Source organism: Rutilus rutilus, assembly GCF_951802725.1.
Source record: "Rutilus rutilus genome assembly, chromosome: 1".
Lineage (NCBI taxonomy): Eukaryota > Metazoa > Chordata > Actinopteri > Cypriniformes > Leuciscidae > Rutilus > Rutilus rutilus.
The window spans coordinates 31225363-31347258 of NC_140209.1; the positions used below are offsets into that span (position 1 = coordinate 31225363).

Consider the following 121896-nt stretch of genomic DNA (forward strand, 5'->3'; position numbering starts at 1 on the left):
GCTATTGTGCTTACAACTGTGACAATGAGCGCTTACCAGGATCAACTAAACACTGGATTTTCAAAAGTATTTGAAGTTCGCGGCTCCATTGTTTAACGTTCTTGAATGAATAATTTATAGATGCAGCCAGTCTGTTATTGTAGGGACATCAACATCATATATTATCACGCCCCTAAACATGACGCAGAACAAAACGAACTGTGATTGGTTGCGTTACATGTCAGTCAAACGTCCTCTTGGGTGGTCCAGACATTGATAATAATAATGAGAACTGTTTCTTGAGCATCAAATCATCGTATAAGAGTGATTTCTGAAGGATCATGTGACACTGAAAACTTGGAGTAATGATGCTGAAAATTCAGCTTTGATCACAGGAATAAAATATTTTTTAAATATATTCAAATAGAAAACAGCTGTTTTACATTGTAATAATATTTCACAATATTTACTGTTTTTACTGTACTTTTGTATCAAATAAAATATTTGGTGAGCATAAGAGATTTCTTTCAAAAACATTAAAATGCTTAATATTTTCTAAACTTGGCCACCAATGTACATCAAGCCAAAAATGTTTTGGAAATAAGTGAAATTATTTTGAAGGTGGGGAAGTGTGTCATGTTACCTAATGAGATTGAGAAAATAACTGTTTTATCCTATGTTGGACATTTCCTTTTTGACTGCTTTAAATTGTATTGTTCTATTCTGGATTGAATTTAATTGTTGATATGCCAGTCATTATAATAAATAAGATAATCAACCACAGACTTTATTTTGTCAAATGCGTATTTTGTTTAGGATTTTAGATACCTTTCTTAACACAGTGTGTGTAGCCAAGGATAGCACATAATGTGGTAATGTTACACATGTTTACACATCTTTTACACATATTTTACACATCTTTATGTTAACCTTTCTGACACATTTTGTGTGTTAAACTCATTAACACAGTGAATGAGTTGAAATTAACAAATCTAGTAGTCCTGGAGCTCACCCACAGATGTGTTAAAATTTAACACAGGTTGTGTCATTTTTGACACATTCTTTCTAAGAGTGTACGTATTAACAATGAGACCAGGCTGGACAAACACAGCTGATGTTAGAGTGGAAAAAACTATTTTGAGGTAAGAAAGTAACTTTTTTTTACTTTGTTTATTTTTGTTATGGGAATTTCTGCTTTGTAGTTCATAAAACTCATCAAATGTAAATGTTTATTGTGTGTCTTTGTCTTTTGTGGTGAGATCTGGTATTACTCTCACTTTCCTGATTAACCCCTAGTATCAATGTGTCTAGGTGGTCTTTTGCTGTCAGGTCAGAAATCAGAATAGGTATTATTCCCTCACTTGCTTGTTATAATTATTCCAGTAAATCTAGGTGTAGTCCCTACACTCCCAGGAAACAATAATATTCATTATTTACTAGACATGAATGAAATTCATTCTTACCTTCCAGCAGAATCGCTCTTGGAATCCTTGTTTTCTTTGGTTATAACAGGATTAATAAATTGCTCTGTCTTTTGCTATTAGAACTGTTTGGAATAGCTGAAGTAAGACTTAACAGTGATTGTCTTTAGAAATAAAAATTATTTATACAAAAGATAAAAACACTGGTTACACAAAGATTAAAACTTGTAGCAAATCAAAAGAAAATGTTACAGGGCATAAAACTTCAGCTTATTCATTCTCAAAAGGGCAGTCCTGTATGAGTGAATATTACAAAGGCTAATTACCTCTAAGCAGTTCAAGCAATTGGAGTAAATATGAACTTGTTTTCATCCGAGGTTTATCAAGTTACAATAATACAGCAGTTCAAACCAAAAGAAATTCAGCTAGGATTAAGCTAGAAGAGATTTGATTTCTCTTCTAGAGATGCAATCGACGTCAAAATCAAAAATGCAGCCACTCAACAGTCAAAATGCAGTCATATTTATACGGAACTGGGTTACATTGTTCCTATGCGGTTTCTTTTGTTTTTCCAGAGGAACTAATGCATGTGACATCAACCTTCTTCTGATGTCAACATTGTTCCCCATATATGAGCATTCTTGTGTCCTTTCCTTCCTCTGTGCTTTGGGCTTCTATGTAAGTGTGTGCGTGCATATGTATCTGGAAGTGTGTATGTTCACAGCAAAAACTCCAGTGTTAAATTAACTCTCCTGGGAGTTTATATGGCTCCAGACTCAAGAGTATTAAAGTGTTAAAATATGAGTGTTAAATTAACACTCAAGAGTGTTAAAGTTGATTCGCTAATTAAGTGATTAATTGAGTGATGATTGATCATTATTGAAGACACCTGACGTTAACAAGCAGAATCACTGAAGGAGAAAATCTATTTTTAAGACACCGTTATGGTGATCAGTGTTTGCTTTAGTTGGGCTCTTGATCCTTAAATCATCAACTTTAGATTTTGTTTGGCTGTTGTATCTGAGTTGTAACTCTCAGATGAACAAAGTGAAAAGTTGATCAGGTGGTGTTGGTTATGTTTTGACATAATCATAATTTGACCTGAATCCCAAATCTCATTTAGACAGTTATGTCTACCTTGTTGATTACAGCAACCCTGTGATTCTACAGCAAATTACTTTCAGCATTTTCAATATAATCCAAAATATTTCTTAAAAATTGTTCTGATCAAAAGACTTTGACAATTACTTAATTTAGACACACTGACATCAATAATCAGCCTGTGAATCTCAACAATGGTGACAATAATAAAGCATGTTGCAGTGCATTCTGGGTGCCACCAATCAAAACTCATTCATGGCTCCCATCATGCATTGCGGTATGAATAAATTATGATCTGAATTGTCTTAGTAATTTCCTTTCCCTAATTGAATATTCTGTTTGTCACCATTGTTGAGATTCATACACTGATTATTGATGTCTGTGTGTGCCTAAAAGAAAGATTTTGTTTTATCAGAACAACTTTTAAGAAATCCTTTAGATTATTCAGAACATTTTGGATCTTATGCTGTAAAATCACAGTGATGCTGTGATCAACAATATACATTTAAGTCAGAGAGTAGACTTTAAATGAGTTCAGTGATTCAGGTCAAATTATGATTATGTCAAAACATAACCAACACCCAGGGGCGCTGCTAAGGATTTTGGGCCCCATGAAAAGAATCTTGACAGGGCCCCCAACACAGCTGAGACTTTTTTCATATTAATTTACATAAAATCATGGTTTATGGTATTTTGACTATCATTCTCATATATTTAAGTCAATCAGACAATTTCCACACCCGTAATTTGTCCTCTGTAATACTGCACTACTTCAGTACTGTATAATGCATATACTGTGCATAGCTGTACATGTGTCATATAGTGTATTCACATATATTTATATTTGTATGTATGTGAGGCAAAGCCGTGCACCCGCTGCACCCTGCTCTATCGAAACGTGCTAACTTGTCGAAAAATGCTACCGTAGCTGGGGCCTCGTGTACAAAGCGTGCGTACGCACAGAAAAGTGCCGTAGGCTACGATCATTGTCACGGGCGGTCCACTAACAATTTAGGCCTACTTACAAACCCACCTTTTCTTGTGAAATATTGGGTAACATACTGTCGACCCTTTGCCTCTTTCCAGGGTTTCCCCAGGTTTGATCACCCCAAATTTAAGACTTTTTTAAGACCTTTTTAAGATCACTTTAATGAAAATTAAGACCTACATCGCACCCATTATGCAGTCGTAAAACACCAGATCAAATCCCAATAATGACTATTACTAACAAATGTTTTAATTAAAAATACATTTATTATAAAAAAAAACTCATTCAACAACACACTGCAAAGTGATGTTTTTGCTAAATATCAACCATTCATAACAATAAACAGATAAACTAACTTTTCAAATCGTCTTAGTAAAGTTTCTCAGCATTCAAATTGCTTCAACCATTGCTTCAGAGGGGTAGACAGATAAGAGAGATATAGATAGTAGGGATGTAACGGTTCACAAAATTCACGGTTCGGTTCAATACGATACACTTGTGTCACGGTTTGGTACGTTTTCGATACAGCAAAAAGAAATAAATGCCAGAGAATTTTTTTATTATTATTATTATTTTATTTATTAAAACTAACACACTTTGACCAATGATGGAGCTATAATAGACTCTTCTTAGGAGCATAAACAAAACAGCTCCTTGGAAAAAAATGAAATGTAACCTAATATTGTAGTAGTTATAACCAAAGGTCTATTTTTAGTTCAGATTAACATTTGAGGGCAGCAATTGTATTCATAATGTCAAAATAAAACCGACGTAATGTTACTTGAAGGCATTATAGCCTACTATTCCTGCCAAACTTCCATGGTTAGTGTTAGTTAGTTTTACTACAGTAAATCCATGGTGAATGTTGCTGATCTGTGGACACTGGATAGTTCATTCATGCCACAATGTTTCTTCCTGGCTTCCACGCGCCGTTTGATCCGTTAAAAACGGAGAAATGTGAATGTTTCTCACTAGATCTCACAGCGATGTTATTACTTCTGTGGCGAATTCAAATGATTTATTTACTGGATCTCTTATTACCGCTGTGTAACAGTGTCGCTTGATCAAGATCGCTCGCGCTGCACTGGTCCAAACTGATAAGCGGTCCTTCAACCCCAGTTTCGTTCGGCTTACATTACGTTTGCACATTTGATGTTGGACAATGTTGTGGTCGCGCCGGCGTCTCTTACATTATGAGCGCGCTTGCCACGCGCAACGCGCCTACATTTGAAATAATGAAATTTTGGTCGGCAGGAAAAATAGTCCAACGAACCGTTCGGTTCTATGATACTTCATCACACCGGCGCTATAAGTGAAGTCAAGCTGTTTGTGTTGCCTGGATACAATTTGGGCGGACTGAACCATTTTATGATAATCGAGAGGGGGAGAAGGGCCCACGGACGTTTGTGTTTCCTAAACAAATAAAAAAAATTGACACCAGGAAACAGCAAATAGAATAATTTAAAGTTAATAATTTTTACTATCAAATATTTTTTTTAGCACCACAATTTTATTGGAGGCTTCTCTGGGCCCCCTCTTAGTCATGGGCCCCGAGAATCGTCATCGTTTACCCCCCCTTTACAGCGCCCCAGCCAACACCACCTGATCAACTTTTCTCTTTGTTCATCTGAGAGTTACAACTCAGATACAACAGCCAAACAAAATCTAAAGTTAATGATTTAAGGATCAAGAGCCCAACTAAATCAAACACTGATCACCATAATGGTGTCTAAAAATAGATTTTCTCCTTCAGTGATTCTGCTTGTTAGCATCAGATGTCTTCAATAATGGTCAATCATCACTCAATGAATCACTTAATGAGCTCATTAACTTTAACACTCTTGAGTGTTAATTTAACACTCATATTTTAACACCGAGTCTGGAGCCATATAAACTCCCAGGAGAATTAATTTAACACTGGAGTTTTTGCTGTGTAGGTTCATAATATCTATCAAAATTCAAATCTTTCACTACACTTTTCATGCAAGTTGTTAGTGCTAATGTTTTGCCTGTTACAGTAGCTGTAAGGTAAGCTAGTTCATGGCTACATGACTCTGGATTAGTTAACAGCAAGACTCAGGGTTAGTTGTAACACCGGAACTTTACAACCTAACCCTAACACATTACACACACACACACACACACACACACACACACACACACACACACACATTCAATTTAAATTTTATTATGGCCATTGGCCATTGGCCGTGCTTACACACAAACAATGTTTGTGTTCAAGATCAATTTATAATGGTCAATTACTATTACTGAGAGTGACAAACACACTGAGACTGAGAGTGATACACACACAGACACACACATCATTTATATTGAAAAGTCAGTGTTGAAAAAAAAAAGCTTTCAAAATGCTTTTTTATCTTTATCCTCATTTCATTATGTTACATATCACCCCGGTGGATATCATAATGTTACAGGGTGTGTTTCAAAAATGAGACTATGGGGTGAATTTAACATTTCACTCCTCGTGTTTGAAACTAAACCATGCATTTTCTGTTTGTGTTGCAAAGATAATAGCATGTCATTTGATAGCAGACACATTCAACTAGTTTGAATCACATTTGGAACACACTGGCTTAAAAGTACTTCAAGATATTGACAGAAAGGTAAAAAATGTTACAACCACCCCCGGTCTCCCCTATACAGGAAACTGTTTCTGCAGGGCTTCCTCTCCAGAACTGGGATGAAGTTTCGCACAGTATTATTAATGATACCTTATCATTAATGATCTGCAAATTACCAATAACTTTTCCTGAATCATCAACATTTTTTTCTGCAAATGCTGATAATAGCAGGACATTTAATCATAAGCAGGCCCATACACAGCAAAAAGTCCAGTGTTAAATTAACTCTCCTGGGAGTTTATATGGCTCCAGAGTCAGTGTTAAAATATGAGTGTTAAATTAACACTCAAGAGTGTTAAATGTAATGAGCTCATTAAGTGATTCATTGAGTGATAATTGACCAATATTGAAGACACCTGATGTTAGCGAGCAGAATCACCAAAGGAGAAAATCAAATTTTTTAAGACACCGTTATGGTGATGAGTGTTTGTTTTAGTTGGGCTCTTGACCCTTAAAGCATTAACTTCAAATTTTGTTTGGCTGTTGTATCTGAGTTATAACTCTCAGATGAACAAAGAGAAAAGGTGATCAGGTGGTGTTGGTTATGATTTGATAATCATAATTTGACCTGAATATCAAATCTCATTTAGAGAGTCAGATTTACCTTGTTGATTACAGCAGCCTGTGATTTAACAGCAAATTATTTTTATCATTATCAATATAATCCAAAATATTTCTTAAAAACTGTTCTGATAAAAAAATACATAGAAAATTACTTTATTTAGACACACTGACATCAATAATCAGCCTGTGAATCTCAACAATGGTGACAATAATAAAGCATGTTGCAGTGCATTCTGGGTGCCACCAATCAAAACTCATTCATGGCTCCCATCATGCATTGCGGTATGAATAAATTATGATCTGAATTGTGTTACTAATTTCCTTTTCCTAATTGAATATTCTGTTTGTCACCATAGTTGAGATTCATACACTGATTCTTGATGTCTGTGTGTGCCTAAAATAAAGATTTTGTTTTATCAGAACAACTTTTAAGAAATCCTTAAAACTAGGTAGAAAAAAAGATCTTATGCTGTAGAATCACAGTGATGCTGTAATCAACAATATACATTTAAGTCAGAGATTACACTCTAAATGAGATCAGTGATTCAGGTGAAATTATGATTATGTCAAAACATAACCAACAAAACCTGATAAACTTTCTCTTTGTTCATCTGGCAGTGATAACTCAGATACAACAGCCAAAGATAATCTAATGTTTACAGTTTATGGGTCAAGAGCCCAACTAAATCAAACACTGATCTCCATAACGGTGTCTTAAAAAAATTGATTTTCTCCTTTGGTGATTCTGCTTGTTATCATCAGGTGTCTTCAATAATGCTCAATCATCACTCAATTAATCACTTAATGAGCTCATTAAGTTTAACACTCTTGAGTGTTAATTTAACACTCATATTTTAACACTGACTCTGGAGCCATATAAACTCCCTGGAGAGTTAATTTAACACTGGACTTTTTGCTGTGTACAGAATCTATGGACTTTTTCCTTATTTATTTTAAGACAATCTGAAGAATGGCTTTATATGTTAATATGTGTTAAACTGAACTAAGAGGACCTGAAGGGTAATAATAATGTTCAGAATTACACATTATTGCCCAAACTGTGAATTTTTACATGCATCTACACACACATACACTCACGGTTCAGTGCCAGGCAGTGCTTGTCCATTTCTCACAGGTAACAGGTAAGTCAATCTCTTCATTTATTTAATTATGGGTTACTTCTTTATCCTGAAATAAAACTTTATAGACAGATCAGTAATATACATAGACGGTTCTAGAGAGGGACACTGTAACCTATTCTTATTGTTTTTTTCTCATTTTAAATTAAACAGGAGTAAAAACAAGAGTTTGCAATATTAAACGCAAGCGTTGAAAGCATATTCATTAATGTTAAGACTTTTAAAAAGAAACTGATCTGTGTCAAAATCACTTTATTGTAAATTATCTGCTCAGTGGAGAAGTTCTTATGATGTAAACAAAACCGAATGATGCAAGATATATCATAATGATGACAGGAGACGCTAGACGTGCAAGACCTAAACAAAAAACAATTGGATAACCCTTTATTTGTTTACATCAGTATAGCCTACACATAAAAACATGTTTATTATATGTATATATATATTAATGTACACAAATATTGACCTTTTAATAGAATATCGTTTATCGATCTATAGCCTATCTTTTTTTCTATCTGTAAATAGCATTAAATAAAAATACAATACTCTGAATACCTTAGATTTCATTTGTATCATATTTAATGAATTGCAAAGAGCACTTTGTATGTTAGTGCAAATTTATGTCCATGACATTGACTCAACAATATATTATTAGAAACAGCAGCATCATGTAAGTTAAATATTATGTTTTGCAGCTGAAATGTGGGGATGAGGATGATAGATGAAGGAGCTTTGCACAATGCAAAGAGTAGAATAATCTGATCTGGGAACTAATGCAAAGTGTAAGATATTACATCCCAGTCCCATCCTCTCCTGATGAATATCTTGAATTTGGAGGCATTTTAACTGCATAATAACAGTGAAAGCATGCACTCAAGGTGTGTTTTTGTTTGGGTTTTGCAAAGCGAGTGGCATCTATAATGTCAGTTTGCACATTGTTAAAACAATTATGAGTAAAATTTAGAATAATGGTAATAATTATTAATCATTAATAAGTAACTATGCAGGAAGTAATGCAGGACTAATAAGTAGTTCTACATTAACACTTCAGCTACTACTATTAACTAATATGGAAACAAGCTTACCTAATCAGTAAGTAATATCAAATTTAGGACTCAAATTTAGATAGTTCCTTATTAGGTAATTAATAAATTATTTAATGAGATTGGCATCATTAAGAACTAATATATTAATATTATTTATACTAATATTATTTCTTCCTGCTCAGCTACTGTTCGGACGCTCTTGCTTCCCAGCGGGCACCTTGACGTCAATTTGACATCAACAAATAGTCAAGATTTTGACCACCATGTATGACATGTATGAATATGCATATTTTCATTATATTTTGTAATTATTTCCTTGTGGTTGTAAAGATGCTGAACAAAGGTATCAATCTGACATGTTTTTTCTGGTCCCTACATCTCAGGTCAATATCATTGACATTAAATCGATGTTGATTTGATGTCAGGACACAAGACGTCAAATTGATGTGAAATTTATGTTAAAACAATGTCTGAAATGTCTGAAAAAAGTATATTTATTACTCATTGTAAATCAATGTGACAACATCTAAAAGACCTAGCCTGAATGATCTTGAAAGTTAGGCCTAGGTCTATGTATTTTGCATGTGTGTTTTTATTTATTTAAATCCTGACGTCAAATAGATGCCCAGCAGCCACAGGATATAGACTACAACATCGGTCAGACGTTGGATTTTGGTTGAAAATGAAAGTCGGTTTGATGTCTAAATCCAATGTTTGTTTGACGTCAAGCTCCAACGTTGGGCAGTCGTTGAATTTTGGTTGGAATAAACCAAACAAAAAGGTGAAATGCATGGCCGTACACTTATTACCAGCTTCACTTAAAGCTAACCAGATTTACTTTATTTAATTTCGGGTTTAAAGAAATAATATTTTGTATTTTAAAGTCACCATGATGGTGGTTAGCGTTTGCTTTAGTTGTGCTCTTGACCCTTGACTCTTTAAATTAAACTTTTCTCTGGCTACTATAATTGAGTGTTTATAAAGCACATTTGTTGTAGTTAAAAAAAGCTATGAGAAAATGTGATCAAGTGATGTTGGCTGTTTATTGACGATGAAGACGATATCATCATGTATTTGCGTGAATCCTGATCTTATTCAGTGTCTAATGCTTTGATTATATAGGACTTGTGGTTTTAACATTGTTTTATTCCAAATATAAGTCATTTGATTCTACAGCATATCTAACAGTGCTGTTTATCAAAAAATATACTTGATTTTTAAAAACTATTTAGTGCACAAAACCCTTTATATGGCAGTACTTAGACACACACAGACATCAAGAAACTGCATATGAATCTCAACAATGGTGACAATCAAACAAAATATCCAGATAATCAGATCACCTCCAGCTGTATAATTGATTAAAGCCGCAATGCATGCTGGGAGGTATGGGTGAGTTTTGATTGGTGGTACCCAGCATGCACTGCAGCATGAAGCATTTCATTGATTGTCACCATTGTTGAGAGTCATACACTGATTCTTGATGGCTAAGTAATAATGTAGAGGAAAAAGATTAATGCATTAAATGTTTTGAAAATCCTTTATATTATTTGATAAACAACACTGCTCTCATGCTGTAAAATAATTTTTCTTCTATTATAAAACAACATTAAAAACACAAGTCCTACATAATCAAAGCATTAGACACTGAATAAGATCAGGGATTCAGGCAATTACATGATGATATTGTCATAATCATCAATAAACAGCCAACATCACCTGATCTAAATTTTCTCACAGCTTTTTTGCCACAACAAATGTGCTTTATAAACACACAATTACAGCAGCCAGAGAAAATTTTATACTAAAAAGTCAAGGGTCAAGAGTTCAACTAAAGCAAACGCTAACCACCATCATGGTGTCTTTAAAAATACAAAATATGATTTCATTAAACCGGAAATTAAATAAAGTAAATCTGGTTAGCTTTAAGTGAAGCTGGTAATAAGTGTACAGCCATGCATTTCACCTTTTTGTTTGGTTTATTCCAACCAAAATTCAACGACTGCCCAACGTTGGAGCTTGACGTCAAACAAACATTGGATTTAGACATCAACCCGACTTTCATTTTCAACCAAAATCCAACGTCTGACCGATGTTATAGTCTATCCTGTGCCTGCTGGGATCAACATCATGACATCTTGACGTCAAATAAATGTTGAATTGACATCAAATGCCAACAAAGCATGACATCAAAATAACATCAAAATGACATCAGCAGAGGTCAAAATCTTGACATCAAATTGACATCGACACATTGACGTCAATATGACTTTCATTTTTGACCTATTTCGTGACGTAATTTTGACATCAATGTTTGATGTCACATTGATGTTAAATTGACATCAAATGCCCACTGGGATCACTGCAACCTTTTATGTGATGGGAATAGATCTAAATACTTAAAAAACTTCTCACGATTCGTTAATCTCGATAGCTGTAATAGTAAAAACGTATAATAGCTGTAATAGTAAATGTTTTCGAGAGAGTTTCACATGTAATGCTAAATATTTCTTATGCAAGCATGTCAGCCAATCACAGCAGAGGGCATTTACGCTGAAGTCTCACAGCAGCCAATCACAGCAGAGGGCGTTTACACTGAAGTCTCACACAGACAAGCCCCTTCAAACAGAGCGTTCAGAGGCTAAAATCAGGCTAGGAAATATGCCTTTTATTTCTTAATTATAACAACTTTTGATCTAAAAAACATACTAACAGTATAAGGGCACCCCAGGAAACATTCTAAAATAATAAAATAATCCATGCAATGGGACCTTTAAAGAGTTTCTGTTGAGTTGTGTGGGTCACCATTGTGCTGAAGAGTAGAGCCTGTGCTTCAGTTCTGGATGAGCAGACAAACACTGATGATAAATTGCATCATGTTGCTTTATTTAAATGCAGTCATTGTGAACTTGTTGATGTATTAATGATCTATTTGTTAAGGTCTTCAACTCATTCATGTGTGCTGTTGTTAACTAACGCTTATCTGCAAGAGGATTGAGTTAAACCTATGTTTTGTTAACTCATTTAAATATTTTTTTTTAGTGGACTCAAATGAAATAAGATCACAGTATAAATATGGAATGGCAATTGATCAATTTAAGATATAATCAGTTAAATCAGTTTACAACATCATGACATCATGACGTCAAATAAATGTTGAATTGACATCAAATGCCAACAAAGCATGACATCAAAATAACATCAAAATGACATCAGCAGAGGTCAAAATCTTGACATCAAATTGACATTGACACTTTGACGTCAATATGACTTTCATTTTTGACCTATTTCATGACGTAATTTTGACATCAATGTTCATCAAATGCCCACTGGGTTACTGCTCCGCGCTTTGCTCTATCGCTTTTACATTTTATCTCCTATTTTTTTATATTTTATTTCCTTTATTTTATTTCCTTTTATCAACTAATTTTAACTTCAGCAAATCAGCACAGTGCTCATACGACAAAGTTTGGATTACTACAAAAATTGAGAATTCTTTTACCCGACCTTAGGGCTGGGCGATTTAAATCGCGATATTGTTATGCGCATCTCGTCAGTAAAGCCGGTTCCTTGATTAGTAGTAAATCGCCATCACCTGCTTTCAGATGGAGCGGCATTTACTACAAAGAGCCGTAGTTAACTGACAAGCTGAGCCAAATCACATCAATATCGCGGACGTATCGCCAGCGATATTTAATGCGATATGGCTCAGCTTGTCAGTTACGGCTCTTTGTACACAGCAAAAACTCCAGTGTTAAATTAACACCACTGGGAGTGTATGAGTCCACACTCAAGAGTGTTTAAGTTAATGAGATAACTAAGTGATTAATTTAGTGATGATTGAGCATTATTGAAGACACCTGATGTTAACAAGTAGAATCGCTGAAGGAGAAAATCGCAAATTGTAAGTTACCATTATTGTGATGGGTAGTTGCTTTAGTTGGTCTCTGACCCTTTTATGTGTTCTTTAAATTGGTTTGGCTGTTGTAACTGAGTTAAAACTGCCAATTAAACAAAGAATAAAATGTGATCTGATGGTGTTGGTTATATTATGACAATCATCATATGAACTTGATCACTGCACTCTTTAAATTCCTTCTTCCTGACTTCAATTTATATTGTTGGTTACAGCATAATTGTGAATCTGAATAAATGGTCAGAATTTTTTTATGTAATTTAAAGGATTTCTTAAAAGATGTTTAAATTTTTTTTATTTTTTAGGCACACACAGATGTCAAGATTCAGTCTATGCATCTCAACAATGGTGAGGAGCAGAATATTCAATGAGGAAAAGTAAATTACATAGACAATTCAGATCATAATTTATTCATACCGCAATGCATGATGGGAGCCATTAATGAGTTGTGATTGGTGGCAGCCACTGCAACATGCTTTATTATTGTCACCATTGTTGAGATTCACAGGCTGATTATTGATGTCTGTGTTTTAAATCACTTTATCTGAATGTCTTTTTGATCAGAACAATGTTTATTAAATTTAAATTATATAGTACTGATAATCATAGGCTGAAGAATCACAAAACTGCTGCTAACAAGTTAAGCCAAACTATCTCAATATGTTTCCTTTTTCAAATCACAGCATGATTGTCAAAACGTAGCCAACACTATAAGATAACATTTTACTTTGTTCAGTTAACTGTTATAAATCAATAACAGCAGACGAACAACAGTAAATTTTAAACTAATCATATATTGGTCTAGAGCCCAACTAAAGCAAACACCCATCACCTTAATGGTAACTTACAATTTGTGATTTGCTCCTTCAGTGATTCTGCTTGTTATCATCAGGTGTCTTCAATAATGCTCAATCATCACTAAATTAATCACTTAATTATTTCCTCAGCCCTAAATGCCGCATCATCTGAAAGCAGGTGATAGCGATTTACTACTAATCAAGGAACCGGCTTTACTGACGAGATGCGCATAACAATATCGCGATTTAAATCGCCCAGCCCTAGTAGGGCTGCACGATTAATCGCATGAGATTGTTATGCACATCTCGTCAGTAAAGCCGGTTCCTTGATTAGTAGTAAATCACCATCACCTGCTTTCAGATGGAGCGGCATTTACTACAAAGAGCCGTAGTTAACTGACAAGCTGAGCCATATCGCATTAATATCGCGGACGTATCGCCAGCGATATTTACTGCGATATGGCTCAGCTTGTCAGTTAACTACGGCTCTTTGTACACAGCAAAAACTCCAGTGTTAAATTAACACTCCTGGTAGTGTATGAGTCAACACTCAAGAGTGTTTAAGTTAATGAGATAATTAAGTGATTAATTTAGTGATGATTGAACATTATTGAAGACACCTGATGTTAACAAGCAGAATCACTAAAGGAGAAAATCACAAATTGTAAGTTACCCTTATGACGATCAATGGTTGCTTTAGTTGGACTCTTGACCCTTATATTATTAACTTTCGATTTTGTTTGTCTGTTGTTTCTGAATTATAATCACCAGTTGAACAAAGAAAAAAGTGATCTGATGGTGTTGGTTATATTATGATAATCATCATTTGAACTTGATCACTGAACTCATTAAAATCCTTCTTTCTGACTTCGATTTATGTTGTTGGTTAGTGAATCTGCATAAATGCCCAGAATTTTTTATATAATATAAAGGATTTCTTTTAAAAAAGTCATTCTTTTAGGCACACACAGAGGTCAAGATTCAGTCTATGCATCTCAACAATGGTGAGGAGCAGAATATGCAATTAGGAAAAGTAAATTACATAGACAATTCAGATAATAATTTATTCATACCGCAATGCATGATGGGAGCCATTAATGAGTTGTGATTGGTGGCAGCCACTGCAACATGCTTTATTATTGTCACCATTTTTGAAATTCACAGGCTGATGGATGTCTGTGTTTTAAATGAATTTATCTGAATGTCTTATGATCAGAACAATGTTTATTAAATATTTTGAATTATAAGTAAAGTACTGATAATCATAGGCTGAAGAATCACGAAACTGCTGCTAACAAGTTAAACCAAACTATCTCAATAAGTTTCCTTTTTCAGATCACAGCATGATTATGTCAAAACATAACCAACACTATAAACTAACATTTTACGTTGTTCATTTAACTGTTATAAATCAATAACAGCAGACAAATAACAGTAAATATTAAAATAAACATTTAATGGTCTAGAGCCCAACTAAAGCAAACACCCATCACCTTAATGGTAACTTACAATTTGTGATTTTCTTCTTCAGTGATTCTGCTTGTTAACATCAGGTGTCTTCAATAATGCTCAATCATCACTAAATTAATCACTTAATTATCTCCTCAGCCCTAAATGCCGCTTCATCTGAAAGCAGGTGATGGTGATTTACTACTAATCAAGGAACCGGCTTTACTGACGAGATGCGCATAACAATCTCATGCGATTAATCGTGCAGCCCTAACCCTCAGCATACCGGTGAGTCCCATGAAATTAGTGCTCCTCGACAGGTGCTCCTCGACAGCTCCTCGACATGGCACAAACAGGGAGCGAGACCCAAAGGCACTCGAGACATCAGATTTTCACGAGCATCACATATTGCCGCAGTAGCATCCTCTACCCCAGATACAGCTCTGACAAGGATTGCAAACACTGGTCTCCTACCACCGCCTATGGTCACCGTGATTTTGCCAAGTAAGATGTGTTCCTGGATCAACAAATTTCGTTGATCCTGGATCAACATTTAATCAACCAATCACAAGCCTCTGATGTCATCAGTGTGTGCCGACCAAATCCAATCAGTCCATTTTGAATGTTCCCTCCTCTCTTGCCTCGGCTGACTGACAAAGGTAAGTTATTTTGTCTGTCCTCTTTCTTTGACCCTTTCTGCAACTAAAAATCTGACTTTGTAAATGTATTTATTCACTAAAAAAACCTGAAATAAAACACTTAAATGGCATAATGTAATGCAACTCTGAACATACATACAACAGCCATGTGCCGTTTAGCTAATAGCTAAGCTTACTTTAACCCCTAAAAGTCTCCTTTCTCTCATACCTTTACACACAAATACACATTTAATATTTAATAAAATGTTATAATAATGTTTAAAAATGTCAATAAATTCCAGGTCTTTAAAACAGATTACTATCATTTTAGTCTGAATAAAGTGTGCAAAAAGTATATGACATTTAAAAAAAACAGTAGAATAATTGCTTTTTGAATTTGATTGTAATCAATATTTTGATAATTGATATCGTCATCATTTCAATATGGGGTAAATTCGCTAATGTTGATCCAGGACCATCATGACCATTTCAATATGGGGTAGATTCGCTAATGTTGATCCAGGACCATAATGACCATTTCAATATGGGGTAGATTCGCTAATGTTGATCCAGGACCATCATGATCATTTCAATATGGGGTAGATTCGCTAATGTTGATCCAGGACCATCATCATCATTTCAATATGGGGTAGATTCGCTAATGTTGATCCAGGACCATCATGACCATTTCAATATGGGGTAGATTCGCTAATGTTGATCCAGGACCATAATGACCATTTCAATATGGGGTAGATTCACCAATGTTGATCCAGGACCATCATGATCATTTCAATATGGGGTAGATTCGCTAATGTTGATCCAGGACCATCATGATCATTTCAATATGGGGTAGATTCACCAATGTTGATCCAGGACCATCATGATCATTTCAATATGGGGTAGATTCGCTAATGTTGATCCAGGACCATCATGATCATTTCAATATGGGGTAGATTCGCTAATGTTGATCCAGGACCATCATGATCATTTCAATATAGGGTAGATTCGCTAATGTTGATCCAGGACCATCATGACCATTTCAATATAGGGTAGATTCGCTAATGTTGATCCAGGACCATCATGATCATTTCAATATGGGGTAGATTCGCTAATGTTGATCCAGGACCATCATCATCATTTCCATATGGGGTAGATTCGCTAATGTTGATCCAGGACCATCATGACCATTTCAATATGGGGTAGATTCGCTAATGTTGATCCAGGACCATCATGATCATTTCAATATGGGGTAGATTCACCAATGTTGATCCAGGACCATCATGACCATTTCAATATGGGGTAGATTCGCTAATGTTGATCCAGGACCATCATCATCATTTCCATATGGGGTAGATTCACCAATGTTGATCCAGGACCATCATGACCATTTCAATATGGGGTAGATTCGCTAATGTTGATCCAGGACCATCATGACCATTTCAATATGGGGTAGATTCGCTAATGTTGATCCAGGACCATCATGATCATTTCAATATAGGGTAGATTCGCTAATGTTGATCCAGGACCATCATCATCATTTCCATATGGGGTAGATTCACCAATGTTGATCCAGGACCATCATGACCATTTCAATATGGGGTAGATTCGCTAATGTTGATCCAGGACCATCATGACCATTTCAATATGGGGTAGATTCGCTAATGTTGATCCAGGACCATCATGATCATTTCAATATAGGGTAGATTCGCTAATGTTGATCCAGGACCATCATGATCATTTCAATATGGGGTAGATTCACCAATGTTGATCCAGGACCATCATGATCATTTCAATATGGGGTAGATTCACCAATGTTGATCCAGGACCATCATGACCATTTCAATATGGGGTAGATTCGCTAATGTTGATCCAGGACCATCATCATCATTTCCATATGGGGTAGATTCACCAATGTTGATCCAGGACCATCATGACCATTTCAATATGGGGTAGATTCGCTAATGTTGATCCAGGACCATCATGATCATTTCAATATGGGGTAGATTCGCTAATGTTGATCCAGGACCATCATGATCATTTCAATATGCACTGTTAAAAATGTTCGTAATTTTAACAGTAAAAAACTGTAAAAAAGCAACGGAAAAAAAATGTTAATTCCTTAACGGTATGTACCCTTACTATATACAGTGAAAAACTGTAATAGCTCTCACGGGACATTTCATGTAATTGTACATTAATATACTGTTAAATGTACAGATTTTGGAAGTACACTGTAAAAAAAAAACTTACCGTTGCATTTACCGTACCTTACCGTAAAAAATACGGTAGCAAATGTTTACTAATTTTACAAAGTTTTACATCATCGAACTAAAAATTACGGTGAAAAACTGCCAGCTGGTTGCCAGTACTTTACCGTAAAAAATACGGTATAAATATTTATGTTTTACGGCATTGAACTAAAGTTTACGGTAAAAAACTGGCAGCTGGTTGAAAGCGATTTACCGTAAAAAATACGGTAGTAATATTTTAGGTTTTACGGCAGTGATCTAAATATTACGGAAAAAAACTGGCAGCTGTGGTTGCCAGTACTTCACCGTAAAAAAATACGGTAGAATTGTTTTTGCTTTTACGGCACTGAACTAAAGTTTATACGGTAAAATACGGTAGTAATATTTTAGGTTTTATGGCATTGAACATTGAACTGAACTTTTATATAAAAAATAAAAAAATAAAAACCTGCCAGCTGTGGTTTCCTGTAATCTAATTATTTAGAATTACCAGAGGTTTAGACGTTGATGTTTTATTGAAAATGATAAAGTTTGAAGTTACCATTATGGAGATGAGTGTTTGCTTTAGTTGGGCTCTCTGACTTTTTAACTTTAGATTTACTCTGACTGCCTTAACTGTGTGGTTATATAACACAAATGTTATGGCATGAAAATCAGAGAAAAAATGTGACCAGGTGATGATGGCAGGTTAATGATGAGAAAATCGTCATATTGTGGCCTGATTCACTGATCTCATAAAGAGTCTTATCTCTCACTTTGAGCGAAGTGATAATATTGATTATAATATTACAAATAAATATTTCATATTATTGAGTATAATATTTCTGTAAATGAGCAACAGATAATCTGAAGAACTTTAAAAATACATGGTGTAGAAAAAAGGATTTAAACTACTGCTTAATTTAAACCAACACAGACATCAAGATTCAGCGTATGAATCTCAACAACGGTGACAATCAACACAATAATCAGATAAAACTCTGAACATCACAAAACAAGCTACTAAAAAGCTGCAACAAAAACAACATCAAAAATAAAAGCAGATATAATAATAAAAGAAAATACTAAGGCAATTCAGCATAATGTATTCCTGCTGCAATGCATGCTGGGAGATACTGATGAGTTTTGATTGGAGGCTCAATTAGGGCTGGGCGATTTAAATCGCGATATGGTTATGCGCATCTCGTCAGTAAAGCCGGTTCCTTGATTAGTAGTAAATCACCATCACCTGCTTTCAGATGAAGCAGCATTTAGGGCTGAGGAGATAATTAAGTGATTAATTTAGTGATGATTGAGCATTATTGAAGACACCTGATGTTAACAAGCAGAATCACTGAAGAAGAAAATCACAAATTGTAAGTTACCATTAAGGTGATGGGTGTTTGCTTTAGTTCGGCTCTAGACCATTATTTGTTTACTTTAATATTTATTGTTGTTTGTCTGCTGTTATTAATTTATAACAGTTAAATGAACAAAGTAAAATGTTATCTTATAGTGGTGGTTATGTTTTGACATAATCATGCTGTGATCTGAAAAAGGAAACTCATTGAGATAGTTTGGTTTAACTTGTTAGCAGCAGTTTAGTGATTCTTCAGCCTATAATTATCAGTACTTTACTTACAATTCAAAATATTTAATAAACATTGTTCTGATCAAAAGATTTTCAGATAAATTCATTTAAAACACAGACATCAATAATCAGCCTGTGAATCTCAACAATGGTGACAATAATAAAGCATGTTGCAGTGGCTGCCACCAATCACAACTCATTAATGGCTCCCATCATGCATTGCGGTATGAATAAATTATGATCTGAATTGTCTATGTAATTTACTTTTCCTAATTGAATATTCTGCTCCTCACCATTGTTGAGATGCATAGACTGAATCTTGACATCTGTGTGTGCCTTAAGGAATGATTTTTTTTTTTTAAACAACTTTTAAGAAATCCTTTATATTATATCAAAAAGTCTGGGCATTTATGCAGATTCACTAACCAACAACATAAACCGAAGTCAGAAAGAAGGATTTTAATGAGTTCAGTGACATCTGTGTGTGCCATCATTGATTCACAACTGCCATCACACGATTCATTTTCTCTCTGATTTCCTAGCTATAATCAACATGTTTTATAAACACAGAGTTACAGCAGGCAGAGAAAAACTAAAGTTAGAAAGTCAAGGGTCAAAACCCCAACTAAAGCAGTCACTGATCTCCATCATGGTGACTTCAAATGAAACAATAAATCATCAACATCTAAACCTCTGTTAATTCTCAAACAGAACTGTAGACGTCTGACAGAAATAAAGTCAGTCTGGTTAGTAATAAGTGAAGCTGGTAATGCTGTTTGTGGAGTTGTTTAATCCTCCTCTGCTGAGATCTTCACAGATTTAATGTTTTTTATCTTCAGTTGATTTCATCTGAGGCTGTGGCTGAAGTCAGTTGTAGTTGTGTTTCTGCTCGTCTCTTTTTTCTGTTCCTGTTGTTTCTCTAAATGGACATTCCCAGAATTCCCTGTGTGACACTTCACATTTGATGCTATTTAATTTAAATAATTATGTTTCTTCTTGGTTTTTGTTATCAGTTTATATTATATTTTTTTGGTTTATATTACATCATATATTGTTTAATGAATGTTTATGCCATTATTTGGAGTCACGTGTGTATGTCACCATGATGGTGTTTTGTGTTTGTGTGTATGACACTGTGCACCTTCTCAATATTACCATGTACCTCAGATTGTGAAAAACTAATGGTATACTTAAATCATTGTGTTTTTTTTTTCTTCTTTTTTGCCATTTGTGTTGTTATGATGGTTTTCAGTATATTGCAAAGATATAAAGTAAACTTTAATACTTCAGTGAAATTTAATGATAACATTTATCGGTTTATGTAATATAACGGTTGTCCCGTGAAAACTAAAAGGTTCCTACTGTATTTTTTATGGTAAAGTACTAGGAACCACAGCTGATGTTTTTTTTTTTTTTTTTTTAAAGTAAGGTTGCTACCATATTTTTTACGGTAAAATACTGGCAACCAAGCTAACGTTTTTTACCGTAAATTTCACAGGGGTTTTTTTACATTGTGTTTTTTTGCCCGTAAATTTAAATCCCGTAAAACATAAAAGGTTGCTACCTTATTTTTTACGGTAAAATACTGGCAACCACAGCTGCCGGTTTTTTACCGTAAATTTCACGGTTTTTTTTAACAGTGTGGGGTAGATTCACCAATGTTGATCCAGGACCATCATGATCATTTCAATATGGTGTAGATTCGCTAATGTTGATCCAGGACCATCATGATCATTTCAATATGGGGTAGATTCGCTAATGTTGATCCAGGACCATCATCATCATTTCCATATGGGGTAGATTCGCTAATGTTGATCCAGGACCATCATGACCATTTCAATATGGGTAGATTCGCTAATGTTGATCCAGGACCATCATGATCATTTCAATATGGGGTCGATTCGCTAATGTTGATCCAGGACCATCATGACCATTTCAATATATTGTAGATTCACTAATGTTGATCCAGGACCATCATGACCATTTCAATATGGGGTAGATTCGCTAATGTTGATCCAGGACCATCATGACCATTTCAATATGGGGTAGATTCGCTAATGTTGATCCAGGACCATCATGATCATTTCAATATAGGGTAGATTCGCTAATGTTGATCCAGGACCATCATGACCATTTCAATATATTGTAGATTCACTAATGTTGATCCAGGACCATCATGACCATTTCAATATGGGGTCGATTCGCTAATGTTGATCCAGGACCATCATGATCATTTCAATATGGGGTCGATTCGCTAATGTTGATCCAGGACCATCATGATCAGTTCAATATGGGGTAGATTCGCTAATGTTGATCCAGGACCATCATCATCATTTCCATATGGGGTAGATTCGCTAATGTTGATCCAGGACCATCATGATCATTAGATTCACCAATGTTGATCCAGGACCATCATGACCATTTCAATATGGGGTCGATTCGCTAATGTTGATCCAGGACCATCATGATCATTTCAATATAGGGTAGATTCGCTAATGTTGATCCAGGACCATCATGATCATTTCAATATGGGTAGATTCGCTAATGTTGATCCAGGACCATCATCATCATTTCCATATGGGGTAGATTCGCTAATGTTGATCCAGGACCATCATGATCATTAGATTCACCAATGTTGATCCAGGACCATCATGACCATTTCAATATGGGGTCGATTCGCTAATGTTGATCCAGGACCATCATGATCATTTCAATATAGGGTAGATTCGCTAATGTTGATCCAGGACCATCATGATCAGTTCAATATGGGGTAGATTCGCTAATGTTGATCCAGGACCATCATGACCATTTCAATATGGGGTAGATTCGCTAATGTTGATCCAGGACCATCATGATCATTTCAATATAGGGTAGATTCGCTAATGTTGATCCAGGACCATCATGATCATTTCAATATGGGTAGATTCGCTAATGTTGATCCAGGACCATCATCATCATTTCCATATGGGGTAGATTCGCTAATGTTGATCCAGGACCATCATGATCAGTTCAATATGGGGTAGATTCGCTAATGTTGATCCAGGACCATCATGACCATTTCAATATGGGGTAGATTCGCTAATGTTGATCCAGGACCATCATGATCATTTCAATATGGAGTAGATTCGCTAATGTTTATCCACGACCATCATGATCAGATCAATATGGGGTAGATTCGCTAATGTTGATCCAGGACCATCATGACCATTTCAATATGGGGTAGATTCGCTAATGTTGATCCAGGACCATCATGACCATTTCAATATATTGTAGATTCACTAATGTTGATCCAGGACCATCATGATCAGTTCAATATGGGGTAGATTCGCTAATGTTGATCCAGGACCATCATGATCAGTTCAATATGGGGTAGATTCGCTAATGTTGATCCAGGACCATCATGATCATTTCAATATGGGGTAAATTCACCAATGTTGATCCAGGACTATCATGACTATTTCAACATGGGGTCTATTCACTCATGTTGATCCAAGACCATCATGACCATTTCAATATAGGGTACATTCGCTAATGTTGATCCAGGACCATAATGACCATTTCAATATGGGGTAGATTTGCTAATGTTGATCCAGGACCATAAGGACCAGTTCAATATGGGGTAGATTCGTTAATGTTGATCCAGGACCATAATGACCAGTTCAATATGGGGTAGATTTGCTAATGTTGATCCAGGACCATCATGATCATTTTATTATGGCGTAATAATTAAATAATAAATTGTATTAAATAACCAAAATCTATCATGATTCCCATAAATTAGCAAATTCTCCAACATTTCTACTGTAGTTACGGTCAAATTATAAGTTACTTGAAATCTTGAAAAGTTTTATTACTTATTACAGTGTTGGATTAAATCTAAATCTACTATTTTGTATTGTAGGATGTGCTACTGTAATTGTAACTGTAAATCTTAATACTTAGTTTAAGGATAAATAACTTAGCTATGCTGCACCCTGCACTGTAGTCACATTTTACAGTGTCTGGTAAAAAAAAATGTTTGATACCTTTGCCTTTATTTATATAATTAATTAGCTTAACCCACATTTCTATTTTATTCTTGAAGGGGCTATATGTGGAATTCACTAACCCTTGTTATTCTACATGCTTACACAGACAACCTAGGAAGTCAGGGAAGGTCTCGTTTTTTAAGCATCATAGTAAACATTGGCAATAAAAAAGTGATTAATATATGAAAATTCTTACATATTCTTACAGCCCTTTTAAATTGTTTACAGAAATGCTTCCTAATGAACTGTGACATTCTTGTTTTACAGCTTTCAACGTATGATTCAACATGACTAGTAAGTTTGCACATTCCGTATCACATATACACACATACCCTTTTAAATTTGTGCTAATGACTTTTATATACATACCCTATATACAGATATACAACCTTGGGAGTCCTTAGTGGGCTGTGTTGGGCCAAATAGCATTTCAGCTGCCCATTTAAAAGCACTGTATGAGCCAGGCTACATACCAGATGTGGTGAGCTATAAGTGTATTTATTAATTGCAGGTGTATTTCAGAATTGTATGATTTTCTTCAGGTTCTAACTAAAGTTATTATCAATAGGTAATGGATGCTCTCATGAGTATCACCTGCAAGGTATGCAATATATAATGTATGTCTGTATGTAGCTATATATGTGTGTATGTATGTATGTATGTATTTATCGGCTTTTTCTTTTCTCCTTAAGAAATTCAAGGATGTGTACAATATTTGTACACAATCCATGACTAAGATTCTGTCTGGATCACAGAGGGTTAAAAGCCACTACTTCTGCAAGGTGCAGTAAATAATATTTACATACTCAAGAATATATTATCTAACATAAAAAATGCAATCAAAGACATTTGCCCATCTAAATATTAAAGCTGCAGATTCTAATGTTACTCTAGCATGGACTAGCAACTGATAGTTTTCACACACAAACATTGAGCAAAGGTGAAAATGTCCAGGACTTGTGAAGACATACATTGCATAGCATAAATAAGTATAAACTTAACAAATTAAGCAATTACTCTTTACTTGGAAGACATATTAGGGTTCTTTGGATATATAATGTTCCAGGAAGTCTGCTTGATCAATTACCAAAGAAACATGACAACATTGTTCAGGAAAATAAGATTTTCTTATCAAAGTGATAAAATGTTGTGTTGCAAAAATAAGTACACCCTCCTGAAAGTTACTTCTGAAAAAAAAAATAATAATAATAATTCTGGTGTCAGTTTAAGGCAATTTTTATTAAGTATGTTGAACATATGTTGAACCAAAAGATTTAAAGAGAAGTCATTTCTTGACACTTAAGTGTTATATAGCCCACTGAATCATTCTCAGAATTACAGTAATTCTGACAACAATGGTTCCACTTGGGAAAGACTCAGGAGACTTTGTAAGGATAAATACAAAGCCAGTGTTTCAGAGCCAGCAAAAGCTATGAAAAGAGTGAGTCTTTATCTCACAGAGTTAGATGCAGCCTGCATAAGTTACATGCATGGTTATTGTCAACACTGGACTTACTGTAGCTAAAACACAATAAAGTTAATTAGCCTTTTCCAAGGACCATATTTACAAAACATAGACTTCTGTGAATCCTTATTCAGGTCTCATGAGACCAAGTCAATCATTTTGGATCTAACAGCATCCAAAATATTATGCTGTTGCTGGAGGAGTACAGTGAGAAGTGCCTGGTTCCCACAGTGAAGTTCAGTGGTATTAAAGCTCTTATATAGTGATGCATGAGTTCTGAAGGTGTGAGGGAGTTGTGCTTTATCAATGCTATCATGAAATCACACTTCTCAGTGTGATGTAATACAAAAGCTTGAAACATAAGATGCTACCCTCTCCTCATTGCTTATTCCCTGCGTTGTTGGGCATTTTTTCAACATGACAATGACGTAACATTCTCTCAAGGTGAAAACCTTCTGTGGACATGTATTTCACCCAATCTTAACACACTTGAGCACCTGTGAGGGATTTTGTAGAGACAAGTTGAGCAACACTCCTCATTAAAGATCAGAGCATTTAAGGAGGTCATCATCCAGGAGTTCAACAGGAGACATGTGATAATTTGTCATGAACTTGTTCACTCTGTTCCAAAAAGTGTCTGAGCAGTTTACTTAAAATTAAGGAAGACATACTAAGTACTACTATATTATACATTTGTGGAATTAAATCTAGGGTGTACTCATTTCTGCACAAAATTGGCTAATTTTCCTATTTTACGGATATTAATAACATATTTTTCTCTATTTTTAGAAAGCATATGTTTAATACATTTCAAGTTATATTAGCGGTCATTAAGAAAATACATATTTTGTATTTGTTCAGAGGGGATTAACTCATTTATGCTGTGCACTGCAGATACAGTGCTTACCTAGCACTGAGGCACTAAATGTTCATAGCAATGACATACAGTACAGTCTGAATTTAGCAAGGTTCACCCTGATATGGAGTGCAAAATAGAAATATGGAAGCTGCACTATTAAACATTACGGGCAAAAGCATCTTGTCTTTGACCATATTCCATTTATTTGTGAATATTACCATTTTATAATAATGTTTATGCAATTGTTTACATCAGAATCAACACACAGCTGGTTTGCATACTAAATTGTCTCTGCATATTCGGCTACAAAAGGAGAATGTTTTAACTTTGAAAAAGTTACAACCTTCAGCCTTATATTATTTTAAAGGGGCTATACGTATTAATTGTCATGTTTTAATCATTTTTTTTATAACTTCCTAGGTTGTCTATGAAAGTCTCTATTCTGATTTTAACGACTCATGGCTGGAAAATCTTAACAGTGTAATTTTAATGAACGTCATCTGTCGACGTGATATCGGCTACTGTTTTGGCCAAGGCTTGCTCGAATCACTATGGATTGCATGCATGACCGCAAGCACAAGCAATAAGTTGCTGGCTGGAGTTCACTTCATGGCCACAGAGCCCCTTCACTTCCTAGAGCCCCTTTAAAAAAAGCACATATGATGTTCCACATAAAACTGGTTTCTTTTGATTAAATTAATAATTATATCTTTCCAGAAAGACCTATTTAAAACCTACGCTAAAGTTATTGGTGCCCTCCTGGAAAATGAAAATCACTGGACCCTTTTTGTAAGTATAGGCCAAATCATAACGTTCTGAATACGCCAGGCTTGGTTCAGTAGGAAACCATACCAGACTAAACAATTTCTTACATTTCTTACAATTGACTGTTACCTTGTGCAAACTCTAATATATAATATAATTATAACAGTTTTTATAGGATATTATAGGATTGGTATTAGATGATTCTTTTAATCTTCTTTTTTATTTTTTAATCTCCTAATTTTCTGATCTTATTTTGTAGTTCTGTGACCTCACAAAACAAGAAGTCACATACATGGATCCATTTGGTGAAACCAATGGCAAGAAAAATTGGATTCTGAAGAATTGGAGGTAGTAGATTAACAATAAATAACATTAAGATGTTGATAGTATCCCTTTATTTCAAGGCTGTAATCATTTGGTCCATTTGTCCGTTCAGTTACATGACAACAGTGTTTTGGGAGCCTGAAAACATAAGCTTTTGAAAACGGATTTCTAAGTGCATGGTTTTGACAATGATGCCTTTACTGTCTCATAACAATATTTAATGATGTTTAAAAATCAGCCTTGCATCACAGGAATAAATTACCTTTTTAACTGTACAGAAAACAATTATTTTAAATTGAAATAATATTTCACGACATTATTGTTCTTACATAAATGCAGCCTTGGTGAGCAGAAGAAACTTAAAAAATTAAAAAGTTATAATATTTTTGAACTTTTGACAAGCACACATACATACATACATAAAAATGCAACAACAAAAAAATGTCACTACCCTGACTAAGGTCTATAACTTCTTGAGTTATAGAGATGTTATAGAGATGGGTATAGTGCCTGGGAAGCTCAATATGGTAAACCCATGAATGGGTTGTCAGTGATCAATAAACTGAATACACACTTCACCTTTAATTAATTGTACAAATTTCTAACATTTAAAAGTCATGACTTAAAAGTGACACCGCAAAAAAACTGAGACACGTCCTGACCAGATATTTATTAAAAATACCCCCGTCCACAGTCTACTTTCATTTAGTTAACACTTGATACTTGCCAAAGTGTGTTGTGTTTAGAGTCTTGCTACACAACAAAATTATTCTGCTAATGGATTTTATTATAGTGAAACATTACCTTAAATGACCAAGCATATGAAAAAACAACAACATACTGTATCAGCACTACATTCAGAACAAATACCTAATAATTAAGCTTTATTTTTTCAGTTCTTTTGCCAAAGCTAAAGGATGTGCCCTGAAATGGACATGGAATGATGTGCCCCACCCACGACAAGAGGATGGACATTCTTGTGGGGTCCATGTGCTAATGGTATTTTTTTTTTCTCATTTTCTAAAATCTGTCGATGTACTTTTATTTTTATGCATTCTGATAAATTATTTAAAATTCACATTAAAATTTATATATATATAGTTTGCTCAGGCCCTGCTTGAGGGAAAAGATTTCGTGGATGGATATGCCTCAGTGGATATACCCCAGCTAAGGGCACAGTTCTGCAACATTCTGTTCTCCTCTTTAGGTGCTGCCTTTCATAAAAACTAAAGCAAAACATACAAATTATACATTTGGGGGGACATGTTCGGTTCACTTAGTTTGGTCGTGACCATGAGTTATTAGATCAAGTCAAGTCACCTTTATTTATATAGCGCTTTTTACAATGCACATTGTGTCAAAGCAGCTTTACAGTGAGTAAGCCAGTGGCGAGAAGCGACAGCAGCAAGGGTTATTTAATTAATATTAATTAGTGGGAATGTGATATGTCATGACCACAAGATCATGTCTACATTATATGTTCAAAGTGAAGCAGCGCTGCACAGACCGAACGGTTTTGGATCATTGCTTCTCCTCTTCCTTGCCAACTCGTGACAATAAGAATGTCACTACTCATGGTTAAATGAATATCTCATGGCCAAGACAAAACTACTCATTTGATTCTTAATATATGATTTGCATATATATATATATATATATATATATATATATATATATATATGATCATATTTTTTCCCTGCAGATAGAGGTGTAAAGTGCACAGTGTGCTGGAGTGTCCTGATGAAAGAGAAGGTAAATGGAATAATCTGTTTAATACTGTAATTAATTACAAAAAAACAAGCATTGTTTCACTTTTAGGTGTGCTGTCAGGAATGCGGTGCACACAGCCATTTGAGATGTCAGCGAACACCATGTGGCATCTGTGTAATTTGTAAGTAAATTCTAAGAACAAACAGTTATTCAACACACTGTATAAAATGTGCAGGCTAAAAAAGCTGTGCAAACTGCAGTGAAACTCCCACAAAAATCAAAATAAGTATATACTGTTACATACTATATTTCAAAGCAAATTTAAGGATATTTTTAAAATGAAATGGGCAGTTTGAATAAGGGTATGTTTATATGCATGTTATGCAGTACTGTACAGTTTGTTTTTGGAACAGTCTTTTTAATATTCTAATAGTGCTTCAACTACTGAAGGTATTTGACCTCTGGTGATGCACTTTTTTTCATTAAAAATTTTGAGTGCATGCTATCTTTTTACATCATAGCTCTTGTCTTAGGAAAAAATACAATTATGCATTTAGACTCAGAAAGTCTCAGAAAGTTACAAGTGTATGTTTCGCTGAAGCAAGAGGGGAATGTTATTAGTTAATAATATGTTTGGGTCTGTTCCTTATAATGTATGACTTCAGAACTGTTGTCCATTGTAGAGGTATAGAGGATGATGTATCCCAGTACAAGTTTAGTTGTACACCCATTTTAATGTTTTCTATAGATGTAATAATTAGTCCTCCTGAGATTAGAATGGCATTGCTGTTTATGATGATGCTTCAAATAGCAGGTGAAGGAAACAATATCTTCGGACATCTACAAAAAGGAGAAAGTAAGCAGACAGAGGAAAGAACAAGACCTCCAGATGATGAGAAGAAACAAGAGGAAGAAGAGAAAAGGGAAACTCACAAAACAGAAAAAGTGGAAGTAAAAACAAAACAATCAAAGGGTACAAAAAGAAAGGGAAGTGATTCATCAGACAGGGAAAAAAAACAAGACAGCAAGGAAGAAAGACAGCCACAAACCTTTGACACTGGCAAGGATGCAGGTTTTGAAAATGAGGAAATAGAGGCAAGAGACAGTGGAGATGGTCCTTTGAATAACCCCACAGACAACATTAAAGGCATCAAAGTGTTTGGACGCTTAGCCCTCACTGGTCAGAGAAAGTCCCCGTATGTTGTCACAAAAGAAGAAATTCAGCGCAGAATAGAAGGGGAGAATATGTCCTCTAATGTTTTCAGAGATCTGCTAGGAGTAAGTTCATTTTTAAATTGATAAGGTTGATATATTAAGTTATCAGTTGTGTTTTATATTTGTTTTCATCTCTATTAGTTTTATTTTAGTTCTAATGCACTACTGTTCATTTTTCTTAAGGGGCGCAAAAAAAATCTGCCTGAATTAGTCCTCAATCTTCCCAAGAAAATGAAGACTAAGACAAGCATTTTTAGTGCACTAACAGAGGGAGAGGCTTCAGACCTAGCCACTGGTCTAACTAAAAGTCTTTGTCAAAATGTCAGTCCAAAGTTGGTACGTAATGACATAAGTGACCACAATGCAGAAGTAACCAGGTACAGTACATTTTCTTAATGCAGAGCTACTGTATTGCTGATATTTAATGTAATTTTATTAACTGTTTCATTTTTTTCTTTTCATTAAAGGACAACTCTGGCTAGTGTGCGTGCCAACTTGCAATCAAGCCTGGATTCGAGATCAGCTTTCAGTTTATTAACCCACACATTTGGTCCACAGGCAGTGGATGGAGTGTTAGGTTTCATCTCAGAGTGTCTAAAATGAAAGCAGAACAAAGCAGCACCAAACTGTATGTGAAATGTTAAGGTTGTTAAATCTGACAATAACCTTTTATGTTTGATATTTTGTTTATACAGATGGTTCATCTCTTCAAAATGTTCCCAACTAACTGAATCAGGGGCCTTTTATTTCTGTAAAATACCCTTATATTTGTGTTATATTAATAATTTTGTTATATCAATATGCTCAGTGTAAAATAAGCTTCTTACATCTTTAATATGTGGAATAATTAAAAAAAAATTATTTGATGAATGGCATATGATTCCTTCTTATGAACACAAACAGAAACATACCACATGTCATCTAGCCACATTGCAATGGTACTGTAACGGTAATAATTAATAATAGATCTAAAATTTAAAATTTACATTTACGGAATCTCTTTTTAGCACACAAAATACATTACATTGAAAACAGCTTTGCAGATTCTTCCGAAAACAGTATTGTTTTGAAATTAACATCAAGTTAAACAAAACATTTGGCCACACTAAAAGCAGCTTTTCATTTGATCCCAAAATTTCATACAAGATATTCTGCACCCAATCCTGTATTCACATTTTCTTTCATTTTCTTACTTTTTTTGGGTTGTCTCTTTCTTCTTTTAAATCCTCCTGAGTTTGTATCAGAAATGCAGGTTTTCTTGGAAACCTTGGAAGTCTTTTTTCTGTTTTTTGCATTGCATGGGAAGAGTGGCTGTATCTTCCTTGAAGTGTCATTGGTACAATGCCTTTTTGACAAAAGACTTCTGTCTTCTTGTTGCACGTTAATATAGAGATCATTTATTTGGCTTTTGATGTTCTCTGGAACAGTCTGCCATCTTTTGACAATTTCAAGAACATCTTCTAGTCTCCGGAAGTCTGAACTTGTGTCTTGTTTCTCAAAATACGCATCAGCATTGTCAGATTGATTCACAGAACAGCACGTTTTTTCATTAATGGTCATGCCAAACAACTGTTGTGCTAAAATAAGGCAGGGACATATGCCATGATATGAGAATGTGCAACAGGTACAAGAATAGGTTTCCAAATCTGTATGATATGTTCCTCTCCCACAAAGGCTTTCCACGTCAATTTCCATCTTCACCTCTGAACAGACACTGAAGTGACCTTTGTCTTGTACAGCTCTTGCATGAGCTTCCAGCTGAAGAGCAAGTTCAGGGAATGCATCATCCTTATCTTTGAGTATATCTAGCAACACCAAATGTTTGCATACTTCACCTTTCAAACCCACAGGGCAACTGCAGAAACACTCTGCTGGGCAGGTTCTGTAGGAAAGTGAGGAGTCTTGTTCGGATGGCACATTATACACATATATTTCCAATGATTCTCTTGTAATGTGGTCAATCCAGCCTTTTTCCATCATTCTAGTTGCTTTGTTAAATGTTTCCTCCAACTTCATGGCAACACAATTTGCCATTCTTCCTGCTGATTGCAAGTGTGTGTTTTATCACCTGAAAGTAAGTCTCTGTCTTGCAAAGAAGGACGTCAAGCAAGTCATCCAAACGTCGATTTCTTATCCCAGATAAGAATTGGTATTTCAGTCGATGGAAGAACCTGAATAAATGAAAAACAATTTATAATGCCAAAACAAGTTCATAATTATATATGGAAAAGTTGCAACAACAGTGAATGATATTAAAGGCTGTAAAGCAGAAATCAATTTAAATTCACAAGGGTCTTATTTTACCTTTAGGATAATACGTTATTTAGATAGTCCACTTTAGACATTCTACTAACAATAAGTAACTTTGCAACTACATGTCAACTAACCGTCATTAGAGTATTAGTACACTGTATGCTTAATATCTGCTAACACTTTATTTTGATGGTCCCCCAACAGCAATTCTTCTGACTATAAGTAACTTGGCAACTACAAGTCAATTTATTCTACTAATCCGAACCCTAACACCTAAACAATAACCTGACAGTCTACTGACAGTCTACTACTAATACTCTAATGAGAGTTAGTTGACATGTAGTTGCAAAATTACTTATAGTAAGTAGAATGTCTAAAGTGGACTATCAAAATAAAGTGGAACCTACCTTTCTATCAAATTGTTGGTCTCTGAATTCCCATGGTTATAACAACGTCCATAATCAGCCCATCTATGACTTATTGGTTCCCAGTACCTCTGGAAATAATTGCAAAGCTCTTTGTAGTGAGAGAATTCCTTTAGGAATTGTTTTGCCACTCTGTCAAAGTCAGCCTTCTGCAATTAACAAAAAGAGGTATTGTGAGTCTACAAGCAAAAAAGGCAACAACATAAAAGTTTAATAATATACAAGATAAAATATCTATAGGATTGTATAATATCTATAGTATTTTGCCTTTTCTGTGGTTTTTAAAAAACATTGGATGAATGGAACATGAATGGAAAAGTATACAATGTATAGTAAAAAAATGTAAGGTGCAAATGGTATGAATTCAAACATTTCTGACTTTCTGAAAGGGATAATTCACAGAAAAAAATGAAAATGCTGACATTATTTACTCACCCTTGTGTTGTTCCAAACCTGTATGAGTTTCTTTCTTCTGTTGAACACAAAAGAAAATATTTTAAAGAATGTTGGTAACCAGAGAGTTGACAACACCCATTGACTTTCTTGGTTTTTTTTTTTCTTCTACTATGAAAGTCAATAGGGTTCATCAATTGTTTAATTACCAACATTCTTCAAAATATCTTCTTTTGTGTTCAACAGATGAAAGAAACTCATACAGGTTTGGAACAACATGAGGGTAAGTAAATGACGACAAAAAAAAATGTTTTTGGGTGAAAAAATTAAGCATTAAAATTATAAAAAAAATTATACATTATGTACATATTACAATAATACAGTATAACCATTACAAATTCAAATTCAAATACCATAGGACAAGCTTTCATTTTTTTGAAGTAATCAATAATTTCTTTCCGGATACTTGAATGCTGTGGCCCACTAACACCGGAATCTGACTTCATCAACCACCGAACAACGGCCTGTGAACCAGGACATATGTAATGGATTAGGCAAGTATCATTAAATTATGAATCATTAAATTTAAGGGGAAAAAAAACTTCTTACTTGAAGTACATGGTACCAGCAAAGAAGAACATCAGACTCAGGGAAAACGTCATTCAAAGCATTTATTTCACTCATGTCTTTGTCAACCATGAAGCACCTTTAAAGAAAAAGAAAAGTAGGTTAACTTGTTCAGCACTGCTGTATCCATTCCAGCAGTGGATCCCCCAATAGATCAGTTCCTTAATAAATTACCTTGGTGGCTTAGGGAACAAAGGGCGTAGCCTCTGAAGTGCAAGCTTGAGGGTTTCTTGCGTCTCACTGCTTGTTATTATGTATGCAACAGGAACTCCATGACCATGGTCATCTCTCACAAGCAGTGTAAAAAGTGGAAAGGAATATTGATTCACACAGTGTGTGGCATCAAAAAACACAATGTTACTCCCATGGTCCTGTAAGTCTTTTCTCATGCACTCTGTTTGGAGAACAATTATAAGGTCCTGATCCTTACCCAGTGGCTGATAAAATACAACATTATCTTTTAAAGGACCAGCTAATAGTTTCTCTGTACTCTTACAATCATCTTTATCAAGATGTTTCCCTCGAAGCATACAGGTACGGATATTATGTATGTCTTCTGGTGTAACAAAGTATTCTCTGGAATGATAATTAACTTCTCCATGAGCTTTTGACCACTCATGAGCTTGAAGGAGGATGACATCTGGTTTTACGCCTAATGTGATCCACTTCTTGATCTGATCCACCAGCTGAGGGTGAATCTGCTGAAAATGACCATCTTCTACAGAAACATCATGTCCATTGTGCTGGTCAAATATTCTCTGCACAACAACTTTGTGTCCTTTCCAATCATTTTTTACTTTAAAAGAGAGGTATGCTTTACACCCAACAGCTCTGTGACTTCTTTCATATACATTTCCAGATCTTCTGCAATGGAAAATATAATATCCTCTTCTTTTATCTTTTAAACTGGAGCAATTTGTGGTCCTGAATGATTTGGTGTGCTCTTTGTTTATTATTTCTGTGATAAAGTTTTCTTCTTGATCATCTGGTTTAAGAACATGCACCTTGAGTTTAATGTTTTTCTGTCTTATTTTTCTCCTTTCTTCATTTTCCACAGACTTTTTGATAAACTCCTCCATCATGGAACATTTCTGAAATGTATACACACAAAAATGATACTTAGTTAATTCATTTTCAATCAGCATCACCAAACACATGTACTAACTTTAAATGAGGAAACACTAACAAAGAGCTGATAAGTTGAAAGATTACATTTTAAAACATTTTAAAGCTCTCCACATGAATGTAAATTGATTGGTGATTCATTGTTTCCGAATAAATGATGGTCCTGAATCAAGATGAGTGCATCTACCGCATATTGAACTGATTGTGAATCTACCCCATACTGAAATGATCATGATGGTCCTGGATCAACATTAGCGAATCTACCCCATATTGAAATGGTCATGATGGTCCTGGATCAACATTAGCGAATCTACCCCATATGGAAATGATGATGATGGTCCTGGATCAACATTAGCGAATCTACCCCATATTGAAATGGTCATGATGGTCCTGGATCAACATTAGCGAATCTACCCCATATTGAAATGATCATGATGGTCCTGGATCAACATTAGCGAATCTACCCCATATTGAAATGGTCATGATTGTTCTGGATCAACATTAGCGAATCTACCCCATATTGAAATGGTCATGATGGTCCTGGATCAACATTAGCGAATCTACAATATATTGAAATGGTCATGATGGTCCTGGATCAACATTAGCGAATCTACCCCATATGGAAATGATCATGATGGTCCTGGATCAACATTGGTGAATCTACCCCATATTGAAGTGGTCATGATGGTCCTGGATCAACATTAGCGAATCTACCCCATATTGAAATGGTCATGATGGTCCTGGATCAACATTAGCGAATCTACCCCATATTGAACTGATCATGATGGTCCTGGATCAACATTAGCGAATCTACCCCATATGGAAATGATGATGATGGTCCTGGATCAACATTAGCGAATCTACCCATATTGAAATGATCATGATGGTCCTGGATCAACATTAGCGAATCTACCCTATATTGAAATGATCATGATGGTCCTGGATCAACATTAGCGAATCTACCCCATATTGAAATGGTCATGATGGTCCTGGATCAACATTAGCGAATCTACTCCATATTGAAATGGTCATGATGGTCCTGGATCAACATTAGTGAATCTACCCCATATTGAAATGGTCATGATGGTCCTGGATCAACATTAGCGAATCTACCCCATATTGAACTGATCATGATGGTCGTGGATCAACATTAGCGAATCTACCCCATATTGAACTGATCATGATGGTCCTGGATCAACATTAGCGAATCTACCCAATATTGAACTGATCATGATGGTCCTGGATCAACATTAGTGATTCTACAATATATTGAAATGGTCATGATGGTCCTGGATCAACATTGGTGAATCTAATGGTCATGATGGTCCTGGATCAACATTAGCGAATCTACCCTATATTGAAATGGTCATGATGGTCCTGGATCAACATTAGCGAATCTACCCCATATTGAACTGATCATGATGGTCCTGGATCAACATTAGTGAATCTACAATATATTGAAATGGTCATGATGGTCCTGGATCAACATTAGCGAATCGACCCCATATTGAAATGATCATGATGGTCCTGGATCAACATTAGCGAATCTACCCCATATTGAAATGGTCATGATGGTCCTGGATCAACATTGGTGAATCTAATGGTCATGATGGTCCTGGATCAACATTAGCGAATCTACCCCATATTGAAATGATGATGATGGTCCTGGATCAACATTAGCGAATCGACCCCATATTGAAATGATCATGATGGTCCTGGATCAACATTAGCGAATCTACCCCATATTGAAATGATCATGATGGTCCTGGATCGACATTGGTGAATCTAATGGTCATGATGGTCCTGGATCAACATTAGCGAATCTACCCCATATTGAAATGGTCTTGATGGTCCTGGATCAACATTAGCGAATCTACCCCATATTGAAATGGTCATGATGGTCCTGGATCAACATTAGCGAATCTACCCCATATTGAAATGGTCATGATGGTCCTGGATCAACATTAGCGAATCTACCCCATATTGAAATGATCATGATGGTCCTGGATCAACATTAGCGAATCTACCCTATATTGAAATGATCATGATGGTCCTGGATCAACATTAGCGAATCTACCCCATATTGAAATGATCATGATGGTCCTGGATCAACATTAGCGAATCTACCCCATATTGAAATGATCATGATGGTCCTGGATCAACATTAGCGAATCTACCCCATATTGAAATGGTCATGATGGTCCTGGATCAACATTAGCGAATCTACCCCATATTGAAATGATCATGATGGTCCTGGATCAACATTAGCGAATCTACCCCATATTGAAATGGTCATGATGGTCCTGGATCAACATTAGCGAATCTACCCCATATTGAAATGGTCATGATGGTCCTGGATCAACATTAGCGAATCTACCCCATATTGAACTGGTCATTATGGTCCTGGATCAACATTAGCAAATCTACCCCATATGGAAATGATGATGATGGTCCTGGATCAACATTAGTAAATCTACCCCATATTGAACTGATCATGATGGTCCTGGATCAACATTAGTAAATCTACCCCATATTGAACTGATCATGATGGTCCTGGATCAACATTAGTAAATCTACCCCATATTGAACTGATCATGATGGTCCTGGATCAACATTAGTAAATCTACCCCATATTGAACTGATCATGATGGTCCTGGATCAACATTAGCGAATCTACCCCGTAGGGCTGCACGATTAATCGCATGAGATTGTTATGCGCATCTCGTCAGTAAAGCCGGTTCCTTGATTAGTAGTAAATCACCATCACCTGCTTTCAGATGAAGCGGCATTTAGGGCTGAGGAGATAATTAAGTGATTAATTTAGTGATGATTGAGCATTATTGAAGACACCTGATGTTAACAAGCAGAATCACTGAAGAAGAAAATCACAAATTGTAAGTTACCATTAAGGTGATGGGTGTTTGCTTTAGTTGGGCTCTAGACCATTAAATGTTTACTTTAATATTTACTGTTGTTTGTCTGCTGTTATTGATTTATAACAGTTAAATGAACAACGTAAAATGTTAGTTTATAGTGTTGGTTATGTTTTGACATAATCATGCTGTGATCTGAAAAAGGATACTTATTGAGATAGTTTGGTTTAACTTGTTAGCAGCAGTTTTGTGATTCTTCAGCCTATGATATCAGTACTTATAATTCAAAATATTTAATATACATTGTTCTGATCATAAGACTTTCAGATAAATTCATTTAAAACACAGACATCCATCAGCCTGTGAATCTCAACAATGGTGACAATAACAAAGCATGTTGCAGTGGCTGCCACCAATCACAACTCATCAATGGCTCCCATCATGCATTGCGGTATGAATAAATTATTATCTGAATTGTCTATGTAATTTACTTTTCCTAATTGAATATTCTGCTCCTCACCATTGTTGAGATGCATAGACTGAATCTTGACCTCTGTGTGTGCCGAAAAGAATGATTTTTTTTAAAGAAATCCTTTATATTATATCAAAAATTCTGGGCATTTATGCAGATTCACTAACCAACAACATAAATTGAAGTCAGAAAGAAGGATTTTAATGAGTTCAGTGATCAAGTTCAAATGATGATTATCATAATATAACCAACACCATCAGATCACGTTTTTCTTTGTTCAACTGGTGATTACAATTCAGAAACAACAGACAAACAAAATCGAAAGTTAATAATATAAGGGTCAAGAGTCCAACTAAAGCAACCATTGATCGTCATAACGGTAACTTACAATTTGTGATTTTCTCCTTCAGTGATTCTGCTTGTTAACATCAGGTGTCTTCAATAATGTTCAATCATCACTAAATTAATCACTTAATTATTTCATTAACTTAAACACTCTTGAGTGTTGACTCATACACTACCAGGAGTGTTAATTTAACACTGGAGTTTTTGCTGTGTACAAAGAGCCGTAGTTAACTGACAAGCTGAGCCATATCGCATTAATTATCACTGGCGATACGTCCGCGATATTAATGCGATATGGCTCAGCTTGTCAGTTAACTACGGCTCTTTGTAGTAAATGCCGCTCCATCTGAAAGCAGGTGATGGCGATTTACTACTAATCAAGGAACCGGCTTTACTGACGAGATGTGCATAACAATCTCATGCGATTAATCGTGCAGCCCTACTACCCCATATTGAAATGATCATGATGGTCCTGGATCAACATTAGTGAATCTACCCCATATTGAAATGATCATGATGGTCCTGGATCAACATTAGTAAATCTACCCCATATTGAACTGATCATGATGGTCCTGGATCAACATTGGTGAATCTACCCCATATTGAAATGATCATGATGGTCCTGGATCAACATTAGCGAATCTACCCCATATTGAAATGATCATGATGGTCCTGGATCAACATTAGCGAATCTACCCCATATTGAAATGGTCATGATGGTCCTGGATCAACATTAGCGAATCTACCCCATATTGAAATGGTCATGATGGTCCTGGATCAACATTAGCGAATCTACCCCATATTGAACTGGTCATGATGGTCCTGGATCAACATTGGTGAATCTACCCCATATTGAAATGATCATGATGGTCCTGGATCAACATTAGTAAATCTACCCCATATTGAAATGGTCATGATGGTCCTGGATCAACATTAGCGAATCTACCCCATATTGAAATGGTCATGATGGTCCTGGATCAACATTAGCGAATTTACCCCATATTGAAATGATGACGATATCAATTATCAAAATATTGATTACAATCAGATTCAAAAAGCAATTATTCTACTGTTTTTTTAAATGTCATATACTTTTTGCACACTTTATTCAGACTAAAATGATAGTAATCTGTTTTAAAGACCTGGAATTTATTGACATTTTTAAACATTATTATAACATTTTATTAAATATTAAATGTGTATTTGTGTGTAAAGGTATGAGAGAAAGGAGACTTTTAGGGGTTAAAGTAAGCTTAGCTATTAGCTAAACGGCACATGGCTGTTGTATGCATGTTCAGAGTTGCATTACATTATGCCATTTAAGTGTTTTATTTCAGTTTTTTTTAGTGAATAAATACATTTACAAAGTCAGATTTTTAGTTGCAGAAAGGGTCAAAGAAAGAGGACAGACAAAATAACTTACCTTTGTCAGTAAGCCGAGGCAAGAGAGGAGGGAACATTCAAAATGGACTGATTGGATTTGGTCGGCACACACTGATGACATCAGAGGCTTTTGATTGGTTGATTAAATGTTGATCCAGGATCAACAAAATTTGTTGATCCAGGAACACATCTTACTTGGCAAAATCACGGTGACCCACCGCCTATACATCTTGAGAACAGATTTGAAGTACTAAGGAATGTAAAGGTTACAACTGTTTCATCGGGATGGCCATCACCCAAACAAACTTGGTTCATGAGTGTTAAAGGATAGGGCTGGGCGATTTAAATCGCGATATTGTTATGCGCATCTCGTCAGTAAAGCCGGTTCCTTGATTAGTAGTAAATCACCATCACCTGCTTTCAGATGGAGCGGCATTTAGGGCTGAGGAGATAATTAAGTGATTAATTTAGTGATGATTGAGCATTATTGAAGACACCTGATGTTAACAAGCAGAATCCCTGAAGAAGAAAATCACAAATTGTAAGTTACCATTAAGGTGATGGGTGTTTGCTTTAGTTGGGCTCTAGACCATTTTGTTTACTTTTATACTTACTGTTGTTTGTCTGCTGTTATTGATTTATAACAGTTAAATGAACAACGTAAAATGTTATTTTATAGTATTGGTTATGTTTTGACATAATCATGCTGTGATCTGAAAAAGGAAACTTATTGAGATAGTTTGGTTTAACTTGTCAGCAGCAATTTAGTGACTCTTCAGCATATGATTATCAGTACTTTACTTACAATTCAAAATATTTAATAAACATTGTTCTGATCAAAAGACATTCAGATAAATTCATTTAAAACACAGACATCAATAATCAGCCTGTGAATCTCAACAATGGTGACAATAATAAAGCATGTTGCAGTGGCTGCCACCAATCACAACTCATTAATGGCTCCCATCATGCATTGCGGTATGAATAAATTATTATCTGAATTGTCTATGTAATTTACTTTTCCTAATTGAATATTCTACTCATCACCATTGTTGAGATGCATTGACTGAATCTTGACATCTGTGTGTGCCTACAAGAATGATTTTTTTTTAAACAACTTTTAAGAAATCCTTTATATTATATCAAAAATTCTGGGCATTTATGCAGATTCACAGTTATGCTGTAACCAACAACATAAATCGAAGTCAGAAAGAAGGATCTTAATGAGTTCAGTGATCAAGTTCAAATGATGATTGTCATAACATAACCTACACCATCAGATCACTTTTTTCTTTGTTCAACTGGTGATTATAATTCAGAAACAACAGACAAACAAAGTCGAAAGTTAATATTATATGGGTCAAGAGTCCAACTAAAGCAACCATTGATCGTCATACCGGTAACTTACAATTTGTGATTTTCTCCTTCAGTGATTCTACTTGTTAACATCAGGTGTCTTCAATAATGTTCAATCATCACTAAATTAATCACTTAATTATCTCATTAACTTAAACACTCTTGAGTGTTCATATACACTCCCAGGAGTGTTAATTTAACACTGGAGTTTTTGCTGTGTACAAAGAGCCGTAGTTAACTGACAAGCTGAGCCATATCGCATTAAATATCGCTGGCGATACGTCCGCGATATTAATGCGATATGGCTCAGCTTGTCAGTTAACTACGGCTCTTTGTAGTAAATGCCGCTCCATCTGAAAGCAGGTGATGGCGATTTACTACTAATCAAGGAACCGGCTTTACTGACGAGATGCGCATAACAATATCGCGATTTAAATCGCCCAGCCCTACTTACAACCCCCCCAAGCCAGATTCCCAGTGAAATGCTCTCAGACAACAAGTGCAGTGAGTTTGCTTCTTTCTTCTCTGAGAAAATCAATAATATCAGAAAGGTGATCAGCACATCCTTGAGTTGCCCTGGGGTCAGACAGATCAAACCGCCTGAGAAAGTAGTTACTATGTCTGACTTCAAAGAAATTGATGGCAAAATTTTGGAAGAAACCGTACAGCACCTTAAAACATCAACCTGCGCTCTTGACACACTTCCCAAACCATTTTTCAAAAGTGTGTTAAACAGTTTAGAAGCAGATCTCCTAGAAGTGGTAAATGCTTCACTTCTCTCTGGGAGTTTTCCAAACTCCCTGAAAACTGCTGTTGTCAAGCCCCTCTTGAAAAAGAGCAATCTGGATAAGACCATGTTAAGCAACTATAGGCCGATCTCAAATCTTCCTTTCATAAGCAAGATCATTGAAGAAGTTGTCTTCAATCAGCTGAACAAATTCTTATGCTCGAATGGATACTTTGACAATTTTCAATCTGGTTTCCGACCGCACCACAGCACAGAGACAGCGCTCATAAAGATAATAAACGATATTCGCTTAAATACTGATTCAGGCAAATTATCGGTGCTGGTACTACTCGACCTCAGTGCTGCATTTGACACTGTCGATCATAACATACTTCTGGACAGGCTGGAAAACTGGGTGGGGCTTTCTGGGATAGTCCTAAAATGGTTCAGGTCATACAGATGGGAGAGGTTATTATGTGAGTATAGGAGATCATAAGTCTGAGTGGACATCCATGACATGCGGAGTCCCTCAAGGCTCAATTCTTGCGCCACTCCTGTTCAACCTGTATATGCTCCCAATGAGCCAAATAATGAGAAAAAAACAAATTGCTTACCACAGCTATGCAGATGACACACAGCTCTACCTAGCCCTATCACCTAACGATTACAGCCCCATTGACTCCCTGTGCCAATGCATTGACGAAGTCAACAGTTGGATGTGTCAAAACTTTCTTCAGTTAAACAAAGACAAAACTGAAGTCATTGCGTTTGGAAACAAAGATGAAGTTCTCAAGGTGAATGCATACCTTCACTCTAGGGGTCAAACAACTAAAAATCAAGTCAGGAATCTTGGTGTGACACTAGAGTCAGACCTTAGTTTCAGTAGTCATGTCAAAGCAATAACTAAATAAGCATACTATCATCTGAAAAATATTGCAAGAATTAGATGCTTTGTTTCCAGACAAGACTTAGAGAAACTTGTCCATGCTTTCATCACCAGCAGGGTGGATTATTGTAATGGACTCCTCACTGGCCTTTGCAGTGACAGTTGCAGCTCATACAGAACGCTGCCGCCAGGATTCTGAGCAGAACCAGAAAATATGAACATATCACACCAGTCCTCAGGTCTTTACACTGGCTCCCAGTTAAATTTAGGATTGATTTTAAAGTATTATTACTGGTATATAAATCATTCAATGGCCTAGGACCTCAATATATTGCAGATATTCTCACTGAATATAAACCTAACAGATCACTCAGATCACTACGATCACATCAGCTAGAAATACCAAGGGTTCACTCTAAGCATGGCGAGTCCGCTTTTAGCTATTATGCCAGCCGCAGCTGGAACCAGCTTCCAGAGGAGATCAGACGTGCTCCTACTGTAGTCACTTTCAAATCCAGACTCAAAACACATCTGTTTAGCTATGTATTTAATGAATGAGCACTGTGCCAATGCTCGTCCGGCTATCTGTACTGTACTGTATTTTATTTTTTATTTTTCTAAACTGTTTTAATTATTCTTATTTCTTTTTATTATTTTAATTTCTTCTATGTAAAGCACTTTGAATTGCCATTGTGTATGAAATGTGCTATAATAAACTTGCCTTGCCTTGCCTTGCCTTGCCTAATATGTAATTATGACAACCACCAACACTCTTTACCATTCCAATACAATTCCATATTAGAATAAGGTTTGTGTTTGCTCTGTCACATGATGGTCACACACATCTTAAAGATAATTTTTTTTTTCACACTCACACAATCAGAAATGTTTCATAGATTATTTTAATTAAACCTCTAGTGAAGCACACAAAATGTCATGCATGTAAACAAGACTACATCAACTTTCAATTAGATAAGATCTCATCTCAAAATGTAATGCCAAGCAGAAAAAAATACACATATTTAAGACATTATAATGGCCTTAAAACCAGGAAGTTTCAATTTCAAGCTTTTAATGATCTGCAGGTATCCTGTCAAAGCAAACGCAGTGAGAGAAAATAATACTGTAAAAGCAAAGTGTTTTGCTTCTTTATAAAAAACAGCTTGTTCAGTTCACGCTCACCTCACAGAAGAAGATTATGATATTGCTAAAGTTGTTTCACTTTTAACAGAAGTAGAAAATAGAAGCCCAGACGTTTTTTTGTTTTGTTTTTTTTTATCAGCAACATACTGAGAAAAGAGGATGAAGCTCTTGTTGCAGAAAACACAAGAACAGCAGAAAAGAGGCATGATGAATGGTATCTGCATCTTTACAAAGCAGTAAAATCAGCTGGGTTTACCACATCCTCAAAAAAGTGTGGTAGAACAAGTCAAGCTTTCAATTACACTTGGTGCAGCAGAGAGAAGAACATCTACTGTAAAAAGAGCTGAAGTCAGACAAAGTCCTGGAAAAACTGGAAGCATATAATAACTACAAGAAGGTCTGGAACTGTTTACAAAATACCAAATGAAAGGCTTCAACTCAAAGTCACAAAAGCATTGCAGATTTGACCTGAGTGATAGGTCAGGTCCTGTAGGTTGGGAGGTGGAGCCTCCATAAATAGAGCTGGTTGGTCCAGCACATCTCATAGAAGCTCATCTTTGGGAGCAAAGAAAACACCTTGAACTCTTCACCATGTTCCTCCAGTTCCTGATCAGTGTGTGCTGTGTGGCAGGGTGCTTTATCCTGCTGAAACAGCCATGAAGAGGTGTCCCTGGTCTGCAACATTCTTCAGGTAGTTGATACGAGTTAAAGTAACATCCACAAGAGTGCCAGGACCCAATGTTTCCCAGCAGAGCATGCCCAGAGCATCACACTGCCGGGTGCAAACATGCATTTTAGTCTGGTAAATGTCATGTTTAACATTATCATGTAGTCATGTATGCAATAAACATTGCAAGGCTTGCAATTAAAGTTAAATTATTTCTGTCACAAAGGTTTGGGCTGGATTCTGGCAATGTGTGCTCTATATAAACAGAGTCTATGGCTGCCTTTCCACTGATACTCTGATGGGACCTGATGAGGGCATGATATTAAAAGTTGTAGAATAAAACTTTAAATCTGGCAACCCCACTTCCAAAAGTTTAGTTAGTTGACAGTGCACATGTAAACAGACACATTGAGTTGATGTATTTTAACCAGGGCAGAAAAATATCAGTTATTGATCACAACATCCAACATTGCATTTTTTTTTCATGTTGTTCAGTTTTATCCAAACAGTTTAGTCGTTAAAACCGATATCTGGTTTTTATTTACACATCTTTTGTGCTGTCTCTCTTTGTCAAAATATATAAACTCAGTCCATAATATTTCATTGTTTTTTTTTCCTTTCTTTTCTGCCTTTTAGACGATTACCTGACATCAATCCTGAACGTGGATCAAAAACAAAGAAAGGACAAGTAACTTCAAAGAAAACTGGCCAAGTTGTGCAAAAAAAGAACACTGTAAGCCTACAGGTGTCCTCACTTCTGCGAAAACTTGAAGACTTTGAATGGGATTTCGTTTGCACTTGTATGGACTTCAAAACAGAAACAGCATTTCACTGCCATTATAAAGCTTGGAAGAGCCAGGACATTTTTTAATAGAACTCCGATTGTATTCGTCTGAAAGAAGAATGTCATGTAGACCTAGGATGACTTGAGGGTGAGTAAATCATGGGCTAATTTAAATTTTTGGGTGAATTATCCCTTTAATTAAGTGCTAAGTGTTACCTGTTTGTTGTTAAGTGTTAAAATTGCATTTTATGTTTAAAATAAATTCAGCCAACATGTTCACAGAAGGCAATTTTCTGATCTTTGCTTTTAACCAAAATAAATGTTTTAAAACCCAGAAAATGTTGTTTTCTTTTTCATAGTGTGACTACTATACAATTTATTGCTGTAGACAAGTTTAATATTGTAAAATTATGTGGTATATACTGTATTTGGTAATTACAGTGGAGTACTGTAAATGCTGTTTACTGTACTAGTGCTGTAAAAATACAGTATGTGGCTGGCAACCCAGCTGCCAGTATTTTACTGTAAATTTACAGTGAAAAGTTTTACAGTGATCTTGTCAGGCAGCAATCCCTTGTGTCCTGTATTCAGTCAGGCGGTGCTGCTCACACTTGATCATCCCAGTACGGGGGGTTTTGGAGGGAGAGAAAAATCGATAAAGACCTTAAATGCTTCATATTTCTGCTCTGTATGTCAGCTGTATACAAGCAAATGACTGCATTATTTTTTTCCAAGACCTGAAGGAAGAATAAAAACAAAAAGGTCAAAATCATGAATTTATTAAAAGCATGGATGTTATGTTTACAACACTAGAAATTGAACCAGTTCTGTTTCTGATCATTGATGTTTTTTTTTTGCAAAAGCATATTATTGTTTATACTTTAGATCTGAACAAACCACTAACAGTTTATATTTAAAGTGTAGGCTAACTCGTTCTGCAAAATTTGTACTACAGACTGAAATGATGAGATTTGTGGAGATCTGTGCTAAACCCTTCGATTTATGATTTCTGCAAAAAAAAACAAAAAATAACAAAACAAATCCCATAGACTTACATTGATGAAGTACCCATAACTATATTATTTTGGTGAAACTCACTAACCACCCACAACTCAGTTTAACTATAGGCACAGGATGGGGAATTGCGCCATGCAACTTGAGTTCAGCACAGATTTTATGGGCGCATTTTCACTGTTGTCGGATTTGCATCATTTCTTCAGTGAATTAAGTGTTAAAGCGACGCAAACGCAAATAAACGACACTGTCAGCGGGTGCAACTCATTCTCCCCCACAGTGTTATGTACAATGGTTAAATGAACATCATGTTTCATTAGAGCCTGTTTCAGAAGATCTTGTAGAACCTCGTCTCCTAGAAAAACATCTTTCTTTTCTGCCGCCACGAGAAATGATGCGTGTTATTCAGCGCCAGATGGAGAACTGAAGCGGACTACACGCGACAGAACGGCCTTCCCTCATTAAAATTCATGACAAAAAAGAGGTCATAGCTAGCAAACAGTCAGAACGGACAGGTTGTATTCCTGCAGTTTTTTCGGTAGAGCACAATGGAGCAAATAACTAGTGTCTCCCAGTGGAAGTAACACATTAGAGCAGCTTTTTATATAACATATTGCAACTTAACAGGCCCGGTTTTTCTCATTTGTGTTACATCTAACATTCTATAGAATTATAAACCCTAAATTTACTTTCTTAATACATGTTCCTGATCACAAATACAGCCATTTTTTTATCAGCTCCCTCAACTTCATGTCATGTTCCAATTCCAGCTCATTTCAAGTAAGAAAAGAGACGTTTTTGGAAGTGAAAAAGAAGTAATCCTATATAATTTACAGTGGAAAACCATAAAATGACATTCCCAGAATTTACACTGTTACATCTTGCGTTGTTAAATTAATATTTATTGCATTATTTTAATGTGTGACTGTTTTATATTTGTGTGATATCTTAATATATTAGTATCTTAAGCTACTTGTGATGAACGTTAAATCAAAATGGTGGTTGTCAGTATATTATAATAGTACAAAGCATTATTTTAGTATTTTATTAACATCATAGCAGTTACTTTTCTTACAGTTCATTTAAGTTTAAGCTGTAAAACCTATAAAAAATGTAAAAATCTATTTAAAAAAAACAACAGCTACGTTTGCACTTTACCCCTTAAAAAAATATGGTAGTCACATTTTATCATGAATTTCACAGCTTATTTTTAACAGTGCATGGTGTCTAATAGAAAGAATAAAGACATATCACTTCCTAAAGGACTGAAAACATCACACACACACACACACACGTTTGTTAGTGAGAATCATTGGCACAGGGCTGGATGTTCTGGATGTTCTTCGCTGGCAGCTCATTGAGAATCCAGATTGTGTCTTGAACAGCCAGCTAATTTAAATCATACCCACATGATCTTCTTCATTATGTGAGAGACAGACATCAGAGGAAAGTTGAGTGAAAAATGGCCAGGAATCTTCCTCTGTCCACCCTCAGCATGCATGGCTGCTTTAAAACATCCCATAATGCAACTGAATGAATATTTCAGGCATGAGAGGCAAACCCAGTGTGTGTGCATGTATGTTCATGTGTGAGTGCATGTAGTGGGATTAATGCACTTCACTGCACACTTCATATGTCAAAAAAACAAAAACAAAAACAAAAAACAATTCTACTGACCTTCTCAAACGCCTTTGTGAGCATCCCTGCATTACATTCACTTCAAATGGATAATTACGCAATGAAAATAGTATTATTTTACGCTCATCCATACTGTCATCAAAATCAGTGTCATTCCAAACAATATAAACATAACTTTAAATTCAACATGAAATCAAAATTGACTGCATTTGCTTACAACACATCAGTTTGCATTACTCCAAAATAAAAAAAGTCTTTTTTACTTAGTCTCTGAAACCAAATTGATTGTTTTTGCTGTTATCACGAATGGCAAACATCTACAAACCAGTAGGCTAGTTGATGCTGTAAATTAATGCTTGCACATTTATATATTAAACATTCAAAACCAACAAATAATAGATTTAAAAAAAGAAAAGTTAAAATAAAGTAGTTGTCTATATCTGTTGTGATGTCAGTCTGTGTTCCCCTGTCTTTTCATGTTTATTAGTCTCCCCAGATGTTTCAGATTAGCCACGCCCCCTTGTTATCTTGTTTAGCTTGTTTGGCCTTGTATTTAAGCCCTGTGTTTTAGTCCAGTCTTTGTGAGTTCTTGTGTTGTTACTGTTGCTGTTGGTTGTACAGCTGAGTCCTGTTCCTGGTCTGAGTCTTTGTATTGTATTCAGTTTATTGAATAAAGTGTGCTGCATGTGGATCCTGCTTCCTCCGCATTGTGACAATATCAACCAATAGGAAACATCCACTTTACACCATAATGAATTCATTCAATTAAAAAATATTAATTATCATTTGGAAATATGTTATTAAATATAAAAGAGTTTTTCTGATATTCTGGATTAAATCTTGTCCCACAAAAATAGATTTCTTCAGTATGGGTAAAAGAAAATGTTTTTTTGGGTCATGGATTTGGGTTCAGAGTGGAGCAGATGTGAGTTGGGCGATGTGGAAGCATGTCATATTTCAAGGCCTGGGGCTCTCTGGGTTCCTCTGAATACAGCATGGTCGAAATCTGAGTAGAAAGTGTTTGTGAGTCACGCCAGAGCAAATCTCATGCAAACAGGAAAAACCCTCAGGATGTGAAAGATGGAGCATTTAGACTAGAGGAACCAAGAAACTGGAGGATTTTGCTATAAGAATCATGAAAAAATTATGAAGATGATGAGTACACACACACACACACACACACACACACACACGTGTATATATATACAGTGCTATGCATAAGTTTAGACACCCATGCTAAAGTTGACTAAAAAGAGGAATAAAAAATCATCTTTTGGAAATTTAACTTAATGCCTTAATTAAAAAAATTAGGAAAAATCCAACCTATAAGGACACCAATTTTCTTTGTGAATGAATAATGTATCGTAAATAAATAAATGTTCTTCCTTAAAATACAGGGTGCATAAGTCTGGACACCCCTATGTTAAATTCCCATAGAGGCAGGCAGATTTTCATTTTTAAAGGCCAGTTACTTCATGGATCCAGGATACTATGCATCCTGATAAAGTTCCCTTGGCCTCTGGAATTAAAAGAGCCCCACATCATCACATAGCCTTCACCATACCTAGAGATTGGCATGGTTTTATTTCAGTTAGCCTAATAGCTGGTTTGATTTGCATTGAGAGATGATCTTATGGAAAGTACCCCATGCCAATCTCTAGGTATGGTGAAGGCTATGTGATGATGTGGGGCTATTTTAATTCCAAAGGCCAAGGGAACTTTAAAGTTAGTACACACTCATTTGGAACAAAATAAATAAATAATTAAACACAATTACATATAATTTTATGCAATTTTATGTAATTATTGGGCATATGTTCATAAAGAGCCAGGTTATACTGAAGCTAGAGACAGGTTTATTTATCAGTGGTTACTCACTGGAAACGGTCGGCTGAGGTGGGAATTAATTTGACAGAATGACTGATGGCAGGGCACTGCAAGCCAATAGTTGCAAATATAAACACAAAAGAACAAAATGATGCTCGTATTTTGGCCGTATAGCCCTATTGCTCACATCAAATGACTCTATATGGATCATAAAGGTACACATAAACCTCTACCGACATATCCATGACTCAAACCTGGAGTCAAACCGTTATCTTCACTATAATACCATTATCATGAAGCTTTCACTGAAATATACAGGAGAAACAAACACAGCTGCAGTTTAATTGTTGTTCCATTATAACCATATTTGACTGCAATGCATGTTCATAAAGAATTTCCTGACATCTATTGCTGTGCTATGAACTGCATTTTTCTATGTTGTAGGCTATTTTTTACAGTCTATGGTTGTAGGGTGATGTACATTAGGTAATCAGGTGAAAGTTCATGCCAAGGTGAAGCTGTAAGTGGACTCTATAATCTGCACTTTCACTGAATTTAAAAGAGATGAAGGTTAGAAAGATCCATCAATCATGACGGCTGAAAGCTCTATAGCTTCATTAGCATTAGCTAAAACATCTGCAGACATCAGCATCTCTGCCATCAAACTACAGCAGTCCTGCAACCTCTAACCAGGGGATTTATAGAAGACCTGACCTGAATATGAGAAATAACATCTAAAACTGAGTTGATATCCAGTAGGTAAACAGTCATTGTACCTTCTGATATTAGAATTAGTTTACCTTTCTAGTTCAGTTATGAAACTCCAGAGGGCGCAGGCTGATCGGTCCTTTACACGTAATCTGCAAGCAATCATCCCAGTTAACACAGAACGTTCCCTTAATGTTATTTTTTGGTTATTTTTTTGGGAACCAAATACTTACGTTAGGGGAACGTTCTTTTTTGGTTTTATTTTTATGTAACAATAAAATAACGTTCCCAGAACGTTGCTGGGTGGTTACCATAAAAAATAACGTTCTGGGAACCATAAACTAACATTCTGAGAATGTTCTGGGTACCAAAAACTAACGTTATGGGAACCAAAAATTGTTAGCTGGGATATCATTACTGCATGGCAAAAGCTGATAGGCTTCTGCTGATCCTGCAGCCAATGAGATTGCTTGCTTAAATAGTGTAAACTATCAGAGTTCCTCTGAACCCCTCCTCTGAACCCCTTCACCTCCCCAGCTCCACCTGCCTAGATCTACTACACACAGCCTCTGTGTATCTATTAGCAGTAGCAAGTCCACAGCTCAAATATATTCACAAAAATATACCATATATATTGTTCATTACAGAGAATAATGCCTTAAAACCCCCAGTACACTCTTAAAAATAGACATTTTAAAATGTTACGCAATCAAACATTGCCAATGTTTATCAGAGGAAAGCCTCATGCTGTCTGATGTACCAGTTGCTGAGCAGATTGCTTTCGTGTTTAGGGCTTTAAGACAATATGAGACAATTCCCCCTTCCCGAGAGGAGAGCAGATGAAAGCAGAAACTGAAATGGGTCGAGGAGAGAGGGATGTGCTCTGTGGGCGAAGCTCATGCAGAGGACGATTAATCAGCTCTGTGCCACAGTAACATAAAGAGTGTGCGTCCCTACAAATGACTGTCACTTAAAGGAACAATTCACCTTAAAATGAAAAGTCTGTCACCATTTACTCACTCTCATGTCATTTCAAATCCATATGACTTTACTTCTGGAATACAAATGGAGATGTTTTGAGATGCAGTGCATTTGTAGAATTCAATTAAAATCAACATCAATCAAAACTGACTGTAATGTCATTGTCATCTTAACTGTATAAGTCTGTATATGTATATGATATAACTATATATGACTTAAATGACTTAAATGCAATAACTCACTTGCACGATGTGAAAAAATAAATAAATAATGTTATTTCTCTTTCATAGTTCAGGAGACATTAATGAATCATATCATCTTTGTCTCAGACATTTCTCCTAAAACACCTATCACGATCACTCAGGAGATATTGTGCTATAAAATATAAACTGCAGATTTTGGGAGCACAATTTAAGACATTATTCAGATTTCTTTTTTTATGAAGAAATCTGTGAGATTATTGGGATCTTTCCTCTGAATTAAAAAAAATCTAAGAAGCAAAAGACTTCAGAAAGTGTCTACATTTGCAAGATATTAAAGATATTTACTTTCCTACCCTGAAATAAGATAAAACAAACAAACAAATAATTACACAAAGGCAACTGGATTATCTAACACAGGAAACCATTTATCTTTATCATGCAAATTAAAAAAATCATATACATTCTTAAGACAACACACAGGGACCTCATGAACCTCATGAAAAGTGACAATCAATACACATAATAAAATTTTGTAAATATGATATATACATAATCATGTAAAAAGATGAACTCTGAACATCACACAACAAGAAACAAACAGTCAGCAAAGAGTAAAACGATCCTATAAAAGTAACCACATGATTTATTCATGTAGAAATGCATGCTGGGAACTCTAAACAAATCTGCAGCATTGTTGCATTGTTCAGACTCTCTGCTGGATGGAGCGACATTTGGACAATACGGTATGTATCCTAGTATCTGTGACTCAAAAAATAAGGATCTAACCATTGGTTTCAAACATGAACCTCATAGAGCCCAAAGTTGCTCTCAAATGGTGTTTTTTTTATTCTTTTATTGTAGTATTTGTTAGTCTAAATAGATATGTAAACTTACTCTCTGAACCAGAAAGTGAGCAGTTGTAAGTCAAACCCTAAACTGACTCCAAATAAGCACAACAAATATTGTTTTATTGGATGGGATTGAACAATCACTCATAACTCCAAAAATACACATAAACCTTGAGATTACATAAACACTGGGAAGCAGTAACTAGTTCCTGCAGCTTTTGTATAAGAATGTCAGAGTGCCACACAATCCTTTCCCACAAACAAATACACAAGAAAACCCAGAATCCGAGAAGCCAGTTTGTGCTGAAACACCTGCTGGGTCTCTGAAAGCAAATGAAGGTTGTAGAAGACTTTAAAAACAAGCCCACAGACGGTCAAAGTGGAGAAGCTGAATAATTCATTGAAGAGCCGGTCAGGACTCTCTGCTTCTCCAAGAGTTAAAGACAGACTCCCAACAAATGATGCTCGAACAAAACCATCAGAGAAATGTTTCGGAATCGAAAACTAGAATTTAGATTAATAACTTTATTTACTGCATTTCATTTGCATTAACTACATTAACTGCATATGTTTTACAGTTTTCAATATCAGTTAAAGGTTAAAAGCCTGAAGATGAGAGACGTAACTGCTAAAATCATTCACAACATTTTTAAACACACCGTCTTTTGCTTTCAGTAGTCGATTGTCGAGTTCACGCGCGTGATCATAGGTACTAAACCTATGCGCGTGAACTCGACAATCGACTACTGTGGACTTCGACCGAAAACATAAATACAGGTATGTGCGCTGGCTGAATAAACATCATTTTTATTAATATCTTTCACATCTACTGCAGTCAGATTCACCCGCGTTCACTCCGAAGGAATCACTCACATGACCTGTGCACTTGTAATGACACATCAAGGATGTTAAGAGGCTAAAAGCAGGTTTAAAACTTGCCCCATTGAAGTCAACAGGGTGCAAATTTTAAAAAGAGGATAACACGGTGTAGGCAACACCGATTTTTGTCGTTGTTCTCTGTACTGACAGCACTCCAAATGTACAAAAAAATTAGCTCAATGTTAAAATTGACCGGAGTTCTCCTTTAAGGAAATCTGTTCTGGTCGAACTGAACCAGCTCTTTATGACCTTACAATGTGTTTGATTTGGAGAAAGCTTCTCAATATTGTGTGATTTTCATAAATGCAAAAGTACTTTGCTGGTGCTGAAGACCAATATCTTGTACATGAAAACAGATCAAATGAGTTAAAATGATGAAAGTGATTTCATAAAATGGCTAATTGACATTTTGAATCATTCTTCTAATGAAATGAAATTCTTTAAATCTACAGGCTATAATGTGCAGAAATATTAAACGTTTCTCTCCTCAAAACAAACCTCAGTGAAGCGTAATATATTAGTGAACACGTATGGAAGACACTTCAACAGCTGCTCATCTCTTTCTCAAAGATGTTGAGATGTTTTATGTTCTGTAAGCTCTCAGTCGTCCTACTGAGATTCCCTCATACAGACACATTCAACATCAACTGAAAAACACTGAGATTGTTTCAGGGATTGGAGCCGTAGTTCCAGCATGTCTGTGGAAATGGAATCGTCATGGCAACAGAATGATCATAAACTCTGAAGAGGAAAACACAAGTGCCCTTATCGTCTCTCCTAATGTGCATCTCGATCAGATCGTCCTCTGTTTCTCTACCTTTGAAAGTTCTTCAAAAGAACTGCTAAAATCAGATAAATTTGTTTTAAAAAACTAAGTTCAGTAGCTTTAAATTCAGAAAAACTTTTATTCAAGTCTAGCACAATATTATATTTCAAAATGAACGTATGCTGGATATGACACGAATACGGAAAATGTCAGATTTAATTTCAATCAGTAACAGTTTATTAAAGCTATAAATACAACACAGGATTGAATGCAAAAGTTATCAAAAATACATCTGAAAACCACACTTCTGACAGTATCACACCATTTTCCATTAAAACAGTAATATACCGTAGAAAACAAAAATAGCCTACAGGAATATACTGTGAATCAACAGTGCTCAAAATCGACACTCATTCTCACTCATTCAAAGTTTAATTCCTTAGTGAATGAACAGGCAATATGATGATTTTGTCATCATAATCATTAGAACCACAATCATTCATAAACTGTGTGTGTGCACAAGTGTGACTTGCACAAAAACAGCTCAAGCAGCAAAAGAAAATCTAATGTTTTAGCATCAGCATCCCAACTAAAGCAAACACTGATCTCTATAATGGTAACTTCAAACCAAAAAGTAAACATCTCAATAACAACTTCTGTAGATGTATGACAGATATAGAGTCATACTGGTTAATAATAAGTATAATAATGTGTAATGGCTGGAGGTCAGTTGTAGGTCTTGTGTTTCTCTATGTTCTTTCCTTCAGTGATTCTGCTTATTAACAGCAGGTGTTCATCACTAATGCTCAACAATCACTTACATATTCACTTAATTATCTCACTGCAACACTGTCAATGTTACTTTAACTCTTTGTAGTGTGGATTTCTCTGTGGGGATGAAAGGGTTAACAGTGTAAGATAAAAAGACACACCCACAAAATGTATTTTAACAGTAATAAACAAAATTAAATAAAATTACTGTAAAACTGAGTAAAACGTCTCTCTTGTATTCTGTCTGCAGTAAACACTAGAGTTCAGGCAGTCAAACGGTTTCTACTCTTCTTCAGATAATCAATGGTGTAAATACATTACTGTATGTCCTTCAGTTTGGATGTTTTCATTATTAATGAGAGGGAAGTCATGGACTAATGGTTAGAGAGTCGGACTTGTAACACAATGGTTGTGGGTTTGATTCTCAATACCGGCAGGAAACGACTGAGAGCGAGGCTCCTAACTGTGTGTGTGTGTGTACTACTCGCTGCTCCTAATGTGTGTGCACTAACTTGGATGGGTTAAATACAGAGGACAAATTCTGAGCATGGGTTACTAAACTGGGCCTTTGTTTCACTTTCACTTTAACAAATCATTGCTGCCCTCTACTGGAAAGACATTCAAATTGAAATGGAAAATTAAAAATATCAAAAGCATCTTATGCATTCACAAAAATGATTATGCCAGTATTTATATATGCAAATCGCTTTTTGTTTTTAGGTGAAGTGTGTAATTCTAGCATCTACAAACAGTTCTGCAAAAATAAAATCTATCAATCATATATTCAGATTACACACATACAGGAATATTCCAACAGCAGTGTAACCAGCCATTTGTAAAAACTAAAAGAAAACATTTTTATTAAAGATTAACATAATATTTTCATGACTCCAAAACGTACTAAAATAGACCACCAATTAATTTTAGGTTTTGATACATGACATATCAAACTTGAAACCTTTACAACTCTCCTGAATTAAACATGAGAAAGCCTCTATAGCAAAAACACTGGATTGAAAGACTTTGCTGAAATATTTAACCCTGTTTTTATTTTAAATGATTCCAGGTAGCATATTTACTTTAGAAGACATAAATACAAAAAAAAAAAAATTACAATAAAACTGTCACTGAGAGAAAAATACTATATCAACAACATGAAAACAAAATTATAGTGAAAACTAAACTAAATTGAATATAACAGAAATAAAAACTAAATTCAGAACTATAACAGTTTAACAGTAGAACTAAGACAGTTTCCAGATGGATTTAGTCATTTTACAAAACAGTTAATGCAACATAGACCCACTGTTGATTATGACTGTAGATGATGATGAAACATGAATATGGAATAAAATCTGCTGCTAGATTCATCTCTGGGACTCTGATGGGCCGATTCTTCAAAAGTGTTCACACCTGTTACCTTTTCACGAGCCTCATCTCTCTAGATCTGCATTGGTTGTTTCGCCTGCTTGATTCCAGAGAGAGTTTATTATCATCACCAGATCTCAAATCGTGGGTCTGTGAGGAAGAGCTCTTTGGATTCAATTCTGTTGTTAAAGAGCCTACAGATACAAACACACATTGATATTAGAAACAGCAGCTGAAACAAACACACCATCATGAACAGAAATCAGATTTGTAGACTAACTGTGCCAATGTTTTAATTTCTTTTAAATGGATGATAAATTGTAGTAGATAAAAAAGGAAAAGCAGAAACAAAATGGCCTTGAATCAAAGAGAAATCACTTCAACTCAGAGATCACAGTTTTATTTTTGAGCCTCATGTTTGTTGCTACTGTAAGACTTCAGCTCAAATAACTTTAGAAGGGAATGTGATTCTGTGACGTTCAGACACACACACCTTACTGTCTTTATGTCACTGTTGCGACAGACGATACTGTAGATTCTCTGAGCCCCAGTGTCAGTGATGCTGTTCCCACTAAAACTGCAGATCAAACAAACAAATCAGACAAAATGCAAAAATATTACATTATACTTCATACTTCATTTGTGTCTCAGTCACTCACTCAATGTTTTGTGCTTTGTGGAGGTTTGGGAGCAGCAGATCCAGGCTGGGATCAGTGAGACGGCACTGACTCAGATCCAGTTCAGTCAGTCCTTCAGAATATTCCAGAATCAGCGCCAGACCTCGACAGACCTGCGGCTCCAGAGGAGTCTGACTGAGGTCCACCTCGTCACCCAGAGCTCGAGAGAGAGACTCCGCTTCCTCAGGACTCACATGAGCCAGAAACTGAAGCAGCAGAGATTTATCACAGCTGAAACACACAGAGAAAGAGATGATTTACATTTATATTTATATTAGATTTCTGTCTGTTTGTGTATGAATGTAATCTGTTGATGTTTCTCACCAGAGTTTCACAGCATGTAACACTGGGAACAGCTGGTCCATTCCAGCTGTGTTAATCTCACAGTCCTGTAGAATCAGCTGTGTGTTTGTGTGTGTGTGAGCTCTCTGAATGACTGTGGTCATCACTCGGCAGTCCTCAATGGTCAGATGTAGAGTCTCAGAGTGTGTGTTTGTTGTCAGATCCAGAGCAGAACGGCAGGAGAAGTCCAGCTTGTGTTGCAGGACGGAGAGCAGAACTGAGGAAAACTCCTGCTGGACATCAGAGACACTGCAGCAGCGAAGCATCTTCAGTAACAGCAGCCTGTCAACCCTGAACACACACACACACACATCATCAACACTGAACACACACACACACACATCATCAACACTGCAGCAGCGAAGCATCTTCAGTAACAGCAGCCTGTCAACCCTGAACACACACACACACACACACACACACACACATCATCAACACTGAACACACACACACACACATCATCAACACTGCAGCAGCGAAGCATCTTCAGTAACAGCAGCCTGTCAACCCTGAACACACACACACACACACACACACACACACACACACACATCATCAACACTGAACACACACACACACATCATCAACACTGCAGCAGCGAAGCATCTTCAGTAACAGCAGCCTGTCAACACTGAACACACACACACACACAGACACACACACACACACACACACACACACACACATCAACACTGCAGCAGTGAAGCATCTTCAGTAACAGCAGCCTGTCAACCCTGAACACACACACACACACATCATCATCAACACTGAACACACACACACATACACACACACACATACATCATCATCAACACTGAACACACACACACACACATCAACACTGCAGCAGCGAAGCATCTTCAGTAACAGCAGCCTGTCAACACTGAACACACACACAGACACACTGAACACACACACATCAACACTGCAGCAGCGAAGCATCTTCAGTAAGAGCAGCCTGTCAACCCTAAACACACACATACACACACACACATTATCATCATCAACAACACTGAACACACACACACACACACACACACACACATCATCAACGCGCACACACACACACACACACAGTTTTTTGCCCTATAAAATACAACTAACAAAATAACTTTAACTATTTGCAAAATAATGCAAGCTTTTATCCATTAGGCTTTTCTATCACACAAAATCTGTTGAATGTAACAAACAGGCCGAGAGAAAGAGGAGAAGAGAGAAATAAGGAGTTTCTCAAATGAAAGGCTGCATATCTCGACTTTCACATCATACAACACTGTCGAAGTCTGTTTCCATTTGAAGGATCTTTGGAATGCAGCCTTAGAGACCACAGATTACTGCCATTTAGATATAAAGATTTTTAATATATAGTTTTTTTTTCTTCAAAACATATTTTTAATATCAGATACACTAGACTCCAGTGTTTAATGCTCCAGAAGGACTGTTAAAGGAGGAACGCAGCCTTCGCATTGAGAAGCCTCTCCAGAGAAAAGCAGCGAGACCTAATGTGGGAGACATGTCTGAAGAGAGGCACAATGCTCTCCAGCTCTTCCTCTGGTATGGAGGTCCACAGCAGGTCGAGTGAAACTGCAGTGCAGTGCTGCAGTGTGAAGCGCAGCGCCGCACAGTGGACAGAGTCCAGATCTCTGCTCTGCAGGCTGATGTAGTTCTTCACTGAACTCAACAGACTGGACACACACTCAACAGAGCCGCTCTCATAGATCTCGGTCATTACAGACAGCATGAAGACAGAGCTCATCCTGTACACACACACAAATCATCATCATCATCATCATCATCTTTTTTTATCATTTCTTATTCAGTTCGAGATTTTATGTGAAAAAATAAAACCTTTAAATCTTGCCATTCATTTAGAGGTTTTATATCATTTCTAAAGTGTTTTTGAAATAATTTATTGAACAGCTTACCGTTTAAACTGAATCCTGTTCAGAAATGGCAGCATTTCTCTGATGTTGCACTGAATGTTGCTCTTTCTGAAGTTCACAGTGATTTGTTGAATTCTGTGCTGCAGGAAATAGTGAAGCTCTTCCCAGTTCAAGGAACAGGAAGTCAGATCTCCGCCCACTTTCTGCAGGAAGTGCTGAGTCAGTTCCTCTTCCTGAGCTTCATACACACATTCAACCAGCTTCTGGAGACTCTCTTTAGATGGTCTACACACACAGAATTCAATGTTTTATTTCTATGCCATGATAAATATAAAGTCAAACACTGCTGAAATGTGTCTTATAGTCTAATACCTGAGAATCACTGGGCCTTGGTGACACAGTAGGACACATAGAGAAACAGACGCCATCTTGGATTCAGTCAGGTTCAAACACTGGACAGTCCAGAGTCTCAGAAAGATGGCCAAACTGCTCAGGACTCTGGACCACTTCCTCTCTGACAGCCGTTCACCGTTCAGATCAAGTGTGAGTTCATTAACAGTGACAGGAGTTTGAACCCTCATTGACCTCAACACCTGCACTATTCTCAGCACCATATAACCACTCAGCCTAAACAAAACAATACACACTGTAAATATTAGCAGGAAAATTAATCAAGCTCAACATCTGAAATTATTATTAATAATCCTGTCTGTACCTGAGTGTGTGTATGTGTGTGATGTGTCTGAAGAGAAGCCTTGTTCCTCTTAGAGAGATGGCTTTAGGTTTTAGAGAGAGGTTGAGTCTGTCAGAAGAGAAACGTAAGACTCTTCCCACAGACCTGCAGGTTTTACAGGGTAAACTTCCTTCCAGACTGACGGAGGAGCCGAGAACCTCCAACAGTAAAGTCACCAGCTCTGGATTCTCTCTGAGCTGAACCACTTTAACTAAAGTTAACAAACACCACTCAGAGCAGCTGAAAAATACAATACATACTTGATTAAAATGACTAGATGAATTAATATGACTCATTACAATTGGAAAAAGAAATGAACAATGCATTGTATTTCATGTGTAAAAAATCTAAAGACTCTTAGGGCCAGTTCACACAGAACGTGTTTTTCCATTCACTGCGCTACTTGTCCATTGTTTTAGAATTTAAAGCTGCAGTCGGCAAGTCTGGCAGATTGGGTCGACTTAGCCAAAATTTTGAATGTTTACAACTCTCATGCCCCTCCCCCACTACCAGCGAGCACCCGCCCATCGTCAGTGCGTGTGTACCTGATTTTCTGTGAACGCGTCCGTCTCTTCAGCATCGATCAACACCATGGACTCGGAGGTAGGCTGCCCTGGCTAATCTATCCATAGATAGCAATAACCAAGGAATTGGAAGCTTGTTAGTAGATTTTCTCTCCGCCATCACGCTTCGTACAATCTTCAGGCGAACTTCAGGCGTGTCGTGTGCATGTGATTTTGTAACGTGCGCGTCTGCGCGAGGGAGAGGGGATCTGTGGCGTGTGCACGACCTGTGATTGACAGTCAGATCTCACACCCCCCAGCGCTGATTGGACCCGATGATCCAGGAGCGGTGGATTTTTGCAAAACAAATAACACGCTCCAGGTGGAGTTAGAAGCTCGGTTTTTTTTCTAAAACCTCCTTATTTATGTTGTTCTGTCGGATTATAGTGTCGATTTCACTGAATATGATCTAAATTTTTTTGCCGACGGCAGCTTTAATCATGCGCTAGACGGACGTGTTTGACCACTGCGCTCGCGTCTCGCACAGGCTTCGTTCTAGGATTGTGTCACTTGGGGGGAATTTCGAAAACTTATGGAATGTTTGTTGGTCACACTTCATTCAATTTATGAAGCATTGTTTTGTTTTTCTTTTATTTTTCCAAATGACTGACACTGTAAGTTGTTGTAGATTCTCTCACCTCAGCTGTGAGATGTAGGACAGACACTGAAGGAAACTCTTCATTTCACTCTCTTCCTCTGAACATCCTCTCAGCTCTACTGGTTTCTTCTCTGTCTGGAGTTTCAGCACTTCCAGGAGGACGGAGGTCTTTCTCTGTGAGAGATCTATGATCCAGACATCAGGTGACTGGAAAACTGACTGTAATGCTGGAAGGAAACTCCTGCCTGTTTGAGTCTCATAGTTCTTCACATGTGAGTAAAGATCCAGCAGGAAATCACTCTGTTTAATTCTGTCAGTCTCTTGATAAGGAAAAGATGTGTAGGTGCAGACTGATGATAACAGTTTCAGCATCTGCTCTCCTGTCTGTGTCTCAGTCTCTGCTGCTTTAGTGAAGAGTCTCAGAAGAAACTGCACTTCATCACTGATATTCCTGTAGTCAAACCTGTTTCCAAAAGAAAATTAAAATGTTGTATGTGCAGCAATCTATCACAAGGGAAATATGACTATTTAAATATAATGAATAATTGTGAGTCTGATTGGTCCAATCGGCACATATGAATAGACATTTCACAGAACTCTGAAAGGGGTCTCACACACACACACACACACACACACACACACACACACACACACACACACACACACACACACACACACACACACACACACACACACACACACACACAGAGAATGAGAAGTGCAGCGATGGGTCTTTAAAATTTAAACATTGTTTTCTATGAGTGTACGAACACCGGCAGCATCACTCGACGTCTGTCCGCGCTCACAGATACACTGTTCATAATCCTGATGCACCACTGAATATAGTTTTTAATTCAATTACATTAAATTTGTCCAGAATTAATTTGTTGTTAATGTACATACTGACTTCACCCTGTGCAGCAAGATACATTTAGTTTTACATTCATTGTTTTACAGCTTGAATAAAGCCTAAACATATTGGAAAAATGTATAATAAATGTAACCCTATCTAATCTTTAATTTTGCCCTGCTGTGCCATCGCTATTATTAAAATTTAAGTATAGTCTATTAATTAAATTGAAAGAAAAAAGTTTAGTTACTTTTACAATCTTGTACTGTATATCATGTAAATCTGTTATAGTTTTGTGGACTTCGAAATTGAGCTTGTAGGCATAAAATGTGTGCAGATTCAAACGGATTCAAAATACAGTGAAGTGAAACTGATCTAGAAGTAGGTACAGTAAGTGAATATCCAAAAGTTCAGGTACCTCAGCTGTGAGATGTAGGGCAGACACTGAAGGAAACTCTTCATTTCACTCTCTTCCTCTGAACATCCTCTCAGCTCTACTGGTTTCTTCTCTGTCTGGAGTTTCAGCACTTCCAGGAGGACGGAGGTCTTTCTCTGTGAGAGATCTATGATCCAGACATCAGGTAACTGGAAAACTGACTGTAATGCTGGAAGGAAACTCCTGCCTGTTTGAGTCTCATAGTTCTTCACATGTGAGTAAAGATCCAGCAGGAAATCGCACTGTTTAATTCTGTCAGTCCATTGATAAGGTAAAGATGTGTAGGTGCAGACTGATGATAACAGTTTCAGCTTCTGCTCTCCTGTCTGTGTCTCAGTCTCTGCTGCTTTAATGAAGAGTCTCAGAAGAAATCTGCTTTGAACACTTTCATTCAGATTAGAGAATCTGTAACAAAATGGAAATGAGAAATGTGAATAAATAGAAATATCACAGAACTTAATATAGCTATGACTTGACTAAATAATACAAATTAAAATAATGTGTTGCTTGTGTCTTGTTTTCTGCTCACATTGTTGTAAACACTTGAAAAAAGCACATTAGTCATTAAAGGGACTATGTGTAGCTTTTTAGGTATTTTATTATCTAAAATCAATATTTTTATTCATAAATATGCCCTCAATGGTGTACAAATACCTATGGCAATGATCAGACTAATCCTCGTAAACGAAGAATTTATTATCTTTATATACATGAGATGGGTAAGTCCACGGAGGCTTCCATGTAGTTCCGCCATCTTGAAAAACTATAATAGCAGAGAGGGACAAAAAGGACTAGGCCAACGCGTTTCCACAACGCGTTTTCGTTCAGAACCAGCGTCACGTGACTGAAGCCAGCAGAAGTGGAGAGCAGAGAGAGGCGCTTGTCACTGTCGCGGCAAGTTTAAAAGGCTGCACTGCACGGTTATTTATACATCGTTCATTCATACATATGCTGAGTCACAGGATAAGAAGTCCTCGTCTCGAAAAAGTCCAAAATAGACCGTAAAAGGAAACGTGACCGGAGATTACAAAAACAAGGGTTAATGTGGGGATAGCTAATGCAGGAGAAAGCTTTCAAAAGAGACCCTGAAGTTGCCTGCTTTCTTCTCGACAGGTAAGTCAATGTTACGGTCTTAATTACAAGCTTTTTTTTCATTGCTTGGTTGTGTACTTTATTACCGTATATACCCGAATATTAGACGAGGGTTTAGTCCTAAAAATAGGCTGAAAAATGGGGGGTCGTCTTATATTCGCGATATAGACAAAATCACGGGGGAAAGGGAGAAAGAACAACGGAATTAATATGAAATAGTGACTGAAACGCGACCCATTAAGACAAATGATTTCGCCTATACTTGCATGTAAAATTAGAGAAGCAACATAATATCTGTGTTTAACTGAATTAAAACGCTGCTCCTCTCTGCCATGCGAGACGCAGAGCGAGCAAGCGAGAGAGAGAGAGAAAGAGAGAGAGGTGCGTGCGCGAGACACAGAGAGAGAGAGAGGTGCGCGCGCGAGACGCAGAGAGAGACAGAGAGAGAGAGAGGTGCGCGCGCGAGACGCAGAGAGAGAGAGAGAGAGAGAGACAGAGAGAGAGAGAGGTGCGCGCGCGAGACGCAGAGAGAGAGAGAGAGAGAGAGAGAGAGAGAGAGAGAGAGAGAGAGAGAGAGAGAGAGAGAGAGAGAGAGGTGCGCGCGCGAGACGCAGAGCAAGAGAGAGAGAGACACAGAGAGGTGCGTGCGCGAGATGCAGAGCAAGAGAGAGAGAGAAAGGCGCGCACGTGCTGGAAGAGAGAGAATGAATTATCACTGTAATTTTCAAATACAATTCTTTTCTGTTAAAACCAGATTTTAAAATCAGATTTCATAGTTAAAGTTTTTCACAGTCAGTAATTTTTTTCGTTGTTTCAAGTTTCAGTTTGTTTTAAATAACAAACCTGTTCACCCAAAGAAAAACTCAGAAGTGCTATTAGAAGACATCCTGTCATAGCTTTTTGGTACATAAGGGCTACCGTAGATGCAACGCGCATTTGAAAAAGTGAGGCGCTGGAGAGCTTTATTCGTTTGAATGCAAAATACAATTTCACCACTAGATGGGAGAAATTCCTACACATAGTCCCTTTAAATACTGTAATTTACACTTTATAATGAATACATTTTTCCCCAAATATATTTACAACATTATGTGTCCTGAAATGATCAACTTACATTTGAGACTATATTTCTAAGCTCATCAAAACAATGAACTCTATTCAATTTATCAATTATAAACTACTCCAAATCATTTCATCTATTTTCTATGCTGTGTAAAGTCATTAATATCTCAATGATTTATATTAAAATACTACATTACATAGCCTACAGTTATATTCAGAGGAGAGCATTTCTATTATTTTGATTATAAGAGACAATGGAAAAAACTGTTAAAACTAAACAATTAATGGAGGAAAATGTACTTTCTGAATGTAAGTGACAAAAGGAGAAAGACTCTATTTGGTTCAACAGTCGTGGACAGATTCTTTACCTTTTATTTTGTTCAACTTGATTTTTTTATTGCATATTGTTTTAAAATAGTTATTGGTTTTAAAGAGTCAAATTTCTAAACTTTTTAAGGACTGAATTTGTCCATACTGATTGTAATATATTATTTTACATATAGATCATGTGTGCATTGAAGTGTGTTGTGGATCCAAAACTTTCACTTGCTGTATTAAAAAATCAACATAGTAAATTAGCAATGTTTTTCCAGATTACACCCCAATCTAAAACATACATAAACAAAATAACTTTTCTTATAAATGCCTTCCTAAAACATGTTTAATGATGAAAAAATTAAATTACATTATGAATATCAATGTCTGGGTCTCTGAGAGTCGAAACACTACAGGTGAATAGGGTAAAAATTTAACTAGCAGATATCACCATGAAACTTTTCCAGTTGATTACCTACATTAAGATGAGAAAAAAATGTATTACAAGTTTTCTGTAATTTAATGTTTAAATATGCAAATTAGGCATTATCTAATTAAATATGTGCTAATTTGCATATGTAAAAAAAAAAACGAAATCTGAGTATTGGATAAAGCCAGGTTCAAAATGTATTTTTCATTGTGTTCACATATTAGATGGGAAAAAATTACAGAGGGATTTATGGATATCTACTTTTGTTATCCTGTAAATCAGAATATACTGACTCAATAGCCTGAAAAAAATGATTTTCGACATGTTTTTTTTGGAATAAAATGTTATATAAATCAAGCTAGGAATAATATATTTACAAATCCCTCTGTAAATGTCTTCATAATATAACTAGGTACAAGACTGGAAAGTTTGGTGTATATAGGTGCTACTAAAGTGGAGATTTCGGACTTGGAGGATGAGAGAAAAGTCATTTCGAGAAAACGGGCTTTAAAGAATTATATCAGCCAATGAGATTGCACATTTAGAGTTAAATTCCCCCTTTTACTTTCACGATTGGTTGCTGATAAAAATGAAATGACCATATTTGGATCCGACAGCATTGTACAGAAGAGAGAGAGCTTTCTAAAGGTGTATGTGATGACAGTGTGCAGACAGCGATCGCGGAGCAGCGGGAAGGATGATTTACAACACCAACTTTTGTTGAATTTATGAAAAATCTACAGACACAAACAGAAAGTGTAGTAAAATAAAGACCTAAATGTGTATTTCGGACTTTTTTTCACCACAAGTCAGAAAGAAGACATGTTATTGAAGACAAATATCCCAAAATCTCAAAATTGACCAGTGAAAAAACAACAATGTTTTTGCCTGCCATGTCTCGCCTTAAATCAACAATCAAAAGTATGCAAGTTCAGGTACCTCAGCTGTGAGATGTAGGACAGACACTGAAGGAAACTCTTCATTTCACTCTCTTCCTCTGAACATCCACTCAGCTCTACTGGTTTCTTCTCTGTCTGGAGTTTCAGCACTTCCAGGAGGACGGAGGTCTTTCTCTGTGAGAGATCTATGATCCAGACATCAGGTGACTGGAAAACTGACTGTAATGCTGGAAGGAAACTCCTGCCTGTTTGAGTCTCATAGTTCTTCACATGTGAGTAAAGATCCAGCAGGAAATCACTCTGTTTAATTCTGTCAGTCCATTTATAAGGTAAAGATGTGTAGGTGCAGACTGATGATAACAGTTTCAGCTTCTGCTCTCCTGTCTGTGTCTCAGTCTCTGCTGCTTTAATGAAGAGTCTCAGAAGAAATCTGCTTTGAACACTTTCATTCAGATTAGAGAATCTGTAACAAAATGGAAATGAGAAATGTGAATAAATAGAAATATCACAGAACTTAATATAGCTATGACTTGACTAAATAATACAAATTAAAATAATGTGTTGTTTGTTTCCTTTTTCAGCTCAAATTGTTGTAAACACTTGAAAAAAGCACATTAAAATAGCCATTAAATACTGAAAGAGTAATTAACAATGAATATATTTTTCCCCAAATATATTTTAAAAGTATTTACCATCTAACTTTACTTAATTCATAAAGTGTTTAATTATTGAACAGCATTATGTGTCCTGAAATGATCAACTTACATTTGAGACTATTTTTCTAAGCTCAGCAAAACAATGAACTCTATTCAATTTATCAATTATAAACTACTCCAAATCATTTTCATCTATTTTCTATGCTGTGTAAAGTTGTTAATGTCTCAATGATTTATATTAAATTACTACATTACATAGTCTACAGTTATATTCAGAGAAGAACATTTCTATTATTTTGATTATACCAGACAATGGAAAAAACAGTTAAAACTAAACAATTAATGGAGAAAAATGTACTTTCTGAATGTAAGTGACAAAAGGAGAAAGACACTATTTGGTTCAACAGTCGTGGACAGATTCTTTACCTTTTATTTTGTTCAACTTGATTTTTTTTATTGGTTTTTTAAATAGTCAACTTTCTAAACTTTTTAAGGACTGAATTTGTCCTTACTGACTGTAATATAGTATTTTACATATAGATGTGTGCATTGAATTGTGTTGTGAATCCAAACTTTCACTTGCTGTATTAAAAATCAACATAGTAGATTAGAAATGTTTTTCCAGATTACACCCCAATCCAAAACATACATAAACAAAATAAATGTTCTCACCAATGCCTTCCTAAAACATGTTTAATGATAAAAATAAATAAATAACATCATGAATATCAATGTCTGGGTCTCTGAGGGTTAAATCAACAATCATAAGCATGTAAGTTCAGGTACCTCAGCTGTGAGATGTAGGGCAGACACTGAAGGAAACTCTTCATTTCACTCTCTTCCTCTGAACATCCTCTCAGCTCTACTGGTTTCTTCTTTGTCTGGAGTTTCAGCACTTCCAGGAGGACGGAGGTCTTTCTCTGTGAGAGATCTATGATCCAGACATCAGGTAACTGGAAAACTGACTGTAATGCTGGAAGGAAACTCCTGCCTGTTTGAGTCTCATAGTTCTTCACATGTGAGTAAAGATCCAGCAGGAAATCACTCTGATTAATTCTGGCAGTCCATTTATAAGGAAAAGATGTGTAGGTGCAGACTGATAATAACAGTTTCAGCATCTGCTCTCCTGTCTGTGTCTCAGTCTCTGCTGCTTTAATCAAGAGTCTCAGAAGAAACTGCACTTCATCACTGATATTCCTAAAGTCAAACCTGTTTCCAAAAGAAAATTAAAATGTTGTATGTGTAGCAATTTAGCTCAAGGGAAATATGAATATTTAAATATGAATTAAATATAATGAATAATTGTGAGTCTGATTGGTCCAGTCGGCACATATGAATAGACATTTCACAGAACTCTGAAAGGGGTCACACACACACACACACACACACACACACACACACACACACACACACACACACACACACACACACACACACCGAATGAGAAGTGCAGTGATGGGTCTTTAAAATTGAAACACACTGTTTTCTTTGAGTGTACGAACGTCTGTCTGCGCGCACAGATACAACACTGTTCATAATCCGGCCGCACCATTGAATATTTTTTTTCATTCAATTACATTAAATTTGTCCAGAATTGTTGTTAATGTACATACTGACTTCAGCCTGTGCAGCAAGATGCATTTAGTTTTACATTCATAGTTTTACAGCGTGAATAAAGTCTAAACACATTGGAAAAATATATACAGTAATAAATGTAACCCTTTCTAATCTTTCATTTTGCACTGTTTAGCCATCGCTATTATTAAACTAAAGTATAGTCTATTAATTTCATTGAAAGAAAAAAGTTTGGTCACTTTTACAATCTTGTACTGTACATCACGTAAATACGTTATAGTTTTGTGAACTTCGAATTGAGCTTGTAGGCATAAAATGTGCGCAGATTCAAACGGATTCAAAATACAGTGAAGTGAAACTGATCTAGAAGTAGGTACAGTAAGAGAATATCCAAAAGTTCAGGTACCTCAGCTGTGAGATGTAGGACAGACACTGAAGGAAACTCTTCATTTCACTCTCTTCCTCTGAACATCCTCTCAGCTCTACTGGTTTCTTCTCTGTCTGGAGTTTCAGCACTTCCAGGAGGACGGAGGTCTTTCTCTGTGAGAGATCTATGATCCAGACATCAGGTAACTGGAAAACTGACTGTAATGCTGGAAGGAAACTCCTGCCTGTTTGAGTCTCATAGTTCTTCACATGTGAGTAAAGATCCAGCAGGAAATCACTCTGATAATCAGGATCATCATTATGATAATAATCTTCCCACATCTCATTAAAAGACAAGATTTTGTAACTGCACACAGAAGACAGCAGAGTAGAGAATCTTGTTCCTGTAACTGTGACATTTTCTACAGCAGCAACACTGAGATTCAGCAGGAATTTCACTACATACTTCTTCATTTCTTCATCTTCATCATCATCATCATCATCATAATTACAGAACCTAAACCTGATAAAATACAGAGAAATTAAAATCTCATTAATTTATGACAACATGCAGCATTTATAAATCAACTATATAGTGCACAAAAACAATTATTCTGATAATAATAAACATAAAAGCAACATTTATAGGACAGAATCTAATGACATTTATTAGACTTTTTTCCAAGGTCCATATACAGTATAACGTGTAGCGTCTGGACTGAATCACGATGACCGATTCAGTTTTAAACTTCAGAAAGCTTTTAACCTTTTTGGACTTCATGTAAATCACAGGCCTAGCGCCGATGAGTCTGGATCAAATTGTCCTCATTGTCACTTTAGTGTCCTGGCAGAGGCTGAACAGAAACACCTTCGTGAGCTTCAAAAAGATCTGAATCAACTCAACTTCCCTCTCACGCCAGGAACGAAAGAACATAGTTGTGTTGTGTTGTGTTAGTTTAAAGTCTAAACTCTATAGTCAAGTGTAAGAATGTTTCTCTGCTTCTTCCAGCCATATCTTTCTTGGTATCGAAATATTCCTCTTGTTACGCCTTAATTAACGATGTTCAGTGTGATACAATAAAATGTATAATACTATTACCACCATCCTTTGGAGTAAAAATGACCAATTCTGACATCATCATTAAACATGCAGATTAGGCTGTCAGAAGGAGACAAAGAAACTCTCTCCCGCTAAACGTTCCTAACTACTATTGGTAATTTCAGCCAAAATAGGTGTGGACTGATTTATCCTTAAAGGACGACGACAATAGCTCATTTTCTCTCATTCCTTCTTCCCTGTCCGCTCTTTTTCCTGTCCTTCGGACGAGACAACATCTTCTTGATTTTCAGAAACTTTGCTTTCAAATAAACCTTTTAAACTTCCAGCAAACGACGCGCTCTCCAGAAGAACCCAAAGAACATTTCAAGCTCATGAACCACGCACCGAGGATCTATACACACACACAGACACACACACACACAGACACACACACACACACACACACACACACTATGCACCAAAGAATAAGTGCAAGTATTATTTCTATCAACATTTAGATGCGTTTAAGATCGTTTGCCCCAGCCTTAAGGTGATTTGATTCTTTGCTGGCTCTGAGATCAATAAATACTGTTTGTGATATTTGCCATTCCTTGATCTCTCTCTTTCTTTCTTTACTTTTCATTATCCTGTGTATATATAATCTTTTTTTACGTGTAGTCGTATGTATTTATAGTTTCATTTATTAAAAAACATTATACACTTGATTGTCTCTGTTGCTGCTCACAGATCATAGTCACTGAAATGTTTGATCTTTAGCCATAAGCCTTTATACTGTTGAGTACTTTAGTTAATAATCTAATAGAACAGAAAAGTTCTCTTACGAGAGGTTCTCTCGTACTGCGTAATATCTTACGCTACAGGAACATTTTCCGCGATATATTGAAGCCAAAAATTATCCGTAATTTTGTAATAATGTAAAACGCGTTGCGGCAGCATGCAGACATAGGCAAGACAGCTCGCGTGCCTATCGTGCAAACAGGCGTGGCTTAGGCCTATAAATACGCTCGACAGGCTGATATGATCTGATTTTTCATCTCTTCAGCGAAGCTCACGCGTCGCTGGATCCGGAGAGAAAGAAGCCGCGCCGTCTGAGAAAGCTCTTCAGCGGGATGAGCCACTGCACCTGAAGCCGCTGGCCGCGCCGCCTTCAGTCGCCGTTCCTGCTGCGCTATCCGGCGTTATATCCTTTTCTCTGCTACTGTGTTTTGTGTGTGTGTGTGTGTGTGTGTTCGCCGCCGCGATACACACTCTCATTGCACTAAAAGAGCAGGGTGTCTTTTTCAAGACGCCCCTTTCCTGCAGAGCTCGCGCTCGCTGACGGCGGCTGCCCTCACTGCGAGTTCACTGCCTATGGTGACTCTGAGGACTCGCCTGGCATCCTTCTCTGAGACTGCACCTCTGCCCGCCGCGGTACCGCGCCGTAAAAAGCGCCGTGCTCAACGGGTCCTGGAACCTCCCCCAACCTGCAAAGCTCGCCGGTTCGCCCGCTCGCTTCACCCGCTCGCTTCGCTAGAGTCTCTTCCTGATGGACAGTGGCCGCCGTCTGCCGCCGCTTCCGTCGAGGTTATCGACCAAGAAGCCGCGTCTGTGGGGGATGATACCTGCTCTCCCTCTGTTCGAGCCGCGCAAACTGCGCCGTTCACAGGGGATGTCAGGAGCGGACGGTCACGGGGCTAGCTTTCTCTCTCCCTCTGTTCGAGCCGCGCAAACTGCGCCGTTCACAAGGGAGGCCAGAAGCGGACGGTCACGGGGCTAGTTTTCTTTACGTTACAAGAAAGCTACCCCGCCCTTGCGCCCCATTCACGCATCACTCACCGGCGAAAGGAGAAAAGAGAGTGTTTTAGTCCCGCCGAGGCCGGACTAACCTCCATTTCTCACACATTTCTCAGTCCCCTATTAAGTTCAGGCAACTGGAAATATCAATATTGCAGCAAACGAGCCTGTTATAATACACGCACGCCTGCTAACAAACGCAGAAGCAAAACATGATGACGCTCTCTCTCCTCCCGCTCTCTCCCTTTGCTCGTGCCGCGCAAACTGCGCCGTTCGCAAGGGATGTCAGTCACTGGGCTAGTTTTCTTTACGTTACAAGAAAGCTACCCCCGCCCTCGACATTTGCGTGCGTCGCCAGCGAAAGGAGGAAAGAGAGTGTTTTTGAGTGAGAAACCTCCATTTCTCACACATTTCTCAGTCCCCTCTGAAGTTCAGGCGACTGGAAATGTCAATATTGCAGTAAACGAGCCTGTTATAATACATGCACGCCTGCAAACAAACGCCGTCACAAGACTGAAAGCTTATGTGATTCCCCCTGTGGCTCAGTGGCGGAATCTTAGGCTTTCGCACCAGAGACCCGTGTTCGAATCCCGGGTCTGCCGGCAGATAAAATCATGCCTTCAAAGTCTTCTTAGCCCGCCTAGGAAAGCGACGGTGTTCAAGTCCCGCTGCGGCCAGACTTCCCACTCGTTCAGTTCCAGAAAATGCGACTGTTCCAGTGTATTTAGCAGAAAACTATAGCCCGTTTGCCTGCACACAAACGCCGTCTTTACGGTGACCGAGTGTAGTAGTGTAGATGAGTGTAGTAAAAATGCCCACAGCCCAGTGCTCATTCCTACACACAAGCACAGCCCGCCACACAGGGCTCGCACACATAAAATCGACTCATGTCGATTGTGCATTAAATGTAGTGAATGTGCCCACGACCCAGTGCCCACAAACACTACACACTGCATGTCTCACGGTTTCTGTAAAAACGAAACTAACGCACATACAGTCAGCTCAAGCAGACGGTGTTTTTCAGTGTAGTAAATGTGCCCACTGTGCCACGCCCACATTCACTCACAGACATGACAAGCCCCGAGGGGTTCCCCCCCGCTCACTCTCTCTCAGCAAGCCGCCATAAGAGAGTCGAGCGCGGGCAGGCTGATCTAAGACAGCTGAACAAAGCGCTTTCGAAACGCCGGTTCAGAATGCTCACAACCAGGAAAATCTTCGCGCAAATTCGTCAAGGGTTTATGTTTATGTCAATAGATCTGAAGGACGCGTATTTCCAAATACAAATAGCGTCACGTCACAGGCGATTTTTGAGATTCGCCTTCGAGGGCCAGGCATATCAATACACAGTCCTACCGTTTGGCCTGTCCCTAGCACCCCGTCCATTCACGATGTGCATGGACGCGGCGCTCGCACCCCTGAAACTTCGGGGAATGCGAGTGTTGAACTGCTTGGACGATTGGCTGGTTCTAGCTCAGTCACACTCAGAGCTCATAGAACACAGGACCATATTACTCGAACATCTCGAGAATCTGGGTCTCGAAGTCAATTGGGCGAAAAGTTCACTGTCTCCCAGTCAGAGAATATCTTTTCTGGGCACAGAACTGGACTCGCTGTCTATGACAGCACAGCTATCGCCGCAGCGCAGACTGGATATTCAGCGCATGACAGAAACCTTCCGTTGCGGCACTATAGTCCCGCTCAGAAAGTTTCAAAGGATGCTGGGTATCATGGCCTCAGCATCATCAGTACTCCAGTTGGGTCTGCTTCGCATGCGCCCACTGCAGTTCTGGCTAAAAGCACGAGTACCGCGCCGATCGTGGACCTCCGGTCTTTCTCGCCTCAAGGTCGATCAGAAATGCGTCTCAGCTCTGAAACCTTGGAGAGTGATCGACTGGTACCAGTCAGGTGTAAGCCTGGGGACTTCCTCGAGTGTGAAGGTGGTGTCTACGGACGCCTCCACCTCGGGATGGGGAGCGCTGCTCGAGGACAGACCGTTCTTCGACCAGTGGTCAGAACGGGAGAAGCTTCTGCATATAAACTGCCTGGAAATGCTGGTGATAGACAACGCGCTAACACGTTTTTGTCCCCACATAAGAGGACACCACGTCTTGGTCCGTTCGGACAACATGTCAGTGGTGGCTTATATAAAGGCGCCAAGGAGGTATCAGGTCCCGAAACCTTTACAGGCTGACGGAGCGCCTCTTGGTCTGGGCTCAGCACAATCTGCGCTCGTTGAGAGCAGCGCACATGCCTGGCCATCTGATTGTGGGACCAGACAGACTGTCCAGGAACAATGTTCCAGCAGGAGAATGGTCTCTACACCCGCAAACAGTCCAGCTGCTGTGGGAGACATTCGGCAGAGCGGAAGTAGACCTGTTTGCGTCTCAGGAAAACGCTCACTGTCCGGAGTTTTTCTCCAAGAACAGGGATGCGCTGGCCCATGTCTGGCCCCGCTGCCCGCTCTATGCTTTTCCCCCCGTCACGCTCCTACCTCAGGTATTAGAGCGGGTCAGGGAAAACGGATGCTCAGTGCTACTAGTGGCTCCGTTCTGGAAGAACCAGGCTTGGTTCCCGGTTCTGATGCAGCTGACAAGCACTGCCCCATGGCCGATACCAATGAGGAGGGACCTACTCTCTCAGGCCAAGGGCTCGATCTGGCATCCTCGCCCGGAGCTTTGGTCCCTACATGCGTGGGCCATCAACAGGTACCCGCTAACCTCCCGGTGGGAGTGTTAAACACGATCATGCAGGCTAGGGCCCCCTCTACGAGACGGCTCTATTCCTCAAAATGGTCTGTGTTCTCTAGCTGGTGCACAGCCCGTGGCAAATCAAATTGTGGGGTGACGGAGGTTCTCTCCTTCCTGCAAGAGCTACTGGATAAGGGCAGAACCCCATCCACGCTCAAGGTTTACGTGATGGCCATAGTAGCGTTTACTAAACCGACACTTGGCCAGTCACTTGGAAGGAACGATCTGGTCATTCGCTTCCTTAGAGGAGCTAAGAGGTTAAATCCTCCCAGACCTCCCTCAGTTCCCATGTGGGATCTTTCTACGGTCTTGGAGGCCATGAAAGGTGCCCCATTCGAGCCAATCCAATCAATAGATATCAAACACTTGTCTTTCAAGATAGTGTTTCTTCTGGCTCTCGCTTCAGTAAGGCGTATAGGGGACTTAGAAGCGCTCTCAGTGAGCGCGACATGTATGGAGTTTGGGCCAAATGACTCGAAAGTCATACTCAAACCGAGGCACGGGTACGTTCCTAAATCCCTCAACACACCGTTTAGGGCTCAGGTGATTTCCCTGTCGGCCCTGCCGGTCTCTAACGAGGAGAAGGACGCAAGCTTCCTTTGCCCGGTCAGGGCATTAAGGGCTTATGTGTCTCGCTCGAGTGTCTTCAGACAGACAGAGCAGCTCTTTGTCTCGCTCAACGGACATTCTAAGGGACTAACCGTGTCGAAACAGAGCCTATCCAGATGGATAGTTGATGCTATAGCGCTGGCTTACGCCTCTAAGGGCCTGCAGTGCCCGTTAGGTGTCAGAGCGCACTCCACAAGAGGCATGGCCTCGTCGTGGGCTTGGTCTAGTGGGATTGCCTTGCAAGATATCTGTATGGCGGCAGGCTGGGCCTCCCCATCTACATTTATAAGGTTTATAACCTAGAGGTTCCCGCTTTGCAGGCTAAGCTGCTTTCGGTCTAATAGATCGGTATTGTCTGCTCCGATACTATCGGCCCAGAATACTGAAACTGCTTGAGCAACGCTCGCTGATCGATCATGCAACTCTATGGGCAGTGTGTAAGACCCATAATATTCATCAGTCCAGGCCGAGTTTTTTCGCCCTGGCTGTGTGGAACACTATCAATATAATTGCTCCTTATAGGATGCTATTTATTACCAGAATGATGCTATTCTAGCCCCTCTTCCTGGACTCTCTGCGAGTCCCTGATGACCATGTACTATATGAGCCCTGGGCACTTGCCCTTGGGACTTTGGTATTGGATCTCAGCATGCACAGCGTTTTACATTGTGTTCCCCATAGCGTAAGATATTATGCAGTGGGCGCGAAGCGCCCTCATTGGATCTGACGTCACGAGAGGCCTCTCTCGATAGGCTGCTGCAGTTGCCGCAGGTCAGCCAATAGGCACGCGAGCTGTTTTGCCTATGTCTGCATGCTGCCGCAACACGTTTTACATTATTACAAAATTACGGATAATTTTTGGCTTCAATATCTCGCGGAAAAGAGATTTCCCCGTAGCGTAAGATATTACGCAGTACTCGTTCCCTCTTCTAGAGAGAACCGAGGTTACGTTAGTAACCGAGTACGTTATTCTTCATGACCAGAAGAATAATCTTTTACAAGAGTTGATAAGAAGGTCGTATTGTTTCCTTTTTGAGCTAATTTGCTACAAATGTTAGTTGAGGTTTCTAGAACCAGTCAGTTTCATTTTCCTGACTATTTTCCAGCTTCTCTGTGACCCTTAGAATAAGTTTTTTTTTTCAATCAATTTTACATATTTCTGCATCTAAAGGTAAATAAAAAACAACATATTTTTTTTAATGATCCATAATAGTACACAAAGACCTACTCCAGTTTTTTTAAACATGTTGAGCAAAAGGCTGTACAATATCAAGTACCTTATCCGTGAGATGTAGGGCAGACACTGAAGGAAACTCTTCATTTCACTCTCTTCCTCTGAACATCCTCTCAGATCTACTGGTTTCTTCTCTGTCTGGAGTTTCAGCACTTCCAGGAGGACGGAGGTCTTTCTCTCTGAGAGATCTATGATCCAGACATCAGGTAACTGGAAAACTGACTGTAATGCTGGAAGGAAACTCCTGCCTGTTTGAGTCTCATAGTTCTTCACATGTGAGTAAAGATCCAGCAGGATATCACACCGATCATCAGGATAATAACCATCCAACTCTTCGTCAAAAGGGAAGGTTTCGTAACTGCACACAGACGACAGCAGAGTAGAGAATCTTGTTCCTGTAACTGTGACATTTTCAACTGCAGCAACACTGAGATCCAGCAGGAATTTCACTACAGATGACTTAATTTCTTCATTACAATAAACATCAAACCAAAACCTGAAAAAAATACAGAGAACCAAAAATGTCATTAATTTATCACAACATACAGCATTTATAAATTAACTATATAGTACATAAAAACAAATATTCTGATAAGAAGAAACATAACAGCAACATTTCTATAAGAGGACAGAATCTAGTGACATTTATTACACTTTTTTCCAAGGTCCATATATACAGTATAACGTGTAGCGTCTGGACAGAATCACGATGACCGATTCAGTTCTAAACTTCAGAAAGCTTTTTAACCTTCATGTAAATCACAAGCCTAGCGTCGATGAGTCTGGATCAAATTGTCCCCATTGTCACTTTAGTGTCCTGGCAGAGGCTGAACAAAACCACCTTTGTGAGCTTCAAAAAGATCTGAATAAACTCAACTTCCCTCTCACACCAGGAACGAAAGAACATGTGGCTTGGAAACTGGAGAAACGCACCTAATATCTTAGACACAGACATTCTTTCCATTTAACTCATAATTTAAGTCATCCCAGAATGTATATGATATATTCCTGTGTGTATGAATGTCCCCAGCTTATATTAGCCTAGTTACAACTTTCTAGTGTTAGTTAAACTCTAAGTGCTTATAGTCAAGTGTAAGAATGTTTCTCTGCTTTGATATCTTCCAGACATATCTTTCTTAGTATCTAAATAATCCTCTCGTTACACCTTAATTAACGATGTTTAGTGTGTTACAATAAAATGTATAATGCTATTTTTACCATCCTTTGGAGTAGAAATGAGCAATTCTGACATCATCATTAAACATGCAGATTAGGCTGTCAGAAGGAGACAAAGAAACTCTCTCCCGCTAAACGTTCCTAACTACTATTGGTCATTTCACCCAAAATAGGCGTGGACTGATTTATCCTTAAAGGACGACGACAATAGCTCATTTTCGCTCATTCCTTCTTCCCTGTCCGCTCTTTTTCCTGTCCTTCAGATGAGACAACATCTTCTTGATTTTCAGCAACTTTGCTTTCAAGTAAACCTTTTAAACTTCCAGCGAACGACGTGCCCTCCCAAAGAACCCAAAGTACACTTCAAGCTCACGAACCACGCACCGAGGATCCACACACACACACACACCAGCCCGGTCTCACCCCAAAACGTCACATACTGACGCGTCTTGACCAAACGGCAATATACGACGAAAAGGGTACCCCTAAAACGTCCATATGAGACGAAGACATAAGCGCACCAGCAGCGCCTCTTAGCGGGACCCTAACGCATACCTAAACCTACCCATAACCCGAATAGTCACATACGGACGTTTTAGGGGTACCCTTTTCGTCGTATATTGCCGTTTGGTCAAGACGCGTCAGTATGTGACGTTTGGGGGTGAGACTGTGTTGCACACACACACACACACACACACACACACACACACACACACACACACACACACACACACACACACACGCTATGCACCAAATAATAAGTGCAAGTATTATTTCTATTGATATTTAGATGCATTTAGGATTGTTTGCCCCTGCCTTAAGGTGATTTGATTCTTTGCTGGCTCTCACAGATTAACTGTTTGTGATATTTGCCATTCCTTGATCTCCTCTCTCTTTCTGTCTTTACTTTTCATTATTCTGTATGTATTCTCTATTTAAAGGTGCCATATAATGGAAAACTGTATTTAACTTGGCATAGTTGAATAATAAGTGTTCTGTCCATGGAACTGACATAACGTGAGCCTCAAACACAATTGTTTCCTCCTTCATATGTAAATCTCATGTTTGCAAAAGTCCACTGAAAAACATCCGAATACCAACATAACTGTGACGTTGCAGTCAGGATCATTAATATTTACGCCCCCAACATTTGCATATACCAGCCCATGTTCTAGGCCAGGCAGTAACGTGGACCTGCACAGCCGAATCATCAGAAGTTCTGCAGGTATTGTGAAGAAGCAAGCAAGGACAATAGCGAAAATGGCAGATCATGGATATAAATGTTATGTTCCAGGCTGTGCAGCGGATGTGAACACTTTTCACACTCTTCCCATAGAACAGAACTGTCAACAGGCATGGTTGATGTTTATCTACAACAGGATACTGCACCATTTTAATTCACAGTTGTTAGTTTGCTCTGCCCATTTCACCACTGACAGTTTTTCTAACCTGGGACAGTCTCAAGCAGGCTTTGCTCAGCCTTTGATACTCATAGATTTTGTATTTTCAGTCATTTACATTGTGACTGTGTATCAGATGTAATGCAACTGAAAACAGTGTCTGTAAAGGTGTGAACCAAATGGCCTACAGTCATATGCCCCACACAGACAAATGGCCCATAGAAACTGATGGGTGTGAAACCACATTGCTCAAGGTAGATTATAGTATAGATCGATCTCCTGTGGGAGGTCCTAACAGTTTTCCTTTGTTTGTAGCCCTTTTGCCTTCATGTATAAAGTTCTGTCTCAGACACAGAACGTTGGGTTAAGATTGTTGAAGGGCGACATGATAACATCGCTGCTGAAGGACTGCTACACTACAAACCTTCAATAAATTCTTCTCCCCACAAGAACTCTGGTCAAGCTTACTTATTTTATGTATTGGAGAAATCTAATACATTGGCGAGCCACCCAAACCACTGCTCGGCCAAATACACCAAAATATAACAATACTGAAGGCAATTCCAACTACACTCACCTAAAGGATTATTAGGAACACCTGTTCAATTTCTCATTAATGCAATTATCTAATCAACCAATCACATGGCAGTTGCTTCAATGCATTTAGGGGTGTGGTCCTGGTCAAGACAATCTCCTGAACTCCAAACTGAATGTCAGAATGGGAAAGAAAGGTGATTTAAGCAATTTTGAGCGTGGCATGGTTGTTGGTGCCAGACGGGCCGGTCTGAGTATTTCACAATCTGCTCAGTTACTGGGATTTTCACGCACAACCATTTCTAGGGTTTACAAAGAATGGTGTGAAAAGGGAAAAACATCCAGTATGCGGCAGTCCTGTGGGCGAAAATGCCTTGTTGATGCTAGAGGTCAGAGGAGAATGGGCCGACTGATTCAAGCTGATAGAAGAGCAACTTTGACTGAAATAACCACTCGTTACAACCGAGGTATGCAGCAAAGCATTTGTGAAGCCACAACACGCACAACCTTGAGGCGGATGGGCTACAACAGCAGAAGACCCCACCGGGTACCACTCATCTCCACTACAAATAGGAAAAAGAGGCTACAATTTGCACGAGCTCACCAAAATTGGACAGTTGAAGACTGGAAAAATGTTGCCTGGTCTGATGAGTCTCGATTTCTGTTGAGACATTCAGATGGTAGAGTCAGAATTTGGCGTAAACAGAATGAGAACATGGATCCATCATGCCTTGTTACCACTGTGCAGGCTGGTGGTGGTGGTGTAATGGTGTGGGGGATGTTTTCTTGGCACACTTTAGACCCCTTAGTGCCAATTGGGCATCGTTTAAATGCCACGGCCTACCTGAGCATTGTTTCTGACCATGTCCATCCCTTTATGACCACCATGTACCCATCCTCTGATGGCTACTTCCAGCAGGATAATGCACCATGTCACAAAGCTCGAATCATTTCAAATTGGTTTCTTGAACATGACAATGAGTTCACTGTACTAAAATGGCCCCCACAGTCACCAGATCTCAACCCAATAGAGCATCTTTGGGATGTGGTGGAACGGGAGCTTCGTGCCCTGGATGTGCATCCCACAAATCTCCATCAACTGCAAGATGCTATCCTATCAATATGGGCCAACATTTCTAAAGAATGCTTTCAGCACCTTGTTGAATCAATGCCACGTAGAATTAAGGCAGGTCTGAAGGTGAAAGGGGGTCAAACACAGTATTAGCATGGTGTTCCTAATAATCCTTTAGGTGAGTGTATATTGCCATTACAAACTCTATCGCAAGCAGTAACGTTAGTGATTTTATCCACTTCTTGACTGTCAAGTCATTTCTGTTTAAATCGAAAGTTTCTTAGTGAGCGAACAACATTAAAAATAATTTACCCTTTGTTGTCGAACGCAAGATGCTAGTACAGTAATGTTAACCTTAGCTAACTAGCAAGCTCCAAGTAACGAGCACAGATAACTAAACAGTATGACGACCTATTTACACAGAGGTTAATATTATTTCAGGACTGTGTTGTCAAATAAATCGACAAAATACCACTGTAGACACATCTATGTAAATCCTTTTGTTGGGTAGCCTATATTTCATCAACAACACATAACTCAGGAGCTAACTAGTTTAGATTACAGATAGCTCACTCGCTCCTTCCAGCTAACGTGACCTTCTCCACCACATAAGTTGAAACGATTGTCATTTAACAATGTATCTAGTCAATTTGTTAATATATTTTTTTGTTTGAGAACTGAAGAATGATTATTTTGCATGTTTGTATTTCAGAGTACATCACAGCTCCTGTGTACAAATCTGTGAAACAGCCAATCAGAGCAAAGCTCAACATTATTATTTATGACCCTTCCAAATAAGGTAATCACAGCCCATTTCATTCTAGGGACAAATCCTAGGGTTGTAAATGGACATGTAAAACCGTATCTGGAGAATTTTTGCCCTTACCTAAGTCACATACCTTCTATGGTATATATATATATATAACCTAACCCCTAAATATATATAAATATTTCCTTTTTGAGCTAATTTGGTACAAATGTTAGTTGAGGTTTCTAGAACCAGTCAGTTTCATTTTCCTGACTATTTTCCAGCTTCTCTGTGACCCTTAGAATAACAGTTGTTTTTTCAATCAATTTTACACATTTCTACATGCAAAGGTAAATACAAAACAAATTTTTTTTTTAATGATCCATAATAGTACACAAAGACCTACTCCAGCTTTTTTAAACATGTTGAGCAAAAGGCTGTACAATATCTCACCTCAGCTGTGAGATGTAGGACAGACACTGAAGGAAACTCTTCATTTCACTCTCTTCCTCTGAACATCCTCTCAGCTCTACTGGTTTCTTCTCTGTCTGGAGTTTCAGCACTTCCAGGAGGACGGAGGTCTTTCTCTGTGAGAGATCTATGATCCAGACATCAGGTAACTGGAAAACTGACTGTAATGCTGGAAGGAAACTCCTGCCTGTTTGAGTCTCATAGTTCTTCACATGTGAGTAAAGATCCAGCAGGAAATCACACTGTTTAATTCTGTCAGTCCATTGATAAGGTAAAGATGTGTAGGTGCAGACTGATGATAACAGTTTCAGCTTCTGCTCTCCTGTCTGTGTCTCAGTCTCTGCTGCTTTAGTGAAGAGTCTCAGAAGAAATCTGCTTTGAACACTTTCATTCAGATTAGAGAATCTGTAACAAAATGGAAATGAGAAATGTGAATAAACAGAGATATCACAGAACTTATTATAGCTATGACTTGACTAAATAATACAAATTAAAATAATGTGCTGTTTGTTTCCTGTTTTCAGCTCACATTGTTGTAAACACTTTAGACAGAGCATCAAATTAGTCATTTAATACTGACAGAGTAATTAACACTTTACATTTACATTAAATCATTTAGCAGACGCTTTTATCCAAAGCAACTTACAAATGAGGAGAGCAATAGAAGCAGTGAAACTAACAATAAGACAACAATATGTAAGTGCTGTGATGATTTCTAGTTTAGTCTAACGCAGTATGTGTAATATTTTTTATATATATATATATATAGATCTATGCCAAAAAAAAAAAAAAAAAAAAAACATATCTCTATATCTATATGGAGTAGAAGATAATAGAAAAGAAAGCGTTAGTATTAATGGATCAAGTGTTGCAGAAAAAGATACGTCTTCATTCGTTTCTTGACAATGGCTACGGACTCGGCAGCGCAGGTTGAATTCGGCAGGACATTCCACCAGCAGGGAACAGTCAAGGAAAAGGTCAGTGAAAGTGATTTTGTGCCTCTCTGAGATGCGGCACGAGTCGACGTTCGCTTGCAGAACGTAAGTTTCTGGATGGCACACAAGTCTGGAGTAATGAGTTTTGGTAAAAGGGAGTAGAGCCAGTGGTTGTTCTGTAGGCAAGCGTCAGTGCCTTGAATTTGATGAGAGCGGCAACTGGCAACCAGTGCAGTTTTGTGAGGAGAGGAGTGACGTGTGCTCTCTTCGGCTCAATAAAGACCTCTCTAGCTGCAGCATCTGGATCAGTTGCAGAGGTTTGACAGAGCAAGCTGAAGAGAGCATTACAATAGTCCTGTCTGGACAGAACAAGTGCTTGGACAAGGAGTTGTGTATCATGCTCTGATAGGAAGGGCATGATCCTCCAAATGTTGTGTACAAAATTCCCCGCCTCACGCATGCGCAAGTCGAACTTGTTCAGACTTATCTGATGCATGAGCAAAAAGTTTCATTCGGCAGCGTCCAGTACCAAAGTTATACGGAGTTTTCCTGGCACTGTTTATTTTCTAAAAGTCTTTTTTTTCTTGTGTGGTATTGATGTGCGTTCTATTACGTAAGTATGTAAGTAAAAATTGCCATTGTAGATGTTTTTCAGAGAGTGTCAGAGCGTGATTCAGTTTATTTGACCTCAAAAATATAATTGTGTGTACACACAATCAGCGCAATACTCACGTATTCAACGAATAATCCAGTTATATTTTATCAACAATGTTTACTCATTTGGGAAAGGGAGTTGCTTGTCATATGTTGATTAAAATATTTATCCAATATCTTATCGGCATATTAGTAATGTTACAAAGAGCGCAGAGGAGTGCTAGAGCAGCGCACACACTTTCATAACCGGACACCTCTTGTTAGCGGCAGCAGCAGTGACAGTTTAATGTAGCTGCATTTAGAGCCCATATATTTCAATAAGCTCTGGTTTGCTGTTACTTCATACAACTTTAACTTCTCTGTGTATATTTATACAGGTATTATGTGTGTATATTCTGTCATGTCATATTATCATTTATATTTATCATCCTTAATTTGTTCTCTCACAGAAACCACTTTTATGTGTATATCCACGCAAACCTGCAATTGTATGGCCTAATAAATATGGAGAATGGACAAGTTCACTCTGGAGTAGCTGCAGGTCATTCTAACCGAAGAATTAGGCCAGTTGAGTTCCAACCATCCCACTGCGCGCAGAATATCCCACATGTTGTTTAAGGCAAATCTGCAGGATCAGCCAGTTCTAGCAATGAACTTTATAATGAATCCATTTTTTACCAAATATATTTGAAAAAGTATTTACCATCACTTACCTTTTTTACTTAATTCTTAAAGTGTTTAAATATTGAACAACATTATGTGTCCTGAAATGATCAACTTACATTTGAGACTATTTTTCTACGCTCAGCAAAACAATGAACTCTATTCAATTTATCAATTATAAACTACTCCAAATCATTTTCATCTATTTTCTATGCTGTGTAAAGTTGTTAATGTCTCAATGATTTATATTAAATTACTACATTACATAGTCTACAGTTATATTCAGAGGAGAGCATTTCTATTATTTTGATTATACCAGACAATGGAAAAAAAAGTTAAAACCAAACAATTAATGGAGGAAAATGTACTTTCTGAATGTAAGTGACAAAAGGAGAAAGACACTATTTGGTTCAACAGTCGTGGACAGATTCTTTACCTTTTATTTTGTTCAACTTGATTTTTTTATTGCATATTGTTTTAAAATAGTTATTGATTTTAAAGAGTCAAATTTCTAAACGTTTGAAGTATTGAATTTGTCCTTACTGATTGTAATATATTATTTTACATATGGATGTGTGCATTGAATTGTGTTGTGAATCCAAACTTTCACTTGCTGTATTAAAAAATCAACATAGTAGATTAGCAATGTTTTTCCAAATTACACCCCAATCCAAAACATACATAAACAAAATATATTTTCTCATCAATGCCTTCCTAAAACATGTTTAATGATGAAAAATTAAATCATGAATATCAATGTCTGGGTCTCTGAGGGTTAAATCAACAATCAAAAGCATGCAAGTTCAGGTACCTCAGCTGTGAGATGTAGGACAGACACTGAAGGAAACTCATCATTTCACTCTCTTCCTCTGAACATCCTCTCAGCTCTACTGGTTTCTTCTCTGTCTGGAGTTTCAGCACTTCCAGGAGGACGGAGGTCTTTCTCTGTGAGAGATCTATGATCCAGACATCAGGTAACTGGAAAACTGACTGTAATGCTGGAAGGAAACTCCTGCCTGTTTGAGTCTCATAGTTCTTCACATGTGAGCAAAGATCCAGCAGGAAATCGCTCTGTTTAATTCTGTCAGTGTTTTGATAAGGTAAAGATGTGTAGGTGCAGACTGATGATAACAGTTTCAGCTTCTGCTCTCCTGTCTGTGTCTCAGTCTCTGCTGCTTTAGTGAAGAGTCTCAGAAGAAACTGCACTTCATCACTGATATTCCTGTAGACAAACCTGTTTCCCAAAGAAAATTTAAATGTTATATGCGTAGCAATTTAGCTCAAGAGAAATATGAATATTTAAATATTAATGAAATATAATGATTAATTGTGTCGGCACATATGAATAGACATTTCACAGAACTCTGAAAGGGGTCACAAACACACACACACCGAATGAGAAGTGCAGCGATGGGTCTTTAAAATTGAAACACATTGTTCTATATGAGTGTACGAACACCGGCAGTGTCCGGTGTTCGTACACTCATCACATGCATCACAGTTCATAATCCTGACGCACCACTGAACATAGTTTTTAATTCAATTACATTAAATTTGTCCCAAATTGTTGTTAGTGTACATACTGACTTTACCCTGTGCTACAACTATTTGCAGTCGACGTTTAGTCTATCTGGGTCTCCTCTACAAATCGACGTCCCCTAACGTATACGACGTTCAGTATATCTGGGTCTACTAACTGACTTGCTTCCCTAACTTACTTGCTGCGCAGCAATGATTGACAAACAGACTTCAGCAAATGTCCTTTAAATGCTTTAATCACGGCCGGAAGAGTTCCCGAGCAGTTCTCAGGGAATCTCTCTCAAGAAGCAAGGCCGAAGGATCTCAGACAAATTCCATTGAGAATCCCACCAGAAAACACGGATACAACAGTTTTTATAGAATCGAGACAACAAATAAGATTATCGTGACTAACATGTCACCTTCATATCTCAATATTAGTTTTACTTGATCTTAGTGCTGCGTTCGATACTATAGATCACACAATACTCTTAGATCGACTACAAAATTATACTGGTTCAAGGACAAGCATTAAGCTGGTTCAGATCATACTTATCTGACCGCTACCATTTTGTCTATTTAAATGGAGAAAAATCGATCATAACTCCAGTAAACTATGGAGTGCCGCAGGGATCTGTGTTAGGCCCTCTGTTATTCTCAGTATATATGTTGCCACTTGGAAATATTATAAGGAAACATGGAATTAGTTTCCATTGTTATGCTGATGACACTCAAATATATATTTTATCACGGCCGGATGAAAACGCTAAATTTTCCAAATTGACAGTGTGTTAAAGATATAAAAGATTTGATGACGCGTAATTTTCTTTTATTAAATCCAGACAAGACAGAGGTACTACTTATCGGTTCAAAAAACCGCCCACAAAACCTCTCACAATACAACTTTAACATAGTAGGATGTCCTGTTACTTTATCCTCTACAGTAAAAGACCTGGGTGTTATACTAGATTGCAACCTGTCTTTTGAAAATCATATTTCATGTTACAAAAACTGCCTTTTTCCACCTTAGAAACATTGCTAAGCTACGTAATATGCTATCAGTTTCTGATGCAGAAAAGTTAGTTCATGCATTCATGACCTCGAGACTAGATTACTGTAATGCTTTATTAGCTGGTTGTCCTGCATCCTCAATAAACAAGCTACAGTTAGTCCAAAATGCAGCTGCTAGAGTTCTTACTAGATCAAGAAAATATGATCATATAACATCACTGCATTGGTTACCTATAAAGTTCCGTATTAATTACAAGGTATTGCTACTGACTTGTAAAGCCCTAAACGGCTTAGCTCCAGTCTATTTAACGGATCTTCTATCGCCCTATAATCCATCGCGCTCTTTAAGATCACTAAATTCGAGGCTTTTGGTCATTATCCAGAACCACCAAAGGAGGGAGAGCATTTTCACACTTAGCTCCAAAACTCTGGAATACTCTTCCTGATACTGTTCATTGCTCAGACTCGCTCTCCCAGTTTAAAACTAGAGGGCAATTCCAGCGTTATGGACGTGACATTTGCAGTCAAAACTTGAAATATAAATTCTCAGAAAATGCATTTAATACCAATATATGTAAACGTCTGTTTATATATCCATACTCCCTTAATAAAGGAGTCCAGACATTAGAAAAATATCAGTCTACGCATGCGTTTTATATTTAATTTGAGGGAAATACACATGCGTTACGGACGTGACAAAAAAAAACTCTAACTTTTTGTTGCCAAAATATTTTTTAGTAATTCTGTGAATTACACTGCGCAAACCAAAAGTAATAGTACCCACCGAATGAAGAAGGGTTGGCTCTCCACAGAACATAAAATATTCATTTTATGTTATTTTTCGTTTTCGCATTTATGAGGAAAAAACAATGTTACGGACGTGACAGTTCTCCGTTACGGACGTGACCGCTCTGAAAGCGGCACTAAATACTGCTTTAAAACGTTCACAGAGACCTCAAACAGGCATTTAAAACACCAAATATTAAGGATTGGCATTATAAGCAAAAATAATATTCGATGTTTGTTCGAAAATCGTAGCGCTCTCCCCCAACATCACCGGTAAGACGGCGTTCACTCAAATCCCGCTCCAACATTACATGTGAGTAGGCATTTAGTCTCATATTAATGTTTAAATAAAATAATTGTATTTTTTATTTCATATGTTGATTATATGAAAGGATAACAGCATGAGTAAGATCATAAGATGCGCAATATCGATACAGTATATCAGTGGGCAGACATGATTTTGACCAATTCTTTAGTTTTTTTTTAAGTTTTTTTGAGAAAGCTTTTCTTTAATGTGAATTTCGTTTTGTATAAATAGTATCTTAATTTTAATCAATGTTTCATCAACAAATTGCTTGGATTTATTAAATAAGAAGCAAATAGGCTATAGCAGACAATATAATCAGGACACGGAGGCGCCGTCGCGTGAAGTGGAGCGCGCCTCATAAATGAACCGAAACTCCGCGTATAATGTAGGCTACTTGCCTCACATACCTGAGAAATATATCTATATAGGACGTCTGAAATGTCTACTTTTAAACTACTTTTAAGTCGTGACTCAAAATGATTGCAATATCACTATTATTTTGTCAGCTTGATCGCGGGATTATGATGAATATTCATGTTTTAACCAAGAGGGAAAAACGCGACATCCCGAAGAAGTGTCCTATGGCTATAAGACACATGCTCTTCTTTAAGTTGTACTGTATCATATACTACCTTCTGATATTCATATTTCGTCCTGTAACTGGCAGAGGAAGAGAAGATCCGTTCATGTGCACTTTATCCGCCGCGCACTGAGGCGCAATATACAGAAATATACCACGCCGCAGGGTTTCCGTTGTTATGAATATGTAAAATATTGCAGTGAGACATTTTAATTGTCTATTAATAAACAAGTGTTTTCTGTGTCGGCTGCAAAGATGAAGTCTGACTCGCGATCTTCGCAGTAGTGAACGCGCCGGAGAGAAATACACATTTCGTTAAATACACGTACGTTAAATTCGGTTCATGGATGATAGCTTAACATTAGCTCCAGTTCAGGCGCTGGCGCCTCCATGTCGTGATTATTTATTGTCTGCTATATTTACTTTTAAATTACTTTTATTTTATACTTTATCGAGAAAATTGGATAATGAAACACTGATTAAAATTAACATACAATTAATACAAAACGAAATTCGTTTTAAAGAAAGGCTTTGTGCTTTCTGTTTGAGGTCTCTGTGAACGTTTTAAAGCAGTCTTTTAGTGCCGCTTTGAACGGTCGCGACGCGTCTGTAATGGAGAACTGTCACGTAAGATGGTAATGTTATTATTATTATAAATAATAAATCGTGTAATAATCCCGCCCCCTTAATTAAGAGGCGATATTTGACCGGCATATCATCAAAATGTCCGGAAAACGAAACCTCTGCCGGTCACTTTGACCGGCACCATTTTTTTCTAGCGGAAACTCTGCCACGCCGTATTAAAGAGCGGTCTCTATTGTTTACATTTTGTTATAAAATAGACTGAATTTGAAAGTTGAGACATTTTTTCATATTAAAACTAACAAAGCACAAATATTATTGCGATTATTGGATATGCACTGAATATATGGTAAGCCTGAAACCGATCACAAGTGCATATGATTTGATGTGAAGCGTCCGTAACGGTCACGTCCGTAACGCATTATTATGGTTGTTCAGAGCAAAGTAGTGGAATGAAATGTCGATCCTAGTAAGCATGAACATAGTTTAGCTTTGCATATAAAGTTTCAAGTTATTTGCATTTATAATTGTTATATTATATAAACTTAATCTTTAAAACGTTACGGACGTGACAGAGCACTGAAGCGTCGAGACCTCTTTATTAAAGCCCTTATAAATTCAACAGGCAGTGCTGTTATGACCAAATTAGTAAATTTATTTCTCAGGCATGCCTCCAACTTTCAGCAAAATGCTTTATGTTCAAATTAAGTTTTTAAAAGGGGGGTCTTTGATACCTCTTTTGAAAGCATGAAATATGGCTGGTTGAAATTAAAATTTTAGCATTGTTGCTCACCTCATATGTGGTGGAAAAACAAGGCAATTTTCTTAAAATTTCTGATACAGCACATTAATACAGTATATTACAGACCTAAATGGACAACTTAAAAGGGGTTTTGATCTTTAGGTAAAAACTTTAATTTTTCATGGTAAGGATGACCTTTGCGTGGAATTGCCCTAGATTAAAGACGCATCTGTTCAGCCAGGCATTCATATAATATTTTTAATCTTACAGTTAAATCCGGCCTCTAGTTCATAAACGCCAGAGGAGAACTGGCCCCCAACTGAGCCTGGGTTCTCCCAAGGTTTTTTTTTTTCTCCATTAGGTCACCTGATGGAGTTTTTCGGTTCCTTGCCACTGTTGCCTTTGGCTTGCTCAGTTGGGGATATTCTGGGGATATTTAATTTAATTTTATCAATCAATAAATTCCACTAGAAACAAACCTTGTTGTATTATTTTAATGTAATACTGTGAAGCTGCTTTGATAAAATCTGTTTTGTGAAAAGCACTATACAAATATACTTGACTTCAATATGATTGGTTCAATTGGTTCAAAAGCCCCAACCTTTTCCCTCCGTCACTGGCACAAGCAAACTCTGTTTTTGTGATTACTTATCACAAGGTTTAAGAACTAGTCATCTGTCTAGTTTAATTTCCCCTATTTGTTATTTATACACATTTACACACACAAAGTCACAAGTTTTCCCTTGGTTTCGAACAGTACATTCTGTTCAAATGTTAGAATATTAGATATTAGAGTTACAAAAAGTTTGATATACAGTTTACTAATTTATTAATAAAAAAATCTATCACAGGATCAACGCAATTTACACATTCAAGATCAAGAATGATAAGAAAGACATCATTAAAGTAATCCATGTGACTCCAGTGGTTTAACCTCAATTTAATGAAGCGATGCGAGTGCTTTGTTTGCACAAAAAACTATTTACCACTTTATTTATGAAAATATTGATCTGCAGTCCAGTAGGGGTAGCAGCACGACGCATGCCTGTTGTTTTGACTCAAGACCTTGTTCAAGAAGTTGGTCTGTGAATGCGCTTTGGATAATATTATTTTGTAAATATCTTCATTTGTGTTCTGAAGTTGAATGAAGGCCTTATGGGAGAGGAACGACATGAGGGTAATAATTTATAATTTTTTTAAATAATATTTTTGGGTGAACTATCCCTTTTTTTGTCCCTATCCCAATTTGTCCTACAGTCAGACCTGAGCATTTCTGGACCCTGGAGACACAGTAGAATCTCAGAAAGTTGCTCAGGATGCAAGAATTTTACTAAAGTACTTCAAAATTTCTAGGGGGGTCAGGAGACATGTTTGCTATATATTCCCCTTTAAGATTTCAGTGTCAAAGTCTTTTATATAGTCTCTTATTTATCTTCTTCTTGTTCAAAAGGTGGTCTGCAACTTTCATGGTAGAGTACATAGAGCATAGCATATGTGCAGACTGCAGGACACAACATGAAATCAGAGGTGTACATTACAACTTTCTTACCTCATTCACTGATTCTTCTTCATAATGGTTATGTTAGGAATGTTTTTAATTTTGCCAGATAATATAGTACATCAAATGTAGGACAATGTTTTGTTCAAGAAAAACCATACAGTTAGGGTTTACTTTTTTTTTTTTTTTTTTTATCTGATTTAGTTACATTAGTTTGGCATCAACTGCATTCAGGTGATTGTCTGTCATCAATATATGGAAGCAAAACATAGTTTTTTTCCCTGGATGGACAATATGCTTTTTGCAGATTGGGCATAGCTTTTCTAGCGCATGACATCACCCAAATGCAACCAATCAATGATAAGGTGGAACAATGATGATAATTCAAAACAGTGTGTGGATGATGTTATGGATCTGCTCGCATTAATCTCTATGTAACTGGAACAGAAAACTACCATTTGGCAATGGAAACATTTAAGAACAGGTTGACCAAATAATTTTAACCAAAATGCCATAACTGGATCTTCAGGTGTAATGACTGTCTTCTCTCTAATGGTGTATGCAGGACTTCTGCAATAATTTATTCTGCGTTCCAATTTGTATACTATCTGTCCTAATTAAATTGTATTCAAAATTATAAATAGAGTGTCCCAAATTGTAGTAAATGAGTATTCCAAAGATACCGGGATGATCCACTATTTCCTGTTAGAATCTGAAGTGCAGATCGGAGCAAACTTCAACGGCTAATATTGCCCACAACCCACTGCGCATTGGACGAGGATTCGATTAGAACTACAAAACCTTTTTTTTAAACTTCAAACATGGTGGATGTACAGAGAGGTTTAGATAAAGGGGTTCGAGTGATTAATAATCAGTATCTAACCTGACAAAAATATATTTATTCAATGTTATCCACATTACTTTTGTTTTGCAACAGCATTGTGAATTTTTATAAAGAAATGATTGGTCATTAACTTTTATATGCAATCATTATGCAGATTGCCAACACATGAGGTGAGTCTCCGAGTGAAAGAAAAACTTCTGTAACTTTTACAATCTTGTACTGTATATAATGTAAATCTGTTATAGTTTTGTTGACTTTTGAAATTGAGCTTAAAGGCATAAAATGTGTGCAGATTCAAACGGATTCAAAATACAGTGAAGTGAAACTGATTGAGAAGTAGGTACAGTAAGTGAATATCCAAATTTTCAGGTACCTCAGCTGTGAGATGTAGGACAGACACTGAAGGAAACTCATCATTTCACTCTCTTCCTCTGAACATCCTCTCAGCTCTACTGGTTTCTTCTCTGTCTGGAGTTTCAGCACTTCCAGGAGGACGGAGGTCTTTCTCTGTGAGAGATCTATGATCCAGACATCAGGTGACTGGAAAACTGACTGTAATGCTGGAAGGAAACTCCTGCCTGTTTGAGTCTCATAGTTATTCACATGTGAGTAAAGATCCAGCAGGAAATCACACAGTTCTGGGTTGTTATTGTGTCTGATATTGCAACTGCACTGAGATGCTTTATGGAAGAATTCTCGAAAGAATGTGATTTGCTTCAGTGGTTCTTTCCAAATCTTTAATCTGCAACACAGAAATCATATATCAATAACAATAATAATAATTTTAAATTAAAACAATTAAGCAAATTAATAAAGAAATACATTACTATGGCAATAGTTCTATTGTGCTGTAAAATAAAGGCATTTAATAATAATAATAATAATACAATTTAAATGTACAGAACATCAGTAAATGTATTTAAATGTAGTAAATGTAGTAAATTCTAAGTAATATTTATGTCTTAATTTCTTTGCTTTCAAATGTTAAACTTTCATTTTGGTGAAGACCTTAGAGATTTTCTTTAGTTCATAACAAATGCAGAAAGTTGAAACATGTTGCCTTTTTAAACGCATGTTACAAGCGACCCAAACTTACAGCACTAGCAGAGAAGAGTTAGTGTGAAGACGATTTTTACTGACATTAAACTCTTGGCAAGTGTTAAACGTCAATATGAAATGGAAGTTGTGGCCATTTTTTTTCCCCCATATTGTGATGCATATCCAAGTGAAACGGGAATTGCTTGTTGGATTGTTGTTGTTTGCTACTGCTTTGATCTCATGTGAGTGACAGAAGTTTATTTTCCCGTCCTCAACACTGCAATGTTCCATTTTGATTTCATGGTGACTTTTAACTTTGGACCCAGGCTGAGATGCTAAGTGTGTTCTGCACACAATTGCTGATGTCCACTAGCTTGTGCGGTCCTGGCATTTTTCTAGCATTTTGCGCTGTACCATAGCACGTGGGGTGGCCGCAGACTGTTTTACATTATTTATAGCCTCCTGCATGGACATCGAACAGTATTTAGTTTAAAAGGCTTTAAGAGGACCACCTTTATTCTTTATTGTTTTTGTGCTAAATTTAAAGTCCTTAAAAATACAATAATGTGAATCTTAATTCAGCGAATGACCTCTCGTTGCATCTATCCCCAGCCAGTTGTGGGGTAGATTGTAACAGCTGAACTCTTTGTATTTGACATTAACTCACATAATCTGTGATTGTTTTGTGTATGTCCAATTGAGTTATATTTGTAGCATAAAAATGTGGCCACCATGTATCAAATTTTGAGAGATCTAGCACAAACAGTGGCTGAGTTACAGATGCTCAAACATAAGGTGTTACTTTCATCCCCGGTCTCCCCTATACAAAATATTTAGGCCTACATAGTAAACTCCCCAGAGGCAGATATTTTCACTCGCTAGTGGGCGTCATTGTTAGTTTCCACGGCAACATTGAACTTCCGTGCTTCTCGTTCCCTTAAATTCAGCACAGTCATTAACTCGGTTCACTACAATAGAAGCTGTTCGCCCGGGATGAGTCGAATGATATAGGCTTTATCTTATAACTATAAAGAAGTCAAGATTAGATTACCGGATTCATAATTTGTTTTGGTTTATTATCAAATGGTCGAATTCCAAAATAATTTGGGTGCATCAGGCTTGCAACAATAAAACAAAGTAATAACGAATATGTAAATAAATACAAACGAGCTGGGCAGAGGGTAAAATAAGTTTCCAGGCCACCATTTCGCACACTGCTCCCGATCTGCCTTAGATTTAGCAGTTATTAACAATAAAAACTATGGCACTTTGAGTGAAAAAAGGTGTTCCCCTGTGTTAGCCTTTTAAACTATATAGACTACTTCTCAACGAGCACACAGTCGGCTATAAACCATAACAGCCAACCCCCACCCATCATTTAATTGTGACTTAAGAAATGATCTTTTGTATAATATTTTTCCTTTTTTCTTGCATTTTGCGCTGTGGGCTGTACCATAGCACAGGGGGTGGGGGGTGGCTGTTATCATTTATATCCTACTCCGCGTGGACGTTGAGAAGTATATATTTTAAAGGCTAACACAGCACAAAATGCAAGAAAAAAGGAAAAATATTCAATATTATTAAAAAGATAATTTCTTAAGACACAATTTAGCAAAAGTAAAATTGAAAAAAAGGAGAGGAAATGGCAATTATCCATTGATAAAGTAACCGGGGGGTGAAAAAACTTTTTTAAATGGACAATAGCCCCATAATAAACCATTCATCTGCTGTAGTTTGGACTGCAACGCTATTATTTACCTCCTCTCTGATAAAGGGCTTCTGTATGCCATAGAGAAACCCCTACATGCACTTTCCCAACATTTGTTTTAATATTCTTAAAAGTAATGTAAATTAAGTTTGCAAGTTGCAACAAGTGTGTTTTTTGCTGTGGGTTTACGGGGTGGCCTAGAATAGATGAGCATTAAATATTGAAATATGAAAATACATTTCAGATTTCACTATTAATAAAAAAAAATAAAAAAATCTTACACAATCAATCAATCAATCAATCAATCAATCAATCAATCAATTAATTAATTAATCGTAACTGCAGTGTAAATACATTCATGCCATTTCTGAACTGAATTAAACAGTCTGTGAAAAATTCAAATTTTATATGCAGCTTTTAGGAGTAAAAGTCATGAATACCATTGTATCTCAAGTGAAAGAAATGACTGGAGTAAAGTGTGTCAGTTAGTCCTGTGGAGTCGGTCTCTTGGCAGGCTATAAATCTGAGATACTGCGTCTCTAAATGTAGTCCAAGAGTTGTTGGCTGACTAGTCAAATATAATGATCCTTCCTTAATAAAGTAGGGGTGTAAAGAAGATACACTCATGTCGCGATTTGGTAAAATATACAATACTGTAATCACAATACCATTTAAATGTAGTTCTGTCACTGAAACTTAACTTTTTCCCTCACGCAGTAAAAACGCTTTCAGTGCAGGCATTCATTGGATCTTTTAAAAGTCGTGCACACAACTCTTGCGCTGCTCACTGTTTCCCTTCTCTCCCTCTATAAATGCACTTACATAAGAATAAACCATCTAAAAAGCTTTGAATCATCATAATAAAACTACAAATGCGATATGGTGATTTAAATTATGTTTGTGCTTTCAGTGTGATGAGTACGTGCTTCAGATGAACAACGCAATCAATCATCACAGTTTTAAACGTGTCAAAATAAATATTCCCAAACGTTAAGAGGTTAGTTAATACAAAACTTAAAATTCTGTCTTCATTTACTCACCCTCATGTCATTCTCGCACATCACACACACATTCTGTACATACAAATATTTGAACATCTGTTTACACTACAATATGTGTGTTGATCAGTAATTCTGTTCATCGTATAAAGCGATCATGTCTCTTCAGAAGACTAGGATTAAACTGATCGATTGTTTTTTTTTTTTGGTTTTTTTTTACAATGCTTTTATGACCTTGTTGGATCTTTTAAGTTTTAGAGAAATGGACTTTAAATAGAGGGACAGAAATCTCTCAGGTTTCATAACAAAATGTGATGAATGGAAATATTATGGGTTTAAAACGACACGGGGGTGAGTGCATGATGAAAGAATAAATATTTTAAATATATTATAATAAGTAAATATTAAAAAAGTTATATATAATATCTTATAAATACAGTAAGCTCAGTCTTGGAGTGAAAAAAACTATATTGCGAAAGATTTTCACATCCACGATACATTGTCACATTTTTTCGTTTCACCCCTATTCCTTAGTACCTGATCTTAGGTGAGCATCTGAGCATCATGTTCATTCCTGTGTCAGTCATGTTACAGTCCTCCAGATTCAGATAAACCTCTTTATCTCTGGACTGCGTGATCACGTAAGTCAAAGCACAACACTGATGAGGGTCGAGATCCTCTTCAGGCTCAAGCTGATGGTCCATCTTCTCCAGGAACATTAAACACGCTTTAGGAGACTGGAGCTCATACAAGCACTGACACACATAGAGAAGATCAAACTCTTCACTTTCACTCTGAGGTTGGAGGAAAGTTTCCAAAAACTTCTCAATGAACCAGTCAGATGTTTTCTTTATCTGATCCTCTGGGAAGAGACATTTGATGAATTTAATGTTGTGTTCTCCCAGAAGTCCACATAAGAAAGTAAGAACATGTTTCATGTGTTTATTCTCTTCAGTCTGACAGAGTTGTAGGACTTTCTCAATTTCATCTGGATGTAGAAGAAGCCACAGAGCTGAGAAGAATTCCTGCATTGTGTTGTGGAGAAAAGCACAGTACGTCATTGCAGAGTCTCTTATTGTGATCGTCTTCAGAAAGGTGTGAAAAATGTCTCTCTTAACACTGGTAATATCTAGAAATTTCAGGCACTTTTGACTAGTTGCATTGAATGCACTTTTCATCAAGAAATAAATCTGATCTTTGATCTCTCTCGGGTATTCATCTATTTCCTCATTTTTTTTCTTCCCATGCATCTTCACAGCAACGTGGAAAATGTGGATGTACATTTCTGTGACTGTGTGTGGATGGTTGCAAACATTGTCGTTTTTAAATTGAATAGAGTCTACAATCATGAATGCATACATTGGCACATGGCTGAGACTGAACAGCTCTTGATTCTTCAAAACAACATCTAGAAGAACAGGATCGTGACCCAACATCTTCTGATAGCAAGCGTTGATAGACTCTTCACTGAATCCTTGGACATACACTTTCAGTGTCGGCCAGTCGGAGAAAAGTGGATCATATTCCACCTCTGATCTGCATGTTATTATAATCTTGGCATCAGGCAGAAGCTCGTGGTTCATGATCTTCCATAAGGTGGAATTTTCTTCTAAATCGACGACGCCATCAAATACAATGACAACATTCTCAGAGTTTTCCTCAATATCTTGAAAAACATCCTTTCTGTCTTTTTCCATTGGTTTTAAATATGCATCGAAGAAAAAAGACTCCAAATTGACAATGCTAGAACTGTGAGCCAAAACACTTTCATCAAAGTAAAACATGTAGTCCAGCTCTCGGTCATCTTTCTCTGCCCACAGATGCAACATTTCCTGGACAACTGTAGTCTTTCCTATTCCAGGTTTGCCTATGAGGAGGATGTTCTTATCTTGGCATCCCAGCAGATCCACAGGAGAAAGTGCTTGTTGCTCAGTAGGAATGTATGCTCTCAGCTTTTTGGGCCGTAGCTTTTTGCATTTTTTGTTTTTCCATTTTATTTTGCATTGAAGAGTTTTCACCACAGAGTCTCTCTCTAAAACGACAGGTATAAAATGGAAGTTTCCTTGTGCCTTGTCAACTGGATATTTACAGCAATGTTCCCTTTGGTCCTTCAAAATCATTTTTGCTTTCTTCTTGAGCGCTGACTGGTAGTTTTGACAGGGCTTTGTACCTAAAACAGCAACAAAAACAATTTATATTAGAAATGTGTTAATTTCACCAAAATATTTTTTTCATTTATCTATTTACCAAATGAATAGCTGGTCTCTTCATCTTCCACTCTTAAGGGAAAACAGCTGATCCAGGAGTGTAAATCAGGATGTAATGTCCTCTTCTTAGTGACATCCAAAATCCTGAGTAATTCATAACTGGCCTCTTCCCCTTTTTTAGTGACCCAATCCAATATACATCTGGCTTTATCAAACTCTGTCCTCTCGGCTTTGAGAGCATCGACCTCATGGTCATTGAAAACACTCCGCTGATAAAGATTCTCAATGATCAGAGGAAGGTTCTCCATATGGGTTACCAGGTTTCTCCTGGCGTTTTTGAGGAACTCAATAGCAGATTGCCGTGCACACGCCATGCTGCAGGCATTTCAAACCTGAGGTACAAGAGAAATGTACTCAAACAACATCACAATTATTAATCAAATTTCCACATTTGAGCAATTTCACACAGGAGTGTACTATAGAAAAAAGTCTTAAAGGGATGGTTCGGAGTAAAATCAACCTAGCGTCCTTTGCACCATAACCTCAAGCCAAACAGAAACGAGAAAAGTCTCTTTTAAAGTTTAAAATGTAATTTATTCCTGTGATCAAAGCTGTATTTTCAGCATCATTACTCCAGTCTTCAGTGTCACATGAACCTTCAGAAATCTTTCTAATATAATGATTTGATGATCAAGAAACATTTCGGATTATCATCAATGGATGGAAACATCAGGATTCTTTTATGAAAGTTCAAAAGAACAGCATTTATTTGTAATAGAAAGCTTTTGTAACATTCTACACTACCATTCAAAGGTTTGGAGTCCGTAAGATTTATTTATTTATTTTTTTGGAAAAAAAATTAAGAAATTAATACTTTTATTAAAAATGCATCCTTTAGGTTTAATGCATCCTTGCTGTGAAGATATACAGCAAGGATGCATTAAATTGATCAAATGTGACAGTAAAAACATTCATAAGGCGACATCTAGTGTACAAAAACGAAACCGAAACCAGATCGAAATTTGTTTGTCTCAAGCCATTCATAACTGCAGTCTCCGAATGGGTTTGGTTTAAGTTATTTTATTATTATTATTATTATTATTATTATTATTCGTTTCACAGCATTCACAAAACAAAATTTTCTGGAAAGAGGGATGGGCTAAGCTTGTGCATGCGAGCGACGCGATAACTGACATAAAATGGCGCAATGCAGGTAAGCATACGTACAAATACAAAGAACAGAACGAGCTGTTTGTATCAAAAATGCAAAATCAACCTATTTTTGAGCTATTTTGTACTGGATGAATATTTACCCGCAGCACACTTCTGACAGCACAGAAAACAAGACAGACCTCAGCCGACTTCTTCTTCTTTTGTGTTTTAGGCGGTTGGCAAACCAGCTTGAGGTGCATAACGCCTCCTACTGGGATGGAGTGTGAAGCCTCGATGAAAGAAAGAAAGAAAGAAAGAAAGAAAGAAAGAAAGAAAGAAAGAAAGAAAGAAAGAAAGAAAGAAAGAAAGAAAGAAAGAAAGAAAGAAATCATATCCTTCAAAATCAAATCTGTATTTCTTAAATACTTTAGAATAATATCATACACCCTTAAATGTTTCTGTGCATTCAAAAATATAAAATATATTGTGTCATAGACTAAATAATTTAGGGGATTTTACATGATTAATTCAGATAAATTCCATTAAACACATCAAGCCTTAATAACTAGGCTACTCAAAAATATCATGTGTAATATTGTTACCATATTTTTTAAGTAAATAGCACATGACATTTTTATAGTGTTGTGGGGTCCCGTTATCTTCTGAATAAGTCATAGAGTAATATTATTGAATCCACTGTATTAAGCCCTTTTCTAAAGTCACTCTGAAATGAGCGTATAGGTTTTTCTTTTCTATAGTTTAATCAGGTTATTTTCACTCTCTCCGTCACTTTGCATAAATTAGATGTTAAAGCAATTGGTCTATAATTTGATGCTACTGAGTGATCCTTTCCAGGCTTTGCAATTGGAATGATCACTCCAAGTTTCCAAGAGGTAGGGAGTTTTCCCAACTCCCATATCTTATTAAAAAACTCTAAAATGTGTTCCATTTGTACTCTCATACTTTCAGATTTGTTATTGTTAGTATGAAAGCTTCTACTAAATCTTCTGCCTTTTCTTCATTTGTCTTAATATATCTACCCTTTTTTATTAAAACTGGGATACTTTTATACATTTGTTAATATCTGGGAACTGTGACTGACAACAAACTAAGCAAAAGTATCGATGTTTGCAATAAGTTTCAACAAAGACGATGATGATAACTTTATTTTATAAGTTTTTTATTGAATCAGTTTTTTTTTCCTTTTGTATTGTAGCTTGGTTTGGCAATTTAACTTTGACAAATAGAAATAGGCTAAATAGTCTTGTTAAGTTTGCAGGAAAAGTCAAATCCAGCCTATTGATATTTATCATAGACAGGTTTTGAATAAGGCACATTCAATTGTACAAGATTTTGATCATCCCCTATTTAAAGAATTTCAATTGTTGCCTTCTGGGCGTCGGTTTAGGGTGCCGGGTGGTAGAACAAAACAATTAAAGTTTTTTTTTGTGTGTGTGTGTGTGTGTGTGGGTGTGTGGGTGTGTGTCAGTGGCCGTTGGTCTATTGAACTCTTCATGTTGTCTGTATGTCTGTTACCTTTTGCTGCAAAACTAGTTTCCACCAAGGGGGACTGTTATGACCCCTTGGCTCAAGGAGTACCAACATGAATGGGGAGGCCAAACACATAATCAAATTTGAAACAACAAGTATTTAATCAAGAAAACAGACATAACTACATCAAACAAAAAGTAAAATATAAAGAGGCAAAACACAACAACATCAAGCCTTGGACTGGAGAGGGTGAGAAAACCAGCATGACACCCGAACAGCGAGAACCGCAGTGACCAAAACCCAAGCTTTTGACTCCAGAGGGTGAGAAAGCCAGCATCTTATAAGCAGCATGGTTAATCACCGTCAATTCTCATTTCAAAAGTGTTCATCCTCTCAACGTTTCGAGTATATTTCAGCCTCCTTCAATCTATCACTTTCGCTCCTGAGATGCTTTTCTTAATCGTATCTGTAGAAACATTTGTTGGTATTCCAGTGATAACTTAGCCTGGCTGCGCCCTCCTACGCACTTCCGCTCAATTTCATTTTCCTTCAGTACTACGTCTGGGACTGCTGTATATTCTTAGGTTTCCAGAAATCAATTTTTTGTAGGACCAATCAGCGAACAGAGGGAGTGGCTGAGAACGATGACGTTGATGTGATCACACACATGACTGGCGTCGGCCAATAGTGTGACGTACAACACAGACGCGCTGCTCTATCAAACTGCTCTATCTATCGAGAGAAGGAAATGAATAGTGGAATAAAGTCGTTATTTTTGTTTGTTTTTGCGCACAAAAAGTATTCTCGTCGCTTTATAAACTTTATAAAAGACAGACATCTTATTCTAAACATAATCCTCTGATCATTCGGACTTGTTGTTTCCGGCCGGTTTCGGCGCATGACATTACGTTACGACCACATGTTAGCGATTGGCTATGGCAGATCCTGAGTGACTCTGGGCAGATCCAATAGTTTTGAACTTTAACAGAGAACCCGCCTACAAGGAAGTAAACGTTTCTCAATGGAGAGAGGCCAGACTCTCTGTACAAATGAAATGTACGAGAGTCTGGTAGAACCAGGCTAGTGATAACTCCCCTCATCCACTTCTTTTCTCCCATACCTTGTAATCTTTTGCCCTAATATAGTTTTAATCCCTAGAGCAGCCTTTTGTTGTTTGATGTCTTTGCAAAACATAATTTTCCCATCTCTCAACATATTAGCATTCTCAATATTTCCAACCATTTCCTTCAGCAATTTAGTCAATTTCAAAGGATTCTAATTATTTGCTTCCTCCGTCATAAACGTACTCCTCTTCTTCTCAACTGATGACATTCTCTCACACTTTCGGTTCCTGATGTTTGGCTCCAATCTGTCTTTCTTCACTTTTCTACAGTCCACTTACTACTTTTGTTTCTTTCATTTTCCCCACCATCTATCTCTTCCTCCATATCTTCCGGACTCTACTCCACTTCCGTCCATCTTAGCCTCAGTCACAACCCAGAGTTGCCACCGCCAATCCCCATTGCTGTTGCTCCACCGCCTGATGCGAGTTCCACCTCAGTCTACCTGTAGGTGTCTAATAAATAATAGAGTGGTGCAGGCAGGGATGACTTATTTTTATAGGACAAACCCCCGGAAAAGAGTTAGCATTTTAGCACTTCCTGTATATAATCGTCCTGAAGTCAATGAGTTTTTTTAATGGGTTTTTGGTTAAATGTTTGAAATAAGGTCTGCGGTGAACACAAGCTAACATCCATAGGCTATATATAGTTTATAATTCCGAAGCCAATGGAAAAATCCTATTAGGTTTTTGTCGAGGGAATCAGCTGGGTGATGCTAAACAAGTCATACTTTCAATCATTTAAACTTAGTTTGCCCCATTACAATGATCATTTTCAGAATCAGAATCAGAATCAGAATGAGCTTTATTCGCCAAGTGTGCACAAACACACAAGGAATTTTTTGTGGTTTTTACAGGAGCTCTTGGTACATACATACATATATGACATTAGAACAGGCATTTAAATGAGAACATAAATAAATAGAATAAACAATAATAATAGTTATAGTATACATCTGAAACAGTTATGTGCAGATTTGTGCATTGTGTGTACAGCTCTATAAATAAAATTTGTATATGTATTTACACAAAAAAACCTCTTGCTTCTCTCTCAAGTACTGAATGAATTATACAGCAGGTGTTAATTGCTGTTTTAGCTGTTTAAGCTGGAGATAGCATGGGGGAAAAAACTGTTTTTGTGCCTAGATGTTCTAGTGCGCAGAGATCTGTAACGTCTGCCTGACGGCAGAAGTGCAAACAGGTTTTGGCCGGGGTGGGAGGGGTCTGTGATGATGTTCCCTGCCCGTTTCTTCACTCTGGCATTGTACAAGTCCTGAAGGTTGGGGAGGTGTACACCAATGATCCTTTCAGCTGTCCTAACAGTCCGTTGTAGTCTTCTTATATCTGATTTGCTGGCTGACCCAAACCAGACAGTTATAGAAGTGCACAGAACCGACTCAATAACAGCTGAGTAAAACTGAGTCATCTGCGCTTGTGGTAGGTTGAACTTTTTCAGTTGACGAAGGAAGTACAACCTCTGTTGGGCCTTTTTGACAATGGAGTCAATGTGATTGTCCCACTTCAGGTCCTGAGAGATGGTAGTGCCCAGGAACCTGAATGACTCCACTGCTGTCACAGTGCTGTCCATGATGGTGAGAGGGGGGAGTGCAGGGGGGTTTCTCCTAAAGTCCACTATCATCTCCACAGTTTTGAGCGTGTTCAGCTCCAGGTTGTTATGACTGCACCAGACAGCCAGCTGTTCAACCTCTTGTCTGTAAGCAGACTCGTCACCGTCCTGGATGAGGCCAATGACTGTGGTGTCGTCTGCAAACTTCAGGAGCTTGACGGAGGAGTCTTTGGAGGTACAGTCATTTGTGTAGAGGGAGAAAAGCAGTGGGGAGAGAACGCACCCTTGGGGGGCACCAGTGCTGATGGTAAGGGTCCGAGATGTGACTTTTCCCAGCCTCACTAGCTGCTGCCGGCCTGTCAGGAAGCTGATGATCCACTGACAGATGGAGGAGGGCACAGAGAGCTGGGTTAGTTTATTCAGGAGGGTATCCGGGACGATGGTGTTGAAAGCGGAGCTGAAGTCCACAAACAGGATCCTTGCATAAGTCCCTGGTTTGTCCAGATGTTGGAGGATGTAGTGCAGTCCCATGTTGACTGCATCATCCACAGACCTGTTTGCTCGATAAGCAAACTGCAGGGGGTCCAGCAAGGGTCCAGTGAGGTCCTTCAGGTAGGCCAGCACCAGTCTCTCAAATGACTTCATGACCACAGATGTCAAAGCAACAGGTCTGTAATCGTTAAGTCCAGAGATTTTAGGTTTCTTGGGTACCGGGATGATGGTGGAGTGTTTGAAGCAGGAGGGGACTTCACACAGCTCCAGTGATCTGTTGAAAATCAGTGTGAAGATGGATGACAGCTGGACAGCGCAGGCTTTGAGACAGGCTGGTGAGACACCGTCTGGGCCTTTGGCTTTCCTTATCTTCTGTTTCCTGAAGACTCTGCATACATCCTCCTCACTGATCTGAGGTGCAGGCTGAGAAGCAGTATGGGGGAGGGAGGGGGGTGTTGATGGTTGTGTGTAGAGACGGTCAGAGCGGGTGTGGGGTGTGAGAGCAGGCTTTTCAAATCTACTGTAAAATACATTGAGATCGTCGGCCAGTCGTTGATTCTCAACAGTGTTGGGGGATGGTGTTTTGTAGCTGATGGTGTTTCTCTAGATTTAGAGGTGAATCTAGTCCATATTTTAGGTTTTTAAAAATATTATTATGATTACTGTACAAACACAATTGACCCTTCGCTAAGCCACGCCCGAAAACCGCCACTGGCCAATCGTGGCTTAGCAACCGTAACTAGGCGCGGGAGGTCTGGCAAGCTTTCGAGCGAGGGAAACATGCCCATGCGTTATGCGTATGGATTGTGCAAATCTGATAACCGGTATCCTAAAAGTTTGGACGGGGTGGTGGATTTTGTTCCCTTCCCGAAACCTAAAACCAAAGGGGAGAAATGCCGGGCGTCATCTTCATTTATATAGCGTTTTTAACAATGTAGATTGTTCCAAAGCAGCTTTACATTGATAATAGGAAATCAAAAGTAAAGTGTTTTGGCTTTATAGCAGCTCTAGAATAAAGTTATTGTCCAGCTCGTGGATCAAGCAGTGTGATTAAAGGCAAGACGGAGGCTCACTGACATAACTTAACGTTACTTAAAAATATATTTCAGCATTTTGTTAATCGACGGCTAAACTAGTACCCCAATCCGATCGCGACTCTCCCGGTGTTAGTTCTAGTATAAGTAAAAGGTAGTTAGTAAAAGGAGGGAACATCAGGGGGCTTGCCGGAGATCTCCAAGGAAAAGGTTGGTATGCAAACTTAATCAGTTCATAACAGTAACGTTAGTCACTTATGTGACCCACGACGTGTGAGCTGTAGCCTGGCGCACTAAAAATATAAGCGGGAGAATGTTATCATTGCAAAGTGGTCAGGCTAATGTCTTGTGTTTATTCCACAATACTTATGGATAAGCTGTTTGATTTATAAATGTTAGATTTTCAAATTTCACTCACCCTGCTGTGCATGCACATAGCTGTTCCTCAATTTGTGTGTTTCCCATTTGAATGGTCAGCGTATGAAATTATTCTCTAATCGTTTGCATATAATGTCGTGGATATATCCCTCGAATGCATACTGCAGTCCCTTTTGTCTTGCTCTCTCAGATTTTCACCTGTTCGCCAAAAATGACTAATTATCTCCTTGGGAATGTCTGAAACCGGTGCATACATACTGTAATAGACGTGCCAGGCGCAAAAGCTTGACAGGCGTAGCAACAGTAACTAAGGAGGGCGGGGCTTAGCGAAGGGTCAATTGGTCACAATGACGTTATTTGACTCAGCTTTGTTTGGGGCTCTGAAACTGAAAAATGTATTTATCAAGCCATTTTCTGTGGCAAGTGCTGCATTAAAGAGCATTTAGTTATGGGCATGACCAAACTGAACACGTGGCCTTTTTCCACATTTTTTGTATTTATTTTATATCAAAATCTGCAGAATGAACATAAATATTGTAATACTGTATGTGTTAAACTGAACTAAGTATACTTATTCAGCCTCTTGTTGGATACATTACAGCTCAACCAGTGAATTTTGACATGCATCTAGACATACTTACCCGATGAAATAATGTAATCATATTTATTTGATGAAAAAGTCTGTGAGACAATTTTTAGTTTTATTAAAAGTGAAAGACACGTGTCTCCTGCATGTATGTCAAGGCTGAAGGCTTAATAAATAAGCCAAAAGAATATAAACAAACATGCATATGTGGCTCAGACTAGCATACTTGGATTAATGGTTATAGAGAGCCACCTCATGGTTGATCACATCAACACTGCAGCAGGTCATAAGAGGTGATTATGATTATGAAGAGAATGATGGCATGCCTACACAGATGGGTGGCTCATCCTCTCAACAGTTAAATCACTCTCTGTTGCTTATTTTATATACTTAAGGATCACTTGTTTTACCCTGAAATTAAAATAAACTGACCTGCTCCAATTTGACCCCTAGTGGAAAAAAAAGTATACTTATAATATATTCCTTTTTTTCAATAGTACATTGCAAATATACTACAAAAACATGTACTATGCTTAAAAAGTATATTAGCAGCATCATACTTTTACCAATTCTCACAATTCAACTCTTAATACACTTTAAAATAATTGTACTTTAGTATATTTTCAACAAAAAAAAAGGTTTAGAAAAATATATTTTAAAGTGAAAATTCAAAAGTGTATTTATTTGCACTTGAATAAAAAATATATTTTAGGTATATTTATAACTATGTGCTGAAAATTATCATTGTAACAATGCATTGAAAGTATACTTTCAAAATACATTATTAAATATCCTGAAGTTGTAGTATATTTTAAGTTCAATTTTAAAGTAGTTTACTTCTTCATGCTTGGACATAAATTGCTTTCAGAAAGTATTAAAGCATATGATAAACATTTTTAAATAAAGTGCAATGTATAGCTAAGTAATATTTGTTTATTAATGAGCATTTGTCATTGAAGACAGAGTGTAAAGTTTGTCCCAAAGGTATCAATGAGCATATACTTTTTACTCAAATATAATACACTTATGGTATATTGCTTGAATGTTTCGAAAACACTCATTACAAGTGTTTATAATGTATATTTATAATGTACTTGTAACACAAATAAAGTGCAAGATATTATCACTAATCAAGCATGTAATGCTTAATACACAAGCATATACTTAAAGTTGTTCCAATTTAGCACACAAAAGTACACTAAACACACTTAAAATTGTGCTTTACTACAATTTAATTACAACTAAAATATATTTAGTACAAAATTAGTTGTTCCAAAATAGCACATTCAAGTCAACTAATCATTAACACACTTGAAGTATACTAAATTAGTCTGGCTGCAAGTATACTTAGCATATTATTTTTTTTCACCAAGGACAAAAGCACTTTATTGTGCATAATCTACAGTAATGCAGTGTAGTGTGGAGAAGTTGATGCTAAACATACCATAAAGATGACACTAGGCGGTAAATAAGGACAGTAAGAAAAAAACATTTGGAAATGCCTTATTTGTCTGCCACAAAGTTTATATATACTTCAATGTAAACAAGACATACACTTTAAAGAAAAATCGGTAAAAAAATAGGGCACAATGTACAGTATAAATATGAAAGAATCTTCCGTATTGGTATTTTACGGTGTTTTTACCTGTATTTTGAAGTACACTTTGCATTAGGTTGTGTTTTAAGGATAAACGGAAAATTCTTTAAAATTACTGAAATGTCCTGGCAGAAAATTACCAGTACATTTTCCATTTTTATTTTTTACAGTGGATATCAATAGTGTATGTTTTTGTCTATAATAGCATAAATTAATATACTACACTCTGCACCTATACCTTAGATTTCGTTTGTACCTTTTTTTGCAATTGGCTAAGAGCATTGTAGATTGGTGCAAATATATCTAATGACATCTACTCAAGAACAGACAACGTTAGATTCAATAGTGTCAGGTGAGTTAAACATTATAGCTCAGCTGAAATGTGGAGATGCCGATGATTCAATGGGTTGAACAGGTCAGACAGGTAAAGGATAACTTTACACATGGAGAGAGGAAAATAATATCATAACCTGGTCAAAAACTGATAATATTATTTTATTGAAGAGGTTTGCTTTGAAGAGAATACTGATCATAAGAAAACAGGAATTAAGCTGCTCAAAGACACTCACCTCATAGAAGAAGCTTTCTGGAGCTGATGTTCCACTTGTATCAGAAGTAGAAAATATCCCAGAAATTGTTTTACCAGCACTGGAAAAAAAATGAAAGTGGTGTAAAGGGCCATGATGAGCTGCACTCTGATATATGTCTTTATAAAGTGGCAAACCAATTGATTTCAGCAGCTTCTCAAAAAATGTGGTCGCACAAGACATCCATGAGGGGGAGTTGCTGCTTTATCGATTACATCTGGTGCAGCAGAGACAAATAAAATAAGAGTCAAAAGAGCAAAATACAAGTGGATTGTGCCCTGATTACATCCCCCAGCACTGCTGTAAAAGGACTTGAGGGCCTTTCACACTTGGCCGTTTCATGCGTTTCAGAGATCAGATAGCTATCAGTTGAAAAAACGTTTTCATTTATACTTGGTCACATAAATGTATCTTCACAAAATGAATATAAATCTGATCTTCAATTCCTGTGCTATATGGAAATTCATTGGAGTTCGCATTACAAACACTGAAGCATCTGCTTCCTGAAGAGATAATTATCTGTGACAGGCCAAATCTGTCGATATGCATTTTTGCAGTATAGTGTTGTGCTATCTGGCTAATAATCACATGCACCTTAATTTTTCTTTAACCGTTTTGGAAGGAGTAACCTACATACAGTATGTGGATTGAACAAACAACTGCATTTTACACTTCTGAAGTGGTTTGAGTATTCGGATTGCAAACAGTTTTGAATGCGTTTTGGAGGGCATTTACACCTGATCTATTCACGATCCGAAGATTAGCTATCCGATCAGTGAAAACAAAGTGGACAAGTGTCCCTAGAGCAATGCCTTGTTTCAAAAAAAGTTGAGAACAGCTTAAAGAAAAAAAATCCAGTTGCGGCCAGCAGCGTGATGTTGAACAGGATATTACAGAAGTAATGGCAAGGGAATGAGAACTCAACAGCTGAGGGGTCAACTTTATGGTGAAAATGTGAATTAAATAAGAGGACGTATGGACAATATATACTGTACAACTGTAAGAAATCAAGTTATAACACACCACAGAAGGTTTAATCTGCTTTGAAATTAAGTAATTATTTAGTTTTAAAATCAAATAGTATCTTCTGGCTTCAAGCAACTCTAACCTATATACGCTTTGGTTCGCTACGTCAATTAATATGAAATGGTATTTTTTTTCTCTTATTGTAACTTAATAGCTAAGTTTTAGAGTCAACAACAGTCGAATTTATAACTAATACAGAAATGAGAAAAAGCACTTATTGCAGTGGGTAGTTACTACTGAAAGTCATTATAATATATAATCCTCAAAATTCTTTATTCTAGAAGTCAATACTACACCATCAGTCTATACTATACCAGGAGTTGTTGTGAAATTATTATAATAATTTCCCATATATGAAAAAAGTTTGAAAAAATATTTATTATTTAATCAGTTTTGTTAGTAGTTAGCATATATCTGTACTTACAGAACTACAAAAGGTAGCAAGGAAGAAACTTGCCTTTCAGCATCACTGGGAAACAGGCATGGTGACTTAACATCAAGAACGTTTTATATTATGTATGAACATAACTCACTTGAAAGCAGCAGGTGACTTAATATTATATATATTTTGTTTTGAATCTTTTGCACCAAATTGGCATAATCATCTATGAAAAGCAGAGCACAAAGCATTTCCAAATGCTTGCATTAAGTCACAGCTTCATTAAACATTTATGAGCATTTAATTTGCTCAGTGTCATATACAAAATGGCCTGAAGGTTAAATAATGGAGCACTGCATGAAATGTTCATGAAGAAGCACTCTACTGTGCACCAGACCCACTTTGTACTTGTATCACAGAAAAACTGAACTGACACTGAACTTAACTGAAAAATTCTAGTTTCATATTTCACCAATAAGGGGCACCAGCTGTCCAAGACATGCTGATGAACACTTGACAGTTCCTCAAAGTCAGCACAAGGACTGCAAGAATGTGGGGTGTTGTCAACAAATGATGAAAACAGGCGGTCTTATGTAACTCTGTTGAGTGATGAGTCATGTGTGATACATCTGGAGAGAGAACATTTCATGTTTGATCAGTCCTTTCTTACGCACATTAAAGAGTATAAAATTAGCACCGTTCCTTCGCCAGCCTCCGGAACTGAGTCATCTTGTTGGCTGTCATCTCCTCCTGTATTAAGGATATAATATAAAGTTACCTGAAGGAAAAGAACCAAATGCTTTTAAAATCTCAAATATATCTTCTTTGTCTAGAATTTCCTACAGTATTTTTTATAACTCTCTTTTCCCCCCTCACTTTTTATTGGAGAATGGTATATGTTTGATAAACATGCACACCAGGTCTTCCAAGATTTATTTATGGCCTTACAATTTTTCGATTGAGTTATTTGAGCAAAGGATTAAAATACCTATAATTTTACTGTACACATTTCCACAAAGAGTTGACCAAGCTACCACTTACTTTTATTAAAACTTAATAAATGATCAAAAAATAAATAAAATGACAAACAACTCTGTACCTTTATTGTCCTGACACTTTTTATATGTATTGTCAGCTGCAAGTGCTCCACAAATTCGCACGTGTTCCTCAAGAAAACAAATGCAAAGGACAAATGAGGACAAGAAGCAAAGGAGCTTATTGCTTGTGTGTGAGAAACATCTCAGAGATGAGTCATTTCAGCTTTCAGTCTGTTGTTGACATCAAGACTGACCACAACAGACTGGCTCGCCTCTCCTCTATTCCTCGCTGTAATGCAGTCAAGCCAAAAGACAGTGCTCAAAAAAGCATTATGACATCTTTACAATGGAAAGACAGCATAGAAGCTGCCTGAAGAGTTACATATCCTGTGAAAAGGGAAAAAATCCCACATTTAAACAGAGCTAGTGGTGCTTGAGATGGCATGAAGGCATTTACACAGAATTTAAAATGACCATTTAATCAAATTCCACTGGTCTCACACTAGTTTGCAAATCAGACTCGTCTCAATGTTTTTGATTCACTAAAGAGAACTGACTGATAAGAATCATTTAATCATGAATCAGACGTCTCTAGTCGCACTGCATGATTCTGATTCACTAAAAAGAACCGGCTCATATGAGTTATTTATTAGTGAAACAAACTACACTGTATGGGTTGTAGGCTATGTTGTTTTTGTGTGAACCCTGAGAACAACTAAATAGAAAGACATTTCTTGCCATTATTTTCGCGGTACACTGAGTTTGACGCTTGTACCGTGACAGGCCCAAAGCCATCCTGTGTATTTTACATTCACAGCAGAAACCCACACTTTCAACGATTAAATACAACATGCATTTTCATTTATTAGGGTGGATATACTTAAGGTGTTTATTCTACCTGGCTTTTGACAGACCAAATAGTAGTAGTCATGACAAAACTTAATTTCGACGAACATAACCGTGCTGAACCGTTGGTACCCTCAGTGTGTCGCTAGGAGGCTGTCACTATGAAGGTGCTGACAACACTTGTCAACCAATCAGAGCACGATAGTGGAACTTTTCAACCAATCAGAGTAATTTCCAAGAACATTTCAGCCAAAAGAGTCATAGAACATTTGAAAAGTAACTGACACTAATGGAACTTCAAACGGGATGGGTTCTATGGTCAGATGAAACAAAAACATTAGCTTTTTTGGCAGCAAACACTTTAGTTGGGTTGATTCTGTATGGAGGAATGGTCTCTGATCTCTTGTCAGGTGTTCTCCAAACTTATCAGGCATTATAGGAGAAAACTCAGAGCTGTTATCTTGGAAAAAAGAGGTTGCAAAAGTATTTCATAAAAGGGGGCAAACAATAGTTCCCAACGTGTTTTGGAGAAAAACATTTATTTCATAATGTGATTTCCCCCCCACTTTCAATTATTTTACTTCAGTGAAAGGTTAGATTTTTGCACATTTTTTAAATAAAATATCAAAAGGATTAAAAATGCAGATTTATTTTTTACAGCCATATTTTATCATATTTACCAAGGGGGCAAACACTTTTTCACACCACTGTGTATACATATATATACACTCACCTAAAGGATTATTAGGAACACCTGTTCAATTTCTCATTAATGCAATTATCTAATCAACCAATCACATGGCAGTTGCTTCAATGCATTTAGGGGTGTGGTCCTGGTCAAGACAATCTCCTGAACTCCAAACTGAATGTCAGAATGGGAAAGAAAGGTGATTTAAGCAATTTTGAGCGTGGCATGGTTGTTGGTGCCAGACGGGCCGGTCTGAGTATTTCACAATCTGCTCAGTTACTGGGATTTTCACGCACAACCATTTCTAGGGTTTACAAAGAATGGTGTGAAAAGGGAAAAACATCCAGTATGCGGCAGTCCTGTGGGCGAAAATGCCTTGTTGACGCTAGAGGTCAGAGGAGAATGGGCCGACTGATTCAAGCTGATAGAAGAGCAACTTTGACTGAAATAACCACTCGTTACAACCGAGGTATGCAGCAAAGCATTTGTGAAGCCACAACACGCACAACCTTGAGGCGGATGGGCTACAACAGCAGAAGACCCCACCGGGTACCACTCATCTCCACTACAAATAGGAAAAATAGGCTACAATTTGCACGAGCTCACCAAAATTGGACAGTTGAAGACTGGAAAAATGTTGCCTGGTCTGATGAGTCTCGATTTCTGTTGAGACATTCAGATGGTAGAGTCAGAATTTGGCGTAAACAGAATGAGAACATGGATCATGGATGCCTTGTTACCACTGTGCAGGCTGGTGGTGGTGGTGTAATGGTGTGGGGGATGTTTTCTTGGCACACTTTAGGCCCCTTAGTGCCAATTGGGCATCGTTTAAATGCCACGGCCTACCTGAGCATTGTTTCTGACCATGTCCATCCCTTTATGACCACCATGTACCCATCCTCTGATGGCTACTTCCAGCAGGATAATGCACCATGTCACAAAGCTCAAATCATTTCAAATTGGTTTCTTGAACATGACAATGAGTTCACTGTACTAAAATGGCCCCCACAGTCACCAGATCTCAACCCAATAGAGCATCTTTGGGATGTGGTGGAACGGGAGCTTCGTGCCCTGGATGTGCATCCCACAAATCTCCATCAACTGCAAGATGCTATCCTATCAATATGGGCCAACATTTCTAAAGAATGCTTTCAGCACCTTGTTGAATCAATGCCACGTAGAATTAAGGCAGTTCTGAAGGCGAAAGGGGGTCAAACACAGTATTAGTATGGTGTTCCTAATAATCCTTTAGGTGAGTGTATATATATATATATATATATATATATATATATACTGTATAATAACACTGACTCATCTACTCACTAGTCTGCTTTTAAAGCCTTGTTGTGTTTATACGAAGCTACGAAGACAACCGCCCAGTCTATCGGAAGGGCTATGGCTAGCTTAGTGGTTTTGGAATGCCAAGTATGGATAAACTTAACAGAGATTAAGGACGCAGGCAAGAATGCCTTCCTCAAAACGATTTCGCTGAACGCTTCACCTCAGCACAGAATTTGTCGCAGGGAATGCGGCACTTCCTGCCCAAGCGCAACAGCTCTGCAGCTGCTTCAAGTCACCAGAAAAGCGTACCGACTCAGCAGCCCGTGAAGCCTGTGCCTTTGACCGCTCACCCAAATCAGAGCCTGAGCCTCGACAGCGTTCCCGCTCCGCCAAACGCTACCCCTTTCCAAAGTGCCAGGGTCCCCGTCCTAAGACAACGCTGGATCCTGTGCCACAGAAGCCGTCCTGATCCTTCAGGAAGGAAGTGAAGGGGGCTAAGTCCCGCCATGGCCGGACCTTAACAGCCTCGAGTTTGCCTTCCAACCCCCTGTTCAGTTCCCCCGTGTTGGAAGCGATGTGTTTTTTGCAAGCATTGGGCCACGCCCTTATGAAACGCCATTTAAGATGTTGACACTGAAGCAAATCCTCTTGCAAGTATGCAATATTAGTGTTTCTTAGTGGATCTGAAAGACGTCTACATTTATATCTGGATAGCCCCCATCACAGACTGTTCTTGAGATTATACTGTTCTCCAATTCGGACCATCTCTGGCTCTGCGTACTTTCACGAAGTGCATGGATGTGGCCCTCTCCTCTCTGAGACAGAAGGGGTGCGCATCCTGAATTACCTCGACAACTGGCTTGTATAATTATAGATTATCCCACTAGATTGTGGATGTGATTGTGCTGGACGTGAAGGCCCAGTCCACCTGAGGCATGGCCTCGTCCTGGGCTTGGTCAAGTAGAGTATCCATTGGCGACATCTGTGCGGTGGCCTGCTGGTCCTCGCCATCCACCTTCGCCAGATTTTACAACTTGGACGTCCCAGCTCTACAAGCACGGGTCCTGTCTGTTTAGCTTGGCTTTGACCTCTATGCGAGCTCAACACACTAGAACTCTTTACTTTGTGGCTCCGACTTGGTGGTCTGAATCCCTTAGTCTCTGACGAGTACCTTGCCCTATCTTGGCCTAAGACACTTGAGGATAAGGGCCCTGAAGGCAGCAAGGCTAAGGCCATAAAATGGATGTCACTCTGCAATTATAGCACGGCGCTATTGGAATGGTACTCGGTTACATATGTAACCTCGGTTCTCTGAGATAACTGGAACGAGTATTGCATAGCTGGCCATGCTATCATGCTGCACGACTTGGCGAAATGCCAACTTAAATAGACGGGTAGCCCTGCCCATTTTTGGCAGGCTTTAGCTGTGTGATTCAATAAGGTTTCAGTATTCTGAGAAAAAGGAGTTTTCCCCAATGCATCTAGCGACGCAATACTCGTTTCCCATTATATCAGGGAGCAGAGGTTACGCTATTAACAGAGTACGCTTTCATGTTTTTGTTCCATTTAATGATGTTTTTCAAGGGTCGTAGTGACTGATCATCCTTGTTGTGTAAGACCATCTACCAAAAGGAATACATGAACACATAAGATATGAATACCGGCCAAGGTTGAATGAATAAACAAAGAGAGCCACATAAACAGTCCTCACACGGCTTCTGCTGTGAACCACTGTCCTTGTTACATTGCTCTCTCTGCTTTATTCTGTTTGTTTTTTCTACTTTTCCTCTTTCGTTCTCCGTCTTGCGCAACTAAACTCAATCGTTTGATTGTATATGCAATCCAAGCATCCACAAGATTCCACTGCTTGTGGAGCCGCTGCTGAATTAAAAAGGTACTGACAAGAACCCAGTTTTTTTGTGTGTTTTTTGTTGCCCTCTGGCCTAGAGCGGATCAGACCCTGTTTGAGATGTTATATAATCCATGTTCTCTCTCATATAAGCACATCTTTTTGCACTAATCCACTGTCAAAATGACTACACAAATGTAATCTCCTAATACATATGCATAGATATATGCTGCGTGGATTAAAAAGTAACCATAAATAGCTGATTTAAAATAAAACCAGATATAGCAGGGTGAATTTTGATTGGCTGCCAACGTTTTAATCGTTCATCAGCTGTAAAAAAAATAAATAATAATAATAATTCATTATGAAAGTGCTTCCAACAGTGCCATTACTCATAGTTGAGATGTGTCCTCTTCACATTTAGAAGTTTTTAAACCAATATATTTTTGTTATAGTTATCATCCTTGGTGTGAATGGGCATTTAGACAAGTATGATATGCACTGCTCTATAATATGCTATTGTTGTAAGAATCTGTGGTTTACACTGGCACAGTTCAACAGAGACTGAAAGACTCATAGAGGGAACATAGCAGTGCAGATTGGGTAATGTGAAGTAAGGTCAGCTGCTCTGAGCTGGGAGCATTTTGGGACATCAACCACCGTTGACCAATCACAGCATGAAATGCGAATTAGCTGAAGGCTCTGGTATTTGATTGGCGGTGGGATCAGGGCCAAGCACCACTCTCAGCTAAACTCTTCTAGGAAACTGTTGTTCTGAGACAGCATGTTTTTTAGTATACACGAGGGAGTAAAGGCTAGTCTAGAAACAGGCTTAACACCACGAGTCTGTGGCAGACATTTCAAGAAATGTCTTTTTAAATAATATGATAATTTCACACTGCTTAAATTTATTCTACCACTTATCTTCCTTATGTAAGTGCTCTTAATGCTGTTCCATGGGTGTAAAGACAGCACAACGGGAATACAAAGAGTCAAGAGCAACACTAATATGCTGTAGGCTGTTTATAGTTGCTGTTTCAAGGAGAGAGCCACAGAATATTTTCTTCAGGTGGAAAACAAGATGTTTACTACTTATCTTTATATACTGTAGGTTGCACTCAGTCAGCAAATTGATTCAGTGTTTACTTCATTTGACTGAACGAAAAATTTATTTTCATAAAAAGGTAAAATAATAAGATTTAAAAAAACATAATAACCTTGGCTTCCTCAATGTTTGTTAAACAACACTGACAATGATTTGGGTGACACCTTTTTCAAAAATGTATTATTACTTTATTAACTTTCACTACAAAAAAGCAGTGAAGCTATTTTGTTTTAATGTTAAGATTCTTATGCCAGTATTGCTTTTTTTTTTTCAAGAATCATTCTTTTTTAATAATCTCTAGTTTCACCACTTAGATTTTTTTTGGCTTTACAAAAATATTTTAAAAAAAATTCATCCAGAAAAAAAAAGGAATTTTTGGAGGAATTTCTTTTTCAGTGTATTTTGAATTGCTTCAAAAATAGATAGGTTGGCAACTACAAAAACAAGTTACAATAGTATTTTCTTCCTTATGACTTATTCAAGTGAAACGGCTTCTTGAACAAGAAAAAAATGTAGGGCGGGGCTTGATTTTGTCCATCTGGAATTGATTGGTTGGTTGGATGGTTGTGGTTTGCTATTGGTTGACCTCATGTGAGTGACAGGTTGTCCCGCCCTCACACCAGTAAACACATCATCAGAGAAGAGAGATGAGCTGAAAGAGGGAGGGGAAGTTATTTGGATTAAAAATAATGAGGGCACATGGATCTCATGATTATGGGTAGTGGAGTTTACCAGCACCAGAAATTAAACACAAAAATTTAAAAATGAAATACAAAAATTACTTCTACAGAAATTCATTACCAAACAATCTCAGAGATCATGGTAGGTCTGTCTTGAAAGCTTTATACATAACTGCTAAAAATCTATTTTTTAATGGAGAAAATAATGTGATTTTTTTCCCCCTTCTGGAATCCGACTGTTGCGTTTTATACAAGTCTTAACAAAAAGTTATATATTCAGTAAGTTCAGTAAATAACCTCATCATTGTCTGACGGTCTTGGTGGGTACAGCAAGTCTGAAATGAAAAGGTCCATTGTAATGAAATGAAACATTTAATTGCATCAGCAACGAACAGAATGTTCTGAGCCTTCCGGACAGTGAATCCTCAAACATGCACATGCGGGAAAATTAGGTCATCTATATCTGTCCTACCCCACTGATTATGAATGTATTATGCAAGTTACACAGCGCCTGTTACGTAACTGCAGCCGTGCACTCATATAGTCCCTCTGTCTCTTTTGTTCCCCATCTCATTCCCGAATGCAAGGGGTTATGAGATTTTGCCGGCTTTTTACGCACAAAACACGAGTGACAATAATACCTTCCATAACCCAAAATGCCATTCGGCGCCAACAAAAAAGATTAGTATTTAAAGGAAGAAAAAAGTCATAAGAGGACAAACAAGAGCCTTAAACCATAAGCAGACATTCCATGTATGATTTATTTCATGTGTGAAATGTGATGTGAAAGATGAGAGGATTATGGGAACACATTTACAGCTTATCCTTTGAGAATGCAAATCTTAGTACTGTACATATATTCAGTATTCATATAAAATATGAACTGCAAACTCAGAATATTACACAAACCAATTAAATATGTTTCATAACACAAATATACTTTGTGTTTAATCTCACTTTATTAACCAATGTCTTTACTGCTGACCTTCAATGATCCAATTCAACCATACTAATTAGCAAAAATGACTTTAGTTAAACATCACATATGTGTTACTTTTTATTATTGCTGAAGTAATAGTGTTTAATTGTCTTCTGCGATCTAGAATGGCAGTACAGCTGAAAGGTTTGTTTGAGCTGCGCTCTCTACTGTACAGGAGTGAATTTGCATTTCCTTTAGCCTGAGGCTTATTCATTTCACTTCTGGGGTGAAAGGGCCTTTGCACTTGCCAAAAATAAACTTTTTTTTATTATTATTATTTTATAAAAAACAAACAAGCAAGCCCAGGTAAGAAAAAGTAATGCAAAAGTAATGTAATGCATTCCTTTACATAAAAGTAACCAAGTAATGCAATTAGTTAAGCTTCTAACTACTTCGGTTAATGTTATGTTTGCATTTACATTTATTCATTTAGAGGACGCCTTTATTCAAACCAATTTCCAAATGATGACCATCACAAGCCTTTTGTCAAAAGAGCCAACAGTAATCATTGGATACAATGCCAAGTTGAATGTATGAGCTAAACCACAAGCTATAGCAGAAACAAAATGCAGAAAAGAGAAAAAAGAATTTTTAAAATGGAGGATATTTATGCATATTAACTTTTTAAAACCATATTAATTAAAACCATGAATCGCCGGACAGGTTTAGAAAAAACTGCTTTCAACCACTTTGCAATGTCCTATCAATCACCAAGAAACCATATATTATATTCAAACTAACTATCAAACTGGTTTAACTTCTCTTTACTCATTTACTTTTAGATTGTTCAGTTTGTAGTATTTGCTTAGCTTGTATTATATTTTCATGAGAAAGTCGGCTTTGATCAAAGGATGCCTTGAGGAACATCAAAAATGCCCTCCATAACATGCCGGTTACGCAAACCGAAAAGCCATCAAGAGTATTTTTATCAGCTCCACTTAAATGTACATGACGATACTGATGTCCCCTTTTGAGTTGTTTATGATTATTTCATAACGCTCCTAGTTCCAAGCAACTGGCGATGGTTGCCATAGCAACATGTTGACGTTTTTTGGATCCAGAAATAGAAAGATAAAGGAGGAAGGCGTCTCAGGCCGTGTCTTCTCCTCAGGGTAACAAACTTTTTGGGGGGAGAAGGGGGGTGGGGGTGGGGGGTGGGAGGTGAAGCATCTGCTCTTAACATGATGAAATGCCTATGGAGGAGATATGTTGATTTCAATGCTTTTTAGCGTATTGTTTGGTCATTTTTGTGTGAGTGTATGAGATGATATAGTGTTAAAGAGTACAGTGTTATGTGGCAGAGGATTGAGAGAAAGCAATTTAATGTCTTTGTGGACACTTAAAAAAAGAGATGAACTGAGACTCTCTTGTACAAGCTAAACAACAGATTGAGTCAGATTCTATTCATAGTCTGAGAAATGCAACTCAAGCCCTGCAGAGAATGCTCATAAATTAAAACAATATAGGGTACATAGCCCATAAATATACCTCTCTGCCCACTCTTTAAACCGGACGTCTGCAGCTAAAGTGTATGGACACTTAATATGAAAGTTTATATACAATTATATACGTATATTCTGTCAGAATTTATTCACCCTCATGTTGTTCCAAACCTGTAAGCATTTTTGTGTTTTATCATCTAATAAAACATCATCTAATGCAATGACAATAGTTTGTAGAGCCACTCTTGTTGTGTATCTGTATTGTGTGACCAATCATTTTCATGAACAGATAGTGACTGTTAAGCTGTTGTCATTTAACTCCATGGCATTGCATCCAAGGAGAAACATATTTCAAAGTTCAGATCCTTATGCAAGGAGAAATACAAAGAGAAGAAAACAATCAGTGATTCACACTCTCTTCCGAGAACAATAGAAGTTCACACTGCCTTTCAGTGGCAAGCTGAATTAAAGCAATTGTTTTTAAGGTGTTACATAAACTGAGATAATGTAGAACTTACAACAGGAGGCTTTGTGTGTGTGTGTGTGTGTGTGTGTGTGTGTGTGTGTGTGTGTGTGTGTGTGTGTGTGTGTGTGTGTGTGTGTGTGTGTGTGTGTGTGTGTGTGTGTGTGTGTGTGTGTGCGTGTGTGTGCGTGTGTGTGTGTGTGTGTGTGTGACAAAACCATAGGCTACTTATGTAATTTATCACAATTAGGATTAGATGAAAGTGGGTATGCTTATGTGTTGATTTTTACTGCATTTGTTGCAAGATTTTTTATCATCACCATAATCTTATATATAAGATCACCACTATCATCTTGCAGATTTATGAACTTGAAATTCATGAAATTCATGAAATTCATGAAATGTATGCTGGTTTTAAAATCTTCTGTCAACATGGCATTTGTTATGACATCCGCTTCAAACATCACAATGCTCATGATAACTTTCGTTAACTCTACAGTAAGTAATTCCACTTCACCAGTTGTTAATTACTCTTCGACAGCAATGCCATAGAAATATAGGCTATGGAGCTACCGCTAAAACAGAAGTTTAAAGACAAAATTCGAAAGATTCAAAATTCTGCGCACTTGAAACTGCTTGTTTCTCATAAGGTCAGAGCACAACTATTCCATTCATTTTTTCCATAGAGAAATTCTAAATTTAAACAATAACATAAAACCTCAAGAAAGATTTATCAGGAGATTTTGTTTTTACATGTTTACAGGCAAAATAACTATCAGTTCTGTTATGCATGTGAACTGCGCCAAATAGCGAATCTGTGTCCACTCACTATTGTGAATGACGCAATCGAGTCCCTACACTCTAATCTACTAATGCCTATAGAGCTCGGCAGTGATGATGTATTTAAATGTCAACCCAGAAGTTTGCACCACCCTCGTTCCCTCGACACAAACCCAATATATTTTGCATCAGCTTTCGGATTTTTGAAGAAATAAGCTCTGTGACCAACAAAAGTTTATGATACTTACATGTTAAGTTCATCATGATCATCTTTACAATTTGATCACAACTTTTGTAAAACACATTTATTCTTATTCTTCATTTTATACTTTATTTTTTAAATGTATTGATTGTTTTAAATGTATTGATCATCTTATTCTATTGGCACTCTATTCATTTTGCACATACACAATACAAATTTTCAGGGGTTTTCCGCCATTAAAGGAGCCGTATGTAAGATTGTGGCCAAAACTGGTACTGCAATCACTTTCAAATTACTGTAGAGCAGTGTATCCCCTCCCCCTCCCCCCTGACTCGAGGTTGCCAGATAGGCTGCAAGATCCAGCACGAACATTTGTAGCTGCAGCTGTGGTAACGAGAGCTGAGCTGGCAACCCGGATGCCGAAACACTACTGACTTCGTGATTGGTAGATAGGTGGAGGGTGGCGCATCAGGCCAAAACACAACATGACAACATCAACATCAGTTGAGAGCTGCAACTATCACTTTTAAATGACAATATCCTGGCCGGACTACTGTTGTCAGTGATATAAGTATTTGAAATGAACATGATTTCTTAATGTCTAGTGACATATCAGGGCCATTTTATGATTAATTGAAATACACTTCTTACATACAGCTCCTTTAAATAACAGAGAAAGGGTGAGCGTAGGGGAGTTAAGCCGCTCCCTCACATGAACTGGTAAAACTTGTGGAAGGTTAAATGAGGATGTATTGCTTTTATTCTTGCGGATTCAGTAATTCTTAGTTTGCCCTGAAATCATCTAAAGCCGCGTTTCCACCGCAGGAACTTTCCCCAGGAACTAGGAACTTTGGGCTGGTACTCGATGTGTTTACACCGCAGGAACCAGGGTCTAAATGAAGTTCCGGGTAAATATTTCCCCCTCCGATAGTCCCTGCTCACGAGGTAGTACTTTTTCAAAGTTCAGGAACTTTCAGGGGTGGGACTTGTGCGCTGCACAAGCTGATTGGTTGTGTTCACGCCGCATTTTGGTTGGATGACTCCACGCAGCATTTTCTTTATTTTGAACCTCCCTTTTAAAAAGTGGCTTCATGCAGTAAAGTTGTCTGTCTGCAAATATGGAATTTAATAAAAAAAACTGGGGGACTGGCGACGAGTTTCAGGCTTTATTATTTGGGTATTTGTGGAAGAGGAAACTTTCTGCGCGTTCGTCACAGCCATCTCACGGCCAATGTCCGCAATAGCTGATAACATACAATTTTATATCTAACGTTAGCATTACGAGCTCTGAACACGCTTTATCAGTGCTCGTCTCTTTTCTGCCACAGCTTTTAATATTAAGTCATTATGTTTACACATTGTCATCTATTGCAAGGCAAACCATGTTACAAATTTACTATAACAGGATTGAAATAGCGCATTGAGGTGTAACA

At 37.5% G+C, this 121896-nt stretch overlaps 2 protein-coding genes and 3 long non-coding RNA genes across 5 annotated transcripts in view; 2 read left to right on the plus strand and 3 right to left on the minus strand.

Moving 5' to 3' along the window:
- The window catches only part of LOC311306253 (uncharacterized protein), a 105815-nt gene extending 103896 nt beyond the window's left edge, over positions 1 to 1919 (minus strand). The window contains exon 1 of the mRNA XM_084434574.1: positions 1443 to 1919. The gene's annotated coding sequence lies outside the window, so the exon portion shown is untranslated. The remainder of the gene's footprint in view (positions 1 to 1442) is intronic.
- A 24969-nt stretch (positions 1920 to 26888) lies between these two features.
- Positions 26889 to 28128, plus strand: LOC311283687. Its single transcript, XR_014626100.1, has 3 exons — positions 26889 to 26967; positions 27840 to 27942; positions 28045 to 28128. It is a non-coding gene; the product is annotated as an uncharacterized lncRNA (long non-coding RNA).
- Positions 28129 to 29826: 1698 nt separating this feature from the next.
- On the plus strand, positions 29827 to 30579 carry LOC311287188. The gene is made up of 3 exons (XR_014626702.1): positions 29827 to 29931; positions 30052 to 30245; positions 30336 to 30579. It is a non-coding gene; the product is annotated as an uncharacterized lncRNA (long non-coding RNA).
- Positions 30580 to 31933: 1354 nt separating this feature from the next.
- On the minus strand, positions 31934 to 33922 carry LOC311299292. Its single transcript, XR_014629092.1, has 5 exons — positions 33741 to 33922; positions 33549 to 33645; positions 33353 to 33463; positions 32529 to 32695; positions 31934 to 32039 (listed from the first exon to the last, which is right to left on the minus strand). It is a non-coding gene; the product is annotated as an uncharacterized lncRNA (long non-coding RNA).
- Positions 33923 to 54394: 20472 nt separating this feature from the next.
- Positions 54395 to 99307, minus strand: LOC311306245 (uncharacterized protein). The gene is made up of 20 exons (XM_084434543.1): positions 99016 to 99307; positions 97743 to 98094; positions 96033 to 97665; positions 92125 to 92493; positions 84695 to 85117; positions 81614 to 82036; positions 76274 to 76726; positions 68848 to 69330; positions 67653 to 68075; positions 66251 to 66673; positions 62395 to 62817; positions 61167 to 61589; positions 59948 to 60205; positions 59605 to 59859; positions 59275 to 59517; positions 58849 to 59106; positions 57332 to 57640; positions 56990 to 57238; positions 56824 to 56907; positions 54395 to 56524 (listed from the first exon to the last, which is right to left on the minus strand). Exons 2-20 carry the CDS (start codon positions 98074 to 98076, stop codon positions 56458 to 56460), a joined length of 7533 nt encoding a protein of 2510 aa, XP_084290669.1. The 5' UTR covers positions 98077 to 98094; positions 99016 to 99307; the 3' UTR covers positions 54395 to 56457.
- Positions 99308 to 121896: the final 22589 nt, after the last annotated feature.

Coding starts and splice junctions, on each gene's coding strand:
- LOC311306245 (XM_084434543.1), bottom strand. CDS start 98,076: ATGGCGTGTGCACGGCAATCTGCTATTGAGTTCCTCAAAAACGCCAGG. Junction 57,641..58,848: donor AGACATGTCTCCCACATTAG/GTCTCGCTGCTT, acceptor GTGTGTGTTCAG/GGTTGACAGGCTGCTGTTAC. Junction 56,525..56,823: donor AGTGACATAAAGACAGTAAG/GTGTGTGTGTCT, acceptor TTGTATCTGTAG/GCTCTTTAACAACAGAATTG.